Source organism: Lotus japonicus, chromosome 5 (assembly GCF_012489685.1).
Source record: "Lotus japonicus ecotype B-129 chromosome 5, LjGifu_v1.2".
NCBI lineage: Eukaryota > Viridiplantae > Streptophyta > Magnoliopsida > Fabales > Fabaceae > Lotus > Lotus japonicus.
The window spans coordinates 60,352,070-60,463,523 of record NC_080045.1 but is presented as its reverse complement, the minus strand read 5'-3'; the positions used below and the strand labels follow the sequence as shown (position 1 = coordinate 60,463,523).

The 111,454-nt window shown below is 35.5% G+C and overlaps 10 protein-coding genes and 1 long non-coding RNA gene across 21 annotated transcripts; 4 read left to right on the top strand and 7 right to left on the bottom strand.

The window, feature by feature from the left end:
• Window positions 1-14,721: 14,721 nt before the first annotated feature.
• Window positions 14,722-21,680, top strand: LOC130718894 (carboxypeptidase SOL1). Its single transcript, XM_057569525.1, has 15 exons — window positions 14,722-14,926; window positions 15,343-15,415; window positions 15,528-15,623; window positions 15,835-15,865; window positions 15,969-16,025; window positions 16,239-16,334; window positions 16,776-16,898; window positions 17,199-17,303; window positions 17,929-17,975; window positions 18,615-18,740; window positions 18,839-18,941; window positions 19,276-19,338; window positions 20,455-20,538; window positions 20,827-20,890; window positions 21,270-21,680. The coding sequence occupies exons 1-15, from the start codon at window positions 14,824-14,826 to the stop codon at window positions 21,572-21,574; spliced, it is 1,476 nt and encodes a 491-aa protein (XP_057425508.1). The 5' UTR covers window positions 14,722-14,823; the 3' UTR covers window positions 21,575-21,680.
• An 865-nt stretch (window positions 21,681-22,545) lies between these two features.
• On the bottom strand, window positions 22,546-29,032 carry LOC130720855 (S-adenosylmethionine carrier 1, chloroplastic/mitochondrial-like). The gene is made up of 12 exons (XM_057571558.1): window positions 28,847-29,032; window positions 28,564-28,668; window positions 28,047-28,129; window positions 27,453-27,529; window positions 26,213-26,303; window positions 25,196-25,249; window positions 25,023-25,118; window positions 24,633-24,722; window positions 23,908-23,959; window positions 23,285-23,346; window positions 22,948-23,028; window positions 22,546-22,840 (listed from the first exon to the last, which is right to left on the bottom strand). Exons 1-12 carry the CDS (start codon window positions 28,878-28,880, stop codon window positions 22,724-22,726), a joined length of 942 nt encoding a protein of 313 aa, XP_057427541.1. The 5' UTR covers window positions 28,881-29,032; the 3' UTR covers window positions 22,546-22,723.
• A 2,432-nt stretch (window positions 29,033-31,464) lies between these two features.
• LOC130717571 (probable choline kinase 1) lies at window positions 31,465-36,583 on the top strand. Of its 4 annotated transcripts, XM_057567830.1 has the most exons (9): window positions 31,465-31,614; window positions 31,753-31,830; window positions 31,988-32,431; window positions 34,728-34,849; window positions 34,932-35,127; window positions 35,212-35,329; window positions 35,414-35,461; window positions 36,048-36,148; window positions 36,234-36,527. In XM_057567830.1, the coding sequence occupies exons 1-9, from the start codon at window positions 31,477-31,479 to the stop codon at window positions 36,342-36,344; spliced, it is 1,356 nt and encodes a 451-aa protein (XP_057423813.1). In that variant the 5' UTR covers window positions 31,465-31,476; the 3' UTR covers window positions 36,345-36,527. The 4 variants fall into 4 exon arrangements, with proteins under 4 accessions (XP_057423813.1, XP_057423811.1, XP_057423814.1 ...); XM_057567828.1 differs by having other exon boundaries at window positions 34,932-35,329; window positions 36,234-36,583; XM_057567831.1 differs by lacking the exon at window positions 31,753-31,830 and having other exon boundaries at window positions 31,468-31,614.
• A 953-nt stretch (window positions 36,584-37,536) lies between these two features.
• Window positions 37,537-38,592, bottom strand: LOC130719920 (F-box/kelch-repeat protein At3g23880-like). The gene has a single exon (XM_057570514.1). The coding sequence runs from the start codon at window positions 38,590-38,592 to the stop codon at window positions 37,537-37,539; it is 1,056 nt and encodes a 351-aa protein (XP_057426497.1).
• Window positions 38,593-48,354: 9,762 nt separating this feature from the next.
• Window positions 48,355-49,338, bottom strand: LOC130719919 (F-box/kelch-repeat protein At3g23880-like). Its single transcript, XM_057570513.1, has one exon. It carries the CDS (start codon window positions 49,336-49,338, stop codon window positions 48,355-48,357), a length of 984 nt encoding a protein of 327 aa, XP_057426496.1.
• An 11,632-nt stretch (window positions 49,339-60,970) lies between these two features.
• Window positions 60,971-63,425, bottom strand: LOC130720543 (F-box/kelch-repeat protein At3g23880-like). 3 transcript variants are annotated; one of them, XM_057571198.1, is made up of 2 exons: window positions 62,072-63,425; window positions 60,971-61,251 (listed from the first exon to the last, which is right to left on the bottom strand). In XM_057571198.1, exon 1 carries the CDS (start codon window positions 63,348-63,350, stop codon window positions 62,400-62,402), a length of 951 nt encoding a protein of 316 aa, XP_057427181.1. In that variant the 5' UTR covers window positions 63,351-63,425; the 3' UTR covers window positions 60,971-61,251; window positions 62,072-62,399. The 3 variants fall into 3 exon arrangements, with proteins under 3 accessions (XP_057427181.1, XP_057427179.1, XP_057427180.1); XM_057571196.1 differs by lacking the exon at window positions 60,971-61,251 and adding an exon at window positions 61,375-61,646; XM_057571197.1 differs by lacking the exon at window positions 60,971-61,251 and adding an exon at window positions 61,375-61,639.
• A 3,135-nt stretch (window positions 63,426-66,560) lies between these two features.
• LOC130718609 (uncharacterized) lies at window positions 66,561-68,768 on the bottom strand. Its single transcript, XR_009012725.1, has 3 exons — window positions 68,056-68,768; window positions 67,499-67,907; window positions 66,561-67,309 (listed from the first exon to the last, which is right to left on the bottom strand). It is a non-coding gene; the product is annotated as an uncharacterized LOC130718609 (long non-coding RNA).
• Window positions 68,769-69,667: 899 nt separating this feature from the next.
• LOC130716661 (F-box/kelch-repeat protein At3g23880-like) lies at window positions 69,668-75,547 on the bottom strand. 2 transcript variants are annotated; one of them, XM_057566662.1, is made up of 2 exons: window positions 74,658-75,547; window positions 69,668-70,957 (listed from the first exon to the last, which is right to left on the bottom strand). In XM_057566662.1, the coding sequence occupies exon 2, from the start codon at window positions 70,919-70,921 to the stop codon at window positions 69,821-69,823; it is 1,101 nt and encodes a 366-aa protein (XP_057422645.1). In that variant the 5' UTR covers window positions 70,922-70,957; window positions 74,658-75,547; the 3' UTR covers window positions 69,668-69,820. The 2 variants fall into 2 exon arrangements, with proteins under 2 accessions (XP_057422645.1, XP_057422644.1); XM_057566661.1 differs by having other exon boundaries at window positions 69,668-70,943.
• On the top strand, window positions 72,259-84,034 carry LOC130719918 (rRNA-processing protein EFG1-like; the record flags this gene model as incomplete). Its single annotated transcript, XM_057570512.1, has 10 exons — window positions 72,259-72,522; window positions 73,170-73,232; window positions 73,481-73,582; window positions 75,676-75,730; window positions 80,442-80,555; window positions 80,675-80,734; window positions 81,153-81,196; window positions 81,964-82,089; window positions 83,011-83,065; window positions 83,198-84,034. Coding segments are annotated over 10 exons (894 nt in total), but the record flags the coding sequence as incomplete, so codon positions are not given.
• Window positions 84,035-85,132: 1,098 nt separating this feature from the next.
• On the top strand, window positions 85,133-94,319 carry LOC130717917 (protein ALP1-like). Of its 5 annotated transcripts, XR_009012452.1 has the most exons (7): window positions 85,133-85,438; window positions 86,468-86,598; window positions 88,784-89,346; window positions 90,542-90,584; window positions 92,932-93,006; window positions 93,144-93,511; window positions 93,592-94,305. XR_009012452.1 is itself a non-coding variant. In XM_057568318.1 (5 exons), the coding sequence occupies exons 4-5, from the start codon at window positions 93,149-93,151 to the stop codon at window positions 94,093-94,095; spliced, it is 867 nt and encodes a 288-aa protein (XP_057424301.1). In that variant the 5' UTR covers window positions 88,908-89,346; window positions 90,542-90,584; window positions 92,932-93,006; window positions 93,144-93,148; the 3' UTR covers window positions 94,096-94,319. The 5 variants fall into 5 exon arrangements, 4 of the variants coding, with proteins under 4 accessions (XP_057424301.1, XP_057424304.1, XP_057424302.1 ...); XM_057568318.1 differs by lacking the exons at window positions 85,133-85,438; window positions 86,468-86,598 and having other exon boundaries at window positions 88,908-89,346; window positions 93,592-94,319; XM_057568321.1 differs by lacking the exons at window positions 85,133-85,438; window positions 86,468-86,598; window positions 92,932-93,006; window positions 93,144-93,511; window positions 93,592-94,305 and adding exons at window positions 91,200-91,749; window positions 91,827-92,052; window positions 92,137-92,819 and having other exon boundaries at window positions 88,908-89,346.
• Window positions 94,320-101,607: 7,288 nt separating this feature from the next.
• Window positions 101,608-109,091, bottom strand: LOC130717785 (probable aquaporin NIP5-1). The gene is made up of 4 exons (XM_057568146.1): window positions 108,271-109,091; window positions 103,158-103,577; window positions 103,002-103,063; window positions 101,608-102,072 (listed from the first exon to the last, which is right to left on the bottom strand). The coding sequence occupies exons 1-4, from the start codon at window positions 108,499-108,501 to the stop codon at window positions 101,877-101,879; spliced, it is 909 nt and encodes a 302-aa protein (XP_057424129.1). The 5' UTR covers window positions 108,502-109,091; the 3' UTR covers window positions 101,608-101,876.
• Window positions 109,092-111,454: the final 2,363 nt, after the last annotated feature.

The window sequence follows — 111,454 nt, the reverse complement described above, 5'->3', positions numbered from 1 at the left end:
AGTGTATGAATTAATCTTGTAACGTATTTGAGCTCTGAGTGATCCGACACCCAAATTAGAAAGTATTTTGGCATAGTGACTATAATTAGGGGTTTTATTTTTTGAAAGCCATATAACTAAATGCATATATACCACGATAATCATGAAGTCACAACATTTCAAAGTCAACCCGTTTGCTGCCTTGTATGAAATCAATATTTCTTGCTCTTTCAAATCTTCTTTTATGAGTTCTTCTTCTTTTTTTTGTCAAAGTATTTAAGGTGCTATTGGTTATGTGTTCGTGTGTGGTAGACATAACTAGTCTCAATTGTTGCCAAATTTAACCAAGGCCACAGGCTGTTGACTTAAATTTATGGGATTCCCTTGCCATTTTTTCCCCATAAAAAGTAAGTCAACCTATTTGATATTGATATTGTGAAATGATCCACTCACTAAAGTATGTTCTGAGTGGAGAAATATTCATTTTAATGGCTGCTAGTGCAGATTTAGAGTTTTTAAGTCACAATTTGTTTGGCATGCACTGATTGAAAGATACTGCCACTCCCTCTAGTGCTACTTGACGGGGGTGCATGATTGTTCTTTCTCAAAATTAAAGCAGCTTTTAATTAGTATATGTATTAAGTATTAATCAAGTCAAATCCACGCAACAAGAAACCAGGGGAACTAGTTTTCCGGTTGTGGTTTTCTCTAAACATGACACATGTATCGTCAATTTTTTCCTTATTAAAAAACATCATAATGTGAGTTATGTTTTTTTTTTCTTCAATTTTCACTATTTTTTATCTCATACGCATCTTATTAGGCACCCCCCTTTGTCCGCTTTATACACTTTCTTTGCTTATGAAAGATAGAGAGAAAAGGCAGACAAGGAAGTCCAAAGCATGTGACATGCATCAATGAGCCAACATTGAAGACTACTAGTACTAAGAGATTTGGACACTACATCTTTATCTAAAACCTTAATTACGACATTGAATTTATGTGTGATCACATTTCCTATAAAGTCTTCACATCATTCCAACTTAACCAATGTGAGACTCCAACTCACACTTGAATCCTCGATAAATGTGGGGGAAATTGCACTTGCGTGCCCTTCGTCTCGACCTTAAACCTTGTAACCCTAGTTTTGCACCATTTTTGTCATCGCTTCCATCACATCGTCTTTCCGCAATCATATCTCATCCTCCCATCAAGCCTTGATTTTCTTCATCACGTCTTAATCTGCTCATGTGGGCATCTTCAGACACTAACCTTCTCCCAATGTTGTGCCACAAACAACGAAAGAGTTTTCTCCCTTCCTAACCCTATATATATCTGCAGTCATCATCGTATGGTGCACGATTTGAGAAGATCAAAGATAGACAACATGAGCTTGCCACTGCAATGTGGAGCTGGTCTAAGACATTGTTTCGACCTTTTGTTCCTCACCAATGGCATAAGAAGAGAAACATGAACTTAGATGGAGCAAGTTACACTGTAGCAATGATCGAGACTAAAAGCCATAATGGTTGCGGCGCTACTCAAGAGTTGTAACACCCCGATTTCGGTGGCGTCACTTTAGTAACCGAAAAGAAACTTAATGCGGAAAACGTGAATATATTTTTTTTTTCGTCTATGATAATATAAACAAGACTGAAATAACTAAACAAAGTGCGAAAGATAGCAGAACTAATACACAATATATATATTACAGCCCCCGCTGTAAGTAGCTAGCCTCGTCACGAGTAAACCTCCAGTGACGGGTAATGAGAAAAGTAGCGCCCGTAGGCAAAAGGTACAGACCAAAGTAGAGGTGAAGTGTCCGCAACACAAACCTCAAAAACGAGAATAAGTTAGCCCAATCGGCCTGAAACAAGACCTCCTAAGTCCAACCAACTCTCTGTGATTCCCGTAAAGAAACCACACAAAAAGCTATAGGTGGGAAACTACCCTGTCCCCAAGAAACAAATGATGTTCAGAGCTAAGACTCTACTCCTACACTAATCCCATCTCTAGGAGCTCACACCAGCACTAAGACCTACATGCTAGCATGATCGTCGTCCGAATTCGAAATCCAGAACGACCTAGTCTATGTACATCCTCCGTCCTCCTCTCGCTACCGCGATGCGCTCCTGTTCCAGCTTCTCCCCTAGTTCCTCCCGAAGGGTGAACCAACATGAACTAGCCCGCCAAAGACATCTGACAATGGGCGTTTGTCCGCCAAAGCACACACAGAAGACGCGAGGGTCAACTCCAAAGAATTACGTAAATAATAGCACCGATAGATACAGATAATAGAATAGCCACTTAGGCTTATAGCTAGGGATAACATCCTAGGGTTGCATATTCCATAACGAACATAAATGGCAGTAATAACAATTAACCTGTTACAAATAGGATTAACAAGTAACAATCACACCCAGCAACTAAGTCAATATGCATGTTGCATGATATGATATGGCGGTTAACCCAGTTAACCAATGCATTCCGGAAACGGATGGACATCAAACGGATCAATCCTAGCACCAGCAACGGTGGGACCATTTCTGCCCGCGTGCCTCTTACACCAAACAAAGGTAGCCAGATCAGCAGTAAACCCTAAGGTCTGCCATTTCGGTCTGCTACAAGAGACGTCTACAAACGCTCTTACACGGCATTCCGGGTCTTATGACCATTTTGGAAACCGACGAAGGTCCGGTAATCACGCCGTGTATTAACCTCCTATGTGTGCATGAATGCAATGTGATTAGCCAAACAACGTCTCCGACCTCACTCGACACGTCGCCACGTGTTCTAGCTAACTTAATGTCTCTATAAAGAATACCCTAAGGTAAAAGTCGATTCTGCGACAAAATACAATAATCATAAAATGAGTGCAACCACTCACGATAACTCTTCGAGTCATCAATGCTCTCACAAAGTCTCACGCTTCAGTGGAGTCTCACACATTCACAAAGTCTCACGCTTCAGTGAAGTTTTATGCTTTCACGGGGTCTCACGCCCCAGTGAATTTACACACTTGCACGAAGTCTCACGCTTCAGTGAAGTTCCATGCTATTCACGAGGTCTCACGCCTCAGTGAAGATTCATGCTTTCCACGAGGTCTCACGCCTCAGTGGAGTATCCCGCATTCACAAGGTCTCACGCCTCAGTGAAGCTTCATGCTGTTCACGAGGTCTCACGCCTCAGTGAAGATCCATGCTTTCCACAAGGTCTCACGCCTCAGTGGAGTATCACGCATTCACGAGGTCTCACGCCTCAGTGAAGCTTCTCGGCTCATCCCTTGGATGGCTAAACAAACTGCTCAAAGAGCGAAGGAGTATCAACATACTCAGAACTTACAGTTTTCTCAACACTTGGGATCCGACGACACTTCTCGCTTTCCAGAACTAAGATCTGCCTCCCAAGCTTCCTTTCGAGTGTATTATCATTATTTGAAGATTTAGAGGTTGTTTAATGTCTTATGAATTTTCCTTATAAAATAATATCCTTTTAGTCTTATCGCAAATCTTATGAGTTCTCGGGATCTCCTAATCCCCAACTGACTCCAGAGAATGTCTCGATCCATGAAACACCATTACAAGGTCCGAATCTCATTCGTCCTATCAAACTTTCTCAAAACTCTCAAAATAAAATCGGCATGACCTGCCCGCTATTCTCACTACTCAGAATCTCAGAATTCCATTGCAAAAGCATAATTAACTCATCACAGTCAACAAAACATGTTATATCTCAATACATCTCAGAATTAACACGTAGCACTTAGCATATAAAGCATGCATCACACATCCTAGATTACCCACATAGCACTTAGCATGTAATTCACTCTCAAAAACATTCAGTAGATGAATCATCTACATTGTCAGCCGAAGCCTCAGAAAACATTTTTCCAATCAAACACAAACAAGTGCATAAACAGTAAACAATGTCGAAAGCATCGACCCTAAGCATTAACTAGAGATTCAGTGAGTAGCCCTCACCTGAAGATTCTCCAGGATTATCTTCTATCACTCCTTCACAATCAAAGCCTTGCTCCTCTGGGAATTCCTCAAAATCACCTTTAGAGCAAAACCACAGAAATACTATCAGAATCTATCGGAAACTAAGCTATCAATACATCACTAAGGTTACACGAAGTAGTACATACTCCGAGGTACGATAATCTAGCGCGAAAGGATAAGTTTTCGGAAAAGGAAATTTTCCTCCTCCCCCCTTAAAGGGCTCAGCCACTTTTGGTAATTGTGGGGCTCGATTTTTCTTCGATCAAACTTGGTTCCTATGCTATCATTAGCCGTAACTAAGGGTATTCTAAACTCGGAAAAATTATCGGATCAAAAAATGTCGCAGGGGTATTTTGGTCATGATTTTTAACTTAGAATTTCAAAACTGAAATCCCAAAAAGCAAATTTGACAGGGACGTCACCAACGACGTTTATGGCAACTAATCCTACTAGCACTAAGCTAAGGCGATAGTTTTCAGCCTAAAGGTTGAAGCTTTACTCCAAAAATGGGTATTTAAGGCATAAATTGATTCCGGCGGAATTTCGGCGACATAACGGAAAAACTAATCCGGCAGAAGTGATCTTGGGCACGTAAGGAAGATGTTTAGAATCAAAAATGAAATATTCAGGATAGTTTTGCAAAAACCTCAAAACTATCAGCTCAGAAAAGTCTACAGAAAAGCTATGGAAAAAGCGATCAGAGGTAAGGATTAGCGACTATACCTCGAAACCTTGAAGTAGCAACTGATTAATCGACGATCAAGCAAGAAATGAAGAAAATCTCTCCTCCTCCTTCCCTTGTGAAACTCGCGGCCTTGAATTGGTTTTTGGGTGAGTTTTGTGATTTTTTTCTCATTTCTTGGCTATATATAGAGGTTGTCAAAACGCGGTAAAATGAAAGTTTCGCGAATCTGATTTTTCCGGCTTCATTCTCCATGAATTCTAAGATAGGTTTTGGCGAAAGAATTCCAAAACTAAAATGAGGTCTCCTTGTATTTTTGGTAACTAATGCAAAGTCGGTGTAAAACTATTTTACCCGATAAGTTGCTTTTTGCATCGGATGTCAGAATAGAAAACTTCCTTCTGAAGAAATATTGAAATCATCAAGAGAAATGGGTGTACGCGTGTGAAATCTTCATTTGATGTTCCGAATAGAAAAAGTCTTCATTGTCGGGTGATTCTAGGGTTTTGAAATACCAGGGTTTCGGTTTCGGCAAACTTCCGATGATTGGAATCGGACGTTCGTAGATCTTAGAGTTTCGCCTTGAAACGATTGTTATATATGGAAAAAGAGAAGTTCTAACATTTCTCTGAAGATTTTTGGAATTAACTTCCATCGTGCCTAAAAGTGAAAACTAGTTATATACTAGGGTTTCTGACCTAGGTTTAAGCGTTTAACGATCGGTCTATAACTTAAATCGACTTCGATACAATCCTTTGACTTTTCCTGAACTTTCTCCTTCATAAATTTATTTCATTTGGTAAACTCTAGTTCAGGTTTCCCTTCACGATACATCAACCCTAATCGTGAATAGGATTCTATTTAGTTGGCATAAGTTTAAAAACTTGGGCCTTACAAGAGTGAAGCTGCAACCCTGAGACATGAGGATTTTGTCGATGTGCAAAACAACCCTATCCATATGCTCGTCGAACCCCCTCTGAATCTAACTTCTGGAGATTGAGGTTCCAATGTGAATAGAGGGTTGGATGATGAACTCGAGCTCGCCGCACGAGGTCCCAAAGGAGATGGAGGTGGCAAAAAATGAGCAGTGCGTGAGAGATGAAGATTTCGTGATCATCATGACTTCTTCATACATCTTACCAATTGGTTCTTAAGTCGCCAACTCTCCTTCCTCCATCAATGATGTCATTACTCTTTTTTTTCATTTATATTATTAAGGGTATAAATGTAATTTTAACTCATATCTCTCTTCAATCTCTATCATATTTTTAATATGACATCATGTGGTTTTTTTGAATAAATTAAAATAATAAACAAGAAAGCAACAAGTAAACAAGACCAACACAACAACGTCGGTCCGATGTAAGAAGCAGACTGAACTTAGCCGGGGAAGGACCAATTCTGAAAACCATACTGAAAATGCAAACCCAAAGAAACAAGTATGTTAGCTCACATATTAGTCTCACGCGAAACATGCAGGTTGGAACTAGAAGCTAACACGCCGCACACGAGTAGAGATATCCACGATATCCACCAACAAAGCTCCCAAGTCCGACGTCAAAGAAGAAAGTTCCAACATCCTAATAACATAAAGCAAGTCATTCTCACAAATGACATGCCAAAAATCTAAGTACTAAGCAAAGAGAAAACCATGCTAGATGGTTGTTGACTCAGCTTAGAGGGCACATCACCCGTTGGAGGAGTCCAAAAACCACCGAGTCAAGAAGCAGAAGCATTGCTAACAAGACCACCAAAACCAATTAGCTACTTTAGCAAATCAAAGTTGTGATAAGTGTTGAGCTTAACTAATAACCACTAAGGCAAGACCAAATTAAAGAAGTTTGCTAAACTTGGAAAAAACCTAGATGGAAGGAGGACTCTAGCATTTATCACACTTTGCAAATCAAAGTCACGATTTGTTGCATGCCATACTCCACACTCCTCGGATAATCCTAAAATACAACATTGTTGCGCCACCGCCAAAGCCACTATATATTAATGGCAAACTTGCGACGATCCTTAGGATGTTTAAGAAACCTAGCCTAAGGAAGCTGGATCTGGCGACACACCAAGTTTAGCCAATTCTCCAGCGCATGAATGGAATCATGCAAGCAGTGCGTTGCAGATTCTGCAATGTTCGAGCAACGAGAGAACAATTATAAGAGAGTCAAACCCCTTGCAAAACAAAGAACATTTGCAATGAGGGAATCGTGCAGAAGAATCAAGTGGAAGAAATCACATAATAACACCAATAGCAAAAGAGTAATGTTACTCACACACCTCTCTTTTGAGGTGTGTGAGGTGGAATGATGAGAGAGATAGGAAGAAAAGAAAAAGTAAGGGAGAGAAAGTATGAGATGTGATAGATGGTAAGAGGAGAGAGATAGAGACAAAAAGAGGTGGAAATGAAGTGTTTTAAAAATGAGGTGTGTATATATCATTACTCATAGCAAAAATCACTTCTAGAAACAACAACAACAAAAATATTCCAAACATGCTCAAACTACATATTTTCAGCATCTACACAAGGCAAAGTGGGGAGTTGGGTTTGGCACCCCACCTATGGGGCTTGGCACCCCACTTTATCAAATACGGAATTTAAAATTCCGTATTCTCCCTATTGAATACGGAACTTAAAATTCCGTACTGTATTTAAGCATGCGTGTCACATTTTCAACCATTCATTATATACTAAAACAGATATGGAATTTTATTTTCCGTATTGATACGGAACTTTAAATTCCGTATTTAATAAAGTGGGGTGCAAAGCCTAAGGGGTGGGGCACCAAACTCAATTCCCGGCAAGGTGGTTTTACATGAATTTAAAAAGAAAAAAAATTGACATGGAAAATTTTCAGTTAAGGTAGTGTACAAGGTAGTATATTCCATTCCATTACTCCATCGACTGAGGATCCAATATCCAATCAACTTCATCCAAGCATTTTCATTCATCAAAACAAGAGGGGTGGTCCCACACCACTCCTGCCCGTGCCCGACAAAGCATCGCGCCATCTTTTCGCCACACGTGGCAAACAAGTGGATGGGAGACACCGGTCAGCACTCCGCGGTCAGCTAAGAAATATCTGGTTGTAAAGGCAGCACACCGAGCTAGATATTTCTTATCTTCAACTCGTGGCCGAGTTCACTGTATCGACTCAGTGGGCTCGTTACCCAATCACAGTTCAGCTTTAGATGTACCTAGATCTATTTCTCAGCGCGTGACCATACCTCAACTTGCGTGTGGGTCCCACGTTGCTTCTTCCATGACCATGCATGATGATGATGGTGATGGTGTTGCCATGCATATATGTGATGCAAATCATTCATTCATGTGATACATGGTAGTACCTTCAATATTTAATTAATACCTGCAACTTTTATTTATTTAATACTCGTAGGGTAATTAGGGTGGTGGATTTTGATTGGTTAAGTAAAGTGATTTGTCTTGACCTGCCTTGGAATATTCTTATTTAATTAATGGAATGGAAGCTGGTGTAATTTTGAACGAACTTAATAGAAAAAAAAACATTTTATATATTCGAGATGCTAATCAGTTAAAAATTGTAATTCATGGGTTTTTTTCTTTTCTTTTCTAATTCCCATGATCCCAAATCCCAATTAATTTCGGAATTTGAGTTCATAGTTATGTCAAGTGTATGACACTAGCTAAGTTAAGAAGATTAAGAAATTACTTCTGAATGTTAATATTGTATGTAAGACCTAGTTTGCAGTTATTTTCTTTTAAAACTGTATGCTTATAACTTCAAATTAGGGTTGAACATCTAAATTAAAATGTTCAAGTCCACTTTACAACAATGACTTCAAGAAGTTACAAGTAAACAAATCTTAATCCTTAGTTTTACCATTATTTCATGCAATTTAATCATCTTGTTCTTACTTTTAGTAAAAGTTTCTTGGCCATCATTCAGGTTCATTGTATGTTCTCATTTGTAGGTTTAATTTATACGTACTCTCATTAGAGTATTAATCTTTCATGTTTGTAGTAAATAACTTGATCTAGCTCTTGTTTTTATTTTTCACATTTGAATTAGTGCTCATCAGAGCATTGATATTGCAGGGTTTCCTTGGGACAACTTGTTCGTAGTTCATCAACTTGAATTTCATAAATGAGAAGGTCAAAACAATTATGCATAAGTAAAAAAAATGAGAATGGTAAAAATTAAAGTTTAAAACATAAATTTAATTTAAAAAATAAATAAATTTTATAATAAAAGATAAAAAAATTAATCGAGTAGTTTATTATTTTTATAACAATTTCTTTGAAAGATTTTATAGTGAAATTAAATGATTACCAAAAAAAAAACTCTTTTTAATTCGATTATAAAAAAAAAATTGGATCAACTAGAGACGTTAATCTCTCCAATATTATTGAGTCGTGCTGCCAAGAAACTCCACTGACCATGTATATTTATATTCTATGTTCCTAGATCATGACTACTCACATGTAAAAAGCAAAAGGTTCATTCCCTTTTGTTAAAACTCTATGATCATATTACTTTTATTTGTAAAATTGACATTAATTTACTACAATATAGTTGTTGGAAACAGTATCCAAATTCGTTTTACTAATATATTTTTGGTGTGATTAAATTTGATTAATTTGAATTTTTATATGAAAAGAAACCAAAAAAGTAGGTATAAGTTTATGCACTTAGACGTGACATTAATTGGACATGTAATTAAAATATAAATAAAACGTGGTCTATTTCGTTTTGTATTCAATTACTATTGGTCACTTAGTTTTTTTTATAAGCAGTTCTATTGGTTACTTTAGTTAATTCAAACAGGCTCTTAATCAATTATTGATTGCTATAAGTGATTAGTTTCTTCCTGTGGTGAGGCGCGTCGTTTAGTGGTTATGACATGTAATGCAACAGTTTGACTAGCGCTGAGAGACTAGTGGTGGCGGTGTAGTGAACGTACGTGCAAAACATACCAAGTAACTCTCAAAGAATTTAATAATTACACATCACTGTGAACTAATTTGGATGTGGAAATGTGATTGAATTTATATATTTCTCTTTGTACCATATTTGCTATTGCTATTAAGTATTAAGTTCATCTCTCCCTTCTTCACAAAGTCACAACCATGCGCGCTCTCCATCTCCACCACACTCTGCTCCTAAATAGTTCCTAATATATCCATCTTAACTACTCTTACTACCTTTTCACTCTGCTTTTTCAAGGGGATGCGAGTTTCTTTTATAGCATTTTTTGTTATCTTTTTCATAGCTCTAATTTTCCCGACTTTAGGGAAATCACACTCATTGTGAATCCAAGCCTCTCTCTTCTCTTCTTCATTGTCATGTAAGTGAATTTCAATGAGAAACTCCTTAATATTACTCAAAGTTTCAAACATGATTGTCTTTCCTTTACATTCTACACTCTTCTTGCCTATACCTTGGTTTTGAGTCACCTTTAGTTGGAAGAAGGAAATGAAGAACTTAAATAAGATAGGTACGGTACGTACGAGTTTTATGTTAAGTTGTGAATTAAATTCATTATTCTTACAAGTTAGATGTAAGTGTTGGGCTTCTTAACCATCTAGTCTAGGGTTCGATTCCTGGACGGTGCGTATGGAGAAACATTTGTTGGGAGATGCCTACCCACTTAACGTGATCTTAGAGTCTCGAAGGATTAGTCTCATGAGTGTCGGCCGTGGAGATACCTTGGAAAACCAAAAAAAAATTTAAGTGTAAGTCTAATGGTGAAAGTTTTACCATCCATAGTGATTCAAATAATATTAATAGTAAAAAAAATATTTGGTGTACATACATTTTTAGCATTTCTAACATACCGCAGTAGTGATTTTTAACCCTTGTAAAATTTTGCAAAGTTATTAACCGCTGATAATATGTATCTAAAATATGTCAATCTAGAAATGCATGTTTACGAACTCGTTTGGTAAACCGTATTAGACACGATAATATAAACTATTACAGTACATTGTGAGTTTATAAATTGTTTGATGTTTACATTGTATTGTATAAATTTATACATCAATCAACTATTATACATTAAAATGATGAATTACCCGATATATGATGGATAAAGCAATATATGACTATTACGTATAAGCTGCTTGAAATTATTTAATCCACTACAACTATCAGTACCATCCACCACTGTCATCATTGTCGTTGCCGCCATTGCCATTGTCACCACCACCACAACCACTCTCGTTGCCACCCCACCACCACCATCAACTCCACTGCTATCATCACCACCACCCACCGCCACCATCACCATATTATCACCACCACCCTTCGTAGCTGCTACTATCGCCCTACAATACCGTGGTTCACCACCACAACCAACACCACCACCACCGTATCACCACCATACCATCATTGCTATTAGCACCACCATCACTCTACTGCCACCATCCACCACCACTACATCCACAATTGCCCTAGGTACAAGAGAGTTTTTGCCACTCGTCATGGTCTAAACAAATCAGCTAATAAGTATTTTTTTTTAAATATTGACTTTGATTGATTTAATAAATAGATCTAGTAATCATAAATTCATAATAATAATATGATAGCAAACCCATCTTCAAATGTAATACTTGGATTTGTGAAGCTAATTCCTTACAGAAAATTCTCCACGTGTAACAGCCTAAGCCGTCATAATAAATATCTAATGGCCCTGAACTTTTGATAATTGAGAAGAACAATCTAGAACTATGACAAGGTGCGATTCGAAGGAGGTGATCGGCGATGGGATCGCACATTCGCACATATTAGCCAAATCATTCCAACGGCCCAAAAAATTAGTTACCTAGTTATATTTTGATTAAACTTTATTATAATTTTAAAGACAATGATTATGATTATAATACAATGAAAAATTTAGACAAGGAATGTCGTGGTGTCATTAGGATCGCACACGTGTCCAGAACTATGTTATAAACATGTTATAAAGGTTGCTTTACGTGGGGCCACTTAGCACGATTGTCATTTGTGTCGGCGAAATGATAGTATGCTTTATGTATTTAAAGAGTTTTGGACGGTTACTTAGGTCAGTTGATGTTACATTTCATGACTTTGATTAACAACCATAAACCAATCACATGTGACTTTGTTTACTAGCTCCTTTAATTTTGGTTACTTCCTCATCATTTCGCTTCTATCTGAGTTAATTTACTACTCAAGGGTGACCCAAATGTTCTTGTCCTTAATTGATAAGTACAAGAAAACAGTTTTTTTTTATTAATCGACATTCTTGTGATCATTTTCTACATATAAAATTCATAAAATTTGTTACTAGGCTCGGTACATGGTATGCAAATGTGTTTTTTTTTTGTTACAATTTAAGTGTTTGTTTGTTTTTTCGTTGGTGAATAATTATTACAAACAGCATTTCAAAAAAAAAAAGAATAATTATTACAAACAAAATCTAATTATCACACTTGGCAGAGACTTAAACCACTGCAAAATGAAATTTATTTATTTTTCTGAAGAAATTAATGTGGCAAATTTGGCGGCCACTTTTAATCTCACAAAGTTTCATAAGTTGTTTTTTTTGTCTTAATCGTGATATGTTTAAAAAAAAATTGTGATAGAACTCCAACTGCCATTAAATGTAAAATTATATTATTCATAATTGTCATTAGTAAATAGTAAATCTATACGCGATCGGTGATTGATGGTTATGTTTAATTTTTTTTGGTGGTTATGTTTAATTTTCTTGTTCGCATTAAGAAATTAGCAAAATAATATTTGAAAAAAGTAAATAAATGCAATACACAATGTGAATGTTGTACATTTTCAGTGTAAAACCATGCATGTATTTTGTCTTCGCTCATGTTGTCCCGTTTACTTATGCTAACATTTTATATTTTTGTGCGTGATGGATACATGTAGATAATTACATTTTGTTTGTCATAAGAAGATTTCATTAGTTTTCAAGCATACCTTTTAATTTTTTCAAGCCATGTCAACAAGCTGAAGGAATTCATTTGTCGTGCTCCCAATACATGTTAACATCCATTGACTATCATTGAAAAATTAGTGAGAGGAGCTGCAATAACACTTTGACACATTTCCACTTTTGTGGTAATTTTAAACTGTCACAAAATGAAAAATTGATTTTTTAATAATAAAAGACATTTTATAACCGTTTAAATTGCCACAAAAATTTGTGCGGCAGGTGTCTCACACTACTGTTTTGTGGTTTAGAGCATGGTAGTAAGTATCGGCCGATACATCGATACGATACGCGATACGATACGTTTTTTTAGGTAAATGATACGTATCGTACCTGTGTATCGAATTGTCCTTGTATCGCGTCCGTATCGGCTGTATCATATCATGTATCGTTGTATCGCGATACGAAGTTGTATCGCACGATACATAAACTGAGCAACCGAGTCAGGTTCGCGATCCGGTTCGGATTTTTTAATTTTTTTTTAGCGTTTTCATACGTTTTTTTTTATTTGGGCCAAAGTGGGTCGACCCAATGCATTTAGGGATTGAAATTACCCTAAATCCCCGATTTCAACTTTTGACTAGGGTTCAACTTCAACGCTTACAAGTTCAACTTCAACATCGTTCACCTGTACTGCAATATGGTTTAAAGCATAGTTTAGCAAGTATGGAAGTGCTTTGCATTTGTCATGTTATTGATGATTTTGAAGGAGATGAAAACTTGCATTTGTCATATTTTGATTAATTATATTATATATATCGTATATTTTTCATTTATGACTTATTTTTGTGTGTGTTTGTATCGTACGATACATAATACGATACGATATACGAGACGAAAAATAGATCTTTTGATACTCAATACGATACACAATTCAACTACCATGGTTTAGAGATTCATCATAATGTTTGGAGAATTGGGAAGACATTACGGACTTTCTCACTTTCCTCTAGTTTCTCTATGATTAATCTTCACACATCTTTATATAAGAGCTAATTAAGTTCAAGATTCATAGGAGGATGTATTTGAAAGTAGCCGTGTGAGATGAGAAAAGAAAAATATATAGGATTCATTTGTGAAACTAGGGAGGCCCACAGATGATCCAAAAAATATCTAAGTTGGTAGTTTATAGTGGATATATACACCCAAAAACGCATCAAATACACAGTGTTATCCACTTTTAAGGCAACTTGGTGTAACCAAATTCTCACAAGTTGGTACTCTAATTTCTATTTTAGAATTCTAATTACCAAATTATTTGAGATATGTCATTTCAAGCATTTTCACAATTAGATAACGATCTTTTACCAACTCAATTCATCAAACTGACATTGTTTGAGCTGTTTTATTGTAGTAAAAGTGAGATCATGTGAGTGAAGACAATTATATTACCTATAATATGAATGTCCAAAATTTTAAAAAGGATAACTTTTTAAACGCCACAAAATATCTTTCGGCACATTCCAACTAAATTTCTTTTTAAAGTACCCTTTATAATTAAAAAAGATCTTTTTGCATATTCCAAATAATTAGTTTAAACCTGATGGGCCATTTCGCAAAACTGGTGGGTGATCAACTGATCATTCAATGACCCAGCCCATACATAGAAATAGAATGTAGTTAGATCTTGTGAATTCCAACCCAAAAGAGAAACTTAGACCCAAAAAACAACAATAATAAAACTCAATTCTCAAAGGGGCGTTTGTTTCTTGAAAAAAAAAGAGGCATTTGTTTCAAGTTATTTTTCACATAAAATTTTCCATGTTATTGCCCAATCAACTTATATAGTTAATACTTGGATGGAAAATTAACATCAAAGCTAAATTTGATTGACTAGAAAACTAGGTGATAACCAAGCGTATAAATTAACATACACGAAATTATTCCAAATCAAGCAGAAGTCTCAATTTCGAACTCTGTGAATGCACCAAATAACTTTATTACTAAGATCAAAACTATAACCAAACTAAACCTTATTTTAGATATAATTTTTCACACCATAAAATATATGATAATCATATTTATAAATTTTACCGAAAATATTTCTACTGAGAATTTTAAATCTTCACACAAGTTCCCATGAGAGAAAAAAAAAAGTGGCTGGCCATATTGCTTGAAAATTAAAATTTCGATTTTTTTAATGTGAGTGACAAAACCAATAAATCAGAAGTTCAGAACAACAACCTGAATCGGTCGACATCATCGTCCATGAATCTGATGCAGAATCTGCTGTTCTCTCTTCTCATTCTTGCTTCCACAATTCCCTCTTCTCTTGCCAAGGGTGCCTTCAAGAAGAGCCTTGCTTCTTCAGGTCTTCGTCTTCTTCTTCTTCTCTGCATCTCAAACTGTGCATCAATGCAATTTTCCAATTCTTGTTTGGTTTTTTTCAGCTCAGGGAAAGAAATGGCCAAATGGGTATTTCGTCTTTTTATTTATTAAAGCTTTGAAGGTTTTTTTTTTTATATTTTATTTAGGTAATATTTGACTTCTTAATGTTCTGCATGTATGAGATTTGTACATATTTATGTACAAATCTCCATTTGAATTTATATTGTTAGTTTGTTGTCATTTCCAAATGTATGCTTTGTATGTTTGAAGTGGATGAATTCAACTTTGGTGTCAGAGTTTACACTGTTGTGATAGTTAGCTTGATTAAGTTTGCTCTTCAGCTTGAAGGTTGGAATGTTGATGAAATTTCTAATTGCATGTTTATGTTGGTGTTTGAAGATTTCAGTAATGCTAGTAATGCAAGCAGTGCAAGGCATTTGCTTGAGGACAATGATTCTCGGGCTAAGAGACGGTAATCTCATATTGGATCTTCCTCTTATAGCTATACTATACTCTATTGTACATTTAACTTCAAATGGTGCATTTTCATTTTAATCATTTATTTATTCATTTTCTTTAAGCAGTGTTGATTTGGTGCAAGGATATATGACCAATGATGATCTTGAAAGGGCCATGAAGGAATTTGTACAAAGATGCAGCAACATTTCTAGGATGTACAGGTGATTCCTCATAAGTCATACCTGTGCTGTGCTTTCTTTCTTGATTATCCATCAGAAATTAGGCCTCAATAAAGGACTTTAGAGCACAATTATCATAAATACTATCTTTCATGAGTAGATGAATTTCTTAAAAAGGCAGTGCTTCTTGCAATTGCTAAACTGACTTGCTATCTGTTTCTCTCTTTGAGGGATTCTTGGAATGGGCTATTAGTATTGGGAAGAGTGTGAATGGAGTTCCACTGGTGATTTCTTTTTCCTTTTGGAATTCATTCATAACATACCTCTGAATCAATATAACTTCAGTTTAAGTGAATGTTGTCTCTCTTTTCTTTTTCCTCCATATAGTGGGTGATAGAGATTTCTGACAAGCCAGGAGAAGAAGAGACTGAACCTGCATTTAAGGTGAGTGTTTGGCACCCAATACCTGTGAAGCAAGTTCTGTTTCTCTCTTCATTTATTAGATTTTTCTACGCATATATGGATAAATAGTTTTTTGGCTATGATTTTTCTGCTCCGTGCCATATTTATACTTCTGCTTTGTGCTAATTAATTCCCTGAAGAATATTCAGTAGTTCTGTATCCAGAAATTTCATGACCAACTTAATAGTGATGCAGTATATAGGAAATGTGCATGGAGACGAACCTGTTGGCCGTGAGCTTCTTATATTTTTGGCTAATTGGTTATGTGATAACCATTTGAAAGATCCTCTGGTATTTTCCTTTCCTTCATTTGCACAAATATATTCTGAATCATGACCTCTTTCCCCACATTTATTGTGACATGTCAAATATGTGACTTCACTGTTATTTTATCTTTCATGGAGCACACACATTCTAGTGGCTGGCCTAAAGAAAATTATCCTCCAGCCTCTTCCTGTATTGGAACTTCTTTTATTAAGAAAACAACAAAGAAAATCTTAAGATTCCCTGAGGAAGTGATGCTTCATTCATTTCAATTTGAAATTGAAGATAATTGAATGTCAAAGAAAATCTGTATATATGTTACCAATTTGTTTAATATGAACCATATCTCCAACATTTTGGAATTCAGTTTCAGGCTTCAAATCATGCATTTTTTCAGACACTATTGTTATTTTTTATGATTCAGTCTTCTTACTACTTCAATGTCTGACTTTTAGTCAAATGTTTCAGGCGACATTGATTGTGGAGAATGTTCACCTTCATATACTTCCATCCATGAACCCTGATGGGTATAGCCTAGGGAAGCGTGGTAATGCAAATAATATTGATCTGAACCGGGACTTTCCTGACCAGGTTTATTTTTTATTAGTCATCTGTATACTGTATGTTAAAAATATTGCTTGAAGCTCATTGTATCCACGAAATCAAATTCTAATATATGAATCAATATTAATGCCTTTACTGTTATGGCTAGATTTTACTATGATGGTCATAAGACCATTATATGTATTTTTTTTTACCCTTTTTTGCATTTAATTTAAATTTGAAGTTACATTCCATATCATGTTGTTATTGCTATAGAATATAGATGCTGCTATTTCTTGCTAGAGATAATTTGAGCATTAACATAACGATGTCTAAATGAAACAACAGTTCGTCTTTTTAAACGATGATGAGGATTCCCGGCAACCGGAAACAAGAGCAATAATGGATTGGGCGAGAGATATACGATTTACAGCATCTGCCACTTTGCATGGGGTATTACTTCTTTGGAATTTGCATAATAGCTCTCTTGAAAGATACTCAAACTACATAGCTGAGCTGTTGTTTATCACAAGTGTTTCTTCTACTTATGGTTTATCATGCTATACATCAAGGAAATTCTATCCTTGCATTTGTTCTACAGTCTTTCTGTTTTCTCTGTTAGAAGATAATAGTGCAGAAGCAGAGTTTTATGGTTTTGGTTAATGGGTGTAAGATAAAGTTGCTATAAGTCATTGAAAACTTGTTATCTTTTAAAAAAATCTTGAGGATGAAGTTAATAAATTTACAGTGCATGCTTCCTGCTTTCTGGAATTCTTGATAGTTTATTTTCAGGTAGTTTATTTTATTTGATATTCATTCTTTAAATGAAAACTGTATTTTTGGAAGTTTACTGAATGTCTTCGTGTCAGCACTTAAATTGTGTTAGTTTCTTTATTGACGTCCACTTTTCTTGATTTTCTACTATGGGCCGAAAAGGGCAACATTTGTGAGATACAGTAGCCCAAAATAATTGATCTTGTAGAATCAATTATTATAGCTCCTCTTGGTCGATGATTATAGATATTTAGATGCATTATTTGTTCATTAATGGTGTTTTTTTCTTCTTATTTTACCTCAGGGTGCACTTGTTGCTAATTATCCTTGGGATGGCACCAGAGATAAAAGGTGGTTAATTATTTTATTCTTGATCATTCCAAGTATTTTCATTTTGATTTTCTGTGTCTACTTTGCAGCTCATTCTGTGTGTTTTCCTACTAGATAAGTAAATGCTGTTTTACTTGCTCACCAATATTTTTTCTACTTACTACCAAGAGTGCTCTGTTTTAATGTTGTTATTTGCTAAATTGAAATATGGTTACCAAACTTCCTTAATTGAATCTTTATTTGTTAGACATCAGTATGAACTTTTTTAATCCTTCAATTCGTATTGTTAACCAACCCTTGTACTATTTTCACCAATGATCAATCTTCAGTACTACTGTAGTATTGGAGACTCAGTGCTCCCACTTTCACAGAGAAAATTATTTTCTTTTTATTTAATAATTTAAAATTGGAATAAATAACCATACAAGGACAAGTGGCAGTATTACCAGTGGTGTAGTGCATCCTATTGTTAGCACTGACAAAATTTTGTCAGGTATACCAAGGGGAATGGCTGTAAGATATACATAATGTCTGATACTGTTTGTCTTTTCTTGCTTTCTGACCATCTGCAGTTCCTTGTGTTTATATAAGATGTATACGGACATGTTCCCCATCTGAACTCTTGTATTTAATTTGTCTATTGACGTGAATAAATTACAGGACGTATTACTATGGATGTCCTGATGATGATACATTTCAATTCATGTCAAGTATATATAGTCACTCCCACTACAATATGTCTTTAAGCAAGGAATTTCCTGGTGGAATCACAAATGGAGCAGCGTGGTATGGTTGTCTTAAAGTAATACATTAAAGTACCAAATATGTTACTGAAGTCTGTGTTCTTTCAATATTGTCATAACTTCCAAAAAATATCACTGCAGGTACCCTTTGTATGGAGGAATGCAAGATTGGAACTATATTCACGCTGGCTGTTTTGAATTGACCCTGGAAGTTAGTGATGATAAATGGCCTAATGCTTCTGAGGTTTGTTCTTTTTTGAAGCTATGCAGTTTTTAAAATAACAAGTGTATCTGGAATAAGGCAAAACAATAGTTACAAGAAAACATGAAAAGGCGTTCCTTTGAGTGGCAAAGCTGAGTGTATTAAAACAAGCTATTGCAGTTTTGTCCACTGCAGTCATCATCTGGACAAAATAAGGACAAATCCAATCAGAAAAGTTGGTAGTATAAGAATTTCACGCAAGAAAACTGAAAAGTTTTTTCACGACAAATCCAATCCATCTGGCGTTCCTTTGGTTATTTTTCGCTTCTAACTATGAAAAGTTTCTCTGGGCGACTCACTGTTTACTTTTATGCAGCTTCCTATTATTTGGAAATACAACAAAATGAGCATGCTAAATCTTGTTGCAAGCCTTGTGAAGGTATGCTGTTTCTGATTATGTGCTTTACGCCTAAAGAAAAAAGTACAAAATCTTTATCCTTTCATTTTGCTTGACAATGTAAAGAAATAAAAAAGTTGAATGGTTGCAGTAAAATATTGGTCAGACAAAGTATGTTCTATGTAGGAGATAATACCCATGTGTGAATGTATACAAGTCACCATCACCTTACATATCAGTTTTATTTTTAAAGAGAATGAGGCTCTGAACAGCCTGTTGTAAAAATATGTATTTAAAGAACACAGCTAATGTTATGTAGCTATGCATAGTAAAGAATAATGCATATAAATGACTAAAATGGCTATGTGGTAAAGTCATATTTTCCTTTTGACCATTAAAATTACTTCATTCATAAGGTCACCTTCATACACAAGGAGGATGCTGATAGAGCCTCGCCGAAGGAAAATGTGAGAATCAGAAGCAAGAATTTGAATCCAAAATTCTAAATAATGTTTGATGGAACCAGACATCTTCCATCATCATTCCTAAGTATGGAAAATTAAAAAAAAAAAACCTTTCCCTTGCTTCAGGCTCTATCCTGACAAGAGAGAACACAGACTTCTGTGAATTACAAGCCATGTCGTAACCAAGTAACTGTTGATCTACCGTTTCATGTCCCCTTTGCATTATTAATATCAAATTACTAACCAAGGCTTTGAAGCCTCTTTGATGCAATTTTCTAGTCAAAATATATTTGAAGGCAATGCTTGAGATAAAGGAAAGTTTAGAGTAGACCAAAACACACTGAACTGTTTTCTATTAATTCCTACTATATACACATTATATCCTTTAGCAGACCCCCACTGTTTCCTTTGGTTTCCATCACATCTCATTCTTACCTTCAAATTTTACAAACATGCAGAGTGCTTGAAATAAGATACAAAACTATGTTTGATGGAAGTTTCATATTGATAGGGCTTAGTTGTAAGTCATTCTTTCTGTTATAGTTTATAGGATGTAAGAAATGAAAAATTATAATTGCATTTCAAAATATATATACAGGGAGTCGATTTGAAGATTTTCATATTTGCCTAATTTTAAGGTTTAGGTCCCATTGTTTTTATCAGATTGATTAGCTATTTGTTTTCTACATTCCAGACAGGAGTACATGGAAGAATATACTCTTCAGGTGATGGAAGGCCATTACCAGGCTTCATAACAGTCAGTGGAATAAATTACACAGTATGTCTGAAAGTATACTTTGGAATTTTTATGTATTCCTCTTAAAATTGTTGTGGATCTGTAGGTATATTTTGACAATGACGATCTGTAGTTGTGCAGAATATTGGGCTGATCAATCCCTACTAGACATTGTATTTCAATCTAAGTTTATACTTCATGTTTCATTTGCTAACCTATGGATTGTCCCTCTACTATGATAATTTACATTGCTTGATCGCATGTTTGATTTTGAGCTTCACTTTCACAATGTATTCACATGCTTTGGGTCTGCTAATTCTGGATCAACAGGTTAGGGCTGGAAAAGCTTTTGCCGACTACCATCGCTTACTTGCCCCAAGAGATAAATATGAAGGTATGATAACATTTTTTGTATTTTGTTAAATATATATATATTGAAGTCCCCTGAACATGGGAAATAATTAAATAATACAAATGTTTTATCTCAAGTTTTGATGGATCTAGGTGGGTTCTCAAGTTGTCTGAGACATGAACTGCAATTGATCGGAAAATAAAATTAAATGGTTACCTCAAACCAATAGGCTAATGACAGTTAGGTTCTTTCTTGTTCCAATAAAGTGAATTTGTATGAAGCTTTGGGGCTTTTCAACTTTTATTCAACAATAAGGGAATGCAGATTACACATCTGATCGTTGATGACAATTTCCTGGATTTTATATTTAATTTACATTATTTCTGAATTTATGCAATGAACTTCTCAATCTAAATTGCAGTAGTTGCAACTATGCCTGGCTACAAGTCAAAGAATACAACTATTTGGTTGGATGAAGGACCTGTGACGTTGGATTTTGTTCTTGACCCTGAAGGGAGTATCAAGGGGAGTATACTGCAGAATGTCTATGATTGCAACTGTAACAGTAAAAGCAAACTAGAATTTGTTCAGTTTTTTGGGGGAGTCCATTTGGAAGTTTACTTTGTTTTCATTGTTATATTAGGATTTTTATGCTTATTATTTCAGAGGAGAGTAAAAGTAAAAAACAGACAGGCAGCAGGGGCAAAAAGAACTGTTGTGGTGTGAGGATTAGACAAGTGATTTTTATTAAACTTTGTTGTATACTAGGTGGGTAAAAAAAATCAAACCCTTTTCCATGCAAAGATTACTTCAAATGGCTAAGGTTAATTCATATTACCGTGTGCTTCTGTTCAGAGAAATTAAATGGTTTCCTTCTGAAGATACTGAATGTCTCAGTACTTGTAATATGGCCCGCTTCAGTTCTTCAAAGGAAATAGAACCATGTAAAAAGGAAAAGAAAGTAAAAGAACACTGGTATGCAATTGTATTAGCTTGAGCAACTGAAGCATGAAGTCTCAATGAAAGATTTAATGGAAGCCACTTGAACTGTTGTCCGCTGAGTGATAGACCTTTATGACTCGTTTGGTAATCAAGATAAGGAATGATAGAATAATGATGTTGGATAAGAATAATAAGAATATGATAGGCTCTTATCCCATTCAATGTTTAATGCACACAGCACACCACATAACAAACAAGATGCTAGTATGTCATCCTGCCCTGCGTTTGAGGGACTGGAATCCCCTCTCCCCATTTGGACTCCTATTCAATGTCCTACTAATAAAATTGTGACATGTCATTTAAAAACCATTCATGTAAGGTTATAATTTCATGCTCATACGTTTTTAATCAACATGTCACAATTTGATTGATGAGACAAGGAATAAGACACCAAATGAGAATAGAAGATTTACGCTATGTATTTGAAATGGATCAGATAATAGTAGGATAGATCACCAATAATAAGAAATTGAATATATATTTGTCCTTCGAATAAAATTGCGTCATGTTTTAATATTTTTTCTAAATTAATATATATTTTTAAAATCAAATATATTATCAAAATCATTTTTTTCACTTTTTTATAAATGAATCTATGTTTTAAGAGTAACTTACATGCACTGGTAGTGTTCATTACAGATTTAAGAGCAAATATGCTGTGTCATGTAATACTTAATGTGTAAAGCATTGTAGTATTGCTCGTAGTTAAATTTCTCTTTTATTTGATGTAAGTGCCATTTGGCTGCCCCATTGGCTTTAAACCAATCAGTGTTGGCAACAAAAAAAAAAGGCTCAATGTAATCATGATAGGAAAACATGAAACTAAAACTAAATATGAAATACAACATCAGCTTAATCCTGCCTAGAAGGAAGTCATTTCTGAGCATCAGCTTGGTGGTGCTTCTGAGCAAGAATTTGCTTTGTCTTCTCAAGAACACCAAAAAATATGGAACCTCCAACTCCTATCCACAAAACTCTTGGCCCAATACCCTGCAGAATGGTGGAAATGGAATAGTTAAAAGTTCATATTTAGGCTTTTAGAAATTACCAATGCAAAAATGACTAGTGTTCTACTAAACTTCAAGAAATTACCATACCTTGAAAAGAGCATGAGCTCCTTCTTCTTTAATTATAGTCCTCACACAATCAGAAATGCCTTTATAATGGTTCTGTGATCCCTGGTATTTGAGAGTGTGAGAGAGAAAATGTCAGGTTTAAAATTCAAATTAACACATCTCAAAAGCAAGCCGGAAATGAAAAATAACCACTTGAAGTAGTTGTTTATGTATAAATATATTTGCACCTAAAAAACCACTCTGAGTAGAGTCATTCTTCATTCATAGCAAACTTTTTTTTCTTTCAATCAAGAGTTTCATTGTAGACCTCTTCCAAAATTTTCCTTCAATTAATAAGAGCAAAAAAAATTCACTGTACCTGAACCATCAATCTGGTTTTTACTACATCAAGAGGAGTTGTAACTGCTCCAGTTATAGCACCTATAAGGTATTGAATTTACCATTCTCAGTTCAAACAAAAAGCAGGTCACGTCTAGCTATCAGGAAAAAACAAAAAAGACTGATTAAATTTAGCAGTAACAATGCTTCCTTATGGCCCATTTAATATAGTTTAAGTGAACATTTCTTTTAAGGGAGACATAGTTGTTTGTTCAACATGTCGCAAAGTGTCGTATATCACATCTTCCATTTAATGGGAAGGGGGGTTTTTTATTAACTTGCAGGGCTAGCCAATAATGCAATAGTTCAGTTGCAGAAAAAAATGTTGATGAGTTCAGGAAAGCATTTAAAAAAATATAAGGATTACCAACCAATATATACCACAAAATTAAATATTGCAACATTACTGACTGACTATGTTATATACCCTTTTACCAGAAACCGACGAAAAAAGCTGTGGAAATCCACATGAATTCAGCAGTAAAAGTTTGTCGTGAATTTCAGAATGTAAACAGTAATATATACAGACAGTTGAAGCACATATATAAGAAAACCCTAGAATAGTTCAATAGAAAATTAGTAAGCGATATGAAGTAGAAGTACCAGCCACTGCCCCAAGCATAGCATTCTCTGGATCCTTCAGATCTCTTTTTGCCTGCAAAGAAACCACAAATAGAGAAACTATAAAGTACTTCTACAAGGCCTTTTTCTGTGGATAGATACTAATTTTTTTTATCAACTATTAGACAGAAAAGATGGCAAAATAACTGATGTGAATCCACATTGGAAATAGGAAACTGAAACATGAATACAAAAAGAGAGAAATCTTTCCTCTGGGTTTCCCTTTACACTGAGTCATTGGTCTGTTTTACCAAAGTAACAAATCTTAATGATCCCTCTACACTTGCAGGTCCCTATTTATTATGTAACTAATTTCCTCTAACTAACTAGCTAACTGTTCTGACTGCTCCTAACTAATTTCCTCTTCTCTTCTGTCCTAACCATAATACAATGGACAGGACAAGATATTATCTGAAATAGAGAGAGGGAAAAAAAGACACATACGAAGGAGTTTTAAAGATGCAATAATGCAGCAAAGCTGTGTAACTTCTTGGCATAGCAAAAGGAGAAACTCTCTGAGCTCAAGAAATATTGCAATTTGCATCTTCAAAAATACTTTGACAAAGTTATCCCAAAAATTTTGTTTTCTTCAACTCACAAATAAATGAAATATATCATTTTACATGAAAAAGAATGCTTCTCTATTTATAGAAGATATAAAACTATGGGATTCAATATAATATAGGCACTTCAAAAATTAAGCTTACCGCTGCTTTATACCCGATACGGAGCTGCTCGTAGATGCATAATTCTATAGCATCAAATGGTAAATCTCGCAATAAGAAAGATCCATATCCCTACAATCTCAAGAAAACATAATAGGAGGTCAAGGGATGTTAAACAGAAAACTAGAGTTAGAACATAGGGTACATAATATTCAAATAGAGAAATTGAATAAAGATTACCTACTACAGCATCCTATCTTCTGTCATATATAAACCAGCATAAAACTTATTTTTAGGTAGAGAAATTGAATAAAGATTACCTACTACAACTAGAAAAACATTTTAAAGCAGAAAGAATCATATGCTACCTTGAAATTTAAGAACAACTAATTAAATGATCATTCCTAAGATTTGAAACCAAGTAATACATACCGCAAAAAGACCTCTAAAACCCTCATTAGCAATAATAAGACGAACAGCAGCTGGGGCTGATTTAAATTGCCCAGTTTGCATCCTTTGCTTAACAACCTGGAAAGAAATGAATCAATTCCAACTTCAAGGAAGCAAAAAAAAAGCGTGGCAATGTGTTAAGTAAAGCTATTTACCTCAGTGGGAACACGGATAAGAGAAGAAGCGGTGCCTCCAATAACACCTGCAGCCTGTATTCAGCTTATGAATATCAAAACAAAATTAAGAGAAATATCACCACCAGTTCTAAGCCAGACTAAACTGAAGTGATCAATATATTATATCACCAAGTTGAGGTAATTAGTCATTTATAAAATTTTATTATTTATCTGTATCTGTTTATATGTACTCTAAAATTTTGTTTTGGTTCCATGGCACCAAACGTTATACAATTTATGCCAAAGACACAATCAGAGTTCATATGTAATTCATCCCACAATCATGTAAAGGCACTTATCAAACTAGAAAGTCTCTCTTCAGGCCAAGCAAAAGCCTAGACTAAAACTGTTTCTAGTGTTCAAGCAGAGCTTGCGCAACTTAATTAACTCAAACAATTTAAACAAAGGTTTACATAAAGTTGTCCAGTGTGTCCATTGCCAAATATTATAAAGATGCTATTTTTATTGGATTGATTGATAAGAAATTTTGGCGAAAATTTATATAAATTTGGTGAATAACTAAAATTACAAAATATAGGATATCATGATAAGCCTTTAATATTTAAAATTAGACAAAGGTTAAATTTGGGCATAGGTGAATCAAATTTTTCTTTGCAATGTCTTTCTTTTTCATTGAGGCTGACTATACCTACAGTAAGTATATACAATTATACAAGCTCGGAAATATACTTTGGTGGCACCTGCACACTTCAGTATCATACAAAAGAAGTAAGAAATATATGCTCTGGTTTCTTTTTCATGTACTGACTTTACAGCCACTCCTGCTCTGTGTATCCTTTGATTTATCTCCACTAAGTATTGCTCTGAACATTATTAGTATATCACTGTCCAAACATTAAAAAGTAACTAAAAGGCTTTTGAAAGGTGGTTTTAAGCATCATCACATAAATATATAAGGAGAAAGTTGTCCGCCACATGTTACCACAAATAATTTTAATTATTTGTCTTTTTTATTATTAGAGAGAGCCAACTTACAATATGAGCAACAGCGCTTAGATTCTCAGGCAAGGACTTCAGCAATTTCTGCTTTGCGGGTTCATACACGCCAATAAAAATTGCAGACGCTCTGCCAAGAAAGGAAGAATAGACCATCCAAATTGCAGCAATTTCAATGAATTAAGAAAAATAGTTTTGCCAAAAATAAAGTAACTTGTCCTGAAAAAGTATCTTATCACACTACAATGCGTTTGCAGACATATTTTTTCAGTACATGAGATAAGAGTTCATTTTAAGTCAGTAAAGCATCCAAAGATTTGTTATTATGGGGTATTCAACAGGTAGGTGGATGTTCCCTTACTTGTGCTGCACCATATTGGTACTACACTAGTAGTTTCAACACTTTTCCACTATCAAATTTTCTATTCCGTGATGGCAATTGTTGGAACAGTCCTTGGTATAACCCAGATCAGTCAATTATGGGGTTGCATGAGGTACGCAGCTACTTGCTCATCACCCTTGCATAAAGGTTAATAAAAACTAGTTACGACTTGAGAGGGACAAACTTTTATTAGATTGCCAAATGTCAGTATCCCAATCAAGGGCTATTTTCCAAAGGGTAAACGGGGTCTCGAGCATGCTTTATGAAAAGGATAATCTACAAAAATAACATTAAAAGCCACACCAAATAGCTCACTCCTACTAAATTGGCAATATAAAGAAAAAATCTTGTAAGCAACACTGAAAACCTACAGCCAAGGATCAGCACAGAAAAAAGGATAAGAACAATTTCTAAGCTAGAGATGGCACATAATCAATGTTATTTTCGTGCTTAAAGGGTTAACAGTTATGAAGTTCTGGATTCCAAAGGAGCTGGGAATTGTTCTGTGTTCAGAAATAATTGGGGTTGATAGTGCCTGTGCTGGCTGCTGGTGCATATTTACTCAGCTTAAACGCAGAATACAAACCATCTTTTTTACTCTCTACAAAGTTCAAAAAATATTTAATCCCAAAAGAGCAGTTAGAGAAGGTCTGGTGAGTGATTAGAGGGGAGCAAGACTTTTTCAGTCAATTCCTATCAGATAAAACTAGAGAAAAAAAAACATTTCTTAGCTGCAATTCATGGCATATAAGCTATAACATTGAATTGGCTTGGATTCAAACAAACTTGTTGCAATAGAATGTTAAGTGAAAAGGAGAGGACATGATAAAGAACACAAAGATGAATGCCATGTAAACTGCAAAGGAGGAAGTGTATCTGAAAACAAAGTCTACTCACGGTAAGACGCCCACAAGATTTCCAGCTAATCCAGAATACAGACCCTTCAAAATAATTTCACCTCCACCACGAGCAACCTGATATAGAATGGAACAAGATATGAAATCAGATATTAGAGAAGCAACCCGAAACTTGACAATAGATTCCATCCAAAGATCAAACACCTACTAAGATAGTGAAGGGAAAATGAGACAGTACTAGAGGACCATTGTGTTAATCTTATCCCTAGGAGGATGAAATATTACAAGTTACAAAAGCTCTGGGCACTGCTCTGCTAGCAAAAAAAATTGTATCAAACATGGTAGAATGAATATTGAATTTTTTTCTTATCTCTTGTACAAACATAAAGAGAAGGACAGATAATCATAATATTTCACAAAATTGGAACTTTGACATGGAAGCTGCACTAAATTGAGGAATAAATATTAGTATTGGACAACTGCATGTTTCGACCTACAATAACACCTGCTGCCTCTTGTATGACAATTGACAAAGCATGAATTGACCGTTTCCCTATTCTTTCGTAGTTCCTCCCTTCCCCAAACCCCCAACAGACACATGTAACTACAGACAAACTAGAATTACAATATACACCTGTAGTCGAGTTTTGATGGTATCAATAGGATATAAAGCTGCTTCTACAGCAACACCGGCAATACCTCCAGCAATGCAACCATCTGCAATATTCATAAGCATGTCATATTTTACAGCATAAATAGTAGAAGGCAATAAAGAATGTGATGCAACTCATGACCAGCTTGAGTTCCAATGCAAGATCCTATAACATAAAAGGTAATTTATTCATAGACATATAGAAACATCATCTGCCACTTTCTTGTAAAAAATGGACCAAAACATTGGAATATCCACACTAAGAAAACAACAGCACTAACAGAAGTTATCAATTTATCATTATCAATTCAAAATGCTATATACAAGAGGAAATATGCAAGTATTTGGAGTAGCAAATCATAATTTCAAGGTTTCAACTTGCTACTTCTAAAAAACAACACAAAAAATGCAAACTACGCCAGCCAATTATTTGAACACAAGCATTGCAGTTTAGTATCTATGTTATCAAACAGTCATAAACTGGAAATGCAAAAATTACCATATAGAGCACGTAAAAAGTCAAATGGCTTTTTGTCTCCTTCAGTGATGGACATGAAGAACTTGTCAGGATCCTTTTGAGCAGACATTTTGAAGCTCAATGCATCTGCACAGACAAAGTCACTTATTGAAGGTAAGCAATGCAAAGCACAAGTAGAAACTTCTGTAAATAAATTGACACCAAAAATTCCAATGGGGCCAAAAGAAAATCAAAATGCACCATAATTATTGAAAAATTAAAACTTGAGTATGAAATGGCAGAACAAAGAGAGAACTGAATATACCAATTGAATCAGTGTGGGGACCTTTGGAGCTCATGGTGGGCAAAGATGAAATCTTTGTCCACGAAACAATCTTAAACCGACAACCTAGTTTGGTGCATCTACTTCATGAATGAAAATTTTGCAGATGAGCAGAGGACAAGGGTTTATGCTGGGTTTTCCATAGGAGAAAAATGTAGTATAATATGATCAATCACACTTACACATTATTTAGACAACTTCAAATTATGATAAAATTAATTAAGGTGTATATATTTTTTTAAATTAAGATGTATTGAATAAAATGAAATATATTAAAACATTTATTTAATTTTTAGTATTTGTCTTTAAAGGGCCCCGATTATTCATATGGGCCTCTTTTTTTTTTGTCCCCGAGAGTTAGCTCAAGTGGTAAGAGTTAGGGGACATAAGGGTGGGGAGGGGAAGGTCCAGGGTTCGAATCCTGGAAAGGAACTTTAAAGAGATTTTCTAACCTTACTAACAACTAACCACTAACATTTTGCCTATAAAATAAAAATAAAAATATATGATTTTGCCTATAAAATAAAAATAAAAATATATGAACCTCTTTTAATTGAGAAAAATTAAGTAAACAAAAACATGGAAGAGGATTGTTCTTCAAAAGGAGAACTTCAAGCACCTCTGATCTTTGCATAGTGGAGCTTGAGAACTTAATGCGTTCTCTCTTGGAAAGAAACTGTATAGAAGAGAGAACGAAAATTGCTTATATAGCACTTGTGTTTTTACTTTTACAAATGTAGAGGTCTTAAAAATTTAAATTTAAATATAAATAATAAGATAAAGTTTGAGTTAAATTATCATAGTTTTAAGAGTTATAAATTGGAGTAAAAAGTTTAAAAATTGTTTAAAATATTTATAAATGATGTGACAATGTGAAGACTTGTGGAAAATGATATGAAATTATTGAAGTGTGGATTTAGGGAAAATCTTGGATGAAAATGCTCTTATTAAATGGCCCAATCAAGTGGGGTTTCAATCCTGTGGTTATGAGGTTATGGCGTGTATTGGTAGGGACATATAGTAATTGAGCTTTGCGTTTCTAGTTCAAGGTAAGCAATTCATTTTTTCGAACTTACATTTATATAACATCTTCAAATAATTAGAAAAAGCATCTTCACATATAAACTCAAATATAAACTCAAATGTACAAACTTAATCATATCAGAATTTATTATATCAAATTCACTTCTATTATTTTCCTCTTGTAATAAAAAATCACTTCTATTAAACCTAATTTTACCTAATTTAGTTTAAAAAAAACCTAATTTGACCTACATCTAAAACAAATGAGGCTTAGACTAGATAGATCTGCCTATATTTTTTTCTTAATCTAACCCTATGCGAACCCACCCGAATGTTCATGGTCATAATCTACTCCTTTTCATCACTCATAGCGCAAGTTTGGTTTGACATAAAAGCAGCGCAAATGTGATTCATATGTCTTTAAGACACTAACATAAAAATTAAAACTTGTCGCATAAAGTTTAATGTGAAAAAAATAATAATTTTGACGCACTATCTTCAACACGGATCTACTTGAGTTTAGTGCGAATCCAAATGAAAATCATACATAAGAACAAAATTTTGAATTATAAGTTTAATTTTTGATGACCTAATCCACTGCTGACACAATTGTGAGTAGCCTTCTCATTATGAGTGTTTGTATTAAGTGGTAAACTACCGACCACGAAATGTATTTCTATCTATAGGTAATAATTGAAAACCATCAATCTCATAATTAAGAGATAAAATGAATTGACTACTAAGACACATCCAATAATTTATATAAAACATTAAAACTACCCATTAAGCCATGTTAGGCTGTTAGCTGATTCTGGACGGCATTGTCTTTGTCCTCAAATAATTACACGCCTCGCCGAGGACGCGGTTCATCCTCTGTTAGGTTAACAAGCTTGTCCTTTTATTCTTCTTTATCTTTCTTTTTCTCAAAATGATATAAAGTCCAGCATGAACATAACACAAACAATATAGTTTTAAGTTAGGAACCTGAACTTTTTCCACATTAAATTTTATATTACAGTTTTCAAACCCAGGGAAATCACATGACAAGGCTATACATTTTTATATTGATAAAAAGGGCAATACTATAAAGTGAATTGCATACCAAGTCAACAAGATGAGACTCTTCAGTATAGATAAGCAACGAATGAGAAGATTTCTCATTTCTTTGTCTCTTTTTTAGAAGCATTGAAAATGTGCATTAGTTATTATACAAATTTTCAACACTTACATCTTATCTACTCCATGATAAGAACTTCTTTTAACATGAGAAATTAATAAATATTGATACTTAAGTTTAACCATAAATGCTCAATATTGATACTTATTTGACTTTTCAACACATGCATTGACATTTATAGTTCAATAATAAAAACTCATAAATTACCTTACATATTAGGACTATTTTTCTACTTTCATTTTTTGCTTAGTCAATAGTTATCCACAAGTTTGACAAATAGAATCATTGGTAATTGGGTATCTTAGAGTAGAAGTTACCTAAATGTAAAATGTTCTCTTTCCAAATGAAAAAAATCTTTGTGGTCAACAAATAAGAAGTAAGCATTGTGAACGGCTAAGAATTTGAGTAATCAATGGCATACGTGTTCCCACTCTCTATATATACGTGTGCCAAATGTCAGATTTCACACAACTTGAAGAAGAACATCAGTGTTTGTATCACCAAACCAATCTCTAACCACCTTGCTCTGCTTCTATCCCCTGCTTCTCTGGTCAGTTCCCAACTCTTAGAATTCCACCTTTTTTTCTTTTTCATTTAGATCATTCTTCACGTATTGTTGATTCTGATTCTCTTTAATCAACTGGGTTCTCAAAAAATATCTTTCTTTTTTACGCAATCTTCACTGCAGGGAAGTTACTTTCACACACTTTTTGTATCAACATTTCCCCTGTTTTTGAACCCTGTATTCCTCTGTTTCATATCATACGTGAGTATCTAAAACACAAATTCTATTCTTTTTACCAATTAATTTATAAAGGGTCATCAATTTATTATATTTACTCTCAATTGGGTTTTCAAATATTGAATCTTTCTCCATTTGTTTATGCATGCACATACCCACTTAACTAAATACTCTGTTTCAGCTTCCTCTGTTTTCAGCTTCCTCTGTTTTCAGCCCAAAACAGAGCATCAGTTTCTGTTTATCATCATCAACTCATCATTCATTGAGGATGGCTGTTAAGACAATTGAATTGCTGAAAGGAAGTGCATCAATTGAAGAGATAATTGAGGTTCTGACAACAGTGGCTTCGGATTTGGGGGATGATGTGGTCGATGATTTGAGCACTTTGCAGGTGATTCCATTGAAAGGTGCAATGACCAATGAGGTTTTCCAGGTAAATTGGCCAACAAAAAATGGTGATGATCTGAGAAAGGTGCTGGTTCGATTGTATGGCGATGGTGTTGAAATTTTCTTCGACAGGGAGGAAGAAATTCGAACCTTTGAGTGCGTTTCAGAACATGGTCAGGGGCCACGCCTTCTTGGTCGGTTCACCTGTGGCAGAGTAGAGGAGTTCATTCATGCTAGGGTATGTCATTATCTTCTTCTTTTGTTCTATAATATTTTTATTTATTAAATAACTTTATAGGTATGTTTCAGTAGAAAATTATCATTGATAGGTACTTAGCTAGGTAGATATATAATTGGAGTTGAATTTCTTTTTGCCTGGTTTAAAATTGGGGTTGGCGTTGCAGTGTAAAATTGCGGATAAATTCAGGTTGATGCAGTCCTCTAATTGCAATGCTGTTGCGGGTCTGACCACAATTGCACTTGCGGATTACAATTTGAAATTTTGACTTTGTCAACCCATCATGTTTTAAGGGTACAAGTTGAGAATATTACTATAAAATGTATTCCTCCATTCACATATTGACACATGTTTCATGTTTTATGAATAGTTAGTTTTAGGCATCATATGAAAAATTTGGTTTTATATACATCATCACTGTCATGACTAAGATATTGTTGAAGAAGTCAACAAATATAAATTATTTATTAATTTTTATAATTACTTATTTAAAAGGACAGTATTTAATATATCAGTAGCAATAAAGGGAGATTATTAAAAATATTTATTACTCAGTCAATAGTAAAAAATAGTCAATTGACTAATGCTCTTATTTAATTTTTTGATCGTGACTAATGCTCTTAACTTATAATCCTGAATATTTGGGTGCATTTAATATTATTATTTAAAGAGTGAACCCCATTTTCTTGCCCAACTCATCAAATTAGTCCCAATACTAAGGAAAATACAAAAAAGCCCTCAACTTATTCTTGCCATTTATTTTCTTTCATTACAGTTTTTGAAACTGTGTTTTCTAATTTAAAAAACTGAAAATTTAAAACATGTTCGTTTTTAAAATATATCTTTCAAAATCATTTTCAATTTCAATTTCTAAAACTAAAATACTAGAATAATTAAAATATATTTTATGTTTCAATTTTTAGTTTTCAAATTACAATTTTTTAATGTTGAAAAAAATCTCATTCAAACAATTTTTTATTTATTAAAAACACTTTCTAAAAATAGTTTAACTATAGTTTTAAAAAACTGCAATCAAACGTTTACTTAATTCTTTGTGAATGACTAATGTGATTAACCAAAACAAAGATAGATAAGTGTTGGTCTAGTGGTGAGTGTTGTCTACGTATCTGTAAGTGTGAGAACATAAGTTTGAATCATTTGTTGTGGTTGACTGCTACATCTCTCTACTGATTAAAGAAAAAACAACAACTTAACACGTGAGTAACTGTGGGTTTGAGTGTTAGATTGCCTTTATTAAGTTATGAATTAATTTGAGGATCATTATCCAGTTTGGAATAAATTTGGGTCATTATTTTCAAAGTGGGTTAAGGCTTGTTATTAGTAGGTTATCCTTTGAGAAATATGGAGGTCTGTGTAAGAACCAAATGCCAGTCACCCTTCACCATAAATTTAGTTTATATGAAAATAGAAAAATAGAACCCAGGACTAATTCAATTTATGTTTGAGCTTTGAGACTATATGCTCAGTTTGAAAGTTAAGTTACTTTATTCTTTAGTCAAGAGGAACTTTTCTTTTTGTCGTACTTTCTATTTTTCTTATTTTATTCCCTTTTGGAACAATGAAGGGTAACCAGTACTTGTTAGTTGTCATTAGGAATAACTAATAATTAAGAAGCATCTTTAAGAAACTCAATTGAATGGTGTTGAGTCAATGGAACAGGATCAGGTGCTCTGCTCTTAGGTGCTTCTTTAACCATTCTTTTCCCCTAACTTCTTTCCTAAATATTATTTATTCCACTTAATAATAAAGAATTTTCAAAAAACTTAATAATAAAACAAATATACTAAGAACACCTTATTCAAAGGTCATCTGAGATTTTTTATTCATGCTCATGCATGGAAAGATCAGACTTGAGAGATCTTATTTCCTGACTATTTCAGTCATAATATTATGAAGGGGAAAAATATATTGAACAAATTTAAAGGTGAGCACCTAAGTATTGAGTTCTAATGGTGATTAAAATCAATGAAAATTTTGTTTCAGAATTTAAAATCAATTAAGGTTATGTTTCAGTCATCATAACTTGGTAGGCCTAATACCTCATCAGTATATCACTATGGGCTATGGTTTTCCTTGAGACCATCCACTCAGTGGTTTTATACTGTTAAATCTGTTCCTTTCTATCTGCTGTTGATGTTACTTTCTAATTTCCAATTGATTAAACTTTAAAATCAACTGAAGGAGTCTTAGAAAAACAAAAATGATGAATCTGGCATGGTCTTTTGCACTCCTAGTATAACAATTGTGCATAACAAGTTTTTATCTTTTTTTTTAGACTCTCTTGGCTGCTGACCTCCGCGACCCTGACATATCTGCTTTGATAGCATCTAAGATGAGAGAGTTCCACAACCTTCATATGCCTGGTGCAAAGAAGGTTCAGATTTGGGAGAGAATGAGGTAAATATAAATCAAATCAATATTCAAACCCATATTTGTCTCTATGCAGAATATTAAATGCTCTCCACATGTTATTTACTAGGAAGTGGCTTGGTGAAGCCAAAAGTTTGTGCTCCCCAAAGGATGCAACATTTTTTGGCTTGGAGAATCTGGATGAGGAAATAAATAGCCTTGAGAAGAAGTTATCTGAAGGATATCAAGAGATTGGTTTTTGTCACAATGACCTGCAATATGGTAACATAATGATGGATGAAGAGACAAGATCACTAACTATAATTGTGAGTTGTGGCTGTAAATTATTTACCTCTGGTTTCCCCTGTTCCATATTTTTTGTTCCTGTTCTAATATTTTTAATGATGCAGGATTATGAATATGCGAGTTACAATCCTATTGCATATGACCTGGCAAATCATTTCTGTGAAATGGTGGCTGATTACCACAGTGACACACCTCATGTTCTTGACTACAGCAAATATCCTGGTAAAGTTTTGGTTTGTAATATTTTGATTGCTCGGTGAGATCTTTCTGCAATGCTAACACATCAATTTGCATATGTTAAAACAGGACTAGAGGAGCGTCAAAGGTTTATCCGTATCTACCTGAGTTCTCAAGGTGAGTCCAGTGACCTGTCCACTCCTTATCTCTATTTATTGTTTCTATACTTTTAGCATCTTTAAGCCAAAGCACAAGGAGACTTATATATGCAAAATGCCGAGACTAATTCTTTAACATAGAGCAAATTTTGCATAAGCACACTGTCTATAGGTACAAGTGATAAAAAGCTCAATGTATTTTCAAATTTAAAAAATAATCATTACTGATGTTGGTGTTATTGTATATTTTCTTGAACTTTTCATTAGTTGTATCTATAGACACTGATATCATACAAAAACTACTCCAGTCTGTGCTTTATGCGTAGCTTACATTCATTTGTTTTAATTTAAGCTTTAATTAATTAGATTACTTATCAAATTAGCTCATGAACTCTACATTTTGAGTGTGATGTCTCATTCAGTCTTCAACTTCATGCCATGCTAATGTAGCTCTAAGAATCATTTCATGCAGGTCCAAAGTGATATGGCATACAGCCTGTCAAAACTCATAATCATGTTATTGAAGTTTAAATCATACCTAAATGCTTCTGAATCTCATATAATTGTTTCTCAAATTTATTTGTCAATTCCTTGTATACATGCAGGCAAGAAACCCAACAATGCTAAAGTGATCCAGTTAGTGAATGCTGCAGAAAAATACACGCTCGCAAACCATCTATTTTGGGGCTTGTGGGGACTTATTTCTGTAAGTTTCTGGTTACTTTAAACAATGTTGTCACCTTGAAATTCTAGCTATGTATGCTCATATATATTTTTACATGTGATTGCAGAGTTATGTCAATAAAATTGACTTTGATTACAAAGAGTATGCAAGACAGAGGTTTCAACAATACTGGTTGAGGAAGCCTACCTTATTGGACACACAAAGCATCCAACTATGAATTGCTAATTTTTAACTATCAATAACATCTAAAGGCATGATGTCCAGCCAATAGTATATGTAAATAATATAATCACGAACTATGTGTGATGGGTTTTTGACAATTTTAACTAAATTTGCTTATCAATCCCTTTCTTTTGGGATTAAGTTGAGTGATTAAATTGAGAATCTGTAGTTATGTTTTTGTCCTTTCAGCTTTACACATTGAATGATGTCACATAATGTTTGAGGTTTTCTTCTTCTTTTCTTCCAACTTTTGCTTCAAAATTGTGTGCTAGTCAATCGCGGCAAATAGCGCCCCGCTATCGCGGCCGCTACGCTCCGCTCCGGGAGTGAAAACCCAACTTGCTATTAATAAACTTGCTATGTTATGTTATTGGTAGAGATCAGAATGCAGAAACTTGCTATTAATAAATATGCTCTTCAATGTGGTTGACTTCTGATTAAGGTGCAGAAATCAGAATCCACTCCTTATATCTTATTTATTGTTTTTAACTTTTTATACTTTTAGCATCTTTAAGCCAAAGCATGTACTCCCTCCGTTCCCTATTATAAGTCACATTTTTTGAAAAAAATTTGTTACAAATTAAAGTCACTTTCTAATATCTAGGAAGCATTAAATAATTTTTTCCAAGTTCACCCTCATATTTAATATGAAAGAGATGATAAACTTTAGAAGTATTAACTTGGAGAGAGAAAATCATAGGAAAGTAAATAAGGGTAATTTAGGAAAGTAAATCATTTTTTTTACAAATTTATTACTAATAACTACTTTTCTTAATCTAAGAGAATTAGTTATTTGTGACTTATATATAGGAACGGAGGGAGTATCTGTTTATAAATGAAAAACTCAAACTCTTCATCTTTAAGCCAAAGCATGTATTTTAGATTACTTGAGAGATCAAAAGTTTGTAAGGAAACCATTACATCGATCCTGCCAAAAATAAATCCATCTGCCCTCTCCCAATTCCTTTCTCAAACCTAAGTTGAACCAACAGTCCCCTTCTCCTTCATAGCAAGTGCCTATAATGTCCTTCCACCAGTTCGAGCAATTCCCACCATCCACTGCTTGGTCATGCTGAAATGAGATACTGTGTTTAGTCCGCACGACACGACCCCATAGGCTATCAAAAGTTTGTAAGGAAACCATTTACAATAAAATGTCATATAAGAAAGAGTCCATAAATATAATATCATGGTGAAACTAAACTCTCATGATAAATGTTTATGTCGCCCTCCCAAAACCTTCCCTCAATATAAGGATAATTGAACGTCCTAGTATTTGGGTTATACATTACTAACCGGAGATTTGAACCTTTTGCTAGAAAAATACCGTTTTTTGAAATGCACAAGGGGCGCAAAATACAATTCTCATGAGGGATCAGTGTCCACAATTTAGTCCAAGACTCGTGAATGCCATATCTTTTCATCATCCACACAACGTAGTCCGCTTTGCCAGAGAAACAACATACACAAAGACAATTACTCAAGACTGCAAGCGAATCACCATTCATTTGAGGAGGTAACAACACTTCACCATAAGTCTCCTTCTCTAGATCAAAAGAAATAATCACATCACCTTTCTTAGCCAGCCAATTCAGAGCACCACTCACGAATTTTCCTGACATTTCACTCCAACGGAAAGCACACGAGGGATTTTGAACCGTTGTCCAAGAATTCGTACCAAAGGTATGAACTCTAGTCTCACTAAGATTAGGTAAACCACAAGTAATTATTAGCACCTTGTACTTGTTGTTAACTTGATCATAGCCGAAGCCCAAATGTAAGTTCAGATGCCTCTCATAAACTAAAGGCGCATACGGTAATCTTCTGGATGCCCATCTAGTAGAAGGGTTCCACAATATGAAATAACCATCACAATTAGACAAACAGATCAACCCATTACATGAACCTACAATAAAATAATAGGTCTGGGGCTCCACCGGGAAGGTGAGGGTTTCTAGAGGGGCTGATGGGTTTTCGAATATTGACTGCAGTGAACATGTTGTCAGTCCATTCGATTCACCGTTGGTGATAGTGAGCAATCGTTGGTGTGTTAAGCTTGTATCGGAGATTGAGTTGTGAAGGTGTTCCTTCACGAATTGGGGACTGGAGATTAGGGCTTTCCAGGATTTGCACACACATCTGAATTGAAGAAGAGATCTAACCGGAAGCCTAACGAGGATCTCGGCGATCAATTCTTTTGGTAAGATCGACAGTGGCAGCAACTGTGAAGGTGATTCCGTCATATTGTGGTTTCAAGCAAGAATACTGGCAGCTGTGTCTTCATTCAATCCTATTTTAACAAAGTCCACCAGAATGTGAATCACAAAAACAATAAAACTATCAAGTTTTCAACCAAATAAAGATATGAGGAGTGCTAGGGACATTTTTTTACATTCTCTTTAATTGGTTATAATTTAGGTAAATTTCACCAAATTGGAGCTCATATAATTTAGTGGATCTTATATATGGACTTTGACCAATTAAAAAATGAGTGTAGAAAAAGAGTGATTAAAAGTAAAAAAAATGTGTTTTTAGCATTTCTCTAAAGATATTATCTCGAGACAGATATATTTTAAAATGTGAATATGATCTTATTCTTAATTAGCCAAATCAATCACAGTTAGGATTTAAAATAAAAATAAAGTATAAACATTTACATACAATTATAATTGTGATTGTTTTACAAATATATTGCCTCAATTATTATTTACACATTAAGAATAAGATCATATTCACATTTAATTTTTTTAATTAAATTAAAAACTTACTTTTTATGTGACATCCAATCATCAGGTGCTTGTGTAAAAAAAAAATTTTACACCAACGATGTATACAAATTAAATTATAATTTATTTACTTCAACTTTTTTTTTTGGTGAATTGGAAAATTAACAAACGACTAAAGAACAAGAGCTAAAACATCCCCAGACAAAAAAAAGGCACAACATCATCTGGGGGATCGTCAAGACTAATAAATTTACATTGCAAACGAGCACACAAACAGGCAAGCAATCCACAACTGAATTGACTTTGGTTACAAAGAGTATGCAAGGCAGAGGTTTCAACAACACTGGTTGACGAAGCCTACCTTATTGGGACTCATAAAGCATCTAACTATGAATTGTTCAATGTTCATACTTCATAGGCATTCTTTCAATAACATCTAAAGGCATGATATCCAGCCTAATATATATATCTGTAAATAATGTAATCAGTAATCACTAACAATGTGAGATTGGTTTTGACAATTTATCTGAAATTGGCTTATCAATCCCAAAAAGGGGATTGAGTTGAGGGATGAAATTGAGAATTGATTAATGTTTTTTGTAGTAGCTTACCACTTCATTAGCATACAGAATGAAATTGATGGGATATGAATTGATGGAGTAGATAGTACCTGTAATTGTCCTTTCAGCTTTACACATTAAATAACGTCATCATGTTTGAGGACATGGTCATGATATTAGCCACTTTGCCTCTACTTGGTTAATGCTGCATAAGATATCTACCTATCTAGCTTTGCAACAGTCAACTAATGATATTAGCATCGATTTTGAACAACTAAATGCATGTGTTCTCTTATCAGATCACATAAATATGCTACCTAAATATAAGAGCAAGAAGAGAACTACAAATATAAGGTGAATAAAACCACATATAACAAAGAAAGAGCAAGAGTGAGAGTGAGGTTCACCCAAACAAGAAACAACTCAAACCACATATAATTTGTAATATTCCAGTCATGAGATCAAAAGTTCTAAAGGAAACAATTTCAAAAGCCATATAAGCAAAACTAGGAAGACTCCACAAATATATTATATATCAGCTGGTGAGACTAAACTTCCATGGTAAATATGCATAACTTCATTGATCTTAGGATAATCAAACGTGCCAATATTTGGGTCATACATAAATAATTTGAGAACTCTTGATTTCGCTAGAATAACACCATTTTCTGAAATGCACAAGGGGCGAACTGTTACACAAGGATCAATGCCCTTAGTAATGAAGAACTTCGCATAAGGTATCAACTTCAATTTAATCCAAGACTCTTGAATGCCATACTTTTTCATCAACCACACAACACAGTGAGTTCCAGTAGAGTAAGACAAACAAACACAGTTACGCAAGACATCCAACGTGTAATTGTTAACGTGGTCTCCATCCACTCGACGAGGGAGCAAAACTTGACCATAAGTCTCCTTCTCCAGATTAAATGAAACAATCACCGGCTTAATAGAACGACCTCGCCAACCAATTTAGGGTACCATTCACCAATTTTCCTTCCATACCCTTGTCATAGAATTCCAGATTAAGCAGTGTATATCGAATCGTTGTCCAAGAATTAGAACCAAAGGTATGAAGTCTGGTCACATCTTTACAAAATAATATCACCTTATAATTGTCATTAACTTGATCATAACCAAACCCATAATGTTTGACCACCGGATAAAGCACACCAATCAAACCAATCAAACCAATGAATGGTGATATATTGGATTCCAATCTAGTACAGGGGTTAATCAATCTGAAACAACCATCATAATCACACAAACACAGCAACCCATTGCATGAACCTACAATGAATCGGTACTTAGGGTTCATCATAAAACTTAGGGTTTCTGGAGGGGCTGATGGATTTTCAATCAATGACTGCACAGAACAAGTTTCCATTTTGAAGGGTTCATGACCGGTGAAATAGACCAATTGTTGGTGGGTAGTGCTTGTATTGGAGATTGAGATGCGAAGGTGGTCCTTCACGAATTGGGGACTGGAGATTAGGGTTTTCCATGATTTGCACACGCACTTGAATTGAAGAAGAGATCTCGCCAGAAGCCTGAGGAGGATCTCCCCCAACAGTTCCTCCGGTAAGAACGGCGGCGACAGCAACCGTGGGCGTGGTTGCCTCATCGGTGGTTTCGCTCGCACCAGTGTATTTCTTTGATCCTATTTCAAACGAAACTTCAACCTAATTTCATTCATAAAACTATTATGAGAATTATTCATAATAATAGCAATAAAGCAATATCTTTACAATTCTTTCTTATCTTCATTACAGTATCTTTTAATGGAAAACTAGTATCTAGTTAAAAAAAAACTAATATCCTATTCTATCATTATCAGTATTCTATCATGTTGCGCAACAAACAACGGGATTAGAACATGATAAAATTATACTATCTTATCCTACTTATTTATCATGTCCACCAAACGAGCCTTAATAGAAAAAACAAAATTATTTTGAAAGAGATATCCTTTGAAAAACTTAATCGGTGCTTCATACTTAATTAGTCAAATCAATGAGAATTGGATTTAAAATTAAAATAAAAAGTATAAACATTTACATAAATGATGATGTTTTTAAACATAAACATTTAAAGTGTTTATTTAAACATGTTCAAATAATTTGAACATGTTCAAATTAGTTAAAAAAATATGTACGAATTGTGGGGTTTATGTATGAAATTGTGGCAAAACCTCTAATAGATTGAGAAAGGTGATGGAGGATATAATTAATGAAAGACAATGTGCTTTTATTAGGGGCAAGAGGTTTATGTTTGAGGGTAGCAAATGAAGTAGTTGATGAGGTGAAGAGGAAAAAGAAAGAACACGCTTAGTGTTTAAAGTTTGTATTTTTGAAACATTAAAGTTGATTATGAGAGAACATGAATAATTAGATTTTCTATATGATAGGTTGAGCTTCTATAAAAGGTCGATTAGATTGACAAATGATTGTATTCAATCAGTCACAATTTCTAATTCGGTGTAAGAGAGTCCTACAAAGTACAAAGAAACTTCACTATGTAGAGGGAGTCAAAACATGAGATTCATTCCCTTCTTATTTTTTATAGTGGCAGAAGGTTTAAGTGGGATGATGAGAAAGGCTCTTAGTATGAGCTTGTTCAATGAATTAAAAGTTAGTGGTGAAGGAATAGAGGTATCGTTATTACAATTTGCGAATGACACGTTATTTGTTGGGTAAGCACCTATTCAAAATGTGCTGGCCATGAAGAGTATATTAAGGTGTTTCAAATTCATGTCATGGGTTAAAGTTGAACTTCTTTAATAGCTTGACTTTGATTACAGAGAGTATGCAAGGCAGAGATTTCAGCAATACTGGTTGAGGAAGCCTACCTTATTGGCATCACCATGCATCCAACTATGAATTGTTCACTTGCATTCTTCTCATGATAGCTTCTGAAGTCTTAGTCTTAGTACATAATTTTCAACTATCAATAACTTCTAAAGACATGGTGTGATATCTTGCCTATTATATCTGTAAATAATTTAATCACTAGCAATGTGTGATATGGGTTTTTGACAATTTTAACTAATATTTGGCTACCAATTAATCAGTCACTTTTGGGGATTGGGTTGAGGGATGAAACTTAGGATGAATAGTCTGTGTTTTTTGCAATAGCTTACTACTTCACTAGCATATAAATATAGAGATAGTACCTGGATATTAAATAATGTCACGTAATATCATGATATTAGCCATTTGGCTTTTATTTGCTTAATGCTCAGTAATACATATAACAAATAGAGAGGAAGAGTGAGGTTCAGTCATACTTTACTGAAGCCTCAGACTCCACAACCATAACATCATAGTGAAACTAAACTCTCATGGTAAATATGAATATCCTTATCATACATTTCCCTGATCTTAGGATAACCAAACGTATAAGTGTATAAGGGTAATATAGGGATATGAAATATCGCCAGCTGTCATGAGCCAGCTGTATTGACAGCTGTACAGTTAGTTGTTAGTATTCTGTTAGCATTCAGTTAGATCAGGATTCTATATAAGAGATAGATTCTCTTTGTAATAGTAAGCTTTCATCATAACAGAATATTGTTACAGATTCAATGTCAATCTCTCTCTCTCTCTCTCTCTCTCTCTCTTTTTCCCTCTTTCTGATTCTGTTATCATGGTATCACGAGCCTAGGTTCCATGGCGGAATCGTCTTCTTCCTCGCTATCCTCTTCTTCCTCGCTTCTCTCTTCTTCTTCCTCGCATGAGAAAGCTTTGACTCATGCAGTCATCAAGCTTGATGACACGAATTTCTACTCCTGGAAACAACTTGTTGAAGGAGTAATTAGGGCACATAAATTGCAGAAGTTCTTTCAGGATCCAGTTCAAATTCCAGATCGTTTCTCATCTGATGAAGATCGTTTGGCTGAGACTGAGAATCCAGCGTACACAGATTGGGAGCAACAAGATTCAACTCTTTTCACATGGTTGCTTTCAACGTTATCTGCTTCTCTGCTTCCTACTGTGGTTCAATGTCGTCATTCATGGCAGGTCTGGAAGGAAGTTCATACCTTCTTCAATGCGCATTCAAGAGCACAGTCCACACAATTGCGTTCAGAATTGAAGAATATCTCGAAGGGAACGAAGTCTGCTACAGAGTATCTCAAACGCATCAAGACCATTGTCAACACTCTGACTTCGATCGGTGAACCTGTTCAATTCCGCGATCATCTTGAAGCCATATTTGATGGACTTCCTGAGGAATTCAGTGCGTTGATGACTGTGATTTACAATCGTGACACGTTCTTCACCATATCTGAGGTTGAGGCAATGGTTATTGCTCATGAAGCCCGATTAGAGCGCATGAAGAAGAAGCAACAGGTAGATTCTGCAGCCTCAGTGTTTCTTGCGCAAATTCCTCCTCAGACTCCTTCGATTTCTCCTCAAGCTCCTGCTCCGGTGTCGCAACCACCGTCTCTCCCTGCTCCACCGCCATCGGTGCCGTGGCAGCCGTCGTCGGAGTCGCAATTGGCTACACAAAGCGAAGCTCAAGAACGCGACTCCGGGAGTCAAGGCAACAACACCTATGGTGGGAACTACGGTCGCGGGCGTGGTCGCGGGAGAGGTCGTAGCAATCTCCAGTGTACATACTGTAACAAGTATGGTCATGATCTTGCATCTTGCTGGTCGAAGCCTAATTCCGCTTCTAATGGTGCAATTGGCCAATTCAACAATGGATCTTCTACACCAGGTGCTAATTTGGGATTTCTTGGTACTCAATTTGGAAATTTAGGGCTCCAGAATGCTCAATTTGGGGGTTTTGGTCCCTACACGAATTTAGGGTTTTCTGGTGCTAATTTGGGATTTCCTAGTACTCAATTTGGGGGTTTTGGTCCCTATGCTGGTTTTGGGGCTGGAATGCCAGGGTCTCTTGGTCCTTGGTGTGTGACTTCACCATCTTTGCCAAGTGCATGGGGTCAACAGCTCTCTGCTAGGCCTCCACAGTTTGCAGCACAAGGTTTCAGGGCTAATTCAACCCCTCATTATCCTCAACCGGCATCAGCTGCTGCTCAAGCACTTCCTCATGCCATGCTTGCCACTGTACCACCTCAGATCTCATCTACTGCTGCAAATGCCTCTGTCCAATGGTTCCCAGATTCTGGAGCCACACATCATGTTACCAACAATCCAGCTGTGATGGTGGACAACATTCCTGCAGGCTCTACTGATCAACTTTACATGGGAAATGGCCAGGGATTGCCCATGCAGTCTATAGGTTCATCCTCTATTCCCTCAACCTTTAATTCCAAAGCTGTTTTACTACTTAATAAGCTTCTTTTAGTCCCTTCCATTACAAAGAACTTGGTTTCTGTCAGTAGGTTTGCTAGGGATAACAATGTTTATTTCTCTTTTCATGCTACTTACTGTTGTGTTCGAAATCAGGACACCTCTGAACTTTTGCTCAAAGGCAGTGTGGGTGAAGATGGCCTCTACTCCTTTGATGGACCACTCACTCAAGCTTCCCTGTCTTCAGTCCAGCCTTCTTTTCAGAGTCATCAGGCTGCAATTGTTTCTCAGCCTCAGTCAAATAAAGCAGTTTATGCTACTAGTATTGTTTCTCCTTGTAATAGTTTTCCTTCATTTTCTTCTCATGTTCAGTCATACTCACAGAGTAGTGATGGTTGTACTAGTGACACTAGGAATCAAGTTTTTGTGTATGATTTGTGGCATTACAGGCTGAGACATCCTCACCATGATGTACTCAAGCAAGCTTTAGGTCTTTGTAATATTCCAGTTCCAAGCAATAAAAGTATATTTTCTTTCTGTAAAGCATGTTGCTTAGGCAAATCACATAGATTGCCCTCTACTCTTTCTTCAACTTCTTATTCTACACCTTTTGAGTTAGTCTTTGCAGATCTATAGGGACCTTCCTCAATAGAATCTTCCTGTGGTTTTAGCTATTTCTTAACATGTGTTGATGCCTTTACACGGTTTACTTGGATTTTTCCACTTAAAAGAAAATCAGATGCTTGTTCAACCTTTATTAATTTTCAGTCTATGGTTGAGCTTCAATTTGGCCACAAATTGAAGAGTGTTCAAACTGATGGGGGAGGAGAGTTCCAACCTTTACTTCCCCATTTCAGATCCTTGGGTATAGTTCACAGGCTGACATGCCCTCATACACACCATCAAAATGGTAGTGTAGAGAGGAAGCATAGGCATATTGTGGAGACTGGTCTTACCCTGTTATCTCATGCAAAGATACCACTTGAATATTGGGATCATGCATTCTTGGCAGCAACTTATTTGATCAATAGAATGCCTACCGTGGCTCTTCAAAATCAGAGTCCTTATTTCAGATTATATGGCACACATCCTGATTACAAGAGTTTAAAGATTTTTGGTGCAGCTTGCTTTCCTTATCTCAGGCCCTACAATTCTAACAAGCTATCACTTCATTCAAGAGAGTGTGTTTTCATTGGCTACTCTTCCAGTCATAAAGGGTACAAGTGCTTAGACTCCACAGGCAGAATTTATGTCTCAAGAGATGTTCTTTTTCATGAACATAGGTTCCCATATGAAGAGATTTTTCAGACAACAAGTTCCTCCTCCACACCTTCTGATTTGTATAGTCCTACATCTTTGATTCCTTTGGTTTCAGCAGCTCCTTCTGCAGTGCATCAGCCATCACACTCTCAGGACCCTTCTACTGATGTAGTTTCAGCTCCTCAGCCAGTCAGTGATGTACAATCACAATCAGCTTCCTCTCAGCCAACTGATTCACTAGTTCTCTCTGAGGCAGTTCACAGTTCAGCAGCTGCTGTAGATCAAGTTCCTCCTGCACCAGTCAACACTCATGCCATGCAGACAAGGGCTAAGTCTGGTATAGTGAAGCCAAGGCTGCAGCCAACTCTTCTACTCACACAAGTGGAACCAACAACAGTCAAGCAAGCATTAAAGGATGAAAAATGGCTTCAGGCCATGCAAGAGGAATATAATGCTCTTATCAGAAATGAGACATGGTCTTTGGTCCCTCTTCCTCCTCATAGAACTGCAGTGGGGTGCAAATGGATTTTTAGGATCAAGGAAAATCAAGATGGTACTGTTAACAAGTACAAAGCTAGACTTGTGGCCAAGGGTTACAGTCAAGTTCAAGGATTTGATTATTCAGAAACTTTCTCTCCAGTGGTTAAACCTATTACCATTAGGTTAATCCTCTCCTTGGCTATTTCTCAAGGTTGGCCTATACAACAACTGGATGTGAATAATGCCTTTTTGAATGGGGTCCTAGATGAGGAAGTCTATATGTCTCAACCACCAGGTTTTGAGCATGGCAATAAGGCTTTAGTCTGCAAGCTACACAAGGCCCTTTATGGGCTCAAACAAGCTCCTCGCGCTTGGTTTCAAAGACTCAAAGAGGCTCTTCTCCTTTTTGGGTTTGTTGCCAGTAAATGTGACCCATCCTTGTTCATTTATCACACTCCTCAAGGCTGCATTTATATGCTAGTGTATGTGGATGATATTATCATCACAGGAGCATCTATGACTCATATTCAGGCTCTCATAACTAAGCTACACTCTACTTTTGCTCTCAAACAGCTAGGGCAACTAGACTACTTCCTTGGAGTTCAGGTCTCTCACCTTCCTAATGGTACTTTATTGCTTAATCAGTCTAAATATATATCAGATTTGTTGAGCAAGGCAGGAATGACTGATGCAGTAGGCATTTCAACACCAATGCAACATGGAGTTAAACTTTCAAAGCATGGTGGCACTACTATGAATGATCCTACATTGTATAGGAGTGTTGTGGGTGCTCTTCAATATGCAACTATCACTAGACCTGAAATAGCTTTTGCTGTTAACAAAGTGTGTCAATTTTTATCTCAACCTCAAGAGGAACATTGGAAGGCAGTGAAACGAATTCTGAGATATCTCAAAGGGACAATCTCCTATGGTGTGCAACTTCAGCCCTGTTCACTTTCTAAACCTCTTCCTCTACTGGCATTTTGTGATGCAGATTGGGGGGCAGATCCAGATGACAGAAGGTCTACATCTGGATCTTGTGTGTTTCTTGGTCCTAATCTCATTTCCTGGACAGCCAAGAAGCAGACATTGGTGGCCAGATCAAGCACTGAAGCAGAATATCGCAGCCTAGCTAATACAACAGCAGAGCTTCTCTGGGTCCAGTCCTTACTTTCTGAATTGAAGATTCCATTCCAAACACCTTTAATTTTGTGTGATAATATGAGCACGGTACTGCTTACTCATAATCCTATCCTACACACTAGAACTAAACACATGGAAATGGACATCTTCTTTGTCAGAGAAAAGGTTCAGGCCAAGCAACTTCTGGTTCAACATATCTCATCCGAACATCAGAGGGCTGACATATTCACTAAAGCTTTGTCTCCTACTAGGTTTCAGTTTCTTAGAGACAAACTGAGTGTGTTTGACAAACACAGGTTTGTCCAACCCACTTCAGTTTGCGGGGGTGTATAAGTGTATAAGGGTAATATAGGGATATGAAATATCGCCAGCTGTCATGAGCCAGCTGTATTGACAGCTGTACAGTTAGTTGTTAGTATTCTGTTAGCATTCAGTTAGATCAGGATTCTATATAAGAGATAGATTCTCTTTGTAATAGTAAGCTTTCATCATAACAGAATATTGTTACAGATTCAATGTCAATCTCTCTCTCTCTCTCTCTCTCTCTCTCTCTCTCTTTTTCCCTCTTTCTGATTCTGTTATCAAAACGTGCCACTATTTGGGTTATATACAATTAATCGGGAACCATAAGATTTCGCGAGAACAACACCATTTTCTGAAATGCACAAGGGGTGAAAAGAAAGAAGACGCATAGTAGAAACCATTTCATCAGGGATCAACCCTAATTTAGTCCAAGAATCTTGAATGCCATACTTTTTCATCAACCACACAACAGAATTAACTTCATCAGAGTAACACAAACAAAGACAGTTACTCAAGACATCCAATACGTAATTGTACCGGCACCGGTCACCATCCAACTGAGGAGGGAGTAAAACTTCACCATAAGTCTCATTCTTTACATCAAAAGAAATTATATGATCTTCATCCCAAGTCAACCAATTCAAAGTACCACTCACAAATTTCCCTAACTTAGTCCATGTATACAGCCCACAGAAGGATGTCTTAATTGTTGTCCAAAATTTAGTGCCAAATGTATGAACTTGGGTCTCTTTAGGACCGCAATTAACTAACACTTTGTACTTGTCGTTAACATGATCATAACCAAAGCCATAATGTGTGTCCGGATATGGCACAAAAAACAAATCCGTGGGTGGTGAACTCTTGGATATCAATCTGGTAGAGGGGTTCCACAATTTGAAACAACCATCCCAACCAAACAAACACAGCAGCCCATTGCATGAACCTATGATAAATCTGTACTTGTTCTCCACCATAAAACTAAGAGTTTTTAGAGGGGCTGATGGGTGTTCAAACAATGACTGCACAGAATACATTACCAATTCGTTGATTTCGATTTCGGAACCTGCCAGATAGACCAATTGTTGGCGGGACATGTTTGTCCTAGAGGTGTTGAGGTGGGCCTTCACGAACTGGGGACTGGAGATTAGAGTTTTCCAAAATTTACACACGCACTTGAATCGCAGAAGGGATTTCACTGGAAGCTTAAGGAGGATCTCGATGATCATGTCCTCCGCTAACAACCGTGTAGGTGGTGGCCTCATATCTGTAGTTTCGTGCATCAGTAGTTTTATTTTTCCAATCCTATTTAAACGAAACTTTAAACAGAGAGCCTAATACAAAATAAACAGCAATAAGTTCTTCATTCTACTTTCAACAAAAAAAAAGTTCTTCAATCTGTTTTTTCGAAAGCAATCTTCATTCTTAATTAGTCAAATCACTTTTAAAGTGGTGTAATTTTACACCACCTACTTTGACCGAGTATAGCAGGTCAATACATTATTTTTTTTTAGAAAAAGTATCATTAAGTATTTATCATATATTAAATTTCTTTAAAAAAAATATGTTAACAGTAAGTTAAAAAAAATGGTGTGAAATTACATCACTTTAAAAGAGGTGCATATTAGGAGCACCCGAATTTAGATTCAAAATTAAAATTAAAAGTTGAAACATTAACGTAAAAGATATTTAACAAAATATTGAAATAGATCTATGTTAATTTTTTATTATTAATTAATTAAATTTAATTATTTAAATTAAATCTTGAAAATATTTTTTTCGTTACAAAAATCTTGTAAAGATTTAATTTCATGTTAAAGTAACTTTTTCCTTTCTCGAAATCTTATTACTTATTTGAACAACTTTGCATCTCCTTTAGATAAATTTTAAATAAAATATAATATTGACTATATTTTATTTATATAAAAATATATTTGATTTATTTTTATTTTATTAAGATAATATTTAGGGTCTCCTTGTTTTTGCTCTGGAAAGCAGAAATTAGCTTTTGTTTCTTGAACAGAAGCAGAAATTAACTTATATTTGCGCACAAATATAAAAATTGATTTTCACTTTAGAGAGCTACTAGAAATAATTGATTATTTTCAAACGCTATTAAAAATAGAAAATTATCATATTTCTGTTTTTTTTATCAAAAGCATAAATAGACAGTCCAAAAAAACACAAGTATTTTTTTTGAAAATAGGTAATTATTTCAAGAAGTAAGTAGAGAAAAAGAGTTTCATCTAGAAAATTTAATAAAAAGACAAATTTGATCAATAACCTATTTAGTCTAAATTTTGATTTTATTTTGAATTGTTTTATTTGGGAACTTCCGATAATTGGGAGGTCATATTAAAAATCTACAAAATATTCAAGGGTTACCAAGAGTTCTAATAATAAATCTACAAAATATTTAAGGAGTAAAACGTCAAAAAATTATTATTTTTATGTGAAGCTCATTAATGGTGAAACTAAACTCTCATGATAAATCTGTATTTTCTGCCTAAACCTTCCTCTAATTTTAGGATAATTCAACGTGTCATTGTTTGTGTTATGCATAACTTATTGGAGATCATTAGATTTTGCCAGAACAACACCATTTTCTGAAATGCTCACAACAATAAAATCTATGTTTGGCTATCAGATTCATCTACCACTAATTTATTCAGTTAACCGGAAGCTGATTAGCTAGGTATTAACTAGCATTCATTTCTTTTAACTTTTATATAGCTTAAATGGCAAAACACAAATTCGAGTAGGTCAATTTCTCCACAATCTCAACTATTTCCTTCTTCTTCTTGCTGGATTTGCCTAATCTCATTTCCACTAAGGAGGTTTGTGTCTCCACAATCTCAATTCTTTCTTTCTTCTTCTCCTCGCTAGATTCGCCTAATCTCATTTCTACTAAGGAGTAAGGGGGGCAGGGTTTGGTTTTGAGTGGGAAAAAAGTAGAACGCGGAAGTAAAAGATGAATGGACAAGAAAGCCATTAGGGTTGAGAACGATTTCTTAGAATTTCTCAGAAGAGAACCATCGTCTTCTTAGAATTACTGATGTAAGTACCACTTTTCACTTTATCAATTTTTACATTTGTTAGTTGATTCATTTCAGAATATGTTGATCTTTGAAAATGTGGCGTGGTGTTCTGTACTAGGGAGATCTGACGTCGGAAACTGACAGAAAGTAAACCCTAGCAGAGAACATTGGCGCCGTCTGTGGGTCTTACCTCGATCTACAACTTGACGTAGACGGTGAGCTTAAAGATCCATGGAAACCCGTTCGTGCGGCATGGGCCGCCGAGATCATCGCCGGAGGGGGGGTGGTCGTTACGGTGGCCGCGGCGGCGGACGACACAACAATCACGAAGTACCACAAGAGCCAGAGCAGGAGGCTTCGTCGGAAGGAGTTCACTCGGTGGCACAATCACCGGTGTCGTTGGTGAAGGCTGCTCCGGGAAAACCTTCAGATCTGATCGCTAGATCAGATCCAGGAATCAGGCGACGAACAGCACCGCCTGAATACGTGAATCTGGACGACTACAAAAGCAGCGTTCCGAGAAAAGCACCAGAAGTAGTGAGGGGAATCACTCCGGCGGCCTTGCAACAAATGTTGGATACTTTGCAAAAAGTGCAAAGTCAGAATGAACAATTGCAAGCCCAGGTGGAGTATTTAACCCAGCGACAAGACTATAAGCAAGAACAACAGCTCGAGGCTGAAGACGTTGTTGAGTTCCAGCCTTTTGTTCCCGCCATCACAAGGGTGGGCATACCAAAGCATCTGCAAACGATGGCTTTGGACGCCTTTTCAGGCGACTCAGACCCCATGGAACACTTGCGTTATTTTAATACGAAAATGGTTATTGGAGGAGCAACAGATGAGGTGAAGTGTAGGTTGTTACCATCAACATTCAAGGGGATGGCGATGCAATGGTTCATCCGTCAACCGCCATTCTCTATCAACAATTTTACTGATTTGTCCACAAAGTTCTTAACTCAATTCTCCGCCAATAAAACTACCAAGGCAACCATGTTTGATCTTATCAGCATACATCAACAGCCAGGGGAGAAGCTCAAGAACTACATGGCGCGATTTAGTAAAATGGCGGTTCAATTGGAGGAAGACAATCCGGATGTTTGCCTAGCGTCTTTCAAAAATGGCCTTCGGGCAGGAGATCTGATTCGAGACCTAACAAGGCGACCGGCGAAGGATATGATGGATCTTCGTGCTCGTGTTTAGGAATTCATATTGATTGAACAAGATGATCAGAAGAAACAAGAAAGAGAGGAAGGACGCAAGCAGTCTCAATCTGGCGGTGTTTCACAAGAGAAACCCAAGGCGGGGAAGGAAACCAGGGTAGCGCAAACCCCCCGTGTACCAAGACCGGGACCATATCAAAACTCCAAACCCGGATTTCAGAATACATGGCACAGAAATTCTCAAGGTCCCACGGCAGCCACAACCGGTCAGCATGGTGCTCCGCCAACTCCAGCGCCACTCACTAAGTTGAATGCGCCCTTGAGTACCATTTTAAGGGCAGTTGGGCAGACAAACGTTGTACAGTATCCGCCACCACCACGGCGGCCGCCAGCTAATGTGGATACCAATAGGTGGTGCGAGTACCATAAAGCGTTGGGACATACGACAGATAATTGTTGGAACTTAAGGCGGGAAATTGATCGTTTGATTAAGGCTGGTCATTTGGCAAACTTCGTTAAAGACACAGCAACGCCAGAGGTCGCTAGGATCACCCAAGGGGACAAAGGCAAAGGCAAGGAGATAGTTGAAGAGTTGGGTGATCCTGTTGGGGAATGTTCATCTATTGCAGGAGGATTTGGCGGGGGTGCAATTTCAAGTAAGGCTAGAAAACGCTATGTGGCGGCAGTACACTCAGTACATGAGGCAAGTGAAAGCGAGTGTGGGGTGAATCACTCCCCTATCATATTTACCCCTCAGGACTTTGCGCATGTGATTCCCCATGACAACGATCCAATTGTGGTAACAATCAGGGTTAACAATTATGTGATGAAGAAAGTGTTTTTAGACCAGGGGTCTTCGGCGGATATCATTTATGGAGATGCCTTTGATCGCCTAGGGCTAAAAGAATCAGACTTACGGCCGTATAAAGGAACCTTGGTAGGGTTTACAGGGGACCGTGTCACTGTGCGGGGATATGTGGAAATACCAACTGCCTTTGGCGAAGGAGAGTTTGTAAAGAAATTTCAAGTGAAGTACTTGGTCTTGGCGTGCAGAGCCAATTACAATGTACTCCTAGGGCGAGACACCCTCAACAAGCTATGTGCGGTCATTTCAACTGCTCATTTGACTGTTAAATATCCAGCCTGCAATGGAAAGGTTGGGGTATTACATGTGGACCAAAACGCAGCAAGAGAATGTTATTTAAGAAGTGTGGCGCTCTATGGGCGTAAGGCCGCCAAAGAAAGTCACAGAATCACGAAAATCTTTCCACAAGAAGGATTTAGTTTGGATCCAAGAGACGATGCTGATGATTTCCGCCCACAACCTTTGGAGGAAACCAAGCAAGTACAAATTAAGGATAAATTTTTAAAAATTGGCAGCAGTTTAACAAAGGAGCAAGAAGAAAGATTGATCACCCTGCTGGGTGACAATTTGGATCTCTTTGCATGGACCATCAATGACGTACCAGGGATTGACCCCAACGTGATCACTCACAAACTGGCCATACGACCAGGGGCGACCCCAATCATCCAACCAAGGCGAAGAATGAGTGAAGAAAAGAACAAGGCTGTACAATTAGAAACTGAGAAACTGATCAAGGCTAGCTTCATCCGTGAGGTGCAGTATCCAACATGGCTCGCCAATGTTGTGTTGGTAAAAAAAGCCAATGGGAAATGGCGGATGTGCACGGATTACACAAGCTTGAACAAAGTGTGCCCCAAAGATTCGTATCCACTTCCCAATGTTGATAAGCTTGTGGATGGAGCTTCCGGGAATGAACTTTTAAGTCTCATGGATGCTTACTCGGGCTACAATCAAATCATGATGCATCCCTCGGACGAGGAAAGTACAGCATTTATGACCAATCAGGCGAATTATTGTTACAAGACAATGCCTTTTGGTTTGAAGAATGCAGGAGCTACGTACCAACGGCTCATGGATAAAATCTTTTCGAAACAAGTGGGCAGGAATATGGAGGTGTATGTGGACGACATGATTGTAAAGTCCGCCAGGGCTAGTGATCATGGCGGCGATCTTAAGGAAGCGTTTACTCAATTAAGAACATATCAAATGAAGTTGAATCCCGAGAAGTGTTCTTTTGGGATCCAGGGAGAAAAATTCTTGGGATTTATGTTGACATCGAGAGGAATAGAAGTGAATCCTGATAAGGGAAGGGCGATATTGGAGATGAAAAGCCCAACAAGTGTCAAAGAATTTCAACGTTTGACAGGACGAATGGCCGCCTTGTCACGTTTCTTGCCAATGGCGGGTGACAAAGCGGCCCCATTCTTCACATGCTTAAAAAAGAATTCAAAGTTTCAGTGGACAGAGGAATGCGAACAAGCTTTTACCAAATTAAAAGAATCATTGGCCACATTACCAGTACTTTCCAAGCCAACACCAGACATTCCATTAGTGCTCTATCTAGCAGTTACTGACAAGGCGGTGAGTACAGTGTTGCTCCAGGAAGAGGGAAAAAAGCAGAAAGTTATATATTTCGTGAGCCATACTTTACAGGGGGCAGAGTTGCGGTACCAAAAAATTGAAAAGGCTGCATTGGCGATTCTGAAAACTGCGAGGCGCCTCAGGCCTTATTTCCAAAGTTTCCAGGTCAAAGTTAAAACTGATGTCCCCTTAAGACAAGTACTTCAGAAGCCTGATTTATCAGGGCGATTGGTTAGCTGGTCAGTGGAATTGTCAGAATATGATATACAATATGAGCCAAGGGGCCAAGTCACAGTTCAAAGTTTGATCGACTTCGTGGTGGAATTAACACCCACGGAAGGCGAGAAGACTCAAGGAGAATGGGTCCTATCTGTGGATGGATCCTCTAATAACACTGGAAGTGGGGCTGGGATAACAATTGAAAGTCCAGACAAAATGATCATTGAACAGTCTCTAAAGTTCGAGTTCAAGGCGAGCAACAATCAATCTGAGTATGAGGCTTTGATCGCCGGCTTAAGGCTAGCCATTGAGTTGGGGGTCCAAAAGTTATTTATCAAGGGAGATTCGCAGTTAGTGGTTAAACAGGTGAAAGGCGAGTATCAAGTAAAGGATCCGCAACTTTCCAAATACTTGGAAGTGGTGCGCAGATTGATGATGGAGGTCAAAGAAATTAAGATAGAACATGTCCCAAGGGGACAAAATGAGAGGGCAGATGTGTTAGCCAAATTGGCGAGCACAGGGAGATTGGGCAATTACCAAACAGTCATTCAGGAAACCCTGCCTCGCCCGAGCATTGATTTGGTAGAAATAAAGTGGAAAGCAGTCAAGTCAGTAGGTGAGGGCGAGCCTTCTTGGATGGAGTCAATCAAGATCTTCCTAGAAAATCCTCCAAAGGATGATGATCTGAACATTAGAGCAAAACGCAGGGAAGCCAGTTTTTACACAATGGTGGATGGTGAGTTGTATCGGCGAGGAATTATGTCCCCTATGCTTAAATGTGTCGATACCAAGGACGCCCCCGGAATAATGGCGGAAGTCCATGAAGGCGTGTGTTCCAGTCATATCGGCGGGCGATCCTTGGCAGTAAAAGTTTTGAGAGCAGGATTTTATTGGCCAACAATGAAGAGAGACTGTTTGGAATATGTTAAGAAATGTGAAAAATGTCAAGTCTTTTCTGACTTACACAAGGCTCCACCAGAAGAATTAACAACCATGATGGCGCCTTGGCCATTTGCCATGTGGGGAACTGATATCTTAGGACCATTCCCGGTATCAAAGGCACAAATGAATTATATCATCGTGGCGGTTGATTACTTCACTAAGTGGATAGAAGCCGAAGCAGTGGCGACTATCACGGCGGTCAAGGTCAGGAACTTCCTGTGGCGGAGGATTGTGTGCAGATTTGGGGTCCCCATGGCTTTGGTAATGGACAATGGGACCCAATTTACAAGTAACGTCACCCGGGAATTTTGTGCAGGAATGGGAATTGAAATGAGATTTGCCTCGGTAGAACATCCACAAACCAATGGACAGGCCGAGGCAGCTAATAAAGTCATTTTGAAAGGATTAAAAAAGAAGCTGGATGAAGCAAAAAGACTTTGGGCGGAGGAGTTACCAGGCGTTCTTTGGGCGTATAACACTACTGAACAATCAAGCACAAAGGAAACCCCGTATCGTCTAACTTATGGGACTGACGCCATGCTCCCAGTGGAAATAGAAAACCAGAGTTGGCGAGTGGCTCGGTTCAATGAGAATGACAACGGGGAAAATTTGATAGCAAATCTAATTATGTTGCCAGAAGAACAACGGGAGGCACACATAAGAAATGAGGCGGGAAAAGTGAAGATTGCAAGAAAATTCACAACAAAGGTAGTGCCAAGAAAGATGAGGGTAGGAGACTTGGTGCTCCGAAAAAATACGATACCCGACAAACACAACAAACTTTCACCCAATTGGGGCGGGCCTTATAGGATTATAGGCGATGTTGGAGGAGGAGCTTATAAGTTGGAACAACTTAATGGTCAGAGGGTCCCACGGACATGGAACGCCTCACATCTGAAGCAATATTTTAGTTAAAAAGACAAAAAACAACAAAGGTGAATAAAGTCGCACTCTTTTTCCCTTTCTTTGGAAAGGTTTTTAATGAGGCGACATATGTAATGAAGGAACAATTGTTCCCATATGAAAGAAAATGAATGAAAAGATCATTTCAACAGAATCGCATATATTTTTTAATTCATATTACGAGTTCATGCAATGCAAATCGTATCAAGGTATGCAATACCGCGAGTAAACCTTTCGGAATAAGAGAGTATCGCCATCAAATGTTAAAAGCCTTGGCAATTCTAGTGGCCACTAGAAACCAAGCCTCGTCGAAAAATCGATTAAGGTATATAGACCTAAATAACAACAAAAGTTGGTAACAACGCAAGGTAACAACGAATGAACTTAAAACTGTCTTCATTAAAAGTAAGAAAAAGGGGCGATGCCCGTACATGATTTAGAACGATAAAAAACAAAAGGGCAACGCCTAGGGCACAATGTTGACTTCATAAAATAAAAACAAATTCAAGGCAGATTCTCGTTGTTGGCGCTGTCCCCTTGACCTGCAACAACTTGAGGGTCTTCCTTTCCTTGATCCTCACCCTGGTCCTGATCATTTTTATCTCCGCCATCACCTTCTTCTTCTTCAGACTCACTTTCATCATTGAATTGAGGAAGGAGATCGAGGCTTATGTCATCATCGCCAACCACTTGACCATCCTTGATCTCCTTCAGCCATCCAATGCGGGAAAGATCAAAGCCCGGCTCAACCACACTAATCTGCTCTTTGGCGGCCAGAAAGCCTTGAGCAAGTTGGATAGAAGCACGCCCTAAGATAGAAGCATTCAGGCGTTCGTACTTCTTTTCCAGTTTTTGGCACTTGGCTTGAATGGCAGTGTGTTTATCATTGATGGCTTCTTTTAGAGACGTGGTCTTCTGAAGAAGCAGGTCAGAAGCCGCCAATTCAGCAGTTAACTTAGTGCATTTTTCTTCAGCGGATTTCAGCTTCTTGTTGGCGGCCTCAGCGTCAGCCTTAGCTCGTTCATAGGCAGTTTTATAATCGGCTGCCTTCTTCTCAAGACGATTCTTGGCCGATATCAATTCCTTCACACACTGAGCCATTCCCGCCACGGTACTGGCGGCAGAAAGTGCGTGATGAATCGCCACAGAAGCAATGTTGGGGGGACCTTGACCGGAAACGTCCTTGTGGAGCCGGTTATCAAAGGTGCGGGTCATAAAATCCAATCCGTTGAAATGAGGATCAGATAAGCTTAGCAAAGGAGGAGGAGTCTCGCCATCAATAGCTGAGCTAGGGCCAGCTTGGGTAAATGGAGTTGGCGGACGGTTGATTAGTGCACTCGAATCCGGTTGAGTTGGCGGGACATTGTCATGACCCTTCTTTTTCTCAGCCAGACGACCTTTTGGATCGAGAGTTGATTGGTGAAGAGGTCTACCACCAGCAACGCTCGAAGTTTTTGGCGCTTAGGGTCCCTGACGTTATCAGAGCCTGAAGTTCCTTCATTCTTTTTCTTCTGCTCAGTCTCGGCGGCCCTTTTCTTCGCCGCCGCAGCCGACTGGGCGAGGTATTCCTTCATCTTGATGGGGTTGGCATCAACCTTGCTTTTTCCCATCGTGGCTGCAAGAAAAACAAGTTGTGCAAAAATTATAAACTTACTAAAAAAGTGATTTAAAGTGCCGGATTTCGACGCTTCAATCAAGTCATGACCAGAGATTACTGGTAATGTGCGGAGGTAATCGGCGATGGCCTGCTCGGATTCATCCAAGGCGTCGTATGAAACGGATATTTTTTGGCGAGGGTTTTTTGTCCAGTAAAAAGGGAAGAGAGGGTTATTATCGGAATCTCGAAATAAGTTATTCATTTCAGGTGATTCCATAACTTTGAAGTATTTTTTCTGCCACACTTTGTAATGGCTTTTAAGGGCGGTGAAGCGGCTCATGTTCTTGCGGGCCAAAAGGGGAACCCACTTGACAGATGTAGGTTTTGTGGTAACTGTCTTATAGAAAAGGAAAAACAAGGGATAGGTGGGAGTGCAACTCAAATGCTCACAGAGAATTTCAAAGCAGCGAATAAAACCCCAGGCGTTGGGCTGGAGTTGACAAGGCGCCACGTTCAGAAAGGAAAGAACGTGACATATAAAGGGCGAGAAAGGGAGTTTGATATTCAAATCCAAGAAAAAATAGCCATAAACAAAAAAAAAGTCGGGCGATTCATCAGAGGGTTCCTTGCGAAAAAGAACACAATCGTCCTCGCCACATGGAAGAACATTTAACAGGTGATCTTCGTTATTAGAGGTGGCAGGATTTATCTTAGTAAACCCTTGAGAAGATATTCGAAGCGAACTGATGCTTCCAAGGCTACCCCAGATGGAGCGCCAAAGACACTTATCTTCAACTAAATGCGCATTGGAACGCCATTCGGGCGATGACAAATCTCTATTAGAGGAGAGAATAGAATCAACGGAGCCGGCGGGACCGGAATCCTCGTGAGTGGAGGGCGAGGATTGTATTTCGATAACGGTGGGGGCCGAAACTTCCCCCTCCGTAGAAGGAGAAGTGAGTTCTAAAGAGGAAATGCTAAAATTTTGCGTCGACATACTGGGTAATTTCATAAAAATAAAAAAGAAGATGAACAGGTCCAAACACAGAAAAGGAAGAAGACAAACAGCGTCAAGAAAAGAGAAAGGGGAAGGACTCACCGGAGGAAGAAGTGGAAGATTGAGTAAAGAGAACGTCGGCGATGGAGGAGCACCGCGCAATGACGACGGCCGGAGTGAGCAAGGTTCACCGGAGAACAAAGAAGAGAGTAAAAGCTGCGATGAAAAAGTTTTCAAAGCAAAGGTTTTCAGAAAAGTGAAACGTGAAAGGTGAAAAGGGTATTTATAGAAGAAAAAGGAAGAGAGAGAATGAGTGGGAAAGACTGTGAAGGGTCGTGGGATCGTGGGATCGTGGGATTTGAAATTTGAAAAGGTATGAAACGAAAAGGCATAACTCCTCGAGACGCACAACTGCATTTATGGCAAATGATAACAAAATCCCGGAAAAGAAGGATACGAGCGTCAGTTGAAAAGACGTGATTGACAGGTGTGATAACGGCGATGTATCGACAAAGATAAAAATGGCGACATATAAAGGAACATGAAAATGGCGAGAATTCATAAGCAAGAATGCGACGACAGGCCCATGACTACAAAGAATGGCGATATACTGAAAAGACGTCTCGACTCAAGGAACCTAAGTCTCATGTCTTGGGGGAATGTGGACTGGGCGGGACACCTACACAAATGAAAGAACGGCGACACAATTATCAGAAGAACGAAGTAAATGATAAAGGCAGGCGACGAAGCAACGTATAAAGACATTTCGACTCAACTTACTTAAGCCTCATGTCTTGGGGGCATGTGGACTGGGCGGGATATAAGTATCCCTTAAATGAACGAAAGCAGCCATGGCGGGGTTTGTGGAACAACGTCGAAGCCCGCCCTTCTTTTGGATGGGTCCACGCGCCAGCTGGAAGATTCCTTTAGTTTTGTCTTATATGTATAAAGGCTTGGGCCCCGGTTGTCAGGCCCAAGTACAGTGAAAGTCCACGTTATGATCATTCCCTCTATAAAAGGAGAGGTCAACCCCTTGTAAAAAGGACCTTTTGAATATTTAATGAGAATATTCCTTTTGTGATATTTTTAGTACTCTGCTAGGGTTTACTTTCTGTCAGTTTCCGACGTCAGATCTCCCTAGTACAGAACACGTGGCTTCTATATAAACTTTAAATCTGCATTCTCAATCAGCTATCCTTGTGAATTTACTAACTGAATCGGAGAATAGTTTCTTAGAATTAACCAAACCTAGTTTATGTTCCAGTTAAAGGAAAACACAGATTGACCTATTCATTTTCCTTTAACGGAAACATCAACTAGGAAGTGGCCATAAATAATTTTCCGAAAGCACATGTTGGCAAGGAAGTGGCGACAATTTAGATTTTAGAATGACCAGGACTCAACTTAGCTAACTAACCAACGTCCATTTATTATAGTGTGACAGAATTATAGCAGCTAAGAGTCAAATCTAGAACAACCAGAGCAGTGTAGACGGTAGAGTAACAAAAAGGAGTAAGATATGTAAATGAAGTGTAGGGTGATCTGAAATAAATTAACTAACCAACATACACATCAGTCCTAGTGGAAAGGTGAACTGAAATAAATTAACTTCTGATTAAAATATTAAAGTAACTAATTCATAGCATGTTTGAATCAACTTGTCTTTCCTCATGAGCAATTATGGAATCCATAAGCTATCAATATATCATTTTAAAGCATGAACCCCAAATTCATCAAAAATAAATTGAAGACCTTATTGCTATTTGTATATTACTGGTTTATCTTCTTTGGGAAAGAAGGCCAGCCAGACCCTTAGCTGCACCTAATGCAATTTTCATCCTGGTTGACCATGGTAAGGCACCAGAGTATCCTGCTTCTGCTTGTATTAGAATAAAACAAAGAGAAGAGAACAGGCCTTGAGTAAGAAATTAATTTCCAAATAGTTATGATAGATATTTTGAATATGTATCCTTAGTTATCAAGATATTTCTCATCAGAATGGATATGAAACAAAATAAATTTGAATAAATAAATTGTGCTTGATAGTAAATGACAGAACATGCATGGCAATTGATTCATATACTAGCTATAGGCAACATAGATCTTGGAATTTGGTTGGACTTAGTTACACTATAGGAAATGAACTCTGTGACTTTCTACTCTAGTTCAATCCTTCATACACCAGAAGCTTGTGCTCCTCCTCAATACAGTACCCAGTTAGCTTAACAAGATGTGGATGCCTTCAGCATTTCCTCAGTTGATTACTGTTTACTACCAATATAGTCAGAAACACAGACAAATGGCTGAGAATCTCACTCATAAAACGTATTAGGATCACATTTAAAACAAGAATTTAAAGAAGAAAAAAAATGGATAAGAATAAGATGAAATAGAACATTTTGTCACAATCAATGATTGATAAGCCGAATGAACAATCACCACAAGAGTTTTGGCCTCTTGATAAGATTAAAGAACATTGGCTCACTCAAGAACCTAAAAGATGCACTATCACAAATTGGCTGCCTAATTCAAAGTTAGGATTCAAACTAAATTCAAGTTCAAATTTCTTTACCAAAAAGTACTTATAAAAATTAAACCTAATAAAATACCCGAACAAAAACTTTCAAATAAAATCAAAGTAAAATAAAATCATATCGAATACAATAACAACTAAATTAACCCATTTGAACCGATACCTTTCAAATATATGCAATTGATATACTTTAAAATGTGACCATCTTCTTCAGATCCAGCTTTATCTTTTTTGCATTTTCTCCTGTCATTGGTCCTTGGAGTCCTTCGAATGCTTTCTCCCTCTCCTCTTCAATGGGACTTCCTTGATTATCATCATCAATTATGGTGAAACTAAACTCCCATGGTAAACATATATATCCTGTCTAAACCTTTTATTGATCTTAGGATAATCAAAATCAAACGTGTCACTATTTGGGTTATACATAACTAATTGGAGATTTACAGATCCCAGAACAACACCATTTTCTGAAAATGCACAAGGGGCTAAAGTTATAAGGTATAATGCACCCCCCCGTAAGGAATTGAGGCCAATTTTGTCCAAGACTCTTGAATACCATACTCTTTCATCAACCACAGGCCACAATGAATTCCGTTAAATTCACACAAACAAAGACAGCTACTCAAGACATCCAACTCATCACCATCCACATGTGGAGGGAGCAACACTTTACCATAAGTCTCCTTCTCCAGATCAAATGAAATAATCAAAGATTTAATGGAACCATCCCCTTTCCGCGCCAGCCAATTCAGAGTACCGCTCGCGAATTTTCCCACCTGCGAAGTGAGCGCGCACGGGAAATTCTGAATGGTTGTCCAAGAATCAGTACCAAAGGAATGAACTCTCGTCGCATAAAGAGTGCCATGGCGACTGTCAGCAATTAGCACCTTGTACTTGTCATTAACTTGATCATAACCAAACCCATAATGTGCGAACCGTTTCTCCAAACCGCCATAATCCCAGAACCACCGATGATTCACCCTGCCCGGTTTTAAATCCACGGGCGGCGATTTCTTAGATTCCAATCTAGTACAAGGGTTCCACAATCTTAAATAACCATTTTGATCACAAAAACATACCAGCCCATCACAAGAACCTACAATAAATTGGTTATTGTAGGGTTCTACCTGGAAGCTTAGGGTTTTCGCAGGGGTTGATGGGTTTTCGAACAATGAAGGCACAGAACATGTTTCCATTCTGTAATAACCATAGTTGTCGTTGGTGAAAGAGGCCAATCGTTGGTGGGTTAAGCTTGTATTGGAGATTGAGATGCGAAGGTGGTCCTTCGCGAATTGGGGATTGGAGATTAGGGTTTTCCAGGATTTGCAGACGCACCTGAATTGCAGAAGGGATTTCACCGGAAGCCTATAGAGAATCTCGGCGATGAGTTCCTCTGGTAAGACCGCCGGCGGCGACAACAACCGTGGACGCGGTTGCCTCATAGCGGTGGTGGTTTCGGTCGCAGCGGTGGTTTCGCTTCAATCCTATTTCAACGATTATGAGAATGAGAACCTCTCTTGTTTGATTAGCTTTCTATCTCTTAAGAAATATATAGGTCTCGTTTGGAAACACAGCTTAATTAAGCGTTTATAGTTATTCATAAGCTATTTTAAAATAATTATTGAAATAAATTAAAAATAAGCTATACATAAGCATAAGCTCTTTTTTATAAGCTATCATGAGCAGCTTATGAAAATAAACCCAAAACAGCTTATGGTTTTTGCATAAGCTCTCTCAAACACTGACATAAGAGTTTATGCTATCAGATAAGCTGAAATAAGCTCTTCCAAATGATTATTCACTTCTTAAATATTAGGCTTGATTCCTCTTTTCGTCCCTGATGTTTCACGATTATGAAATTTTGGTCCCCTTATTTTAAAAGGAGCAATTTTAATCTCCAACATTTTGTGCCCTGAGCAATTTTGGTTCATCCCTCAATTTGTTAACGACAGAAGACCCGTTCATTAAATGATGAGTTGACTTAATATCTCATTAAGATATATTGCTGATTTAATTTCTCATTAAGATACTTTCAAAAAAAATCTCATTAAGATAAGATTTATGATTTAATTATTGAAATTTGAAAAATAAATAAAATATTATTAATAATTTATTTGCTTCTTGATTTGATTTTTTAAACAATGAAAAGAATCTACAAATATTCGGGGGTCCAAATTCTAATTGGAAATCTAGGAAATATTTGGAGGATTGGATTAAGAATTAACAAAATATATAATTTTATGTGAAACTTATATAGTGGACAAAAAATTGGAGATTCTCTCGTGTGAAATTTCTTTCAGGTTGAATTTGTATTTATTTCTTTTTATATGTATGAATTTTTTTGTGATTAGAAAAAAGAAGACAAAAATCAGAAACTATGAAATAAACTGTTGGTGATTTTAGAATTATCAATGTATTTTAATAGTAATGTGATCTACTAAAGGCTGATGCAATTATGCGTTAGGCTCAGAATCGAGTCAGTATAGTGCGGAGTGCACGCTCGGTGAGCCAACGCATAATTGACCGCGAATACGAACCGGGGTCCAAGGGGCGGAGCCCCTGGCTGGGGTCCCGCTGTTTTAAATTGTTTGAAGAATTGTGATTTTTCGGAACAATTGTGATCATTCGTGCAAACACAACCTTCTATATAAGGTTGCTTGCAGCCTAAGGAAAAAATACACAGAAAACAAAACCAGAATCGCTCTCTACTTTCTGATCTGTTCTCTATTGCCAGAAGCAGATTGATCTTCAAAATTATCCCAACAAGGATTTCGTGAACCCAGGCAAGAATAGGGTCGAAATACTTTGTTCGGAAAGTGTGCAAACACGATTTTCGAAGTTATCCAGGATTATCACAACCAGATTTCTAACATAAACATATCCCTAGCTTAGAATCGTCTAAGACATTGATGGCATACAGAAGCTATGCACTTGAAGTATGAAGATGTATGATAGTCTATGAATTAAGAGCGTGTTTGTTTCATTAAAAAAAATTATTTGTCTAAAATATAGAGAGGTCATATTTTAAATATTCTAAGAAAAGTATAATATGATTTGTGTTTTTTTTTTGAAAGAATAATATGATTTGTGTTGCTTACACTAATTAACATTTTTTATTTTCTCTCTCATTTATTTATCATAATATATTTTTTCTTGATAAGCTAATTAAAGTAGCTTTTCAAAATAATCTAATTTCAACTTATTTAAAATGATGATTTTTCAAAAAGCTAAAACTAACATCTTAATTTTTTGAAAAAAAGTTATTTTTAATTAAAAATTATTTTTAGTGAAAAAAAGTTGAACAACGCCCTCTATTTTTTTGGTACATTGACAAAAAGGAAACAAAAACTAAGGTCTCACAAAGGAGACACCACACACATCAGCCAATAACAACATTCCTAACCTTCAATGGGAGCTCGGTTATCAACGCCCTCTAAACATGCATAAGTGGGATAAATACAGTAATATAAAAAAATAGGTATAAAAATTTTACGTAAGAAATTTAACGATGAGAGTATTCAATTTTGACCGTTCCTATAGCCTTCTTTCGGTACACCCCTATTTGGAATGAAGAAAAATAAGAACGATTATGCTATTTGACCTGGAAGTAACATGAAGTGAAAAAAATTGTTGGTTCGAATAATATGATGATTCTTTAAATAAATAATTATTCGAGGAAGATATTATGTTTCTAAATGCATGTTCATTAAACACTCTAAAAAACTCATGTTGATTGCTATTATGAGGTTGAAGACGAGATAGTAGAATGAAACTAAGGTAATGGTAAAAAGCGGATGAGTAAAGACTTAAACAACTAGAAAGAAAGACATAAATGGAAGTAAATAAAGGTAGTAAAAAATAGATAAAGACGGAAAAAGTATATGAATAAGGGAAATGAACGAAGAAACTGATGAAAATTTGTATGTTGCATTGACGATTGTGCGTTTGGATTTCAGTTTGCAAAACAGAGTTTGAGTGAATGTGTGTTTGCAAAATAGAGTTTGAGCAAAAGTAGGTTGAGTGTAATGTGATTTATGTTTGGATACTTTTGTTTCAAAACAGTGTTGGATAAAATAATATTGTTTGGGTAATATTAGTTGAAAGTACTTTTAAATGTGTGTAATTACTAAAGGGTATGAATTTTGTTATGAAAATGACATTTTAATGAATGCAAATATTACTCATTACTACTTTTAAGAAAAAACTTACACATCACTAAAATATTGGTCTTTGGTAGAGTTATAAAAAATATATAAAAGTATAAAATAATACAGGTAAGTAGATAAAATATCTAAATAAAAATTGGCTAAGTACATAATTAATTAAGTAATTATATATATACTTTAAATTAAAGTACAAAAGAATGTTAAATATTTGAATAGATAATATTGTTATTTTTTAGAAATCACGAGCTAATATATTTTTATTGTGAATTCAAGCAAATCAGCAATATATCTGTATAGAAAGAGTTTAAAGTCAAAATGTCAAATAGCACATGTTAAAAGGTGGGGTAATATTGTTTGTGAGAGATTTCTGAGTTTTAAAATTTGATTTTATATTATCAACAAACCTCAACTGAACGTAGAAGTAAGGGTGTGCTTCCGTTCAGTTCAACTGACGTTTAGAGAAGAATCACGTTGAACCAACTGAAATGAATGCAAAGCCAAACAAAATGGCACAGCGTTAGATGCATGTTGAAAGTCCTTTGGGCGTGGGTAACTGAAAACCAAACATACAATTGTCTGTTGTTTACAAATAACCATCTCCCTATTTATAAGGAGAAATTAACTAACTATATCAGTTGTTGACCTATAACCTTCTGACTCAAGTCTTGGTCTCAGCAAACCACTTGCAAATTATGGGGGTGTTATGGGTGAATATTGACCCGTTGCATACATGCTTTCCACCAAATTCAAAAAACGGTCGTCAAAGTTCTGTTTTATTATGTCATGGAGGAAGAGGAGAACAACTGAACAACAAATTAAGCAGAAAGTTAACCCATTAGTTCTCTTTATCGCCAAAGTCTTTCTAATGTGCTAAATAAATCAACCAAAATGCATTAACTCAGGTAATTATTTGATTAATTAGTTGTTCAGATGTTCTCCTCTAATTCTTCCTCTGTGCCTAAACCCTAAACCCTAAAATAGTACTTGATGATCGTTTTTTAATTCGGGGGAAAGTATGTCTGCGACAGCCGAGCCGACAGGTCAATATTCATCCTTAATATTTGGGTTAAGCGTCATACTGGTACCTATCTTTGTCTCGCCGTCTGATGTAAGTCCTTCCCCGGAAAATTTATTGCATTAGGTCCTCTTCTTTGAAATATTTTTGGGGCAGATCCTCGCCGGAAGGCGGAGCTCCGGCAAGTGCATGTGTGGCATGCTGACTGGATTTAAAATGCCTATGTGAATTTTAAAAATAAATAAAAAATAAATAAATAAATTACACATCATAAAATTAACAAAATTAAAACATATTACTAATTCTAACCTAATCTAATTAACAAAATTAATTTCTCCCCCAAATTAATCCCAATTCCCCCAAATTAACTCAATTCCTTTTGAACTATCCTCAGCTTCATCAATCTTACCATCAACCATCAATCTTCAAATCCAGAAGGCCAGAACCCCACCATCAACCATCAACCATCAACCATCAACCATCAACCTTCATCAACCTTCAAACCCAGAACCCCACCATCAACCATCAACCTTCAACCTCACCCTCACGGTCTCACCCAACTTCAACCCCACCCTCACCCACCTGCAACCTCACCCCAAACCCTCACTCCAAACCCCACCCCTCACCCTCACCCTCACACATCTGCAACTTCATCCTCAAACCCAAACCCCAACTTGCAACCTCACCTTCCCCCAAACCCCAACCCGCTGCAACCTCATCCCCACCCCCAAACCCCAACCTGCAAACTCACCCTCACCCTCACCCCCATCCACTTGCAACCTCACCTTCACCCCCAAACAACAACAGATTCTGAAACACTGAATAATACCCACAAAAAAAACAAAAAAATAAATAAAGAGTAAATCAGGTTGAAATTCGAATTCGAAGAGATGCAGGAAGAGTGAAGCGTAAGAGGAAGAAGATGAAGATGAATGATTGAAGGGAGAAGGAAATCGAAACCCTAACCTTTGCAGCGGAGAAGAGAAGAAATTGTTCTTCAAAGAAGATCTGAAGAGAAGAAGAAGAAAATTGGTGGCAAGCTCAGATCTGCGAAACCCAAAATTGATCCATGAGGGTGGGAGAGGCAAGCTCAGATGTGGGTTTCATTGTTGAGCGTGAGCGCAATGAAGAAGAAGAAGAATGAAAGATGATGCTCGGATGTGTCACGATGGCTCCATGAAGAAAATGGGTTTCAGGTTGGGGTGAGGGGGTGGGGGTGAGGTTGCGGGTTGGGGAGATCTGGGTCCTTTGATGATGAAGATGAAGGAGGAGGTGATGATGAAGCTCATTTCTGGGTGATGATTTTGTGAAGATGAAGTTAATTTTGTGTTAATTTGGGGAGGGGATAATTAGGTTTAAAAATCTGACTTGTAATTTATTTTTTTTATTTTTTATTTTTTTTAATGCCACGTCACTTCATTAACCCTAGTCAGCATGCCACACATGCACTTGCCGGAGCTCCGCCCTCCGGCGAGGATCTGCCCCAAAAATATTTCAAAGAAGAGGACTCAATGCAATAAATTTTCCGGGGAGGGACTTACTTCAGACAGCGAGACAAAGACAGGGACCAATATAACGCTTAACCCTTAATATTTTGATTGAAAGATAAATGCAGGACTAAAATTAATTGATTAAAATTAGAGGATCAAATTTAAAGAAAAAAATTAGAGGGACCAGCATCACCCAAACATAATACCAGGGAGACTAAAAGTCTATTTGAGCCTTATTTTTAAAAAAATGTAGACATCTGTAACTTCTAGCTATGTATTGTATGCTCATAAATATGTTTTGCATAATTGCATGTACGGAATTGCAGAGTTATTTGGCAAATAAAATTGATTTTGACTACAAGAATTATGCAAGGCAGAGAGGTTTCAACAATACTGGTTGACGAAGCCTACCTTACTGGACTCACAAAGCATGGAACTGTGAATTGTTCCATGTGAATTGGCATTCTTCACGAGTTAGCTTAGTACAGAGTTTTTAACAATCAATAACATCTAAGGACATGATATTTTGTTTATAAGAAATGTGACCCATAAACTTAATGCCTTAAGGTTTTGGGTTAAGATGTGGTGTCCAAGATCTCCTTGGTGTCTCTTCTCGGCCTTGGCCTATGGGTCCGCGCCGTGACTCTCCCCAACAATTTAGCCTATTGTATTTGTAACTAACATATATAACCTCGAACAATGTGTGATTGTTTGTGACTATTTTAACTAAAATTTGTTTATCAATCCCTTTTTTGGATTGAGGGAGGGATGGAGTTGAGAATATCTGGTTTATGTAGCACACAGAATCAAATTGATGGGATATGAATATAAAAATATACTACCTGGATTTGTCCTTCAAGCTTTACACATTTAATAATGCCATAATGTTTGAGGTTAACTATGATCATGATATTAGCAACTTTGCCTCTATTTTGTTAATGCTGCATAAAGTATCTACGTCAACTAATGATATTAGCATCGATTAAATGTTTCTGCACTAAGAACATCTAAAACACATGTGTTCTCTTAGATCACATGAATATGCTATCTAAATACAAGAGAGGAAGAAGACAACTAAAGTCTAAAAATATAAGGCGAATACAACACTGGTAATACATAATTGAGGTTCACCCAAACAACTTTAAGTCTCATAAATTTCGTAATATTGGAGTCATGAGATCAAATGTTCTTACTTATTAAGAAAACAATTTCAAAACCATATAAGTAAAAATAGGAAGACTCTACAATGGTGAAACTAAACACTCATGGTAAATATGCATATCGTGACTAATTCTTCCCTTGATCTTAGGAAACTTCAACTTGCCATTATTTGTGTTAAACATAACTACATGACCATCATTAGATCTCACCAGAACCACCACATTTTCTGAAATGCACAAGGGGCGAAGGTGAAAAGAAAGCCTAACGCACCTAGGGCGCTTAGGAATCTGTAACTTCCAACGAGGTATTGATATCAACTTGGTCCAAGACTCTTGAATGCCATATTTTTTCATCAACCACACAGCACAATGAATATTGTTAGAGTAACTCAAACAAAGACAGTTACTCAAGGCATCTAGCACATGATTGCGGGGAGAGTCGTCATGTAGTTGAAGAGGGAGTAACACTTCATCATAAGTCTCATTCTCCAAATCAAAGGAAATAATACAATCTCTTTTAGGAGCTAACCAATTCAAAGTGCCGCTCACAAATTTTCCTTCCTCCTCATCTGACCATTCTGGCCGTGCACGTGGGGAAGTGTGAATAGTTGTCCAACAATTGGTACCAAAGGTATGAACTCTAGTCTCAAAGCCTCTAGTATATAGCACCTTGTACTTGTCATTAACTTGATCATAACCAAAGCCATAACGAGTGAACAATTTCACAATATTGATGCGTGGAGATCTCACAGAAGCCAATCTAGTAGAAGGGTTCCACAACCTGAAATAACCGTTATGATCACACAAACACATCAGCCCATAACATGAACCTACAATATATTGGTGCTTGGACTCCACCCTGAAGCTAAGTATTTCCGGAGGGGCTGATGGGTTTTCGAACAATGACTGCACTGAACATGTTTCTATTTTGTTCGATTCATTTTTTGCAAAAGAGACCAATTGTTGACGGGTCATGTTTGTATCTGACATGGAGTTGCGAAGGTGGTCCTTCACAAATTGGGGACTGTCGATAAGAGTTTTCCATGATTTGCATACGCATATGAATCGTAGAAGGGATCTCACTGGAAGCTTAAGGAGAATTTCGATGATCAATTCCTCGGGTAAGACCAGCGACAACAACAACGGTGGAGGTGGCTGCTTCATATTGGTGGTTTCAAGCATTGCTAAGAACCCGACTTTAATCCTATTTATAGGAAACTAAGAACCTGACTTTAATCACAATAATAACGTAATAAAATCTTTACAATTTTTAATCTTACTATCCTTTAAAGATTTTGAATCAAAGATCCCGTATTAGGATTTTTATTTCTTATTTACAATATCCTTTAAAGATCCTAATACGGGATATTTGATTCTTTTTATTTTTTATCAAATCAAGGAGAATTTGGATTTAAAATTAAGATAAAGAAGCATAAACATGAACATTTACATAAAGTGATATTTTCCAGTTAAAATTAGAGTAGCTCATTTAAATTTTACCATAAAAATTAATTATTCAAAATAAAATACAGAGAAGATTTAATTTCAGGTCAAGATAACTTTTTTTTTCTATCTCCTTTGAATCAGAATTATAATTCACTGTTTAAACTTTTTTTTTACATCAGAAAGATAAATTACACCCTTTATGAATTTATTTATGGACAAACCCTCCCCAGTTAAAAATAAATTCTATAATATTTTATTTATATTAAAATATATTATTGACGTGTACCAAAAAAAAATTATTGACTTTTTGAGATGTTATTAAGATAACATTTATTATTTAATAAATAAATTTAAAATAATAGATAAAAAATTTGAAAGAAAGATAATAGATAAATTTGAAAAATTATTTATTTGCTTCAAATTTTGATTTGCTTTTTATTAACGATGACAAGAATCTACAAAATATTTGAGAGTCATTCTAGTAGAAAATCCAAAAAAATATTTGGATGATCGGGTTAAGAATCAACAAAGTATTAATTTATATAAAAATTATATATTGGGTGGAAAAAAAATTTAAAAATTGCGGGTCATACCATTGCAAGCCCCCTTTTGATAAATCTATACTGTGAGTGAAGAAAAATGAGAGAGATTATTATGTTATTCGGCTCGAAGTAATGTGAAGTTAAAGGAGTTGTCTAAATGACTCATGTAGGTTACTAACATTGACTAATAAGATTTTTTATAAATAAATAAAATATAGAAATTTCAACTCAATTATCTTTAATGGGATTGAATGATGAGTTACTTAACCCAAAATTTATCATAGGTTATTTAGACAACTCAAAGTAAAAAAGAATTACGAATGCTTATTGAACAAACAAATGAAATAAGGTTGTGTTTGGATGGGGTGATTTTTGGGGGGAATGTAATTCTAGAGGGTATTTTAAATCCCTTAAATTGAAATACCTTGTTTGGATATTTATTTGTGGAATTCTAAAAATACTGGTAATTAAAAGAGGTAATTTAATGAAGGGATTATGGGGTAATCAAAATACCCTCAAAATTGGAAGTAATTGGAAAATCCCTCACTGGCTCGTGTCTCTCACTCTCTCGTTCTCGCTCCCAATCTCACTCTCGCTCCCGATCTCAACCTCTCTGCGATCTCGTTCTCTCGTTCTCGCTCTCCCGATCTCACTCTCCCGATCTCGTTCTCTCGTTCTCGCTCTCCCGATCTCGCTCTTTCGTTCTCGCTCCCGATCTCAACCTCTCTGCGATCTCGTTCTCTCGTTCTCGCTCTCCCGATTCATGGAGTGGCTCTTTCTTCCCTCTTCATTCAGGTAAAATCTCTTGATTCTTTCACAAATTTTGCAGTATTGTTGTTGTGGTTGTTGTTGTTTTTTCGAATTTGATTTTGTTTTTGGAGTTGAAAATATCTGTTTTGTTCTTGTCTTGAGTTTCGTTCGTTGATGCTAGTACTGGGTTTGTGATTTTTTTTTCTCCATTTTGTGCCTGGTTCAGAAGCAGATGAACATAGGTGAGGAAGACAATGGTTTCTATTTTTTTACCAAAACAATAATTAGAGTTACATAAGAATTGCTCAAACTGAATCTGAAAATTGACTAGGCCTCAATTCATGTGTAAATCAAAGGTACTTTAATCCTCTGTTGCTCTTGGCCTTGACCCACCTTGATTTCCAACCACCCTTTTGGAATTTCTTTGGTCCTTCCATGGTGATGGTATGCTTTTGTAGGTGTATTTCTAGATTAGGATGGTTTTGGGGAGAAACAAAGGGACAAAAACCCATTATGCAGAGAAGGAGTTTGATGAATAAAGAGTATTTTTATAGCAAGTAGCAATAGCATGATGTGTGTTATATATAATAAGGTGCATTGCATTCCTCAAGCATTATTTCATGACAGTGATTTGATTTGTGTTTATTGTCACTGTTTTTTGCTAATCCTTGATGATCGGAAAAATATTTCAGGCTACTGCTATAAGTGGATACACTAGCAACTCTGCTTCTGCCAAGAAGTGCAGAAAGAAGAAGGTAAAGTTATTCATTTCATCTTATAGTCAAGCCTGTGATTTTAATATTTGTAGTGAGTTTTATTTCAAAACAACCATGGACATATTAGGATAGAAAGAACTTTTCACTAGCAAATTCTTCCAGTTTATTTAATTGGACATATTGTCATTTAGCTCTGAAACTAAAAGGGATAGTTGTGAATAAAATTATAGGGATAGTTGTGACTAAAACCTTTCTGATTTTGTGCTCTTACACTCTCTGTTCTTCAGGTAAAAAATATAGGATTTACTGGCGTTTTCAGGTTGATTTTTAAGCCGCTAGTTAATGAATTTCCTGGCTTTGCAGCAGTATGTTATTCATTGAGGCAGAAGGTAGGTTACCTCTTCTTAAAACATTAATTTCCCACTTGTTTCAGTGCCCCTACATTGGAGCAGTATGCTTGTTCTTTTCTTTCTTTTTGGGGTGACTTATCAAATGATATATTTGTAGAACTCGGATTGGGTGGTTAACTGTTTACTAAATTTTGTTGCTTCCTAATTTTATGATTAGTAAAGGCTTGTGATCATTTGAGGAAGCATGTTAACTTGAAGATGTTACAAATAGGTGTATGTAACATAAGCATTTAATTTAGGAGTTTGAGGATGATATACTGCCAAGTGCCAACTGAAGATGAGTGCTAGGTAGTTTTAGAATACTTGCTGGGATTTCGTTTCATTTTGTGTGCCCTGATAATTTCTATGACTTGTAGTAGGACTACTTCACCTTCTAGAGCTTAGAATAATTGGTAGTAACTAGTTAGTTCGATAATCTGAACCAGGTAAAATATCTTAATCCAAACCTGCTTTGATTCTGAAAATCTGATATGGAATTTGTTATTTCTTGCTTGTCAAAAGTCATGCTCATAATTTATCCGCATAAAATCAAAAGAACGTTGAGGATTGGCTTTAAGAAAGTGATGAAATAATAGTGAAGATGTCCCACATGGGGGAGTTCAAGAGCAAAACAAGTCTTCATAGACAATACTTCCCTCTTGAATAAGCTTGAGGTTAAGTTAGGCACAATCCATTCTTAATTCCAATTTATATAAACTTAGGATAGTAGTCAAAAGGGTAAGAGAAGTGAAGTTTTCATTATACAACATCAGAAACTAAATAAAATACACAGACTCACATTTGACAAATTAAATTGACAACTGCAGAAATCTTAAAATTAACCAATCAACTTCATGTAATAAAGAAATTAAGCATGCAAAATTACCAACGGAGCTGTTCAGGAATAAAAAATGAAAATTCAGAAAACATACTACATATGTGAAACCGTGGCTATCAGAAGAAAAAAAAATGACAAAGGGAACAATATTCTCTAAGAGATGCACAGAAACAGATATTGATATTGCTGAGCGACCACAAGACAAGAAAAGAAAAGGAAGAAGGGGAGGTTACTTACCTACGTTGGGCCAATTTCTGGAAAATAAGCGTGTGGCGGTGAGGAGCGCTGATGCCTGAGGGGAGAGGAGAGTTTGAGAGAAACTCGTTTCAGGAAGAGAGAGAATTAGGGCTTGTGTGAGAGAGACTTTAGGTGGAAATAAAAACAAATATTAATAGATGGGATATTGTGGTTTGTGGAACCCAAATAAAATTAAAATAAAAAATCGTGATAATATAATAGTGAAATCTTTTTTATTTTGCTAATTTTCAGGAAGCCCAAAGAAACTACAGAATTCTGAGGACAGTAGTCCCCATTACATCATCTTAGACATCAAATAGTGAGGGATAAGTTCACTGTCAAAAATAAACTCAGCGCAGCAATTGGCTTCATGTGGGATGAGCTGAAAAGAGATATTCCAGTTGGCACACGAGTGTTGTGGGGAGCATTTCAGAACAATTAATTCAAAGGCCTCCTTAGAGTCAATCTCAACATCAAGAGCCTTAAGTCCAAGGTCAAAAGCAATCTCAAACCTTTAGGATTATTCTAAGCTCCATCCAAACACAACCTAAAGGTTTGAGGATTGAGGATTGCTTTTGACCTTGGACTTAAGGCTCTTGATGTTGAGATTGACTCTAAGGAGGCCTTTGAATTAATTGTTCTGAAATGCTCCCCACAACACTCGTGTGCCAACTGGAATATCTCTTTTCAGCTCATCCCACATGAAGCCAATTGCTGCGCTGAGTTTATTTTTGACAGTGAACTTATCCCTCACTATTTGACGTCTAAGATGATGTAATGGGGACTACTGTCCTCAGAATTCTGTAGTTTCTTTGGGCTTCCTGAAAATTAGCAAAATAAAAAAGATTTCACTATTATATTATCACGATTTTTTATTTTAATTTTATTTGGGTTCCACAAACCACAATATCCCATCTATTAATATTTGTTTTTATTTCCACCTAAAGTCTCTCTCACACAAGCCCTAATTCTCTCTCTTCCTGAAACGAGTTTCTCTCAAACTCTCCTCTCCCCTCAGGCATCAGCGCTCCTCACCGCCACACGCTTATTTTCCAGAAATTGGCCCAACGTAGGTAAGTAACCTCCCCTTCATCCTTTTCTTTTCTTGTCTTGTGGTCGCTCAGCAATATCAATATCTGTTTCTGTGCATCTCTTAGAGAATATTGTTCCCTGTCATTTTTTTTTCTTCTGATAGCCACGGTTTCACATATGTAGTATGTTTTCTGAATTTTCATTTTTTATTCCTGAACAGCTCCGTTGGTAATTTTGCATGCTTAATTTCTTTATTACATGAAGTTGATTGGTTAATTTTAAGATTTCTGCAGTTGTCAATTTAATTTGTCAAATGTGAGTCTGTGTATTTTATTTATTTTCTGATGTTGTATAATGAAAACTTCACTTCTCTTACCCTTTTGACTACTATCCTAAGTTTATATAAATTGGAATTAAGAATGGATTGTGCCTAACTTAACCTCAAGCTTATTCAAGAGGGAAGTATTGTCTATGAAGACTTGTTTTGCTCTTGAACTCCCCCATGTGGGACATCTTCACTATTATTTCATCACTTTCTTAAAGCCAATCCTCAACGTTCTTTTGATTTTATGCTACCTTTGGTTTGGCTGCAATCATTTTGCTATGCAGATGCAATTCAATTGCTCTCTCCGTTGCTTCTTCTAGTTTTTAAAAGTTTCATGTGTTACAGCAAACATTGTATCCTAGTCCCTAATGGATCACAACCAAAATTCGTAGAAAAGCTTCGTTGTTTTATTTGATTTTTTTTTATATTTGCAAGGATTAATGTAATGGGTCTTAATTTTATAGCGTAGCTGAAGGGCGTGCCCTTGGTGGGACCTGCAATTGTGGTGACTGCAGTGCAGAATAGAGAGGTGCATTGGGTGGTTTCGTAAATCCGTCCACTATTTTGCTTCTTTTTTCTAGGCATAGTTGCACTTGGAATTAGAATTTCATTGGAAATGTCAGGCAGAGGAAGTGGAAGAGGATGGGGAAGAGGACGAGGGGGAATGTATGTCCCTCCAAAGCCATTCGTACTTTATCCCGAGGTAATTCTATTTATATTCATTCATCCATACCATAGTTTCCTTTCGTTTTCTATTTTTGTACCCAACCCTATGGTTATGGGTATATAAGATTCAATTCTTCATCTTAAAATAAATACGTACAACTTAATTTTGCTGATGGTGATGTGAAGGGGATACTCGCAGCCTAACAATGCACCGAACCTAACATTATTTTACTGACTGTTCAAAAGGCTCTCTATAATAAATGATTGAGGAGTGCTAGCAGTAACACACACTTCTGAACACACTCATACACTCCCTCTGGTTGGTCAATTCTCAAAATAGTCATCATATTTCCCTCACTTATTAAAAATGTGTTAACTTTTTAAAAATTAAATCAATCAGGTTGAAGAGTTAGGAGCATGTTTAGAAGAGTGTGTTGCACTGTTGCTAGCACTTCTCTAAATGATTCGTGGCTTCTCTCAACCTTTTTTTATTTAACCTGAAGATTACAACCAGTTAGAAAAAGTGATTTTATTTTACGAGATTTTAAAAAATGAGAAGTTACTTTATGTTTGTTTACAATTATAAAATGTGTTTTTACTTTAAAAAGTGATTTTAAATCATATGGATATAAGAAAATTAGTTTTATGCTTTTTTAAAAAAAGAATCTGTTGTTTATGAAAAGCATACCCTAATTCTTAAAAGAATTAAAAGTGAGTTTTTTCATAAATTAATTAGAGACAAACAAACTATGGGCCTGTTTGATTCTGTTTTTGTTTTATTGTTTTCAAAAACTGTTCTGCAAATCAGTTTTAAAAAATTGTTTTTGAGAATTAAGTAAATAAAAAATCTGTTTGATGATTCTATTTTGAAAACTGTTTTGGGAATGAAAACACAAAAAAATCTGCTTGTGGTAAATGTGTTTTTAAAGCATGTTTTGAAAATTATAAATTAAAAAACTTGATAAAAAAATTCCATTTTGGATTTTTCTTTAATCCATCAACGCCTCTCATCCAGTCTCCACCGTTGTCAGTGTTTAATGGCCCAAACATCCAACCAAAAAATCCTAGGTTCTTCACTCTCAAAACTTTCTTCATCCAGCACTTAGCGCCTATGCAAGGCAAACATGCGTATTCATGTGGTAGGTGCCTGGTTGCCATCAAAGTAAAAGCAAAAATTGTTGGGAAAACTAGCACCTAATCAAAATCAAACTTACAGCGAATATAGATCAATAAAATTATAAAAGAAGAAAACTTTAGAAGAGAAAAGGGATGAACAGATTGGAATTCGTTGCAGAGATTTTTTATTTGCAGAACATGGGTTTCTTGGTGATGGATTGGAAACGATAGACGAGTCTGGGTACAGGTGATCCTGATTTGCTTATTTCCCAGTAGTGCTCCGGAGTCCCACATCGTATAAGGATGTTTACTTCATTACTGTATCCAGTAATTACAAGAGTGCCATTAATGAAAATATTGTTCTCCGTGTTTCTGAAAAAACACCAAAACAGAAAACAAAAACATATTTTAATTGTTCTGATTTTTCTGTTTTAAAAACAAAAAAATAGGAAACTGTTTTTTAATCAATTATGAGAAAACAACTTTATCAAACAAGTTTTTTTGTTTTTAAATTTTATAAAACAGAAAACTGTTTTTAAAAACAGAAATCAAACAGGCCCTATATTTCCTTACATCAGAATCTGGCAAGAAAGATGGTGGACTGTGTCTTAGTTTCTTTCCTGAGCATATATTTATAGTTATACATTGTAATCAACTGCCCGCTGCTTATTACACATGTTCATCAATCTGATGCTGCAGGAAGTTAATTGTCCTGGTAAAATCGATATAAATGATGATTATATGAAAAACTTGCTTAGCTGGAGTTCTAAGGGCCCGTTTGGTGCGACGTATAGTATAAGGCCTGATAGTATAAGACCTGATAGTATTAGGCCTGATAGTATAAGCCCTGATAACTTTTTTATACTATCCAGCGTTTGGACATACTCTGTATAATTTACCATATCGTTTAAATTGATGCAATTTTATGTTTAATGAAGTATTGAATAATGGTATATAATAAAAATCAAATATGGAGATGATTATAACGGTGGTGGCGGTGGTGATGGAAGTAGTGGTAGGTTGGTGGTGGTGGTGGCAATGGTGGTAGGTTGGTGTTGGTGGCGGTGGTGGTGACAGTGGAGATAGGTTGGAGGTGGTGGTGGCAGTGATGGTGGTGGCGATGATAGGGTGGTGGTGGTGGTGGTAAGGCGGTGGTGGAGGCAATGGTGGTGGTGGTGGCGATAGGGTGGTGGTTGTGGTGTCGGTGGTGGCAATAGAGTGGTGACGACGATTATGGTGGTGGTGGCGATAGGGTGGTGGTTGTGGTGTCGGTGGCGGCGGTAGGGCGGCGGCGGTGGTGGTGGCGGTGGCGGCAACACCGGTGGTGGCGGTGGTGGTGATCGGGTGGTGGCGGTGGTGGCAGCGATGGTGGTTGTGGTGTTGGCGACGATAGAGTGTGGTGGTGGTGGTAAGGCGGTGGCGGCTTAGTAAGGTGGCGGCGATGGTGGAGGGTGGAGGCAATGGTGGTGGTGGTGGTGGCGGCGACGGTGATCGGGTGGTGGCGGTGGTGGTGGTGGTGGCGACGACGGTGATCGGGTGGAGGCAATGGTGGTGGTGGTGGTGGCGGCGACGGTGATCGGGTGACGGCGACGGTGGAGGGTGGAGGCAATGGTGGTGGTGGTGGTGGCGGCGACGGTGGAGGGTGGAGGCAATGGTGGTGGTGGTGGCAGTGACGGTGATCGGGTGGCGGCGGTGGTGGTGGTGGTGGCGGCGACGGTGATCGGGTGGTGGCGGTGGTGGTGCCAATGATGGTGTAAGTTGGCAGCAATAGAGGGTGGTGGTGATGGTGACTTATACATCACAATCTTATCATGCCTTATCCATCACTCACATGATGGATTAAATAATACGTCATTTTAACGTATAAGGGGACTTTGATGGATAAGCTTATACAATACAATGTCATCACCAAACAATGGATAAACTCATAATGTATTGTATAAGCTTATACTATCATGCCTAATACGGCGTGCCAAACGAGCCCTAAGTTTCAAAGGTATTGGAAAGCCTCTCCTTATCTTCTGGAGGAGAGAACGTTGAAGGGTGGTAAGCATTAAATTGTACTTTACAAGATATATGCATTTTGAGATGATCAGACCAACATCTTTGATTCAAATACTAGTTATATTATTTTCTCTGGTACTGTATGTGTTAGTTTGAATAACATTTGTAATTCTGTTAGTGTCTTTGGAATTCTGTTATCTGCACATGTGATGTGCCAGCTGGCTGTTAGTTATGTGTTGTCATAACAGAATTTCGTAGTTACTATAGCTTCTCTCATAAGCTTCTTGTGTAACTCATAAATATGAGAACCTGTGTAATCACTCATTAGAGTAATGAATACAATTTTATTTCAACGTATCCAGTTTCAGTTCTTTCTCTGCTTCCCCTTCTCGTAACAGTCTCACGTATGACTATGTAATTATACTTCCCACATCAGCTGGGGGTGAAAGGATCCTGTGAATATGATAAGGTTTACACCATTGAAAGCTGGGTAAACTGCATCTTAAGCATTTACAATGCTATCATGGAACCATATTTGTCCCTAAATATCTGGATCCTCCCTACCCTGTTACTTCATTGATGTATATTAATTTTCTTGAGTCAAACTTCATTGAAGTATATTTTTCTTGTTTTGTTGTCAGAGAGCAGAAAAATGCACATAGAAAGATATTCTGACAGGAAGAGGACCATGTTTACTCGTGATTCTCTGTCGCAGGTTTTAATGTTCGACAATTTTCCTAAGGAATTGACACAAGGTGTGAAAAAAGGAATAGACTTTCACGGTTAAGCTTTTGGTGAAAAAGTGCTTCTGCTTTTATTATGCATTTGAGGTTCCTGTTAACAATTGAATTAATCCTAAGTTTGTATTTTTCAGGTACATCGAAGCGGATGGCAAGCCGAAAATTTTTTCAATGGAACCCAGAGGCAAATTTAGGTTTGATGATTTCCTATAACCCTTTTCTTTTTATTTGGTTAAACTATGGGTTATCCACAAATGTGATTGAGCTAATCAGAGTTTAAAGATTAACACAACACAAGGTTCATCTTCCTAAATATACCCCCTCCCTTTCGATAAATAACTTTTTGAAATTTATTTACTTAGGAATCACATGTATGCAATTGTACTGAGCACTGAGCAGTATACACACTTATGGTTTCCCTTTCTAATCTGGGTTATAATAATATTGTTATATAAAATTATAAATTTTTGATAGCTTCTGTTGCTGAAACTGTTTTTTTATTGGATTGAAACATTTTTCTGAAACTTAAAGGCGATGTGGATTCCTGTTTGCTTATAATTATGATAATGCCTTCAGATTTATCTTTAGACTGATAAAGATGTTTGTTGACAGAGAAGAAGCTAGATTTCTTCGAACAAAAAGAGAAAAGGAACCAGGTACAGAATCTTTGCTTTAGAATTCTTTCCTTTAATTTTCCATATTAACAGGACTGTTAACACTTTCAGTCATATAGGTATTAATATTAAATATATGTTACTGGATGGGGATATGGCGAGTTTCTGAATTCTTTGAGGTCTTGACATCTTGTGTGGAACATGGAATTGGAACTGATTGGAATTATTAGACCTTGAAATTGGAACCCACAATTCCAAAGTCTAGGTTCATTAAAATTTCAATCCTAATTCCTTATGATATATCCATGATCGTAATGTAATAAGTTAGTCTAACCAACACATGTTTCTCGTTATATAGCTCTCAAGAATTCTAATTGAAAGTAGCATGGATTAATAAATTAGTCCAACCAACACATGTATCTTGTAATGTATTACAGGAACATCTGTTTAATACTTCAACAAACTCCACCATAACCATTTCAATTACACTACTGCTACCACCTTCCACTCTGCACGAACACCATTTTTGTTGTTATTACCAGGGGTAATCCCATTATTTTTTTCCTCTACTGTAACTGTTATCGCCAGTGTTGTTATCAGCAGAGTTGCCCCACTATCATTGCTACTTTTATCACCAGAACCACTACTATCATCGTCACAACTATCTATTCATCTTTGCTTGATCCTTAGTAAATTTAAGGAGTGTTGAACCCTAAATCACTCCATATAAACATTTTTTTGTTGATTCATATTGTTGGGCTGCCTCCATTTGTCCAATGAAATCCTTTGATGTTTACTTTCACCTGCAGGGCCGAGAGGATGAAGATGAAGATGAAGATGAAAAGAAAGATGATGAAGATGAAAAGAAAGATGATGAAGATGAAGATGAAAATGAAGAGAGCGATGACGATTTCGGTGGTGATGATTACAATCAGGTTCCACTCTAAACCCTACTTTAATGTGTTAATTTTACCATTCTTGGACTCAAGATGGTTCTCTCCTTGGTGCAATAATAGTACGTTGCATTCACAAAATCTTCCAAGCAAAATTTTCAAATTGTAGATAAAGAAAGTTAGAACTAAGCAAATCCAGCATCATTGACTGTGAAAACTAAGCAAATCCAACATCATCCCTTGTCTATACTAAAACTTTTTGATTGAAAGGTTTCAAGGGTTTGTGGTGAATGCCTTTTTAATATATAAAAATAGGTGCGCCGAGAACATGTATTAAGTTGATAATGGAGCTTGTTTGATAGCTTTCTCAGTATGTAATCTTTTGCCCTTCTTTGTTTTTGATAAAGCAAGATCCTGCGGATCTGGCTGATGATTGGTTTAGGAGAAGAAAATTAGAAAATTAAAACCTCAAGGGTTTAGTTTATCTAATATTTCGCTTCATGCTTTGTGTGGTTGCTTTGAAATTTTATCAAGTGGATTCTATATGCTACTCTCCATTTGTTCAAATATTTACACATTGTGCTCACTCCTCTTCCACCACCAAAAAATAAAATAAAAATAGTAAGTAGGGATGGAAAAGAATTAGAAAATGAAATTCATGAGGCTCTGGTGAGCTTGGTCTTTCTTTTCTCTTGCACATAGATTTGTGAAGTTTCTTTAAGATTGTATTAGTGAATTTATGTTAAGCTTACTCAGCATTTGTTCAAATGTGACATACGCACATTTTTCCTTTGACATCTGGCGGTATATATGATAAACATATTTCAGAATTGAAAGTTTAGGGTTGATGGCTTCCAAGGGTTATTTCACTATTCTCCCTATGAAGCATACCAGTGTTGCTAATAAGTTTTGTATTTTAATATTGACGCTAAAAGAAGTGCTAAATCAATTATCATCTTGCAGGGTGAATATCGTGATGACGATGAAGATGATTATAATGAAGTGGATGAGGGGGAAGGTATTGTCACGTTATTGGTTCAATGCTTTTTTCAATTTTTCATTCATTTTAATCATTGTAAGGCAATTTCAACTGTGGCATGTTCCTGTAAACAACTTCTTAATGTTTTACGTATATTTTCATTTATTGCAGATATCTTCTAGCATATATCCCTATGGACAAGAATGATAATCTCTACCATTCTGTGTCAGCTTCTAAACCAGCACAACACTATAGCTTCTTTAACAAGTTGGAGATTCAAATTATTCCTTGGCCTTTTCTTGCTTCTAGGATTTTACTTGCCCCTATTTCAACTTGCTCATTTACATATATATAGTGTCTACCTTCTTGTAAATCTTTAGTTTTAAAAATGTACTATAATGCTTGACAATTAAGAAGTGTGGTTGATAGAGAAGTTGAATAAGTTTATCTCATGTTCGCTTTTATTTGAATATCTATTCCATCATGCATCAAAAGAATTGGGTTTGGTTTCTTACCTTTCCTCATTTCCTGCAATCTTGCATTACCTGGATGCAATCATTTACTGAATAATGAGTAATTTTGATTTTTTTCAATTGGATCTTTTAATTAAACGATGTTATTTTGGGACTTCACATTTCAATCCAATGCTAATTGATCCAAAGTCAGTGTGATTACTGGTGTTTGGATGGAGAGAAGAAAATGGAAGGATGGAATATAAGTGGAAAGGAATAAGAGGAAAGGTTGTAAGTGGAAAAAGATTGTTGGTATTAATACAAATAGTTACAGTCTCCGGTGGCCAGGAAATTATTCAACTGATCAAAATAACTACCCCACAGAGCATAGTTGATTTTCACCCTGCATATTAAATATCAAAAGTAAATAGTGTATGGATTTAGTTTGCAGATAAGTTGTAAGTTCTATAAATTGGTACCCTCAATTGTCAATCTCTATGGCAATCATTTTTTTTTATACTTGTAGAATATGGAATATAAAAAAGATCTCTTACAATATTTTGAGGATTGTCTAAATGACTCATGATGGTAACTTTACCTCACCCTAATAAACTAATATGATTATTTATAAATAAATAAATAATTTTTTTAAACAAAACTTTATTAATGAAAAAAGAAAAAAGAATATATGTACAAAGGTTACAAACCCCACACCAGCCAACCCGTCCAAAGAAGCCAAACAAAATCTACAATAAAATTGTTATTCCACTTATAATTTAACACAAATTTCGAATACTAGTTTTGTTGTAAGTGGAGAAACAATATGGAAACAAAAGAGGATACGAATCAATCTGTGTTGTTGTGAATCTTGTGTGAAAAAGTAGAAGGCTTTTATAATAAAAGGGTAAAATAGGAATGAAAAAAATTTAAACTCACTCAATTTCATATTTTCATCAACTATCCACTCGAGCAATATAGTGGTAAATTTATTCAATTCCATCATAAAATAATGTCCAAACAATGAAATTTTTTTTCATTCCGTTCCATCCTATCCCATTATGTTCCATTCCGTTCCGCTCCATCATCCATATTATGTACCATAAATTAAAACACAATCTAAGTATAATCAAACACAAATTAAGATAGTTAAACACAAATCAACTTAACTTATTCCTCCACGTTTGGAAGAACTTATTTAAGCTTATCTGACAACATAAGCGTTTATGCCGGTGTTTGAGAGAACTTATTTAAACAGCTTATGGTCTACCACAAGTTGTTTTGAGCTTATTTTCATAAGCTATTCATGATAGCTTATGAAAAAAAACTTATACTTATATATAGCTTATTTTCAATTTATTTGGTTAAATTTTTTAAAATAGCTTAGTCATAAGTGCTTATGTGAGTTGTTTTTCCAAATGGGACCTAGTGAGTTGCATATATCTGGGAGTTGTGATATACTCACACCTCTCTTTCTCTTACATATCATTTCCACTCTGCTTTCTTCCTTTCTCTCTCTGCATTTTATGTCACATCACCTATCATATCACTCATTTATCTCTCTTTTCTTTATAATTTGGTGAGGTGGAGGTGGAATTGGTTTGTGAAAATATTATTATTCGATATCTGGTGGTGTGATCTTATCATCTGCATGAAGCGTTAAACAGTCATTGAAGCCACTCACACAAAACTCAAACTCACTCGCCATGTATTGCTTATCAATAAAGAAACCCATTGTTGCCAGTTCCACTCTTCCCCCTAAACCCGATTCTTCTTCTTCTTCTTCTCCTCCGCAACCAATCAACCCCAGTCCCCAAAAACCACCTTCTTCCGCCGCCGGAAAACCCCCAATTTCCTCTTTACCGCGAAACAGGCTCCGCCGTCGACTGCCACAACCCTCCGTCATCCGAATGGAACGCATCGTCGGCACCGGAAGCTTCCGAGACGGCGAACCCGAGCCCAAGTACACTCTGCTCTGCTTCTTCTCTTCATTATTACTGATTAATTAATTATGTAGAAATGTAGAATATATGTTAATGATTGTGTTAGTAAAAATGAGTTGCTAATCCAAACTGGAATTCCAAGTGCTCATGTTCTATAGTGAAGGATTTAGCTTCTGTAAAGTGTAAAGTGAAGAGTGAAGTTTGGAATTATAACTGTTGATAAGAAAATCCATGGTTGAGATTTTCATTATATTGTTATATGTGTGTGCACATGCATTGTTTCACAATCACAAACTATTTTCTAATGTATAGTTATCGATGCACGATATCCGCTAAAGTTATTGTATTTTATCTTCAAAAGTGCACTGGAGTCGGATCTCTAATTGGAAAGGTATTATTTTCATTAATTTATCCCTGGAGTTTGGCCAGAAAGTAAATCTAAGTGCTCTATAGGGAAGGACTAAGCTCCCCTAGAGTGAGGAGAGCACTCGGAAGAATGAAGTGTTGAATCATAAAGTGTTGATCAGAAAATCATGGTTGAAACTTGAGATTTCAATAAGTGCATAAATTGTCATATACGCATATGTATTGCATCATAAACTATTTTCCAATCAACAGCTATCATTGCACTTTATCCTCTAAAGTAATGTTCGGCAGCCAAATCTGTAATTGAAAAAAGTATCATTTTCATTGAATTCTTATTAGTATTTTCCTTGCTAGAAATCATGTTAAGAGTTAATTGGAGTTAGTTGAAAATATAACTAGGTTCAGTTATGGTTGTGATAGGAAGGTTAGGTCCAACTATATGTAGTTGGTACTTGGTATCCCCTGTATACTGTAATTCAATTGGTTTAGAGACACTTAATAAACATTTAGATTGGCTACCTTTCTATTCTCCCTCTATTTTTCTTAAGACTCTCTTACACTTTCTTGGTTTAACCACTATCAGATTTAAATGCGTTTACAATCAATTTCATTGAAATGCACCATTTTGATTCCAATTTTTATGTTTTCATTTTTTAACCTTTTTGGCTTTTAATAATGAACAGAGATTCAGACGTAAGGAAGACTATTTTTGACTTGTTCTTGGGGCAAGCATTTGAAGGGCCGGTTGAGAAGAAGCTGAGAGAAACAGGAGAGTGGGTGGCTGCCAATAGCGAGGCCAGATTGCGTTCCGCTGGTAGTTATTTTCCTTAATATTTGTCCCTTTAGCTAGAATTGTACCCTTTTCAACACCCTTGCTGTCATAAATTATAGCGACACATTCTCTTATCTTATTCCTTTTTAACACCACATTATATTGTTGAAGAAAGTTTACGACTCCCAGAAATTAGAGTAGATCTTACCTGAGACTAACGTGATTTAGTAGGACCCTCATAATAAAAAAATTGTTGAATAGAGTGTGTTAGAGTTTTGTTTGTAATGTTCCTTTTTCTGTTATTATATATTTCTTTTTGTTTAGGCTTTTGTCTGTGATTGAAAGTTATATCATGTGCTGGGATATATATTGGTTATTTTATTGTTTTGATATGAAGAAATGGCATGTAAATTTTTTGTTGAATTAATTTTGTGTAATGGTAGAAGAATTTCTCATGTTACTGAATACTGGCTAAAACACACTGGACTGTAATAGGGTAAGACCGCCCATAACCAAAGTGTCTTGTACAAGAGGGACTTAACAGTTAGAATAATAGAATGGAACTTAAATTCTTATAGTAACTCCCTATTGGACCAGAATAGAAGTTAATTGTAGCTGCCAATGTAGATATATATTGAGTAGTATAAGAAAGAAGAGGCAGATTTGGCTTTGTATAGTTTCGTTTGGGAGAGGAACTGAGCTTCTCTAATTACTCAGTACTTTTAGAATTTGCATTGTTCTCTGAAACCTACAGTGTGTTTAATTAATATGTGTTGTTTATGTAATAATAAATGAATTCTTTCTCTTAGTTCTATTTACCAGTTAAGTCTGGCTACTTATGAATTATGATTATGAATTAGTATTGAAAATATTGAAGATGTTTTATGAAGTTCCAAGAAGTGTGTTGAAAAGAGCGAGTTATGGAATTTGTTACTGACAATTTCTTCTGCTGCGACTTTGACTTGTCTTTGTTGGGACTTTTGTCTTGGTGACCGCCAATGGAAAGTGTTTTACATTTTTTATTGTTTGTTGTGAAATGATGACGTGTCATTTTTTGGTGAATTAGTTTAAGTATGTTTCTGGAAGGATTTCTCAACTTACTGTCCGAATCACTTAGGCTGCTTCTGAATTTATAGTTGAAGTTTTCAAGATTTTGGTTGAAGTAGTTTGTTTAGGTGCTTGCTATGAATTTCAAAAAATTGAGCCTGCTCAAGGTTCTGTACAGCTTGAGGAATTGTGAGTTGCCTCTTGAGGAAGTTCAGGGACTAGCTGGAATTCTGGAGCTTTTACTGTTTACCTTTTTCTTTTGTGGATTATCAGGTTCAGGTCTGCCTCACTGCTTTTTGTAGTGTTATTTTTTCAAAAGGCCTTCAACTAACCATCACTTACAATGAAGATACTTGACATTAATTTTCAGCAAAAAGATCCTGGTATGAGGTTTAGACTTTATACGATAACTTGGGTACAAATTGCTTGTTAACATTAAATTGTATGGTGAGACTTGTATGTTAACATTTGTGCACCCATAGTCTTCCATCAATCATAATATTGTTAGGTGTCTTTCCTTGCCACGATGGAATGAAGATATTCCAAATAACAATGTATTTTTATGATCCAATTCTTTTTTCTGCCTTGAAACATGAACTCCATTCAGAACATCCGGGGATTTTGTTGCTAAGGGACACTTACCAATGACAGTCTCAGTTAGTAGTGTTTTTTTTTTGGAATAGTTGGAAATGGTTGGACTGGTTTGTTGGGACCTAAGTTTCTATTTCCTATTCTTGAGCAATAAGAAATTTCTATCTCTGCTTCCAGGATCACATTAATTCTGGGTTTAGGTTTCTATTAGTGTAATTTTTCTACTGATACTACCAGTTCTAATATCAGTAGTTATTTCCTTTATGGGTTTAGGATTCTATTCTTCTATCCTAACAACTAACCAACTAAAGTGGGTTACAATTAGTTTTTTCCTTTACTCTGTTTTCACCCAACATACACTTGTTTAATGAGAGTTTTAAGCATATGGCTATCAAATACCTTACAGGTTATTTAAATTAACCTATTCTTTCATTTACTATTGATCTTTGAAACCCAATGTGTCTAGCCCTCGTGTTATAATTTTCTATTTCTAGGTTTTTAACCATTTTAAAATAGTCTCAAATATGAAATAGTTGTTGATAATTCTTTTCTTTCTCTCTTATTTATTTATTAATTTAAATTGTTGCAGGAAAAGGGACTCTAATGTTCATGTTTGTGTGGATGCTACCAATTTGGGCTATATTACTCATATTAGCTACTGGAACCATCAAGTTACCATTCAGTAGCCCTTTTCTTGATGAGATCCTCTTGTGAGCATAGGCCAGCTACTTTTTGTAGATTCAGTGGTAGTAAATTACTTAAGGTTGTGTTTGGATGGGGTGATTTTTGGGGGGAATGTAATTCTAGAGGGTATTTTAAATCCCTTAAATTGAAATACCTTGTTTGGATATTTATTTGTGGAATTCTGAAAATACTGGTAATTAAAAGAGGTAATTTAATTAAGGGATTATGGAGTAATCAGAATACCCTCAAAATAGGAAGTAATTGGAAAATCCACCCAATCTCGCTCTCGCTCTCGCTCCTGATCTCACTCTCGCTCTCTTGCTCTCGCTAGCGATCTCGTTCTCTGCAATCTCGTTCTCTGCAAATCTCGTTCTCTGCAATCTCGCTCTCCCGATCTCACTCTCTCTGCAATCTCGCTCTCTCGTTCTTGCTCTCCCGATTCATGGAGTTTCTTCCCCCTTGATTCAGGTACAATCTCTTGATTCTTTCACCAATTTTGCATTATTGTTGTTGTTTTTTCGAATTTGATTTTGTTTTTGGAGTTGAAATACCTGTTTTGTTCTTGTCTTGAGTTTTGTTTGTTGATGCTAGTACTGGGTTTGTCATGTTTTTTGCTCCATTTTGTGCCTGGTTCAGAAGCAGATGAACATAGGTGTGAACATAGGTGTACTGGGTTTGTCATGTTTTTTGCTCCATTTTGTGCCTGGTTCAGAAGCAGATGAACATAGGTGTACTGGGTTTGTCATGTTTTTTCTCCATTTTGTGCCTGGTTCAGAAGCAGATGAACATAGGTACCTTCTTCGCCATAAGCATTTGAGTATCTTCCATCGTAGGGGACTCAATCTTGATGGTTTCTTCAAGTACCTCTTCAGTGATGATAATCCACCTCTGTTACCTTCTATTGGGGTAAACTAAACCTTGTGATTTGTGTGTTCTTGTTCTGTGTAGTTTTGAACATGAGTGAGAGCTATGGATTTGGTTTTATATGGTTTCCTATTGTGGATTTTACTAAATTTATGACCCTTTTCATTTTGTGTTCTTCATAGTACTCATGATAGTTCTTAACAACTAGTAATGTCAAATTTATGGTGAATTTGTAGCGAGTCTGTTTCATTTTGGTGCTAAGTGTGTAGTTTTAATCATTTAAGTGGGTGTTGGACAGAACCCATTGTCTATTGGAATTTGTAAATTTGTAGACTTGAAGCTATAAGGTAAAATATAACAAAGGGTTTTGCTTGGGCCATGTTTTAGATATTGGAATTTGGGGTGAACCTTGTCTTGTTTGTTTGGATTTGTATATTCTTGTCCTGTGTAGTTTAACATGAGAGAGAGCTCTGGATTTGGTTTTATATGCTTTCCAATCGTGGATGCTATTCTTATTAGAGTGGATTGTGCCAGATTTAGTACCTTCTTTCCTTTTGTGTTCTTCATACTCATAATGTTTAAGAAATATGCTTAAATTTTCCCCTCCTCTTGTTTGCATATTGATATACTATATAGCACTTTCAGCTTCTCTTAGGTGTAGTTTCTGGTTTGGTTTGAAATTATGAACACAACTAAGCAATCAAACTCACAGAGTGTAGTCTTTCTCTTCTTTCCTTCAGCTAAGGTTGTGGTAGAACTTGCGAAATCCAGACTAATCCTTGCTTTCCTCAATTTTCAGGCACAAAACATCACTTTTGGTGAGCATGTCAAGAGATTCTAAGGTTCTTGTTTTCCTGTCTTTTATGTTGTCATGTCCATTTACTTGTCTATCTACTTAATTTTGAATTTTCATTTACACTGTCAATTCTTCCTTTCCTGTCCTAACATGCTTTGATTGTTTCAATAGGACTATAGGTACTAATCAATAAGTTGTTTGTGTGTGTTGTAAAATCTAAAAGAGGAATAAAGTTATCTGTGAAGTTCAGTTTATAAAAAATAGTTTTCCTAGCGGAAGCTAACAGAGATCTAGAGTGTTTTTTCCTTACTAAATGAATATTTATGTCTTTCTAGTATTCAATCATTATTTTTATACTATTTGATTAATCTGACGTATAATTTGTAGCTTCAAATTGATTGCCATGGCAAGTTCATACTTTTTAGATATTTCTTTCACTTCAATGCTCCAGTACTTTTTACTTTTTTAGAGAATGTTTTAACTTAACTCTTCACATTTTCTTAGTGAGCTTGTACACATCCCTTGTCCTTTTTAATCACATCTTATCCATTTTATGTTTAAACTAGCTGATTCTGAATCTGATTGAGTTAGCTTCTCTTACTTCCTATTTTCTTTATAGTGTCATGCAATATTGATGTTTTATTATATGTTTTTTTTATAGTTAACAAATGGATCTTAGAGTAGTTGACACTTCAGTTCTTTTACGAAAACGTAAAAGAAATGAAGAAGAAGAGGCAAAATTGCAAGAGCAAATAACATTCATTGTTGCTAGTGTCGTTGCTATGCTTTTAGGTGTAGTAGCTTGGTATCATGAGATGCATTTTGTTAAGGAACCGTCCCGAAATTGGGAATTGGAAAGACGCAATTTCCTTAATCGTCTATATAGAGGAACTGAAAGTGATTGCATTGAACAATTAAGAGTCAGTAAAAGGGCATTTTTTAAACTTTGTGGAATTTTACAAGATAAATGACAGTTGGTAAGAACAAGAAATGTCCCAACGATTGAAGCAGTGGCAATGTTTTTGCACATCCTTGCTCACAACCTAAAGTACAGAGTAGTGCACTTTACCTATTATAGATCCAAAGAAACAATAAGTAGGCAATTCAACAATGTCCTACGAGCTATGATGAAAGTGAGTGGGGAATATTTGAAGTTTCAAGACCATAATAATCTAGAGGGCTCTGAGGCATACAAATGGAGATGGTTTAAGGTAAACTTATCACAAGCTTGAGTAATTATGAGATTTCTAGTAATTACAACTTATTTATGATTTTTAAACTTTTTTAGAATTCGATTGGAGCACTTGATGGGACACATATTCCAGTAACAGTGGCAGCAGAAGATAAACCTAGATACCGTAATAGAAAGGGTGACATCTCTACGAATGTGTTAGGGGTTTGTGGTCCAGATTTAAAGTTTATTTACGTGTTACCTGGTTGGGAAGGCTCGGCAGGAGATTCACGAGTATTGCGAGATGCTTTACGTCGTCAAAATCACCTTCAAATTCCGAATGGTAATATTCTCAACCTTGATACTTTTTTTACTATATTAAATACAATTATATGATTTTTGTTTTCTTGGAAAAAAACCATCGCAGGTAAATACTTTCTGGTCGACGCAGGATATACAAATGGCCCAGGATTTTTAGCACCTTATCGAGGGACTAGATATCATCTCAATGAGTGGATTGGAAACACCCCTCAAAACTACAAGGAGTTGTTCAATCTCCGTCATGCAAGTGCAAGGAATGTAATTGAAAGATCATTTGGGATATTGAAAAAACGATGGAGTATATTAAGAACTCCATCTTTTTTGATATAAAAACACAAATAAGAATGATTAACGCTTGTTTCGTACTGCACAATTTTATAAGAGATGAGCAACAATATGACCCAATTTTAGAGGTCCAGGACTTGGAGCTTTTATCGGTTGTTGATGAAGAGTTAACCAGTCAACATGGGGAAACAATTACAAGTAATGTTGCAAATGAGGTCACAACTATTCAAGTATCTGAGGCATGGACAACGTTTCGGGACACTTTAGCAATGGATATGTTTGTTGAATATCAACATAGGAGAAACTTAGTTTAGGGACAACATGTTATCAGTTGTCTTTGCTTTCTACCTTGTTTGTTGTGTCTGTTATCTGTTTTTCCATTTCTTATGTGTTTCTTGTTTATTTTTGTAGTTGCTTTGTTCTGTTGTGTGTGTTGGCTCACTTGGAAGAGCCTTGTTTCCAAGCTTTTTATCCTATTAATATTAATTGAATGATTGATCAGAACTAACTGTGGCTTGATTCATCCAATTATTAGTTAAATGCTTAGTATGTTGTCTTGTATATGTATATTCTGTTTATTTTCAGAAACTCTTCATGTTTATTTATTTTCAAACAGGGTTACAGCTGGACCAGAGACTTGGACAGTGAGGAGCTATTGGAACAGTTGCTATATTGACTTGTTGGTTGCCGGGTAATATTTTATAACTTGAGGATATTCATCATCTTTTTGTTATTTGATCTGTTTGCTGTGGACACTTCAATTAGGTTCAAGTGCTCTATTTTTCTTCTGGTTATTAGTAATTGTCTAATGTTTGTTTATGTTTGAAGGAGAGATGAGGGGAAAAAGGAAAATGACGGAAGCTAGTAATGAGGATAAGAAAGATGATAGCAGAGCTTACTTTACTTGGAACTTGGAGATGGACCGTGCACTTGCTGATATACTTAGAGATCAAAGAAGCATGGGAAACAAGAGTGATGGTGCATGGAAAGGAGTGGCATATAACACTGCAGCTCAAATATTGTCTTCACGCTTCAATTTGCAACTTATTGGAGAGAATGTTAAAAACCGCATCAAGCTGTGGAGATCATGGTATGGCATTGTTAGTGACATCCTTAGTCAAAGTGGTTTTGATTGGGATGGAACCAAATATATGATTTCAGTTTCAAATGAAGATGCATGGAATGAGTATGTCAAGGTAATGATTTTTAATGTTATTACTATTTAATTAAATTATTGTTTGTGTTAGTATTAATATGCTGTCTATTTTCTTTGTAGTCACATAATGACGCTAAGAGGTTCCGATTTAAGGTGATTGCTAATTGGGATGACATTGTAGACTTGTGTGCTAAAGATAGAGCAACGGGAATTGGAGCAGAGACATCCTTGGATGCAGATGACATCATGAGCAAAGAAGCAAATGAGGATGGAGCTTATATTGTGGATATTGATGCTGATGAACAAAGCTCTACAACAAGGAAAAGCAAACAACCAATGGAATTCAAAAAGGGAAAAAGTGGAGAAAAGAATGGGATAATTACTTCAATGAATAAAGTGGCTGAGTCATTGAGTGAATTTGTACAAGCAACTAGAAAAGGGGTGAAAAATGTCCAAGAAGTGGTTCATGATGTGATGGATGAGCTAAAGAACATTCCGGACCTTAATGGCACTCAATGGCTAAAAGCAGTGGATTGGCTTTCAGAAAATCCAAATAAGTTGGAGATTTTGAAAGCTCTTCCCATTGAGAGAAAGAAAGATTACATCTTAGCTTTTATGCACTGATTCGTGATTTGCTATAGTTTATGGACCCATTTGTAGTGTTTCCAACTTTCCACTATGCCACTGTTGAGACTTTCTTTTATTTAATTTTCATTTGGATTGATGTTAGCACTTGTTACTGTTGAGACTTTTTTTTATTTAATTTTCATTTGGATTGATGTGAGCACTTGTTACTGTTGAGACTTTCTTTTATTTAATTTTCATTTGGATTGATGTTAGCACTTGTTAAAAACACAGTTTTAAATTTAAAGTAATAGGAAATGTGATATCTCCGTGAATGTATTAGAAATTTGTGATCCAACTAATTTCAGATTTTTTAGTCAATTCAGGGGGTTTGGGCCGATTATAAAATTCTGGGTTAATTTTAAGTTAAGTTTTTTTATTATAATTATCCAAATAATATTAATTAGATTAAAAAAGTAAGATAAAGGAAATTCAATTGATTCAATTGAATTCCCTAGCATTACCCAAACAAAGAATTTTAAAATTGATGGAATTTAATCACCTTATCCAAACAAGGGAATTTGAAAATCAAGGGAATTCAATTGAATCAATTAAATTCCCTAGAATTTAAAATCCCTTGGATTTCTACAATCACCCCATCCATAAATGCTTATTGAACAAACAAATGAAATCTATATACTATATAAAAGAAAATCATTATCCAAAAACATTGTACACATGGCAATACAAGAATAAAAGTTATCACCCCCTCTCTGGCTGACAAGTGTCACAGTCAGAGAGACTCACACATATTAAAAACAGTTAATTGATTTCCCTATAATTTTGTATTTTTGTCCCCCATTAAATTATAGTTATGAATGCAATTAAAATAATTTAATGTTTACATGATATGAAAATAACATGATATGAAAATCACATTAATATGTATCATTGACAATTTTAATTATGTATCATTGACGATTTCAAACATTTAATACTTTTACATGTTTAAAAAAATCATAATACAACATTTAATACTAATTACTATTAAAAAGAGAAAAAACGCTGATTTCCTTATTTAACATAAATTTAATTGAAAAAAAAATAATGGTTTGGAATGCAATTAAAATAATTTAGAATATTACATGATACGAAAATACATTAAACGTTTTTTACATTAAATAGAAAATCCGGTTTTTTAGTTTAAACTCTCATTCCTTACAATTTTTTTTTCTATATTTCACCAGATGTAATTGAGATTCTCATTGTAGCAAGTGGAGAACAAGAGTTCGAGAAACATGGTATTAAACAGAAAATGATAACTATTGAACTTGTCCAAGATAGGTACACCTCATGTTCTTTGCTTATTCAATGGATCGATCTTAATTTTATGTATACGAAAATTAATTTTAATTCCTTTAATTATCATTACAACAAATTATGAAAAGTCATGTTTTTCCAATCCTATTTTTGGTTTAAAATCCATGTTTTAATGGTAAATGAGGGAATGTACATTCGAATAAAATCTAAACAATTACTGTGAAAAGTTTTACTTTGTATGAAAATAATTTGGAAGAATATAAATTTCGAACTTAATTCATTTATTATTTTTAAAATTGTAAAAAATAATTTTTAATTTAAAATTGAAATTTAAAATGAGTACTAAATAATTGTAATTTGATCCAAATTTTCACTTGGATTTTAAAATATTTTGCTTAGATACAAAAATACGTTCTTTTTCACATTAAATCATTTGTCAATTCATTCACAATAATTAAATGATTTTTTTTTGCTTTTTTAATAAATAAATTAATTTATAGAATCATATCATAGATTAAGGAGTCAATATTTAATTTAAGTTAATGTGTTTCCTTTTTTAAAATTTGTAAAAAAAATTGAAATTTGAGTTTGAAATTTAAAATTAGTACTAAATAATAGTAATTGAGGCCAAATATTCAGTCAAATTTTAAAACATTTTTCTTAAATGAGTACTATATACTTATATTTAGTGTACTGAAAAATATAATTATATGAGCAGTGCTATATGACACGACGGAATTTGTTGTGTCATGCACGAAACACATTTTCTGGCGGTTACAAACCACCAGAAAAGCATAAGTGCCACAAATTGCAAAAACCCGGCTTGCAATTTCTGGCGGTTTTAAAATTACAAGCGGTTTATAACCGCCACAAATGGACCTCGTGCATAACATGACAATTCTGTCTCATGCACTATAACATTTTCCTAATTATATTTAGATCACATGGTAAAAATCTTTCACGGGGAAAGACATTTTACATAAAAACTAATTTATGTAAAAACTAATAATTTTTGCTAACTCTTCATTTCCCTTCAACCCTTATGTCTCATAGCTTCGCAACTCTCGGTAACAATTTTTCATCTCATTTAAGTATGTTTTTCACAATTTTAAAAATGTTTTTCACAAACTATTTAGGATTAAATATATATGAAGTTTTTGACAAATTCTACAAGTTGTGTGATACTCATTGTGATTTTGCTTGGTTAAATACTCATTTTTACGAGATCGTCGATTCACCGTGCAACGCACGGGGTAAAAAACGCTAGTATATTAGGTAGCATTATCGGAACTTCTCCAAAAAAACAAATCATGTATTGTGTTGAATTTTTGAAGTTTTGTCTCGATTTTAAACAATTAAGTATCCCAAAATTTTAGAATTGTGGATAATGTAATGATTCATATACGATGTGCTGTATTAAACTTTTTTTTTCTTTTCAAAAAAAACTTTTTTTTAGAAAAATTGGAGGTAGCAATGATCAAACTCTAACCGTTTAATCATAAAAGCTCTCATAACATGTCAAATAATTAATTATCTCAAAAATATAAGTTTTTGGTTCAAAGAGCATAGGAATAATTTTATATTGTTATTTATAACGGTTTTCATTATTGCATTTTATCAAGGCCTTACCCAACATGAAGAAAGAAATACTAGCAAGAAAAAGGGAAAAGAAAACAGAATGTCTCACACAATAAAACTTATTACTAATTTCAAAGTTTACAAACCACAACACAAAGCATGGTATAGCCAGGCTCTGAAGTAAATCAACATCAACAACAAGTCATCAAACATTTCCAGGACGTACAGAATTGGATGGAACTAGAAGGACCAACACCACCCAAACATAATACGACTAAAAATGTATTTAAGCCTTATTTTAAAGAACGTCGTCACCTGTAACTTCTAGCTATGTATTGTATGCTCATAAATATGTTTTGCATGTAATTGCAGAGTAAGTATGCCAATAAAATTGACTTTGACTACAATAAGCATGCGAGGCATACATAGAGATAGAGGTTTCAACATACTGGTTATTGGACTCAGAAAGCATGGAACTATGAAATGTTCAGTGTTAATTGGCATTCTTCACGAGCTAGCTTAGTACATAATTTTTAACTATCAATAACTTCTAAAGACATGATATTTAATTAGCCTATTTTATCTATAAATAACATATATAACCTCGAACAATGTGTGATGGGTTTGTGACTATTTTAACTAAATTTTGTTTATCGATCCCGTTTTGGGATTGAGTTGAGGCATGAAGTTGAGAATATAATATGTAGTTTATGTAGCATACAGATTGAAATTCATGGGTTATGAATACTACCTGGATTTGTCCTTTCAGCTTTACACATTTAATAATACCAATGTTCGAGGTTATGATCATGATATTAGCAACTCTCTGCCTCTATTTGGTTAATGCTGCATAAAGTATCTACCTAGCTTTGCAGCAGTCAATTAGCATCGATTTACTGTTTCTGCATTAAGAACAACTAAACACATCTGTCCTACTCCTCTTAGATCACATAAATATGCTATCTAAATATAAGAGGAAGGAGACAACTAAAAATATAAGGTGAATACAACACTAGCTAGTAATACCTCATAAATTTTGTAATATTGGAGTCATGAGATCATAGGTTCTTACTTATTAAGAAAACAATTCCAAAACCATATATAAGTAAAAATAGGAAGATTCTACAATGGTGAAACTAAAGACTCATGGTAAATATGCATGTCGTACCTAAACTTTCCCTTGATCTTAGCAAACTTCAACTTGCCATTATTTGTGTTATACATAACTAGTTGAAGATTATTAGATCTCACCATAACAACCACATTTTCTGAAATGCACAAAGGGTGAAGGTAAAAATAAAGCTTACTCTCAGAAATCTGAAACTTCAAACATGGGATTGATATCAATTTAGTCCAAGACTCTTGAATGCCATATTTTTCCATCAACCACACAACACAGTGAATAGTGTCACAGTAAGTCAAACAAAGACGGTTACTCAAGGCATCTAACACAGGATAGCGGGACAAGTCATCATGTAGTTGAAGAGGGAGCAACACTTCATCATAAGTTTGCTTCTCCAAATCAAAAGAAATAATACAATCTTTTTTACGAGCCAACCAATTCAGAGTACCACTCACAAATTTTCCATGCAAACCCATCAGCGCACATGGGAAAGTACGAATAGTTGTCCAAGAATTAGTACCAAAGGTATGGACTTTGGTCTTAAAGTCTCGAGTATATATTAGCACCTTGTACTTGTTATTAACTTGATCATAACCGAAGCCCGAATGTATGTGCCCTTTCAAATGGAGGCGTGGAGATCTCACAGAAATCAATCTAGTACAAGGGTTCCACAACCTAAAATAACCATCACCATACAAACAAACCAGCCCATAACATGAACCTACAATATATTGGTTCTTGGACTTGGCATTGAAGCTAAGGGCCTGTTTGGTTTGTGTGTTTTCTATTTTCATTTTCACTTAAAACAGAAAATAGAGGTGAAAATGTGTTTGGTTAAAATTTTGGAAACATTTTTTTTAGAAACATTTTCGGAAATGGGTTCAGTTTTGAAAATAAAAAAAAGTTGTTTTCTGTGTTTTCTCTCGAAAGACAATGGAAATGAGAAAATTGAAAACGCGGTGGCAAACTTGTAAATAAGTGGACTTTTATTTTATATTCTTCATAAGAACTCCAACGTCCCGGGATCAAATCCAACCAAAACAAAACACGGTCATATTTCATGCTATAAAATACACAAAACACAATATATTATTTAATGTTTACGTGTAGTGTCATCCTGTGCACTTGTGCAATAGCCAATTCATGAGAACTATACCCATATCTGTATTCTCTGATCTTGATTTTTGAATTAAAACCTTATACTATTTTTTTTCCAAATTTTTTTCGGTTATGTAAAAATATGTCCAGTTTGTTATGAACAACTTTACTTTTTATTACTTTTTAAATAAATACATTATAAAAAAAATCAATCATTATTACCTTATGCTGTAAATTTAACTCACAAAGTATTCATAAATAAATATATAAATACGTTTTTATTATTTGAAGTTATTTTCACAATCTTTCTGAAAATAGTTTAACCAAACACATTTCCAGAGTTTTCATTTCCAAAAAATAAAAAATAGAAAACTAAACCAAACATGTTTTCTTAATTTCAAAAAATTAAAAATGAAAATCATTTTCAAGAAATGGAATTAGAAAATGAAAACAGAAAATGTTTTCTCAAACCAAACAGGCCCTAAGTATTTCCGGAAGGGCCGATGAGTTTTCAAACAATGACTGCACTGAACATGTTGTCGTTTCGTTAGATTTATCGTTGGTGAAACTAACCAATCGTTGGTTTGTTAAGCTTGTATCAGAGATTGAATTGTGGAGGTGGTCCCTCACAAAATGGGGATTGTAGATGAGAGTTTTCCATGATTTGCATACGCATCTGAATTGTAGAAGGATTCTCACCGGAAGCTTAAGGAGGATCTCGACGATCAGTTCCTCTGGTAAGACCAGCGGCGATGGCAGGAGTGGAGGTGGTTGCTTCATATCGGTGGTTTCAACCATCGGTTCGCAGAAGTGTTTTTTTCTTCAATCCTATTTCAACGAAAGTAGAACCTAATTTCAATCACAAATAACAATAAAACTAAAAATTACGTTAAAAAGAAATACAATGAGCCCGTAAAAAAAAGTCAAATCAATGAGGATTTGGGTTTAATAAAATCAAAATAAACATTAAAAAAGTATTAATATAAAAAAATTAAATAATAGTTCATTCAATTTTTTTGAAAGTCATTTAAATTTAATTCTAAAACAATTAAAATATAGTAAAATGTTACTATTCAAATTGAAATCAAGAAAAGATTTAACTTTGGTTCAAAAAAAGTTAAAAGATTTATTTTCAGATCAAGATAATATTTTCTCATTAAAATTGACTTGTGATCTTATTAAGATAAAGTTTATTATTAGATAATTAAATTTAAAATAAAAGATGAATTTGAAAGATTATTTATTTGCTGCAAATTTGATTTGATTTTTTTAAACGACGATTATTTTATTTTTTTGAAACCATAAACGACGATTAGAATCTACAAAATATTTGAGAGCCAAACTTCTAATAGTAAATCTACAAAATATTTGGATGATTGGGTTAACAATCAACAAAGTATTATTTTGTCCCCATATGATAGCTCGATTAAGTGGTAGGTGCTGGGGAACATATGAGTTGAGTAGGAGGAGGTGCATGAATCGATTCCTGACGGGTGCAATTTATCATTTCAATATATAAAAAAAACAAAGTATTAATTTTTTATATAAACTTGTATATTTGGAAAAAGGATATGTTAAAAAATTGCGGGTACTCATGACCATTTTTTTTTGTCAATTGGTCATGACTAATGCTAGCCCCCTTTTTTTTTTTTGTTACATCGAGGGCCTAAGCCTGATGCTAGCCCCCTTTCGATACAACTATATTGGGAGTGAAGAAAAATGAGAGAGATCATGCTATTAATGTGAAGGAAAAAAAAATACAAATGCCTTATTGAGCACAAAAAATGAAATACATTAGGCAACATTATCGAACTTCTCACATAAAACTAAAACCAATAAGGTATTGTGTCAAATCTTTGAAGTTTTGTTTGCAAGTAACACAATCAAACAACTAATTATTCCAAAATCTTATAAGTGTAGATAATGTACAAGCCACCCATTAGGTGTTGATATTAAACTTTTTATTAGAAAAAATTGGGAGTGATAATAATTGAACTTTAGACCGTATAGTCATAGAAACTCTGATAACATATTAAACATATTAACATATTGATAAGATCCCATGCGGTTAAACCTGTCGCTATTTTCAATTTTAATTGGGAATTCTCCTAGAGGTGTAGACTTTACTTTGGGGATTCTCCTTGTGGTTTTTTTTAGTGGTGGAGAGTTTTGCTGTAGAAGCTGAGTTTTTATCAGCTTTTTATTGACTTGGTTACTGTATCAATGTTAGGAGAGGTTGTTTTTCAACATTATCTATATATATATATATATTCGAAAAAAAAAACATATTAAACAATTAATTATCTTAAAAGCTAAAGCTATTAAGTAATAGTCATATAATGGTTTTATATTAGGGGTTGTCTTGGCAAATATGTTCATTCTTGCATTTCATCAAGGCCTTACTCAATTTGAAGAAAGAAATACTAGCAAGAAAGGGAAAAGAAAACAGAACGTCTCACACAACAAAACTTATTACTAATTTCAAAGTTTACAAACCACAACACAAAGCATGGCTATAGCCAGGCTCTGAAGTAAATCAACATCAACAACAAACATTTCCAGGACGTACATGATGATAACACAAAGAAAAACACACATAAATTCACACACTTGATCAATCATAAGGAGTCCCCACATTTTATTTATTCTATAGGTTCTATCATACAGGGAGGCTTGAAACATGAGCAGTGGGGATGAGGTTTCCGTAGCTAGCAAGCTAGATCTAGCGACGGAAGCTCCTAACCTGTTGTGGTGGTCCAGCACCATCATCACGCAGCTTGACAAGGGTGTAAACACCAGCACCAGCAAGAGCACCAAGTGTTGGAGCCACCAAATATATCCAGATATGCTTGTAATTTCCTGCTGCAACGGCTGGTCCCAAGGTGCGCACCGGATTCATGGAACCTCCACTTGTTGGCCTAACAATTTGTTTATCCATAAACATAACACTAAGATTATTTACTTGTAAAAACACTAAGATTATTTACTTGTAAAATAAAAGTAAAGATTTCAAATTAAAACCTGTAAAATCTCACTGTTAAGTTCCAAACTAACATAACATTTTTTTGAGCCAGGGGGTTTAAGCACTTATTCAGACTACTCCCTTATATTAATTAATGTAGTGCTACCTTAAAAATAAAAATATGTAGTGCTTAATTTCTCTTCTATCATACAGTGTCCTTTTTCTTTCTGTTACAATTTTATAAAATCATTCTTAAATGATAAGTTATCATCCAGCAGTTTAAAGTTTATATCAAAAATGTGTTAGGGACTTGGGGGTATCTGTAAATCTAACATATACTGTTAGTTAGAGTTTTAGTTTGGCAGGTTCTGATCTCTTAGTCTGTTATTAGTTTTCAGTTGAGTTACTTCTTAGTTTCTGGTTAGGCTTCTATAAATACCCTTGGTCCTTGAGATTTCAGCAATGGTATATGTTATGAAGGGAAGTTGCCAGAAATGCTGATATGTCAAAGTTAACTGTGTCTGTGTTGTTTGATAGAAATTATGGAGCTAGCAGGTGATAATTAACTACATCTTCTTGCGTTTCTCTTATGGTTTCCTTGAGTATCAAGTCATTGATTTGATATTGATTGCGTTAAATAGCCTTGGAATTTAGACAGTAAGCTATAGAACATTAGAACTTTAAATTGTTAGATATAAAATTAACAGTAGCTCAGGTCTCATAATTGATTCAATAATGGAACCTCCTTAATGTTTCTCACCCTTTTTTCTTTGATGAGAGCTTTCCCTATTTCCCAAAACTTTTCTCCATCTCCTCCATCTCAATTTACTAAAGAAATACAAATGAATGATGAAACAAAGTGTGAAGATAAGGGAAGTTGATTACCCTGATATGAGAATGTTGAGCAAAACTGTAGCACCAACAGCAATACCTGCCAATTCACCAACCTGCACACGACCATTAAGTAAATTAACAAAAAGGAAAACAAATGATAAATGCAATTTGATCATGAATTGCTAGAAGCAGTGACAATCAACCCACCGCGCGACTATCAGTAGCAACAGCAGTAACCACAAACATGAGAATAAAAGTGATGATAAACTCAGTTGCAAAAGCTTGTCCAATGTCGACAGTAGGGACAGTGACTCCACCAGACAAGAAAGGATGGTAAACATATTTGAGAGCAAAACAGGCACAGATGGAGGCAGAGACTTGTGCTGCTATGTATGCCGGCACTTGAGACCACGGGAAATGGCGGAATGCCGCGAAGGCGATGGTGAGGGAAGGGTTGAGGTGTGCACCAGAGATGTGGCCAATGGAGAGGATGATGAACATCACTGTTAATCCTGCAGTAGCTGCATTTCCCATCAGACCCTCTGCTCCATCGTACTTGTTGTTCACTATTGGTCCAGCAGTTGCTGCAAATATCAGTATGAAAGTCCCCACAAACTCTGCTAGAATCTGTTTCACATTAACAGTACGTTTGGATCAGCTTATCTATCTTAGGAATCAATTATGGCACTAAGAAACTACTCACAGTAGATTCTGTCCGAACTTTTTAAAATTTAGAATCAATTGTAAAAAAGGATTTCCAAAATAACATTCTTCAATACTCAATTCTAATTTATGTTTATGGGTCATGCTGATCATATCATAATGTTACATTTATGTTTGGATCACCTTTTTTTCATCGGAATCAATTCAGAAATGCAAAAACTAACTCACATAGGCTTCTCTCATCTGGAGCGTGAATTAACGTTAAAGGGTGGCTCAAATACGGGAGGTCTCCACAGAACAAATGGATCTAGGATAGGATCTGATACCATATTGGAATTATGTAGGCCTAACTCAACCCAAAAGCTAGCTCAAGAGTTGAGGGTTGCTCTACCCTTTTTAAGCATTTGGTTGGCCACATCTCTAGCCAATGTGGGACTTCTAACAGTATAAGAGTTTGAAGATGCAATAGTTCCAACATAGTTCAATACCCAATTCTAATATGTGCTTATGGATCATGCTGATCATATATCATAAATCATAATGTTGCAATCATGTTTATGCAGATTGAATTCAAGATTTTACTTTTCCTTGTACTTTTAGTTGGAGAGTTATTCAAGATTTTGCTTGTACAAGTGGAACTTTATGTGTAAGATTTCAAATTGAGAATTTATCAATACATGGTTTTAAAGAAAAACTTCAGCAACATTTATGAATATTGAATGATAGTTGATGAATATGTCAAAGTAGCGGGGATCACCCATCTATCTATCTACGAGTCAATAATAATATCAACTCATCTTAGCAAAAGAATTGTGATTCTTCAATTTCTTTTATGTTTACACGTTCTTGTTTAATTAGTGGCCAAATTGAACTTACTCTAATATGCACCATTTTTAAGTGGTGTAATTTTACATCACCTACTTTAACTGAGTATAGCTGGTTGACACATTTTTTTTAAGAAAAAATATCATTAAAAATTTATCATATATTAAATTTCTTTAAAAAAAAATGTGTTGACCTGTTATAGCAAGTTAAAAAATGTGGTCTAAAATTAGACCACTTTAAAAGTGGTCCACATTAGGGGTCACCACTAAAAGAATACATCATCCAATAAAATAAAGAAAAGTGTGGAGACGTGAACTTGTTGCATGTCTATTAATAAACCTTATCTTGCTCCAACAAATTAACTATTTGTAACTTGTCTTTCAAAAAATCAAGAAAACAAATTAATTACTTGGAGTTTACTATTTTTTACTCCCTCTGTTCCTTATTTTTTTTGTTTTAATTTTTTGTCTAAATTCTAAAACTTTTATTGTTTTACAAACCCAATGCATTTTTTCTCAATTTATTCCATGCATACCCTCATTTATTACTATATCTCTCACCTACCACCTCTTATTTTCACAAATCAAAATCATATTAAGTTTCTTAACCAATAACTATAATTTTTTTTCTTCACTTTAACTCAACATTAAATAAGAATGTTTATGTCAATAAATATATCAATGATTGCACTCTTAAACAATGTGCATAACCTTCAACAACAAAAGATTAGGAACGGAAGGAGTATATCAGAGCTCAAATTAGAAAAGAAAACCCAACATAAAAGCATTAGCATTTGAACTTTACATTTTTTTTGTCATACACGTTGGACCTTATCATTGAATTAACGAAAAATTGACCAGTTGGCCAACAAATTTTCAGTCAACCTGTAAAATTTGATCACCCAATACATTTTTTTTTTCAAAATTTAATAGTTATTTTCTAGAAAAAAATTAAAATTAAAATAAATAAGCACAAAAATAAGTGACATTATAAAAAGGATACCGTACGTAGTACGAACCAAGAGTTAGAAAAATTCACAAGTTGACAAATTATATTAAACGTCATACAGCAAAATAGCATCACCAATGGATGGGCGTGATGTGGAAAAAGGAATATTAAAACTGTAAATTAGACTGAAAATCTTGCCTTTTTAATTTGGATTAATAGGAGTACGACAGAGCAAAGTTTGATGACTTTCATGTTAGTTTATTATTTACTATTTTCTTGGTACGTTGCACGTGACCTGATTACATAAAACTTATAGAATAACATTATTATTATTACTATGATATTATAATTATTTGGTGTGGGTATTTGTATAATTTTATATGAAAAGGACAAATGCATTGTAAAAAAAAAGACTAAAGTCACTGAAATAAAATTACTACTAAACTCTTATCATCTTAAACTCCTCTTATACAATAAAGTAATAGTAGATTTTTAATTATGTACGTCTTCGGTGTAGAATTGGTCTTGACTAAGGTTTCAACCTATAAGCTCATGCAATTTTTTCCCTATTAGAACTCTAAATACAGTTTTTTATTTTAAATAAAAAATCAATTTTAAAAAATAGAAATAAATTTGAAATTTTAAATATAATTTAATTTGAAATTGTAAAACAATTTATTGAGTAAATATATAAAATTAACATTTTCTACACTACAATTTTATAAATATATAAATAAAATATAGACTTAATTATATTTTTAGTCTTTCTATGGATTTTGGTCGTCCTATAATTTGTTTTAAAATTTTTAATCACACAATAATTAAAATCAAAATAATTAAGCTCCCAATCACTATTATTCTAATTAAAATTGTCAAATTCTAATTTTCTATGTGATATCTCCCCAAATGATTTTTTAGCGGAGCGAGGGCGCGACTGTAGAGGAGGCAAGCAAAGAGAATCAGTTGATGTTTTTGCCAACAAAATCCTCATAGCCACAAGGTGTGCTGACTAGGAAGATGAGTATACTTGATGGGGAAATATTTAGACATGGCATATGAATGTACAAATGATATTGCTCTGAACAAAATTATTGCATAGATTAATGCGTGCAGGTCTTCTTAGGGAAAGAGGAAAGCAGAGGAGGTCGAGTAGGGGGTTCACTTGCTAGCTACTTATGGTTTTATTTGTTTTTAGCTCTCTTAGTTGCTGCTTTCTGGGGTTTGACTGGTCTGTTTGTTTGTTGGAATTTTGGGGTTTGTATCTTCTGCCCTTTGAAGGTGTTTAGTTGGGTTGTCATTCTTTTTTAGTTCTTTAGGATTTCGCTATCCTTTTGAGAAAGACAGTGTACATTTTCTTCTTTAATTTTATCAAAAAAAATTTTGCTTTTTTTAAAAAATCACTGTAAATCTTATTTCACTCAAAATCTAACAATTAAAATGATTAAATATCTAGCTAATTTGCTTTGTTTCTTTTCGTGTTTGTTTTTTAATTCCTTAGCACAAAAAAAAACTCTAATCTCATATACACGTTAAAAAAAAACTCTAATCTCATATTCTATAAATTTTTCAAATTTTAGAACATTTTCACTGGGATTTTTACTTAACACGTTGAATTTACATTATTTCATCAATCTATCGTAGACCCAAAATAGCTTAATAGAAAATGAAGATTAAAGAATTTCTTTGTATTTGTAAAGACAATACACTGTCAAAAAAGAAATTTCTTCTGCATGAAAATTAAGAAAAGGACCATTTTTTCTTATTTTTAAAGTATAGAGACTTAATTAACTTGAAAATAATCAAAATCATACAAAGTCCAAACTAGAGGTATCAAATTTGCAATTATGCCTAAAATATAAGTTAACCAGTAAGCCAAACTCAATAGCTAAATATGTCGACCTAGAATCAAATAATATTAGTTCAAATATTTTGTGTAGGGTACATATATATACAGACTATATGAGACACTTAGTAATCTGGCCTGATAAAATTCGTACACTATGACTCTATGAAACATTATTCTAAGGTGTTCTAAGGTGAATGGCTATGATTTGACTCGGGTTGTCATATGAGAAATTCAGCAAGAACTTCCAAACGTGAAAGGCTATGATTTGACTCAGGTTCACATGCAACTATAGCCGAATGTCTACCGCTTTGCGGTTGTTGTCTTGTTTTGTTATGAACAAACAATATGAATTTTAACATCCACTATAAGTTGAGTGCATGAGACAAAAAACATTCTCAAAAATGGGGTAATTAGAATTTTGCTGCCAGCAATTAATAAAAAACAAATCTAAACCCCTATATTACAACAGCTAATAAATATAAAACAAACTATTTTAATAGTATTTGATTAATATATATCTAATCTAAGTATTTAACAATGAATAATCACGTTTAACCTGTATTTATTAGAATCATCTATTTCCACAACAATAATTATTTGTACACACCTCTAAATTGAGGTGGAAAGAGGTGGAGAATGAGAGAGATAGGAAGAAAAGAAAAAGTAAGAGAAAGAAAGTATAAGATGTAATAGATGATAAAAGGAGAGATAGAAATAAAAATATGTGAAAATAAAGTGTATAAATAATGAGATGTTTATATATCATTACTCATTTCCACATCAAGCAAGTTGTGAGCATTGAACATTCCCCATAAAAGATCATATACGACGGATGAAAAACCTCATAGTTGCATTATTTTATGAAAAACCACATCTCATCGGTATCGTAACACATTAAATAACTATGACAATGCTATCGTCATATCAAAATGCCATTAATTCATGGGCGGTGTAAGAAAAAATATATGCTAAAAAATACAGCAAAATTCGTTGACTCAAAGCAGAAAGAAAGAGAGAAGGGTTGTTAGTAGTTAGTACCTTTTGAGTAAGAGGCACACTCGGAATTCCAATCCCAATACCAGCAGAGAAATCAGTCAAGCACGTATGAGCCTTCGGCGGCAGACACATGCACCGAGGCCCCGTGAACGACCCGCGAGCGTCCAGCGAGTCGATTCGGAGCGACGTGAACAGCGGCCCTCCCGGTGTTTCTGGAGTAGCCGGCATCGATGTTGGAGTCCCAATCTCAGTTTCTTCCACAGCTGGTGGCATTTTTTTTTTTCTTCAAATTTTATAAATAGAAATAGAACTAACAATAATTCAAGCAATTGGATAGAATAGTGAATATTGACACACTACATAATTTTTTGCAATGTAAGGAGAAACAAAATTTTTTTGGGTTTTTTTGTTGGGGGGTTTGAAGGTGCTAAGAGGTACAGTTACATAATTGGATGGTTTTTATTGATGTGTGTTTAAGGAATGGAGGAAGAGAAGAACGGACCCAGATTGGGAAACTTAGAAGCTAGCTATGAAATTGCGATTGAGATTGGGAAATGGAGGAGCATGTGTGGGTTTTTGAAGAGGTTGGAGTAATGGAATCGGAGAAAACTTGTGGGGATGGTTGTGATCCAATTTCGAAGATGGAGAAAACACAGAGAAAGAAAAAGAAAGAAAGAAACAAAAAGAAAGGAAAAGCGTTTGTTGTTGTTGTTGAAGGTGGAGGTAGCGGCGAATGGTCGGGAAAGTGAGGATTAACAATTGAGGAAGATCATGGAGAAGAAGTGAGTTGGGGTTTGATTATAAAATGAGTTTGGAACGTGCTCATCATAGAAAAGAAAGAAAGCACTGGCGTCGGTGAGTTGCTACCACAATACGCGAACTCTACACCATTTTATGATATTAATTATCTCTGGGAAAGTCAAAGGCATTGCATTATTGCTTTTAAATACTTATTTAATGGTGTAATACAGGTATTGACAATTATTCGAGTTAGAAATACTATCAAAGTATTTCTATCCATCTTTAGGTTCTTAAAATTGTGTTCTTACACTATTTTGTGGGTTCAAAGTGTCATGTAAAACTTGAGCAACTCATAAGTCTCTCATGTAGATTTCACTATAATTACAAATTTTTAACTTTAAGTTTTTAGCATAATTCATCAATTATTCCTCCGTCATACTATATTTTTCATTTTTTTTATTACCACAACACAACGGTACGGTACCACACCATTAATGAAGGAGGAAAAAAATATTTTTTTTATGCTAAAAATTCTTATAGCAAAACTACTTAGTAAATAGCTAGTTATTATATTTAAAAACCAAAAACTTCACATCAGCACTCTCCAATACTTAAGAACATATTTTTAGTTCTTAACCTTAAAACTCACATCTAATTAAGAACAAAAGATTGAAGTTGCCTAAAGAATTTTATTTTCCAATACTCAGTACACTAAGTATGGGAACTAAAGAATTTTATTTTCGTACACAACAAAGAGTTTAAAATTAAATCCAACCTCCAAAATCGAACACTATGTAAAGTTGGTTGTTGAAAAACCTTTTAATATTTTAATATGGTATATAGTACTATATATGAATTTTTTATGGAATCATGATTATAAGGAAGCGTCATAATTATTAATCTTGTATTATATTATGAGTTGGCCAGTAATGGCCACTTCTTTTCATTATCACTTTGTTAATTAATTAGTTAAGTGATTCTGTGCTTTTGTGAAGAATTTAAAATGATAGGAGTACTAATTGGAGTTGTAATTATTAGTCAAAGGTGGATGCACTTGATGCCAATGAAGCCACTTTGTACTTGTGAAAATGACGTCAGGCAGGCGACCTAGTTGTTGATGAAGATTGAAGAGGGGTGGCTGGCTGGCTCTACATACATATATACACATACGATGCTTCTCTCACCAAATTGGTAACTAGCTTGATTGGTAGTGTTTCATTATCTGTCTATCAATCACACTGGACAAGATGAGGCCTGTACTGTCAATAAATTGTCTCAAAATACGCAACTCCAATTGAGACCACATGCAAAGCTCTAATACGTTCTTTGCTATCTTATTTCTCATGCTTTATATCTTATCATAGATATAATTTTGGCCTCATTCTATGATAATAATTCAACTTGGACCTGACAAAACAGTTCAATCCAACCCACTTGGCCTTGGTCCATGTGGATCAGGGTAAAAAAGTCCACAGGCCAAAAAACACACAGATGAAAAGTCCACAGGGGCCGAAAGCTCATAAAACCTAGGGGCCATAGCCTAGCCATGTGCCTTATGTTTTACTAGAACTAGTTTAGAGATTTTTTTTTTTGGGTAAATAGCCAAGTTGGTCCCTGAAAGTGTCTGCCGCCTTCAACTTCGTCCCTAAACTTTCAAAATGACGCTCGTGGTCCCTGAATATGCCAAATCTCCCTCATCAGCAGTCCCTGGGTTTAAAAAAGTTCACGGCCGTTAACGGAAGTGTGACATGGTTTTTTTTTTGTAAAGGAAGAGCTGACGTGGCATATGATTATTGAGAAAATTTTAAAGACTTCAATTTAGTCCTATGGTTGAAAATAAGTTATTTCTCTCCCCTTCTTCCTCTACCTCTCCCCACCAGTCCACCACCATCACCCTCCTCCATCTCCATCTTTTTCATCTTCTTCTTCTTCTTCTTCACACCCTCATCCCCTCCCTCTCACACTGTCCCTCACCCCAACCCTTTTTCCCTTCCAAAAACCAAAATTCATCAACCCAAATCACAAACCAAGAAATAAACGATCGATTTCCATAACCATCATACTGCACCTTCTTCAATCTTAAAATCCAGACAAAATTCCAATGAAATTGAACGAGGAGAAACAGAGAAATGGAATTCATTATTCATGTAAGCTAATAAATCATTTCAATTTATTCAGAGAACCAACAAATAAAACAAAACAAAACAAACCCTTCCACTCCAATCCAAGAACACCATACCCACTTTCTCAGTTACTTGCTTCTACCCACTCGATCACACTCCCAAACTCAACGGATTCGAAGTATCGTATTGCAGTGGAATGACAGAGATTCATGCGGCGGAGGGTCAGCTCAAGGGCGGCGGAAACCTAACTCTGATCTCTTTGGAACCCATCAAAACCAAGCGGCAAAGGAGGCCCAACGTCCGATTAGGCGACATCGGCGGCGACCAACCGCACGAATCCCACCACCGCCGTAGCAAGGGGT

What these genes read in the sequence shown, in the direction of transcription:
- LOC130719919 (XM_057570513.1), bottom strand. Translation starts at nt 49,338, where the DNA reads ATGAGGCCACCACCTACACGGTTGTTAGCGGAGGACATGATCATCGAG.
- LOC130720855 (XM_057571558.1), bottom strand. Translation starts at nt 28,880, where the DNA reads ATGAGCTCCAAAGGTCCCCACACTGATTCAATTG. An exon ending in TATGCTTGGGGCAGTGGCTG is followed by an intron (nt 23,347 to 23,907) that starts GTACTTCTACTT and finishes AATACCTTATAG; the next exon opens with GTGCTATAACTGGAGCAGTT. An exon ending in GAGCTCATGCTCTTTTCAAG is followed by an intron (nt 22,841 to 22,947) that starts GTATGGTAATTT and finishes ACCATTCTGCAG; the next exon opens with GGTATTGGGCCAAGAGTTTT.
- LOC130718894 (XM_057569525.1), top strand. Translation starts at nt 14,824, where the DNA reads ATGAATCTGATGCAGAATCTGCTGTTCTCTCTTCTCATTCTTGCTTCC. An exon ending in GAAGAGCCTTGCTTCTTCAG is followed by an intron (nt 14,927 to 15,342) that starts GTCTTCGTCTTC and finishes TGGTGTTTGAAG; the next exon opens with ATTTCAGTAATGCTAGTAAT. An exon ending in ACCGGGACTTTCCTGACCAG is followed by an intron (nt 16,899 to 17,198) that starts GTTTATTTTTTA and finishes ATGAAACAACAG; the next exon opens with TTCGTCTTTTTAAACGATGA.
- LOC130717917 (XM_057568319.1), top strand. Translation starts at nt 93,149, where the DNA reads ATGAGGGGAAAAAGGAAAATGACGGAAGCTAGTAATGAGGATAAGAAA. An exon ending in CATGGAATGAGTATGTCAAG is followed by an intron (nt 93,512 to 93,591) that starts GTAATGATTTTT and finishes TTTTCTTTGTAG; the next exon opens with TCACATAATGACGCTAAGAG.
- LOC130719920 (XM_057570514.1), bottom strand. Translation starts at nt 38,592, where the DNA reads ATGACGGAATCACCTTCACAGTTGCTGCCACTGTCGATCTTACCAAAA.
- LOC130720543 (XM_057571198.1), bottom strand. Translation starts at nt 63,350, where the DNA reads ATGAGGCAACCGCGTCCACGGTTGTTGTCGCCGCCGGCGGTCTTACCA.
- LOC130717571 (XM_057567828.1), top strand. Translation starts at nt 31,477, where the DNA reads ATGGCATACGTGTTCCCACTCTCTATATATACGTGTGCCAAATGTCAG. An exon ending in AGGAGTTCATTCATGCTAGG is followed by an intron (nt 32,432 to 34,727) that starts GTATGTCATTAT and finishes CTTTTTTTTTAG; the next exon opens with ACTCTCTTGGCTGCTGACCT. An exon ending in GCTTGTGGGGACTTATTTCT is followed by an intron (nt 36,149 to 36,233) that starts GTAAGTTTCTGG and finishes ATGTGATTGCAG; the next exon opens with AGTTATGTCAATAAAATTGA.
- LOC130717785 (XM_057568146.1), bottom strand. Translation starts at nt 108,501, where the DNA reads ATGCCACCAGCTGTGGAAGAAACTGAGATTGGGACTCCAACATCGATG. An exon ending in GTGTGCCTCTTACTCAAAAG is followed by an intron (nt 103,578 to 108,270) that starts GTACTAACTACT and finishes AATGTGAAACAG; the next exon opens with ATTCTAGCAGAGTTTGTGGG. An exon ending in TTGCTACTGATAGTCGCGCG is followed by an intron (nt 103,064 to 103,157) that starts GTGGGTTGATTG and finishes GGTCGTGTGCAG; the next exon opens with GTTGGTGAATTGGCAGGTAT.
- LOC130716661 (XM_057566662.1), bottom strand. Translation starts at nt 70,921, where the DNA reads ATGCTTGAAACCACCAATATGAAGCAGCCACCTCCACCGTTGTTGTTG.